We start from the raw sequence: 122,031 nt of genomic DNA on the forward strand, positions 1-122,031 counted from the left end.
CCAGGAGCACAGAAGCATGCTAATGCTGCTGATGAAAGCAGAGCAGATCTATTTAACAAACTCTGTTTTGAATATCCAGCAGAGGAGAAATGCAGTCCAATCCTCATGTGCATTTCTGGTCCCTCCCCTCTGTGTTTTACATTACTGTAATAAGGCAAGGAAGTGCTGTTTGACCTTCATTAACTTATTACATATTAGTCATGTCTGAACTGCAGCATATCCTCAGGCTTTCACCAAGGCAGACTGAAGTGTTGGTCCTGGTTCCAGTAGCAATACTAATAAAATTCCCTGGAAAGGTCTCAAGACCAGGGTATGACCTTTGCTTATTCAGGCAAGCATCCATTGCTGAATTATGACTTCTTTCTTCTGTTAAGAGAATTAGTAATTGCTGCCACTGATGGGTGTGTCAAGATTTAAAAATTATGATCTACCATCAAGTCAATTAGCAAAGACTGCAGGAGCAAATTTTTCCTTCTCATGTTGATTGTCCATGTGATTCTGCCATAAAAATTATACATTAGCTGAGCTAAAGCATTAAATGAGTAGGTAGAAAACAACACTGCAGGGGGATTCCACTCCCCTGACCCAATTCTGTCCTGTTTAAAGCTATTTCCAGACAGGATAGGGCAGAGAAACCCAAAATCATATTTTCTTTTTTTTTTAAGTGATACATGGAGATGCACAACCACTACCATACATCACCTCCAATGGCAAATGTTGGTGAGTTACATTGTGGGATCAAATTTTTCTCACATTGGGTAAATGTATTTAGCTTCAACCTGACAAGTTAAATAAGCTATCAATAAATTAAAGATAACTACTGCAAAATGTCCAGTATAAGAAAACCTGTGTTAATAAAGTCTGCATCTTCACAAACCACTGATGTATCTTCCCTCATTGCAGTCAAGGCTCTAAGAACAAGGTATCTGAAGCTGGGCTAGAGGTCTGCCTTAGTGGAAAGCCATAAAACGTGACCTAACCATAGCCAGTCCTCCTGGGACAGCAATTACAGCAATAAATGTTCCACAGCAGATGCTAATGCCGTGTATAAACAGTCGTCCTCTAAACTGAAAAGAAATTTTGGCCCCCACACGTCTTTCAGGGTCCCATTGTACGTATGGAAATGTAAAGGAAATGTAAAATTGATATGCACACCGTGGCATTGGGTTTAGTCTCCCCTGCTCTATAAATCTGTGCAGGCTGTGAGAGAGGAGCTGGAGGGGCAGGATTTGTGTGTGTCAGTTTTACGGGCTGGCCCGAGCACAGCGCGGGTTATCGCTCACTGTCAGGTTCAGCGCCCGCTGACCCGCCGGCTCCAGAGCACGGAGCCACAAATCAGCAGCGTAATGAAGGCTGAGGAGAGGGCTCTGCTGATTTATTAGGACATCTGTCTGCCCGTGGACAGCCCAGCACTGCCCCTGTGTAGTGCCAGCTATTAGCATAATCCTCACCATGAAACTTCCCGGAGATTTAAAAGAGAGGAATAAAGTGTTCAAAGAAGACTGCCTAAACCAGAAGGGGTTTTCTTGTAGTGCTCATTACCAGGCTTAACTTTTTATGTCAACACCCCATAAAAATAATAATAAAAATAAAAATGTTAAAATAAATAGGTTTTAGTTTTTCAAAACTACTGAATTTTCAGAACACATCTGTATGTCTGTTTATAATAAAGTCACTACCCCTGCTACTTTTCAAAGACTTTTTAATATTTTAATTTTTTATTATTCATTTATATTTAATCACAGTAGTGTCATCTGCATATAGTGTTATCACCTTCATTCTTACAAAGTTAGTCTCCTGAATTCTGTAATGTGAAATGAAAACTTCAATTTTTTGTGCCAGTTATATTTGGCTACTTTTTGAGAAAAGCAGGAATTAAGCACAAACTTTCAGAGTTTGCCTATAAATAGGAGTCAATCTCATAATGCTGTAAGCTGTAAATGCTGTGATACTACTTTAACTGTATAGGTCAAGAAGTTTGTGAGGTGCAGAACAATGAATACTGGCATATGAATTGCTCTTTTTTTGTACATGAGAGGCATTCACCTGAAAAATCAGTCAGATCATTATTTCTCCCTTGATCAGAACTAAGGTGAAATAGGTTTCAGTCTATGAACATTAAATTATTCCCTGAAGATACTTTTATATTTGACTGTTTTAAAGAGTGTCACTGTTCATATGTCTTGAGAAGAAAAAAAAAAAAGTTAAATATTGCATTAAAAAATTTGCTGTGAATGTTGAATTTTATCACTGCTATTATTCCATTTTCTTTGTATTAAATGTTATGTTAGATAGGATTTCAGCAGTTACCAAATTTGCAGTCGGCAGTGTAGAAACATCCACCAGCATGTGGCAATCCCTGCTTTGCTTAAACCAGGGTGAAATCTGAGCAACATGAAGAGAGAAGATATAGAAAATCCAAACTATCAAAAGCACAGCAAAATTGTAAACCTATGTTTATTTTAGTTTCAGAATTCTCAATTGGTCACGCTGCTATGGTGGTATTTTGGCTAGATTTTATGTGCCATTCCATGAAAACACTTATATTCAAGGATATAAGACACTTTCTGAAATCCAGCCCAATTGAAAGAATCTGCAGTAGAGTTAGCATCCACTGCCTGGAAACTTTAATGTGCATAAACCTGTGCATGTGTGCAACTGCCCTGATTAACAAAGGCAGGACTCGACTCGTGTGTGCTGCCCTACTTATCTCATGAGCTAAGATATGGTAGGCTGCAAAGAATTAAAAAATGGAGAACCTGAATACCCAATCATCCACTTGAACTCAAAAATGGAAACTGTGCATTGCAGTATCATTTCCAAAATAGCAACATAAACAAATATGCGTGGCACAGTACTTGCCTCCATAAATTCCAGCGTTGCTCTTCCAGCTGAGTCACTAAATGCTCTATGTATTTGTTGGAGTCCATATATTCCTAAATGAAAAAAGATTAAAATATTAGTTTTTCAATGTTCAAAGTATTTGTAATATTTGGAGTAAAACCAATCAGAGTCGGTTTGTGGAGTGCACTTTGATTATCCCATGTACATAGAAATCACAGTGATGTAGAAATCCAGATTAAATCCACATTTGGATTGATATTACATGAACAAGGCAATAGCCTAATGCACTCTTCAGAAATTGTTTGAGGGGAAGACAAGAGGCACTGAGGATAGATACAAAAGCAGCCCAAATAAATTAGTGTACATATAAATTCATATCCATATTCCAAGCCCAGAATAATCTTCCCTGGATCCAGACTGAAAAATAACTTCCCAGCAGTGCAGTCACTGGTTTTGGTGCACATTTTGTTTACTTTAGATATAAATCAAAGTGAACTGAATATTTGACTCAAATATTTATTTTATGGACAGTATGAAAAATACTATAGCATGTATCCTATTTGAAAATGAAGCTATAACTCAGCTCCTATATTATTTTCCAGTCCAACTTTTGCAGATGCAATAACTTGCAATATCAGCTCTATGAAAGCTCCTGTACTTGTATCTAGACAGAATTTCTGATAAATAATCTTGACCAGATGAAAAATTCGGATTTTTTTCCTGCTGAAGCCTATTCTTAAAACTCCATGCAAAGAGATGATGTTTATTCTCAGCAGAGAAATCTGTCAGTAATAAAAATACACCACCTCATTTCCAGGAGAAGGGCAACTTCAGTGTTATTTATATCAAATATTTCAGAATGAGCCCACAGAATAACATGATATTATATGATGTATTTGGATGACAGCAGTAACAACACAGTCACATTACTATTATTCTGAAAGTCTATCAGTGATAATATAGCTGTCCTGAAATATCTCACCAAAGCAAAAATATGTCTCAAACTTCATACTTCAGGAAATTGCAAGTATTGGAGTACTACATAGAAAAGAATTCGTCTTCCCTTTCTGGAGACAAAAGCTCCATTTTTATAGCTCTACTGTTTTACCTTTGGACTCATCACAGCACCACTTTGTGGGGTTCCTGTTTGTATCAGAAGTTGTCTCTTTACTATTATTATTTCTTTTGTGTACAAATAGGGATTTTTGGTGCAAAGTAGTTGTTTCTTCTGAGTCATTTGTCTTCATGACCAGGAATATGAGACAGCCACTGCAGGGACTGTACATCATTGTGTCTCCTCAAGGTGAAGATAAATGCTAGCTGGTTTTAATGATCATAATTTATATATAAATGTACATTTTTATTTTTCAGGACTGGAATTGTTCCAAGTGATTCTGTGTTTCTGTTCACAGTAATTATTTTCCTGTTCAGAGAGAGGTGGAGGGAGGGAGAGTGGTCCTGCAAAGGCACAAAGAAAGGTCCCTGGCACAGACAGGAAGAAAGAGGAGGGCTCTGCTCCTGAGGAGCCTCTGCAAAAGCAGCTCAGCCATGTCCTGTTCAAACTGCATGGCTTGGAAAGCGTTGGGTGTTGTGAAACTTTCCATTAAACTCTGTGGTCACCCCAAGTTTAAATTTCATTCTAACTGCTGTAAATAGCAGCATCACATTGCTGTTCCTTTCAGAACACATTAAATCATGTAAATCCTGAGAAACACAATCAACTTCCGTGGCAATTAAGCAGGAAGCTTCTTCTAAGCTAATTCTAGTAAAATTGTTCTGCAATACCCATATATTAGGTTTCACAAAATATATATTGTACAAATATATAATGATGATTAGTTGCAGTACCAAGTTCTTTAAAATAAGTTGCCTATTTTATTTTATATTTTTTACTACAATGAATCTAGCATAAATTAGTATTAATACCTTTACATCTTTTTAATGTAATATTAAACAATATTCCTGATTTATTCATCAGTGCACTTTGCCCTACAGGCAAAGATAGGATCAGCCGTTTTATTCTGCATAATTCTACCATGATAATATAAAATCCTCATTTTGAAGCAATTTTCTTAAAACTGTTTTCTGGAAATAAGGACAATGGGGAAAAAGAAAGCACCGTGTTTATCCTATACAACTACTGCCTTAATGTGAAGGTTTTCCTGTTACAAATCAGAAATGTTATTCTGTTTCTCTTTAAAAACCTGCAACCTGGGAGTATGTAATCTTGTCAGTGTGCAAAAGTGCTGTAAAAAAAAATCAACCATGGTTTGATGGTGGTTAGCAGCACCTCCTTTCTTCTGGCACATTCACGTGCCAGCTGTGTCCACAGCAAGCCATCTGCTCCAGACAAGGCCCCCGTCCCCAAGCCCAGGCTTCTGCTCTCTTCTCTTATCAGCTCTCCCAATAAGACAAATTCTGCCATCCCTGGATCAGGACCCAGTGTTATCATTTTGTCAGTGTGAAGCAAATAGCAAACAGTCACTTGAGATTTAGAACAACTCTGTGATTTAGAATAACTCGGCACATTCAGCGACAGCAGAAAATGTGAGTAAAACCCAAAAGTAATCACTCTGGTTTATGGTTGGACTCAATGACCTCAAAGGTCTTTTCCAACCTAAATGATTCTCAGACTTTATGTTCAACGAGACGATGTGTACAGTTCATTAAAGCACTTCACAGGACCAAATAGATCATGTCTAGAAGGGAAATACAAATATTTTGTAGCTTCCTTGGAGCTCTGCTTGTGCCATGCAGGCTCTGAGCAGCGTGGACAAGTGTGGAGTGTGAAAGATTGCATGGAGCATTGTTTTCTGATGTAAGGATAACAATCATTTAGGCAGAGATGATGGGACTCGGGTACTAATGAGGCAGACCAATCAAATGGGAGAGAAAGGCTGTAAAAGCACAGCGGCCCCAGGGTTTCAAAAGGGGGTCACAGTTCTCCCTGTTCCCCCAGAACAATGGACACTGAGCACCTTAAAGCTGTGTAAGTCAGTATTTCTGAAATGGTGCAGCCTTTTTAATCTGAAGTTGCAGACTCCAAATGAGTGTATTTATGTACATTTGATACTGTTCATAGCGATTGTGCTGCTTGTAGAGTTGCCATCCATGCTCTTATCCACACCTGGACCAGACCTCAGCAGCCTGCCCTGCTGGCTCTGCTTGGAGTCCCACTCCTGCCTCCAGCCATTCCTCACAACTTGCGGGATTGCTGAGAACTTTGTGATTTAAATAATCAAACAAATAAACAAACCATCCTTTTCAGAGTAATGAGTGAAACCTGTCCCTTTTCTTCTGAATTAGTTACCTTGCAGCCATGAGAAGTTCACTCTTCCATCTTTTCTTCTGTGATGGCACAAAACCGCACTGTTTTAAGGAAGAAACCTTCTCTAATATGTTTAAATGCAGTAGAAAATATTTCTAACAGCTGTATGTATTCTGGCATGCAGGAGGAGATGGCATGGAAATGTCACATACCAGCTCATCTAATTTAGAGAACATTAGAGAATTGCTTTACCTAGAGTGTTGCTGGTTTGAGTTGAAACACAAGCCTAGGAACATACCTAAATATGTTTTTTTGACAGAACTAAATATCTCACTTTGCAATTCTTAATTGTTTTGCTTGTTTTTTAGGGATTTGTTTTTCTTTTCTTTGTTAGCTGGACGGCTGTCAGGAAAAAACAGGGAAGAGAAAGGAAATGAAGTGCCTCCACTGAGGCCAGGGATCCACTGCTCGGTATTTTGGTTGGTTACTTGGGTATTTGTTCTGGCATATCCCAGTTGTTGTGCTGGGCAGGGTATCAAAACTTATCCAGCACACAGAACATTTTCCCATCCATTGTTACAGAGCAAACCCTTCGAGCAACCTTGGGCTCCCAGCACAGGAGTCCCTCTCTGGAAGCTGGAGGTGATAAATTCAAGCCAAAGCAATAGCACATAGTCTCTGCTGCTCTTAAGGAACCTGCACAGCTTGGAATCAAAGAGAGTTTAATGAGCTTAGCGAGATGTGAAAAGGATTAAGGGTAGCAGCAAATCACTTGATTACGTACTTAATTCAATAGGGCTACTCAGAGCTGGAGTAGCCTGTGCTGGGCTGGCAGCAGGGCCATGGCTGGGACTGGCCCCTCCTGCAGCACGGACACCCCAGCTCCCCAAACCCACACACCTCAGCCAGGCACGTGGGGACACGGCCACTGTCCCCTGCCACCGCTCCCCTGTCCTGAACAAGCTCCCAGCAAAGGGCTGAGGGGCCTGAGCTGGGCAGAGAGCAGGGAGACTGGGCCAGAGCCTAGGCTGGCACATTCCTGCAGACCAGTTTTGAAGGAGGGCTGGGAGGTAAATATCATATTCAGCCCTGCACAGCCAAACAAAGCTTCCCATTCCCCCCTGGCACATCTCATTCCACTCCTGGTTTGGTTGGGACAAACTCTGTGTAGCTCAAGCCCTAGCCCACTCTTCCACATCTCTACCCCTTCATTCCCCTAACATTTGGATTTGGAAGCAGGCAGGGAAGCACCAGCAGGGATTCAGGCTCCTGTTCCCCACAGAGGAAAATGTTGGTCACTGGGGAGAGGAGAAAAACAGAATGAACAACGGGATAAGCACTCAGACAAGTTCCTCTGGATGTCTGGAGCCGTCCAGCCCCGGAGACAGGGAGCTCCATGGAGAGCCCACAGTCATCTGCTACAGTTCAGGAAGTCACATTTTCACAGGGAAAGGTTATTAGAAATCAAACAACAACAAAGCTGTCTGCAGCCAAACAGCAGACTGTTGCAATTAGGAAATGATGTTAGCAAAGCAACAAGGGGGACATCTAAGCTGTTACACTGAGTGTGGAGACACAAGTCATTTTTGAAGGATCTTGGAAGAGTGCCCTGGGGTAAAGCTTTAAATCGTGGGAGAGTGACTTCAGAGAATATTAGAACTTTTGTAAAATATGTATTTTTGTTTTCATCCTGCTGCATAAACCTTTGACAGAAAATAGACTTTTTTCCAGCACTCTTAAGAGGACACACATATATATTTATATATATGTTTTCTTGTCTAGACAATGTTTTTCATATCCAAAAGCAATATAAATGAGAATTGAGTGAGCTTTCTGTTGCACACTAAAAAGAAATCTGGTATGAAAAAAGAAAGAAAACCCTTTAGGATTAGTATTTTTTCACTCCTTTCAATACCACACCTGGCTAGACCACTCACTTTTGGTCCTACATAACAATGGAAGCTAAACTGTGTGGCTTACAGAAATAATATCTTTTAAAATGGCCATTATTGCTGATTTATTATTTTCCTACATGATTCCAACACATTTTAATTGTTGGCTTTATTAACAACTGGCATGAAAGTGTGAATTGAGAGCCTCTGCAATGGAGCAGGAGGCTGGAAAGAGCCTTGGTGCACATTACACCATTATGGAAAAAGCAGTAATGATTGTTTTAATAAATATGTTGAGCAAATTTCTTAATTGTTCAAAATCACTTAAGCCTCAGTGAACAGTTCACATTACATCTCAGCTGCAGTGATTACAACTGATTTACCAATTCATCCGGAGCCAGTTGTTTTCATAAAAAATCAGCTGGGTTTTCCTCCTGCTGCTGCTTGCCTTCTGCTTTGCACCCTATTAAGCAGCACCATCCACAGCCAGCAGCCGAGTTCTGTGAGGCCTGAAACAGCACAAGCTCATTAACTGATAGATTCTGCACCCCGTGCTCTCTGAGGACAGGGATGCAGGGCCAGTGCTCAGAGGAATGCCACCCAGATCTGCAGCTGGCACACACAGCCCTGCTGCATCTGGGGTTTGCCAGTTTGTCCCCAAAGGAGCTCAGCAGGGATAACAGCATGGGTACCCTGCTACTCAGGGACACGGATGTCGGTGTCCTTGAGCATGCTGAAGTTTTATGCTGTCTTCCAACAGCTTATAAAACCTTTTCTTTTCCAGAAAGGAGCAAACCTTTTCTTTCTTCTAGGAGCAAATCTACAAGAGCTCTTCCCTGGCTTAGCAGACCAGTATATCATAAGATGGAAGGTGAGGAACAGATTTGTTAGGAACCCCTGCCACCATCACTACCAGTCAGATTTCCAGGTGCTTGGCTGGTTTGGGTAGCTGCAAACAAACCAGTGTTTTTCCTATGCAAATAGCAGGCCATGTAAATTTTTTCATTTCTGTTAACTATTGAGCGAATTATTCCATTTAGCTGTAGAATAAAAAGAAACTGGACATTGTGTCCAGCAGGCAAATCAATGCTTCTTTTAGCTGATTTTTTTCCCCAAAAGTATAAACCAGTAAAAACAAATATGAAGCATTACCTGGAATTTACTAGAGTTGTCTTGAAATAGAAAAGGATGGTATCATAGTAGGAGAGTTTGCCTTTGCATGCTCTGAGTCGTGGAGATTTTAACACCCGTGAACAGAGTCACTGAGCAATATATCCCTACAGCATCGACACGTGGATGTCTTTAATTTGGATATGGAGTAAAACAGTCTCCATTAGGGCTCAATCTCCATGGACACCCACCTATCCCGAGGTTCAAGTGGCTGGGTAGGGCCAGACCCTGAGGGACAGGGGCAGGAACTGCAGCAGGTACAGAGTGTGGGCTGCACTCACCAGTGCTTGTCCCAGAGGAGGGAGACCACCAAGAACCCTTTTAGCTTCTAACCTACCAAAAAAGTCAACAACACCACTGGGCCAGCCAAAGATTTCAGCAGGAAATGGGGAAAAAAATTGCCTTTTGGCCAGGAAGAAGAGTGAATATGGACAAGCAGATTGTGCCAGAGCACCCTGGCTGTGTCTCCTGGGCAGCTTTGGGGCTGTTCTGCCTTTTACTGCAGCTTATGGAAAGTTCTTGTCCTCACTGAGTATAAAATCTCTCCTACAGTGAAATATAAAACAAATAGAGAATATGAAGCTTAGCATTATGGCACATGTAAGAGTTCCTGGTTGCTGGAAGTTGTTGATGACCATGTGTAAGGTAAGGAGGTGTCAGAGAGACACAAATGTTTACAGCCCAGCAATTCCACAAATGAAAAGGTGACTGTTATTTAAGGCAACAGGAGTTTGCTATTTAGCTAAAACAGAGATTCAGAGTTAAAAAATTTAAAAATAGTGCAAGAAGATGTTCAGATTTTATGAGTTTGCTGCTACACAGTGTGTATATTTACATGAAATAATTAGCTGTAGTGTTGTTTATGTCAAATCCAATTTACATTAATAAACTTCACCCAGCAAACACTCTGATGCTGGAAGAAAATGCCCAGAAATGTTAGCAGCCTTAAAAATGCAGAGTAAACACTGGAGCATTTAATTAATCAATTTCTGACATTACCAAGTCATTACAATTTCTGAATCATTTCTTGAATGTTTTTTATGAATATAAATCAACCACGACACATGGAAGAACTGCTGGTGGGAGGCATTTGACTTACACAGACATATGGCAATTGCATGTGACTCCCACTGTCTAAAGAAGACAAGGAGTTACAACAAGAATAGAAAAACATTCATAGGATCTATTGCAGAGTTGGGAAAATGGAATTCTAAGGTTATTAGGAATGCTTGGGATGCAGAGATAAAGATGCTTCATTCTTAGAATGCATCAGACTTTTTAACTCACTTGCAATAACCATTGTCTTCTATCCAACAACAAATACCTCAGGACGTGATGTTTTCTCTACCATTTTCTTTAATTGCTTTGTTATCACTTGTCCTCACATTTATTCTGGAAGCTTCTGATGAGGAACAATGTAGATACCCACAAATCAAGCCTATCTTCATATGGTTTCATTTCTACTAAAACCAGCCTAATAAACAAACAGTAGATGCTCATTCATTCAATCATCATAAGTCAATAGCAAAATTACAAAGTATACACTGTATGTAATCACAGGATGGCCTGGTTTGGAGAGCACCTTGAAGATCATCGAGTTCTAACACCCCTGCCATGGACAGGGACGCTTTTTATTAGACCAGGTTGCTCCAAGTTCCTGTCCTTGGGCACTTCCAGGGATGGGGCAGCCACAGCTTCTCTGGGCAACCTGTGCCAGGGCCTCCTAACAGCAAATCTCAACCCTCTCTCAGTGTGAATCCACTGCCCCTCGTCCTGTCACTCCATGCTCTTGTAAGAAGTCCACCTCTGTCTTTCTTGTAGGCTCCATTCCCATATATAAAATGCCTCGATGTAAGGTTAGAAATCCAACAAAATGTTACAGGCACGTCTATCTGATGATGCTAAAATATGTGCAAACGTCAGTGGACAAACCAGGTGAGGAAAAGTTCTGAGGATCTCCAGATTCTGACCTGCACTCTAAGGACAAGGATAACCCAAATTATCAACCCTTTAGGGTTTGTAGGGTGGGAAGCAGGGAATCTGGAGATGAGCAGATGATGTACAGCCCCACAGGCTGGGACCCCTTTTCCAGGCAGATTTCACTTGCTTTCTCTAACCACCCCTCTTTTGTCCACCTGCCACCATGGCCTGCTCTAAGCACAAACATTTTCACACAGAGGAGGGAACTGGTTACAGCACATTTTGAAAATGAATCTCTGTGTGGACAGCTCTGTTTGCAGTGTCTCGCCTATGCACATCTATAGCCAAGAAAAGAATGTCTCTGAGTTAATAATGAAGCATTGCTCAGAAAATCTCAGAAGCTGCTTCCAGCACTCCACCTCTTCCTCATCTGCTGAATTTAGTGGAACTACTTACATCCATCCATCTCATCTGCATGGCACATAAACACAAACACACAGAAAAATGAAGGAACATGCAAATAAATACGCTCCTAAACATCCCCTGTTCATTTTTTACTCTGTGCACAGAGGAAAAAGAAATAATTCTGGTGCTAACACAAAAATATACATCTGCATTTTCATAGTTTATTACAAACAAAGCAAGAGCTGTGCTTTGTCAAGTCATGGACTACCTGAAACGTGTTTATTGTTATTACCAGGACTTGTGTTAGGTTCAGCTTTGGATATTGACTGATTGTAGGACACAACTGAGTCTAAAGCATGGATCAGTTGTAAACTGCTGCCCAAATCACACTTTTTCTTCAACCCTTCAAGTCCAACCCATGGACTAATTTCCATGAGATATCCGAGAAAATAAAATCATTCATTATTGCAACAGGACTGGCCCTGCTCGTAGGTATTTGAAGGTGGGAAAAAAAAAAAAAATTCTGCAACATTCAATATATTTTCTTGTAACTACTCACTTCCATATGAGAGGAAGGGGGACTGTTCTGCAAAGCAGATTTGTCATGAGGAGCTCACAGTCCCCATGGAGGACAGGCAGGCAGCACGATGGAACCTGACTTTCTGAACCAGGGGATTAATCATAAAAAGTTTGGCATTTCCTAAGTGGTGTGTAGGCTAAGACAGCGTCATGTGATCCTGGCTGGAGAAAAAAAAATAGTGTATCAGGGATTTAGTGAAAGTGGATTTAGTGGAAGGAAAATGTTTCACTGTAATGGTAAGCTATAAGCAGAGTCAGTACAGTCCCAGAAAGGAAATCAGAACTGGAACATTTGTGTCAGCAAACAGCATACAGGCATTCACTTATGTTGTGTAGGCCTGTTAAATACTTAAGCCAAAGCAGTGCCTTTAGTTACAGACACTAATTCCCAGTAAAATCTGTGTGGAACAGAAAGCACAAAAGCACTGCAAGGACAATTTCTTGTTGGGCTGCAGCTCCAACCCTGTCATCCCCACCAACGCTATAAAAATTCACACCACAGGTACCAGTCTGGGATGGTGGCAGTTTGCACTGGCAAGATTAAAAACCCATGGGCTCAGTGGGAGATGCCCCATGGCACCAGGAGAGCTCCTGGGGTGCATTTCCTGGGGTGAATTTGGATGCCAATTTTTGAGTTCAATGCGTAGGGGTAACTGAGCCTAATTCAAAGCCTTTCACAAAATAGGAATTGGCAGGTTTTTTCCCTTAACTTATGTTGCAAAGAAAAACTCCCTCTTCAAATCCTATATACTACGGGATTAATAATAATTATTGTCTTGTGCTTTTATAAGTGATCTGATGCACTATTAATGCTTTGTCTCCTGAATACTTGTGACTCCAGTATGCCATGTACAGTAAATGCTAAACAAACATAATGATGCTGCTCAATTTAACAAGAATCTATTTCCTTTTCATAAAAATAAAGTGAACCTTTAATTTCATTCACTATTATAGAATTCACCGGTACAGTGCAACACCAGTGACACCAGAGCTGTAATTTAGCTCCTGGTTAATGCTAATAATTTTTCTGCAGTTGAATATTGCTGCACTGAATTGCAGCTCCATCTCAAGTGTTATGTGCCTAAAGATATTAGTTACAGTTATTGCAGAGCATTCTGTTTATTCAAATCAGACTGAAACAAACACAAACTGCAGCATGAAAGGCTGGAAAATATTTGCTTAGATAAATATTCATATCAGCTGCTATGCAGGATATATAGAGACAATTCAGATTACATGATAGCTTTTTGTTTTATACACCATCTTGCCAGTTAGCATTCAAAAATGTAACTTTAAAAATGCCTTTAATTTTATGTGTGCTACACAAAGTGATATACTTAGCTGTCCATGTTTCTTACACATGAATCTTTAATCCACAGGGAGCTTAATAGGAATTAAAAGTGGAAACATAAGCATAAATCTTTATATTTCTGGTAATATAATTTTGTCGTTAACTGAAGCTTACTGGAAAAGTTCTTTGTGATATTTAACTGAATTACATTTTAAAGACCTTTAGCATTATCAACTGGAAAATCTATGGCAGCAAGTGATGAGTCCTGTTAGTCTCCCCGCTGCTCTAGTGCCAGCTTTGTGATGTTTAGACAGTGTCTCTGTCCTGGGGACCAGAGGCAGAGACACAATTTCCTGCAGAAGCTTTGGCTCTCATTGTTCTGAGCCAGAGAGGGCAAATTAAAACACCCACCACGTATCAATCCTGCACCTAGCAGCATGTTTATTCACGTGAAGGTGGCATCCTGTTTCCAGTGTAAGGGTGTTATGGGTCAGCTTCAGCTGGAATCTTGCTTGAGGGAATTAACTGAGGCCCCGTCAGTCCAAAATGAACATAGAGGAGATGCAGAATGGAATCAGGTTTTATTCTCCGCTGTTAATGGATGATTTTTAGAGTAATTGGACCAAAAGATTTTCAAACACTGGCTTAAAAAAGTCTCATTTGGGGATAGTAATTATTGTACATAAACACTCTGCAATGTACTGGCCTCTTGCTATTATCTCGCATTTGTTAAGCATCTGATGTGTTTGAGTATTCAAAACTAGTGGCAATAATTGATGTACAACAGAAGGGCTGAAATTCTGCATCTGAACTATGTAGGTGCTCCATGGATGACTCACAGGCAGTTTATTGTGTGGTTTTTCACAAGAGCTAATGATTTAGATTCATTTCCATAAGCCTTGGGATGTTTGAATGCATAGTCTGGATCCAAAGTACTGAGCTTACATTAAATCACAGGAGAAAAAATACCCAAACAACAACTTCAAGAAACTTTAAAAGTTAAGAGAGGTTCCAGCCCAGTGTTTCTTTCCCTTTCCAATCTGCATCATCTACATCAGCATGCTTCTGAGCTATTATTTCTGAAAGGGTTGATCAGTGTTGGAGGCTCTGCCCTGCTGCACAGCTCAGGCAGGGCAGGTCTCCCAGATTCCCAGCTCCCATCAGTCACAGTGGTAGGAATTTCTCGTGTCTTACTCCTCACATAAAGAGAGGCCCACCAGGTAAGTGTGGTTTTCAGGTGTTACAGACATCAGGAGAGCCATAAAACTGAGCTGCTGCCATGCCCATGTAATGTTGTGTGGCTTTGGTGTGAGAAGTGCTGAGCATCTGCAGCTCTCATTGATGCTGCAGAATTAAACTTATTCAGGGGAGAAAAACCAATTTCCAGACTTTAGATACAGCCCTTAATCATTCATTTAAAAAGCATTTCCATAGCCATCAACTTGACAGTATCTAAATGAAAAGACTCTGAAAATCTCTTGTTTTCCAACAGGAAATGTGTTCGGGGATTGGCATTTCACATGTATAGAGAAATTTACAATAATCGTGTCCTGATGACAAGTTTAGGAAAAGATTTACATCTAATAGGAATGATCTATTTTATCTTTCATACAGTAATACCCAGTGGCTATTGTGAACATTTTATTATGAAGGAAATTAAAGACAACACAAGAAAATTAATGTTTTAAGGGAAAGTCGTATGGTCCATTTAACTCTTCTTTTGACTGCCCACATAATGTAATGAGTTAATTTTCTTCTTTTCTTATGTTTTAGCAATAGAAATAACACTTTTCATAAATGATCTACGAAAGCTTTAAGAGGAAAATCAAGCTAGTCAGTACAAAGCTTCTGAATTACTTCTATACAAATGCATATCATGGGTACTTTGAAGAAAAAGGCCTTATACTGAATAATCTTTCTCCTCTTTACCTTTCCAACCAAACACCTCACTACACAACAGTGATATCCCCTCTTTGTATGGGACTCAATGAAAATTTTGTCACAAACAAGGGTCACACAGTCACTGCTTGGATATGGAGACAGTGGCACACTGTGACAGCAGTGCAAGAGCTCTCAGCAGGAAAGCGCCGCGACACTTCATGATCCAAGGCTTGTAGGGAAGCACTCAAAAAAGTTTTGCAGGAAAGCAGAGCCATTTCTCTTGTCTCTGCTCCTTCCAAGTACCCTTTATAACTGGGTCTTTTAAAAAGGAAATTGTTCCACCCAAAGGTTTTTGTGGCAGCCGTGAAGGGACAGAGCCTCAAAAGAAAAGGTCTCCATGCACCTGGGATGTGTCTCGGACCCTAGACCTGGCACCCAGTCAGTTCTCCTGCTGAAGCTTCTCCTGATGAGGATGCTCAGGGTAGGATTTCAGACCATGCCTAACCCTGCAGTGTTAATCTAATCAAACAAATCTCAGGGATAACTATGGCCTAGGCCTTTCAGTCCAGCCACTTTTGCCTATGTCATGACAGTTGTTGAAATGAGAAGTAGAAATCGCAAAGGAATAAAAACAACACAGTGTTAGATGGAGCATTTAAACAGCTAAAGATGGAGATAGGCCCCTAACGAGATTTTAATGGGAGTGTGCTCATTTTGCTTCCTTGAAGATTTCTGAAATGCCTCTAGACTTTTGGTAAATTTTAAAAACTGTCTCCCCATTCCTTGCTGTGAATCCAAGTGCTTTGCTTTTCTTTTTCTGTGAGGAGGAGGGCAAGGAAGCCCAGCATATAAATTCCTTTCCTTGCATTCATACTGAATAAGGTGAAGAAAAATTTCCTCTGTACATATTTGAAAGACAAAATCACTTATGTGGATAGCTGAATTCCCCCTTATAATTACTTTGCATTCATGCATCAGATGCCTGGGGCCAGAAGGACATGCTGAATATGAGAGTATCTGTCTAGCCACAAAGTAAATATGGTGCACAGGAGGATTAAGACAAGGCAAACGAGTCTGCTGTTTCAGACTGCAAAACTTTTCAGGCTCTCCTGCAATGCCAAAAGAGTAAAGAAGTTCACAGAGACTGCTGAACTGATCTGCACACCAGGGGAAACTGAGTCACTGAACAAGTCCCTTTCTGAGTCACCCTGGCAGGACCATGGGCAAAAACAAGACATTCCCAGTCCTTCCAGTCCCTCAGCCTGGTTCATCCTAACCTGACATCCAAAACATGCCAGGTGTGGCTGTGCATTTCACACACACAGGTATGAAAACAGCTAATTCAAAGAGTGTTTATGTAGTTCAGATCCTGTGACTTCATCTCACAGCCTTGAAAACTGAGAGGCCCCTTCCATAAGGGAGTAACAATCAGCTCCAGACACATCTCAGGCACAAGTGATTTTTTGCTGCTTTGGCAGATTGCATTGTCTGTGCTAATGTGTATCAGCTAATAAGTCTCAAGCCATATTGAATTGTTTTATCTTTCAAATTTTGATGAAAAAGACCTTTAGAATATTTGTCTCCTAAAATGCTCCTGATTAGAGCTCTGCTTTCAAATCCAATACTAAGTTATTAATCATGGAAGAGTTTTCTGCTTTCCACCAGTCAATAATTATGTATTTAGCCATGATTAGTGCCACATGGGGCAAACCTTTGTTTTAAGAAAGGCAGCATTCAATTCTTAGCCTATAGAGTACATCGTGAATGTAGCTTGGAGTTGGAGTAATGTCGAGATGTACTATTTTCCTAGGAGATCTGAGGATTTCCTCCACATCTAGTTTTTTTTATTTATGGCACTGATATGCTCGGCTTTATCCAAAAAAGACATGAGACACATATTAGTATCCATCAAGAGGAAATTCTTGAACCTGACTTCAAACCCAGAAGTATTTACTAACCTATTATCTATATGGGAGCACTAATTAATTTCACAATGGTTTTTCCCAAGACCCTTAAAGGCTTGGGAAAATTTTCTAGGGGGTAGCACTGAAATTCCAGTGACACCTGAGCACAGTTCTAGGCTGGATTTCACCATTTTTACCTCAAATTTATGTCATTCTTTCCATCACCATGTCCGAGCTCCCAGAGAGGCAGTCAGGTGTGGAGCCCAGCTCCGCTGCTCTCCGTGCCTTGGCCACCCAAGGTCAGAGGAGAACCTCAGTCTGACAGGGCTGCAGGGAGGACTGAGCTTGAAAATGAACTCCAGGCTTAGGAAATACAAATGACAGGGAAAGGGACGCAGTGTGAGATCAATATCAGATACTCAGTGAGAGAGATGGAGTGGTATTGCTGTTCATTAAGATGCTAAGATGATAGAGCAGTGTGTGTCTGCATTGCTAAACGTGAGGAGCAGCATCAAAGCCCTTCCTGTGCCCACTCCCTCCCTGGAGCAGCCCCTGGAGCTGCTCCCTGTCCCCACACTGCCTGCACACAAAATGCTCCCTGCTCAGGCAAGGGGTGCTACACACTGCAAGGAAAAGGAACAGGAGAGAGTTCCCGCCATTCTCTGAAAACGAAAAGTTTCGGGTAATTATTATCATTAAATGATATAATTATGGGACTTGTGGCTCATGAATAATAAACATAGAGTTGTCATTTAACGTTTTAATTTTGTGCGCTTAGAGGCTCGCTCATGCCTGCAAACATCTTTTCCAAGACACAACTGGTGACATTTCCCACCTTCTCATCTATTTTCCTCCTGTTGCTCATGTTATGACTAAAAGCAGCAGGCTTATATTTTTCTCAGTGGGAAATATGTCACCTGCTGTTGAAAGAAAAGCAATTATTGTGTCCTCGCTAAATCTTCGGCCTATTTGTGTAGAGCTTTAGAGCTTAAAAATATAAACATCCTGCTCTGTGCCAGTGTAAGCAGTTAGACACTCAGAATTCCAGCTGGGATCCCCCTGGATGTCACCTTCAGTGCCTGTTAAGCACAGGGAAAGATGCCAAACCCAAGTGCCTTTCCCATAACTGTGTCTGATCACTGGAAATTAAAAGTGAACGATGTGCTCCCAGCTCCAGCACAGGACACCTCAAAACATTATGTTCTCCCTCTCCCCCCTTACTGCAGGAGTCAGTTAATACTTTTGAGCTTTATTGAAATAAGATTTATGTCTGCTCTGCATTTCAGCAGTTGTTTTCACTCCTTTTGTGTGTTTTTATGTGGCTGTAAACCTGTCTGACAAAGGCACAGGTATTTTATTTGCACACTCTCAGATGCCATTTCTCTGTGCAATCTCTTGTTATCAAACAGAAAAACTCTCAGAATAAAAATGGGAAATAAAACAACTGGACATTTACATTTGCAGCTGGCCAAAAGCAATTAAGGGACCAAACTCACAAACTGCACATAGATAGATATATATATATGTACATGTATATCTACATATAAACACACATACAGACATACACATGAAACGATGTAGAGTGCATGCTAAAAGACAGTAGTTCCTAATATACAAAGTTTCTTTCTTGTGAGTCTGTTGCTATTTAGAAATCATTTTACCCCACAGAAGTGAAGAAAACATATATAAACACTTGAAAGGAAAAAGGCAGAATTACGACTAAATTTAAGAAAAAAATGAATCTTCCACTAATTGTGAAAGGAGGTTTCTAACAGTACGGACCAGCTTCCTAAGATTTAGGGAAGAGGATCTCAAATCAGTTATAGGGAAAGGATCAAAAACCTCAGCACTGGGCGTTATTTCAGGTAATAAAAGAAAAGGATTTTCGAGTTTTACTCCAATATGATCCCAGACAATAATAATAACAACAATTGTAAAGAATTATTTTCCCTAACATAAATTAAATCGTTACTGAACATTTAAAGTAAGGGATCATCTACAAACACAGTCTATGCACCTGTGGGATTTTAGAAGAAAACACACCTTTATACATCTTTTTACTTCTAACAAAGCCTACAAGTGCAAGCAGCAAAGCTATTTTTTCATAGGAAGCACTACATTTAGGGCTTCATATGAGAATATGAGAGGAGAACTCTCAGTTTACAGGCATTTTCTAAGTATCTGCCTTATGTTAACGATGTTGGCTAGAACACAAGGTCTAGAATCTCTTTACTCAGATAATAATTATACTTTTGCCATCTTCTCTATCTTAACAAAACCACGAATTTTCAATGAATGAACATTAGGAAAATGTAACCCTGTGCACTGAAGATAGAGATTGAGATTATGGTATTCCCAAAATAAGCGAGACTCCTTCCCCACTCAGACACGGTGTGCAGGCTGCTCCTTCAGCAGCAGCTCAGAATCACCAATGCCAGTAGTGGTGAAGATAAAAACACTTATGTGTTTTTTATGTCCACTTGCTGATAGTGTTTGGCAGGATTCAGAAAGGACCTGAATCCTCCTCCAGTTCTGAAGACATGTAGTACCCACTACACAGTGTACAGCAGCCATAGTAGGCTGCAATTTAGCATTTAAATCTGTATCTACAACATAAAAACATGCACGGAAAACTGTATGAAGAAAACTAGATTTGTGCCGCTTGTTAAAATAAAAAATTCCAAAATTATATTTGCAGTGGTTTGTATAATGGACAGCCTTTCCTCACTTTGTTTTACCACAAGCGTACATGGTGTTGCATGAACATTCGGGATATACTTTGCCAAATAGACCAATTCTTGCTGGCTGATAATCTATCTGAGGTGAAGAAGGAACATTGTGTAACAGACTAAATGTTTTCCTTCATGTGATCTGCTAGAAACAAGGGCTCTTAGTTTTAAATGAGATTGAAACGCTCTGCAGAGGTAACTGTTCAAAACTGCAGCCTATGAACTAAACTGGTATTTAACAATTTGACCTATAAAATCTTTCCTAAGCTGTGATACAGCATATGTTCTTTGCTGAGATGTACTAAAAGATTCAGTGATAATGTACACACAAGGCTTCCTCCATGCCAAACCATTTTGGATGTGAGTTGACAAAATCTATAGCATATGGATGTATTTTCATTTTATTTCATTTCATTTCATTTCATTTCATTTCAATCTTCTGTTTCTCTTTTTCTTTTGCTAAAACTCTCTAGAAAAGCTGACTTTTAATTCCAGAGTCAGTATTACACCTGCTTTGATCAGTGGATCACACATGTTTCAGTCTAGCCTGTGAAAGTTCATGAGGTCCACTATGGCTCTTGAAATGGTATTTGTACCCTCAGTTTCTAACTTTTTATGGCCTTTAAATGTTGAGCTACAAGAAGTATCATATCTTGAACAGATTGGTACTGAGACAACAGAAGAGAAATACTGTATTTCCTTCTTTTGTCAGCTGTGAATGGAAGTGGTAGCAGACCTCTAATCCTTTCTCGTTGGGCAGATGGCCGTTTGATGTATGTACTCATCTACAAACAAAATTCAGAAATTCATTTGGCTTTATCTTCATTCATTATGTATTATTGGCCTCCCTTCATTTAACATCAAAAGTGCAAGGAAGAGGACTGCCATTCTTTATGTTAATTGTTCGGTTGATTAGTCATGAATAATAACACTTAGAATGTATACAGTTCTTTACGTCTCTAAATTAATTTATAAATCTTGGTCCATCAAAAAATCTGAGACTTTTTACCAGAACTTACTTTCTAATAATAGTGTCTAACCAAAAGGAAAAAGGCCATTGTCACAGTGTTATTTGTTAAATATTTAGTGGTCTGAGGTACCAATGCAACCGAGTGCATGATCTTTGGTGAGGTTTTGCATTTCGTGCTCATGTCAGAAATGCTTCTCTTCTGCAGACATGCAAACAAGCAGGCTGCAAAGGGGGTGAGAAATGAAGGACTAGGGAAGCATCATGCCATTGAAGATTATTTACTGAAGGATTTCATACCACACCTCCTGTTGCCTGACTGCCCAGAATGGCTCAAACATGGAACAAACTTCACCTGCATGGTGGTTCTATCGAGGGCTAATTCCCCCACTTTTGAGGGTGAAGATAAGCTGTGGATAAATTGCATCCTTGTGGTTCTTCATATTCCATTCTGCTTGCCAGGAACCTGCTGCTGGTGTTTGGCAGGTTTTTGTTACTTCAGGGTAATTATCTCCCAAGTCAATGTGCCCTTGTCCCAACCTATGGAACTTCCTGCACAAGTTTTTGTTGCATAATTACTGCTAAATTACCCAAATAAATGGTTGTAAGTAATGAGAGCAGGGACTCAAATGAGAACACACACAAAGTTATAGATGTCAACAGAATTTCCACCTAACAAGAAGGGGAAAAACCTTCCACAGAAAGCTGGAGTGACATATCCCAGTGGCTGTGCAACCCACAGGTGTCCCCTGGGGATGCAGGTGCACAGCTCGCAGCCTGAGTGCATTTTATGCCTGACACTGAGTATCAAGAACCTTCCACTTGCATTATTTCATGCAAATGAAAAACTTTATGTCACCTCAGTGTATTTTGTAGGAATTTTAAGCATGGAGTTTATCCAAGATGTTATAAACACAGTTTCTATTTAAAGGAACTTATTCTTCCTTAGGCAGAGCAAAATGATTAGAGATTGTGTATCTAAATGAAGGCAGTTTATGTACAGGTTTGTATGAGAATAGATTTTGCTGAAAAAAACCAAGATTGTCCAGAAAGTGGTCACTATGTCCCAGGGCAGTGAGTGAAAATATGTTCATGAAAGGATCCTAGTCCTTTCTGTAGGGAACTAAGCACACCTTCATGCCAAGAGCAGATGCACAGACAGAGCCTAAAGAAGCCAAAGCCTGTTTCAGTGCTGGCCTCCACAGTCACTGGAGCTGCCTTCCCTGTACAGGCTGGGTCTATGTGTTGTGACACATGCCAGGGCCAGCTGTGCTCCTGCCAGCTCCCATTAAATACCAGTGCCTCTGCAGCTATTCTCTGCCTCTGCCCTGCATAAGAAAACTGACTATCAAAATCTGTTTTCCACACAGCTCACTTGAGAGTTACTTATGGTTACCTGCCACGCTGAAAATCCATAAAGTGTAAAACAAAAAATAATTTCTTCATATCAGTTGTACAACTAATGTTGTAACGATCATAAGCCCAATAAACAATTGCAAACTTTGAAATGCGCTCTTTAAGTGAGGCAATTAAAAGCAATGATCCAGTGTCAATGATGGCTTCTAGGGACTAAACAAAACAAATAAAGCTATCAAAATAAGAGGATGCTTAACCTCAAACCTTCACATGATGTTGGGTGTTACTTAGGACATTTCTGTTTACAAATGTCAGTGTCATTGCAGTAAAATTTTTGTCATTAACTGTCCAGAAATCAACTCCCTTGAAGTAAGGCAAAATGCAGCCTCATACCTGCAAGAGTAACCACTGTCAGTAAAAGGGTTGAAAGAGCAATACCAGTAGCAATAATCATGCAGTTCATCTGGAACATAAACACTTCAAAAATTTTACTTTACCGAAAGTGTTTTGATTACATAGAAGTGGTTTCCATTTAAAATAACTATGCATTTCATCCATATTATAGTCAAAGTGAATGCATTAGATCCTTGACAATACAAAAAAGGTTTAAAATGAATGAAGAGCCCATTTCAGCCACCTTGACATGATTAGTCTGTAGCACAAACTGTGCAATGCATCAACTGCATTATGATTTGCTGGAGAGCCTGGTATGTGACAGAAATGACTCATGCTTAGGCTCCTGTGCATTTTTTGCTTCATTTAAGAACTGGTCCCCTGGGCTTTTGCTTAATAAAAACCACATACGTTGCTCTAGTTGTAAGTCATAAATAAGCCTGGTCTTGGGTCAGGGCTAGCAGGAGGATCCTGGGCTCCAGAGGCAGTGAAGGAATGCCAACAACATTTGACATCCTGCAGTTTCTGAGCATGACTTCATGGGGCTGGGCGGCTGGGTTGGTGTGATTGCAAACACTTGGACAGATTTCACTGGGAGCCCTGGGAGCTCCACAGGAGGTAATAAAGTGCAGGCATTCAGAAAGAAACACTGAAGGCAGATCATCAGGGTCTCAGGGCAGACTTTACAGTTCTCAAGAGAACCCCAAACAAGTGAGCACACCCTTCTCAGCTGACCTCTCCTGGAAGGCATCGGGCTGTCCCCAGACTTCCAAGCAGAATAACCTGACAGTCTTCCATCTTCCTACATTCCCAAAGAATTATGTGTCAGATGATCTCTTCCCATTTCTTCAGAGTAAAACACATTAAAGATGGTGATGAAGAGAGAACAGAGCTGAAGAACTCAGGGTCCTCTCATTTCAGGAGTGCTGGTCTTGCAGACAACGGGTTTTACTGCAGCATTTTGGGAAATAGCTCAGCTCTTAAACAACCATTCAATTTCTCTCATGGTTTATTATGTTTAAAAAGTAGACTGAATACAGCTGAATTTCACCTTTTATCCAAGCATTTAACATTTGCTGTTCATTATAGTGCACTGCTGTCTCCTTCCATCAGGACAAGAACAGCACAGACAGGAATACAGCAATGGATCTGCCTGCGCTGCTGCCATTGAGGGGCTGGCAAAGAGGAGGTGGCTTTTTCCTCTAAAATCCCGTTTCTATAAGCTCTGTCACTGCCAGTGGTGTGGGGTAGGTTTAAGCTTTAGGCAGGAGGTGCCTGCCCTCCTGGTTCCATCCAGCTCTTTCACTGAAGGCTCGAGATTTCAGGAAGCTCAAACAGGCCTCAGGTTTAAGGAAAGAAGTAGGACCTTTCATAAAATAAGAGGGGAAATCACAGAGCCCAGTATTTGCCTGAGGATTATCTCAGTCCCCTGCTGTCAGTTCCAGAAGCAAAGTCTATTATTACACCTCTGCTGCTGCCTTGAACAAGTTTCTACAGTGCAAATGAAAGGATTCCTATTATCTGCCCACAACGGTGATTGAAAAGTTTGCACTTTGTAGGAGCAGCTCACTGCTCTCAATTGCCTCATCATTGATTTTCTCCAGGCCATGCCTCTCCTGTCACAGCACAGACAGAAAGCCTCCTTCCATAGATGGTCCTGATGCAATGAATTTTACTGCTGCTGCAGCTCTCTTTATGACAGTGGAAATTTGCAGATGGATCCAATGGAAAATCCCGTTACCTTCCCTTTGCCAGCTCTGCCATTTGTTTCCTGCAACCCGTCCCACTGCACTCACTCCGAGGGTTTGATTTCTCATCAGGAAGGTAAAAACCCATCACAGAGGGCAGAGCAGAGAGAGGATGAGACAGGGGGTCCCTCCACGGATGGAGATCATCCATACCAGAACTGCTCACCTGCTCGGGGAGAGGTGCTGAGCTGAACTGGTGTCGGTAGAAAACAGTGAGACAACATGAAGAGCTCACAGGACACATGTGATTACATTTTTTAAAGCCATTAGAGCATGAACCGTATATATATATATATATAAAGTAAAACATTTCACTCCATCCTGCCTAGGCTTAGAATTTCTTTCCCACAGATATGACAAAATTAGAAACACATTTTCAGAGAAGGCCTAAATCCCAAATAGATGTGTGGCCTTCAGAAAGGCAGCTCTGCCCCTACAGCCCTCTCGTGTTCGTCTGAGCAGCCGTCTGCTTGGCCAATTAGATGTCTGACTATTAAAAATCCAATCTCGAGGAAAATGCTGTAATTCATGCAGGGTGGCTGCAGTTTTTCCCTCTCTCACAGAGCAAAATGCACACGCTGACACCAACCCATCTGCCTTATGGACACAGATATGCAGCTTTTGGTTGGTTCCTCTGCCTATCAAGCTCAAACCAAACCCTGCCTTCCTCCAAGTTGAAGTGCAGTGATAATAAGAGCATGACAAATTGATCATCTGCTGTGGCTAGTCCTTTGGCACTGCTCTATGAGCAGTTTGAATTCCTTGGGAACAAATTAAAGCTGAGATTAAAGCAATTCTGGACTTTAAAGATCAAATTGAATCACTTGCTGCATCTGCAATAACTGAGTGGTTCCTGCCTGGTAAATGTGGGGTTTCTTTAGCTGCACCCACAAAATAGCTAAAATCAGTTATAAAGATAATAAACTTACATAAATTAGTTACAGTTAATCAACATAAGAAAGGTATGCATTGTACTGTGATCAGTAATCACCAGCTATTTCAGGTTCTCTCTTGTGACTGTTACTTTTCTGTGACTTATCTGTGTGTGGTTAAGTCAGTTCATCACAGGGTAATACCAGTGCCTCAGAAGTGTCTCAGTGTACTTCGTTTCTAGGCTGAAACATTATCTGTTTCCCCTTTTGTGCCAAAGAAAATAAAATTAATTTCAAAATATATTTTTAAGTAAAACATTTCATAAGGCTGCCTTAAAAACGTGTTTGGCATTAAAGGGAGCTGAGCAGGCAGGCTTGAGCCTATGCTACAGCAATAGAGTGGTTTAACAAATGCTTTATCAACTGTGGGTTTTCGTGACTGTTTAGGATTGTTTTCCTTTTAACTTTCATTTTTTAAATTACTGTGTCACAATGAGTGCACATATGAACTCAGGTAGCTGGGACAGGCTCCCCCAAGTTTTCTCATACAGCCTTTGCATATTAACCCACCATCATCCTCTGGATTTAATTTGGTACCAACATGAACCCCCCTTGCACCTTGCTCGGTGGACAGCAGAATCCAGTGGACAGTGCTACAGAGGGTACAATATTCAGAACACCAGAATGTTCTTTTAAACACTGCCCAATTCCCTCTTTCTCCTCTTCCATCCAGGTAACTTTCAAAGAGTTCTGAAATAGTTGAAGTTTATAAAAACATGTGCCAAGACACCCAAGATAAAGTAGCATGGAAATGTACTTGAAAAATGCCTTCTTTTTTGGCAGACCTGCTGAAAACCTTTAGAGCTGCTGAGGAGCTCTAGAAGTATTTTCCATTTAAGGTGGTCATAATATTTGAAAAACAGCAAAATTCCGGTATGCTTTTTTGAGCTCTGACATAAAATGATGGGAAACACAATATCTACATCATGTTTAAGCACTCTGTGGAGCACAATGCAGCAAGCCAAATACAAAAAATAGAAAGGATTTTTTCATTAATATAATCCTCAAAAAGCTGCATAAGACAAACATAAAGATGTCCTTGGAAGAAAATGGCAATACTTTGCCCATCCTCAGCTTTGCAGGCTCATTCTAAAGTGTTTTAGTAATGTCCATGAATTATTATGAATGTTGGCTTAGATGGTTGCCCATTGCCCTGAAGAAAATGTTTATGACCTGAATAGATTAATTATATTCTCCCCTTAAATATCATTCCTTCAGGACTAGTTATTGTTGAGTGTAAATGTGCCACTTTATATGCAAATAAAATGAACTGAGAGTGGAATAAGAAGTTCAGCATATATCTACTGACAAATCATCTTATTATGTTTTATATTAGCAGACGGTACATCTTGTGGTAGGAAATGTTAATAGACCTCAACAGGATGCAGTGCTTGCTTCCTTGTTTCTAGAAAATCTTAGTCAAACTTTCAACTATTTTTTGTAGTCACCTTTGTTTTTTTTAAAAGGATTTTAATTGTATTGTAAGAAAAAGTGATATACTGAATGCAAGAAAAAAAATCTAAAACTCATTAATACCTAACATTAGTAAAACAATTGAATAGCAGTGGCATAAATTAAAAACAGGAGGTAATATAATCTTGAATTCTCCATTAAAGAGATTCAAAACAACTAATTCACATTAATGCAAGTCAGTGGACTCAAACCCCAGAGGCTCCTGGGATGAACCTTGCTCAGATTTAACAGAGCTCACCATCATCAAGCCAAGGCTGCTCCACTCTGAACTACACAATTCACTCATTCAAACTTTTTGCTTCTCAGGAGGGGGAGAGATCACAATACACAGATTTTTGCCCTCATTTGTTCCTGAGGTGCCCAAAACGATGGCCCTGCCTGCCATCAGCCAGGAAGGACAGTGAAGATATTTACCAGCTCTTGGAAGACAAGACCTTTCATTTTTAAATAAAGGAAAGACCCAGGTGATCTGAAGAGGAAAGGATGGTATCTCTAGAAGGTACAAGGGCAGAGAGTGTCTTTGTTTGAGTCTCATTTGGGATTTTCATGTCACATTAAAAATTATTCCAATTAAAAATTCTTAATGTCTCAGGGAAAATAAACCTCATGGATTTGGAATGATGGTCAGCTCTTGGTCTATCTTTTCTCATCTATGAACAAAATTGGGAGTCTTCAATAAGGAAAATTAGTAAAACCAAAATCATCAATAACAATACCAAACCTACCTCTGCTATCCATGGGATCTGGTATTTGGGGAACATAAACTTGGATGAAGTTACATAAAATATTGAAAGTAAGAAGTTACCCATTGCTATAGCTTAAATTTGTTCTGGATTGAAATCAGTCTTTGAATTTGAATAAAGCAGATAACATTAGTTGAATACAAATAGTGGAATGAAATTTTATGGATTGGTTTAGTATATCTTCTTCTCCCATATTTTTAGCCGAACATTTAATTAATGTAATTATATCAGGCTTTTTATGGCATTAGTCAAAGTCAGATGCAGACAACCTGACTGAGTTCAAAAGAGCCAGGTTAAATGTGGTGCTCTGGATCAGGCCATGATAATTAAAAGAAAATCACCATCAGAGTGATTTAATCACAAATACGTCTTGACACAGAATTATTGCCCTTGAAGTGTGAACTTAATTATTGAATCTGCTGCTGGGAATCCTCGAATACCATTGAAGCTCAGAACACTCAGGGCCTCTGAGGTGCCTCCACTTCTGAGCTGGACTGGCTCCAACAATGGGATCATTGGGCTCATCAGCACGGGAATACATAAACAGAATATGTAATCTGTGTGTTGCATTTACACTGCTAATGTGTTCTCAGGTAGGTTGGCTGTTAATTTAGGATTCTGTAAAAAGTACCAGGAGCATTGGGAGAAATAAAAAACACTGCATGAGGCATAAAAAAATTTTAAAAACTGTTCCCCATTTTGTCCCTAAATCCTTGTGCAGTTTTGAAAACAAAAGTTATGAAAGTCCTTCTCTCATAGAAATGTGGAAGATATCAGCAGGCTTTGAATGTCAAGGACAGATAGATAACAAATAGATTCACTGATTTATTGATTGATTGATTGACTGATTGATAGACTAGATATAGATTATACAAATGTAGATAAATAAATAAGGATGATGACGAAACCACCCATAATATTTTTAAACTCATTTTAATCAATCTGTACAAACCGACTGAAACAAAATTTGGGAAAAAACCCCAACAACCAAACCCTGCTATATTTAGCTCTCGCATGCCAATTCACAACCCAGATATCATTTTTATAGCTGCAATAATCCTATGAAACTGGGATAAAACTGCCACTGGCATTCCTCAAACTGTTGTGACTCTATCAGGAACTTCTATATTATGAGGAGATATTTGAGTCCATCATCCCCAATTTCCAGATAATATAGTAACTTAATCACCACTCTCCACAATAGAAAGTAGGAAATCTTTCTGGTTTTTGTTCATTTTTTTACATTTAAGAACAGCTGTGTTTCAGTCTCATATATCATCTACTCCCACATCTGTCTCACACCATATAACTATTCTTTACAATTCCTGCCACACTTATTTCTGTTGCTACATCGAAATCTTGTGCATAATTTTGTGAGGTTGCTATGGAGATCATGTGTGATTTGTCATGAGGAAAATCTATTGTGTTTGAGACAATTCTGCACAATAGTGACCATTCAATCTTTCCTCTCCAGAGCCCCGGGGATTAGGAGAAAGTACCTGCCAGGATGTTCACAAAAAGGTTTGATAAACAGAGAAGTTTGAGCACTGCACAGAGGACAAGGCTGTTCCCTCTTTTAGGCAGATGGATATGAATTGGTGCAGGGTGATGTTGATTTTGAAAAATGCATCAGAGGGATTTTTAAAGCGTCTATAAAGTTCCTTTGTTGCAATTCCTCCAGTCGATGCTCATGATTTCCCATGAAGGAAATCTGGTGCGCCATAAATGCAAACAAGTTAGAGTTGTGTGGATGGTACTTTGAAAATCATGTAGACAGCAGTGCTTTGAAACTCCTCCATCCCCAGCTCTGTGTCCTTTCCAGAGCTGGGCCAGCTCACTGTGATTGATCACTGCACATCAGTCACGAGCAATTCAGCCCGTCCAGCCTGGGCTGAGCAATACCCAGGGGCTAACGCCGCTTTCAGCCAAGGTCATGGGTTAGCCCTTCCCACACCAGCGAGCAGCTTCCCTCCTTCCTCAGGCTTGGACCATCCCAGAAAGCACACGTATTGGCATAATAAGTGGACAGGAAAAGAGGAACATGCCAAGCTTTCCCACCATGGAAGATCCAACTAAAGAAATCACAGGGATTTGGTAGGAAAATCCCTCCCATTTCAGGCAGAGTTAGAGTGCAAACCCAGCAAGTTTCAGGGAGCAAAGAAAAATTCTCATGGAAACACGATGTTCATAAGGAAACTGCAATTCAAGGAGACGTTTTAGAAGAGCCATAGTTCATATGACAACACCCAAATAAAATCTAAAGCCTTGGACAGTCACAGACTCTGCAGTTCAGGTCATCATCGTGTTGCTGACACTGAGTTGGTGCAGGTGTGATGTCCTTTACTACCCTGGTAATGCTGGGTGGAAAGGAAGGGGCAAAAACTATAGAGGCAGAAAAATTATTAGATCTTTAAAAACTTCAAAACATTCATCATCCTCTGCCACTCTTTCATTCCTCATAAGTGACCCTCATCATTTTTACTACCCTTCTACAGATCACCTTATAAATTTTATTTTTATGCAATTACTGATGAATCTTTGCTAGCCTAAGCAATTCTCAAATCACCAGTAATGGAAAAAACATTAAGATGCAGCTTGTAACAGAAGGACAAACACACCCTGAGGTGTATGTATCTTTATGCAGAGCAACTGCTGGCTTCCCCACATAATCTTTTATTAACCTACTGCTCGGGACTGCTGCCTGTGAGCACAGGAATACATCTGAAATGGAGACTCTTTAATTAAATCCTGACTTTCAGTAAGAAACTACTACAGCCAAGCCTTTGAAAAAAAAAAAAGTCCATATGACACCCTTTCACTCAGGGGTTTACACTTCAGAAGCAACAGGACTTTGGAGGATTCTTTCATATCTCCCATCCCCTGCACTGCCTGCTTGCCATCCAGCCTGGCTGGGGTTGGCAACACTTTGATTGCTGCCCCACCATGCTCTGAAGGGGTAATCTGCTTCAAAAGATGCAGAAATTGGTTGTTTTGCCTTTGGTTACAAAAAAAAAATTAAAAAAAATTCTAAGTTTGGTCTGGTGGTTCACAATGTTACCAGAACCCTCAAAGGAATTTACAGCCTCATTGTGCACTACTGGGAATACATTATTTTATATATTGCTGATGTTACAATGGTGTTAAATAATAGAGCTTTTCAGTATTTGAGAAGCTCTTCTACAGCATCTTTTGAATGCAGTTGGTAAAATACAGTCAGGTAAAACCCATTATTGACTTTAACCAAGCTGTTATACTACTCTATGCATTTTTAAGCTTTATTTTCTTTTTTTCTTTTTTTCTTTTTTTTTTTTTTTTTTTTTTTTTTTTTTTTTTTTGTGGCTAGAATTAACACAAAAGTCTGAAAGATTTCTTTTAAAATAAGAATAAATGAGAGAAAATGAAGGAATGATGGTTAAATCTTAACTATGCTGCTCAGGCATGAATATTTTGAGACGCTGCATACAAGAATATTGTGCAATTCATTGCCTCCCGGATATATGCCAAAAATGTTCTCCAAAAGGAAGGGTGAGTAGAGGTGATCTGGAAAGGGCTTTTAATCTGTGTGATAAATTGCCAAATGCCATTATATTTAATGAGTCTCATCAATGCAGTGCTGGAATAGAAGGAATAAATAAATAAATAAATAAATAAAGCCCTATCAAAAAAGTAGAACAAACAATTGCATGAATTAATAATAAGGATCCCATTAATGCATGCATAATTTAGAGAAGTTAATGAAGCCAATTTAAAGTTTTACTAATGTACATTTGATTCTGTGAAGTCTAATTTTCTAAAGAGGTCTTAATGCTCCCTTTCACTATTTATTCCCTCGACCTGACCCTCATTTAAGAAATGAGCTCTTCTGGAAAAAAACATGAAATTTAATGGAAAATTGTATTTTCTGCAGGATTTTAGAACTGTAGTGTGAATCTCTCATTTCTGTAGAATAGTCAGTGGCTCAAATACACAAACCTTTAAGAGGCACAGAGCATCATTGTTATACCTGTAACAATTGAGAAATGTCTGTGCAGCCCTGGGAACCCTGCTAGGACATCTACTGATTCCAGTATTCAGATCCTATTACTGTCATTTTATTGGAATAAAAAACCCTTGAGGATTTTTGAGACGCTTGAGGAAAAGCTTCATATTTGGCCAAACATTAACCAAATATTCAAAGGGCAACCATCATGTATATACATTTCTTCAGAATATTTTTACACCTTAGCACGTTCATATAGGCAAACAGATCCATCTTGATCTGCAGTGGAGAAATGAGGTAATGAGTTCAAATTCTCCCATACTTCTTTCTAAGCAGCAGATACTATATGTAATAATTCCTGGTCACTTGATGGTTAAAAAAATTAAAAGAGTATTAAAAATGATTCTTTAAAATAATTAAAAGTTCTGAGCAGAAGATAAAGTTATGAAACAAGAGGCATCTACAGATGATTAGGAATAATGAAACCCAAGTCACAGGTAGTTTTACAGTTGGGAAATAAGAAAAATGTGTTGATTAGCATCAACGTCTGTTTGCAGAAAATGTTTTTTGTCATTTTCAGGTACTGGCTGTAGCAAATTCACTTTCTCCCTGCCCTTTTAAGATCATTTGGAGGAGCAATTACCAGGTTAAAGTGAGAGGGACAGTCTCACTCTCTGCTGCTCTTAGGGCAGCTGCCTGCCAGGCTCTGAAGTTTGTTCCAGGTCGAGTGAGGACAGAAAGGACAAACCAGAAATCAGCAGGTGGGTAATGAGAGGACCTTGCAGGACCCATTTGCTCTGTGCCTCTGTGAAGTGTTTACTCCCTGTCTGCAAATAATGTTTTCTCACTGGTTGTTTACAGCTGACACTGGGGCTGTCAGAAAGGAGAGGTCTCACTTCAGCCCTGGTAGTAAGTGGGCTTTTTATTAAGGGTCTGAAGTGAGGCCGTGTGGGGAATGTTCCTGCACATCACCTTTAATAACTCTGCTCTTCAAGGTGTATTTATAACCTCAGTTTTCCATTCATCTCTGAACAGGGGGTTCAGGTTTTTTGGGCCATCCTCTGGGCCCATCTCACCAGACAGCACACTCATAGGAGGCTGCTTTTGGTTCTGAAGCACTTTTTCCTGTGAAATATTTTGCAAATTGCACAAGATTTTTTTATTTATCTCTTGTTAAATAAACTCTGGTTTGAAAAAACTAAAAAGAAGATTAAATTTGAAGCACCAAAGATTTACAGCAGCTACAGTGCAAAAGTGCCAGAGCTGAGTGAAGAGGGCAACATCCTATCCTGCAAGGAATTTGGCTTCATGATGTGACTCTGCAGAAATGGCATTTAAAAGCCCCTGGTGATGTCTGGTTTAAGTTGCAGTGATGTTACCAGCTGACATCAATCACAGACCCACCCTTTAACTAGGAGAGAACTCACAGATACATGAATTCTTTTAAAAGCACAGAGCAGCAATATTGGCTGCTGATCTTTTCTCCTCTTCAAGAGTATATTCAATTATGTTTGAAATTCTACCCCACAGGAAGCATATTAGACCCTTTCCTTTGCTGTGCAGCACATGGTAATTATTTACCATGAGACAAATATAAGAAATTCTAAGATATGAGAAATTGCTGATGAGCATCCCATCTTTGGCAAAGTCTGTGTATTTAATACCTGCATTTACATTTCCAGTGCCCAGCATCTCCAATTAGGTACTTTTGTGGAGGTTTTCTGCCAGATGACAAGAGTTTGTGTTGCACTTATGGCTCTATCATACCTCAGTCTGAGCCAGGGTACAGCACTCTAGTGTTTTTTTAAGACTCTAAAATAACTACTCCTGATTGTCTCTATTCAAACCCAGTTCCCTAAAAACTGAATATACCTTTCCAAAGAGTCACAACACTGATTACCTCATCCAGCTGCTCACCAGACATCAGAGCTCTACTTATCTTCTAAGTTATGAAATTTAATTCAAAAGGATTTAGACCCATCCCAGATCTCCTTTTTCATTTCAGCAATATTTTCCTCACTCAGTTGCTTGCAAAAGCATAAGCTCATTACATGCTGCCCCAAACTCATCAGAAGATTATTGTGTATTAATTTTCAAACCTAATATTGCATTTCTTACTTGTGATAAAGTTTCTCAGAACAGAGAGACACCAATTACTTTGGAGTGGCAATTTGTAAAGAAGATTAGTCTGGCAAAGTGGATCTGAAGAGTTTGTTTCTAATTATTTCCATAAATGAGCTTTACAGGAAATTCTAATAGGAAATTCCAATAATCAAATAATTTATGCCAAAATAAGCTCTAATATTCTCCACCTTCAGATAATACATTTATTCCATTAAGATCTATAGACCTTGTGAATAACACAAGTGTCCTAAAGTAACAATGAACAATAATTTTATTATACAATTTATAGAGTATATACATCACGTGCTTGCCTTCAGACTCCATTTAATTGTGCCTTATACCTAAAGGAGTTTTATAACATTAGGTGGACTGTGTAATGCATCTGGGATCAATTCTAAGCATTATTTCACAGCTCAGTGCTTTGAGCACAGCAAGGAGGAGCTAAAGGCTTTGGCTATCATTTTGCATATGCATAAAAGTTGACCTGGAAATGAGCACGGCTTTTAATAACATCTTGTAACTTTTAGTTTGTTCATGACAGAATAAACACTCTGGGACACACCATCTTCCCTCAGCACCAGCTTTCCAAGCCTCAGAATATCAAAGTGACGGCAAAGAAAACCGCACATGTCACACAGGCTCAGCCAAGGCCCTACACCACACATGCACCCTACTTTCAAAATAGGCAGGCACTCACTACCTCTATTTCCAACTGAATTATGCAAAGCTCTAACACAGCAACCCAAAAATGAACATTAGAACTCCACTGAACTCATCACATGCCCACCATGTGGGTTTTTAGATCATCCTTTTGTGTTCCTACCTCATACAGGTATATTTATATTAACAGGATGATCTCTGGGAATGGCAGTTCTGCCAAAACTGACATTTTCAAAGCAAGGTTGATGTTGAAATGCCAGCTTCAATGTGGCACCAAGCATCTGGTGATAGACAGCCCTGTTACCCTGGGGGTGACAGCCCTGCTGATTCCTGCCTGGCACTTCCCAGACAAGAGGATCTGAGGGGAGTGAGCTCACTGATGAGAGCACATTAAATATTTTCTAACCAAACTGAAAAATTAAAAATTTTCTAACCAAATTTTTTGCTAGTCAGGATTGTTGTCATATTTTTAGATCAATGTCACTGGGAGAGAAAGCATTGCCACTGTTCAGTCTTTTGGGTTAATTAAGAAAAATTATTTGATTACATTTATTATTCACTTGCAAGGCATGATAATTTTGTCTTGAATGATGCAGCCCAGATTGCTTCATCACAGCAAGCAGAAAGAACAAAAGAGAAAATTAACAAACTGCTGAGATTAATTAGTATCTCCTTTTCACATCCCATACATGCACATATGCCCACTGACAGGTAGGAACAGGAAAACCACACAATTGCAGGGTTTTCTTCCCTAAATTGCAATCTACATGGTCCACTCCATCAGCTTATCCAAGAAACCTGGAGCATACAAAAGGAGAAACAATAAAGCATCTATTTTATCTTTCCATTCTCATTCTAGAGGAGAAATAGCCCAATTTACTGTGTGTCCACTTTTATACTTAACAGAGCCAGCAGAGTAGGTTACATGAGGGATGGAATTACTGATCTAAATCTAAAACAAAGGAAACAAATCTGATCTTCAATGCTGGAAACAATTGATATTTTCTTTATTTTATATTCTCTTTACTTTACATGACTTGTGGGGGAAAAAAATATTTCCCACAGTAAAATATATCTTCTCTCTTTTATTGGGCTGCAGCTGTTTGGAAGCTTTTTGGGATGCAGGTGTTTGGAAAGAGAAGAGATCTCAAAGGTACCAGGAGCCAGTCAATTAATAGCTTTTAAGTGTGAGGGGCTGAAACTTTACACTGGTCTGTCTGTTCAACAGAAAGCAAAGGGAACAGAGAACCAGCATGATGCCCACAATCCCATATTGATGCTGTTTGCACTGGCACTCCACTTGTAGATTTTTCAGTCTGTCCAGCTTCATTCCTGTATGTAATGTTCTGCAATAATCAATATTTTCAGTCCTGGATGTTTAGACCACCTAGGCCAGCTGTTCAGCCCAGTGGCTTTGGTGACAGCCTGCTTGGAGCTGAAGCTCCAAAATTAGCTGCTAGGAAGCACTTCCCAAAAGGGCACAAAGCAGTGGAGTGCAATTAAAAGCAGAAAGCAGAAATTTTCTGCTGCTGCAGAAAGCATCAATTGTGCATTCATCAGTCCTGCAGCAGAGTCCCTTCAGCCCTGCCAAGGCTCCCTCCGTGCCCCTCGGAATGCCACAGCTCACAAACGAGTTAGGGGCTAACGAAGACAGCTTTGTTGAATTCTCCTTTTGATGTAAGTTCAACCATGGTGGAGTTTGCTCACAAACAAATCTGAAGGGCTAATAAACACACTGGGGAGAAGAAGAAAATTGTAGTGGCCTGTAGTATCAGGACACACAGAAACTGGCAATTATCCCATGCTTCAGAGTGAATTGGCAGAGATAATTAGTGTAAAGGGGTACCCAGGAAATTTTGACAGGTTACAAAGAAGTCTGGTGAGATATTGTTCTGATATTCCACACAAGTGTGCCATGACTGTATTGTCACTGCCAGGAAGTGCTTTGTGAGATTTTAGGGGGAAAAAAAAAAAAAGGAAAAAAACCCCAAACCAACAACAAACCACAAAAACTTTCAGGAAAAGGAGAAAGAATTTCAGTAGGGCATTTCACCTTGTGCTGGTTGCAGATTGACACCTGATTTGTGAAGGGGAAATGGCCCAAATTTGAGCTGCTGCTTTATGTCAATGCCGTGTGGCCACCATCACCACAGCTGGTGGGTGCAATATGTAACCCAAGCATCTCTCAAAAAACTAAAGGAGCTGAAATAAGAACCTTGCCCAGTGCTTCCTGAAGGTGGGCAAGAACTTTAGAAGAAGTTGAGAAACTGAAGAATCTTGACTTTCTGTAGTTCAGAGAAAAGTTTGAGGGTTTTTATCATGGAGTTCTCTTAAAATAAATTCAACCTTACACTGCTGAAAGGATGTTAAATCTTTGTTTTCAGCAGGAATTCAAGAAATACCTACTGACTGCTTGTTTTATTTATTTAACCTTCATAGGGAAACGTGTAGGGCTGAAGCCTTTGCAGCTGTGACTACAAAGGTGCATCATTCATGAGTTTTCTCCATCTGACACCAGTACAAAGGGCATGGAGCATCACAGATGTTAGACAGGGAGAAAGAGACTGAGCTGATCCTAAAATTATTTCTCTCCATTTCATTGTGGAGACAGAGAAATAATTTCCTTCCCTTTTCACATACTGAAAATATGTTTTCATAAGAGTTTTCAGCAGCTAATCCACATTTTATTACTCTCTTCACTAAATCTGAGGAAACATGTATCTTATTTTAGTGAAAATTCACTGTAGATTATGGTTGCTGGAAAGTTATGTGATGAAACCCAACACCAGACAGAGTGCTGGAGATTTTCCACTTCATTTCAAATGAAAGATGTGCCAAGCTCACAAATGTCCCTATAAAGATGGCCAAGCAAGTGCAGGACACTACAGCATCTGAGCTTTGTTTGTCCCAAATAACAAATCCCCAAGCCAATCAAACTTTTGTTCACATAAAAATCCAAACAGCATTCAGAAAAAAGCTCTGTCACACTTCTGATTTGTCTGCCTTCTTTCTCAGAGCATCTTTTCAGGGTACAAAGAACTGCCAAAGTTATGTACCTCCTCTCTCCTACACTGAAATGAGCTGGACAAAACCTCTACACAGCTTTTTAAAAGAGCATTACATGGTTATTCAGTGTACCTGCACACTTGGTCATATTAAATCAGATTAAATAAGCAATATGTAAATTCAGTGGAGCTGTTGCATGTGGAGGTGGCATCTTTTGTGCCAGGAGATTCTCATGGTAGCTTTTGCTTAAGACAGGCTCCACTATGACAAAATGCATCTGCAGATCAATGCAGTCTAATTTATATATAAAATATATAGATATATTTCTAATATCTAGAAAATAATCTACCAAGCCTGACACAGTAATACAGACTACAGCTGCCTGCTTGGGTATGAAATAGTGCTTGAAAAGGTGAAGAGATGACTCAGTGAGTGCCTCCATAGGACATCTTCAGTAGGATATGTAGTGACACAGGCACGCTGCAGATACTCTGCTGATACCCATCTACAGTAGGAGGAGATAGAATCCATTCATCATGGAGTAGATTATTTTTATACAAGACAGCCCAATTCTGCACCCTCTCCTTATCCAAGTTAGAACAGTGAACTGATAAACACACCCAGGACACCCAGATGTGCCTTTCTTTGCCAGAGCAAAGCCTGCCTGCTCTGAAATCTTAGTTATGCCATTTCTTGAGTGAAGACAAGCTCAGGAAGTCACTGTCCATGAATCAGAACTCTTGGTAGTATGTAAATGTGCATATTTTAATGCTGGATTGGTACATCCCTTGCTACAATAAAAAATATGTTATAATGAATTAATATGGTAGTCATGTAAATGCATATTTCAACATAGTCTGTTGTTCAAAAGAGTTCCTTTGTCACTTCCTAGATATTTCATCAAATCAAGCTTTGTGTATTTAATCAGAATTGGTATGTGTAATTTATTCATTATTACAGTCACATAAGACGGTATTTAATTCCTTCACTGGGTGACTGAAGAGCTGCCACTGTCAGTGATGCACTGAGGATCTGTGCCCACCCAACCAAAGCAACACATTCTGCTGGTGGGACAATTTACACACATAGGAATGGGCACCTGGCTATCCAAACCCTCTGCTCTAAGCAATCTGAAGCTGCAAGAACTGAACCCCTGGATGCAGATAAGACAATTCCTCATTAGGTAACTTCTAAGCTATGACTTGTCCTTCGTGTTAGAAAAACTGCAAAATTATTGCAGGCCAAAAAATATTCAAGCACTGCAAAATACTGAGAGTGTAATACAAGCTGTGAGGAGAAATATGACAAGTAGTAATTGTTCTTCAGTGTGGAATCTCTTCTTTCTGAGAATATGCTCACAATTCTGCTAGCTCAGAATCTTGACTCTTATTTTGTGTTTGCAAAGACAGGACACAGAGGCCCTTACAGTGAGGCCCTTGACCTCAGCCAAGGTAAAACCACTGCCAAACCTGCAAGAGGCTGGTGGCTTCCAAACCAAGAAACAGCACACCAAAACCAGAAATTGTGGTTTTCATTTTAGTCTGGTGTTCTTTGTGAACTTGATTTCCTTTCACATCCTTTTGAGGGTTTACTTGGTAAAAACAAAGCCAAACAAGTTTCTCTGAAGCATGCAAAGATGCAGTCCTCCAGGATTGCTCCATGTGCAGAGCTTCTCACTGGGATGGGCAGGGCAGAAGGGTCAGACCCAGGGCTCCCATCCCACCCCAACCCTGCTTCCCAGGGGGGCTCGTGTCCTCTGACACACTGCACTCATCTGTGCCCTCCATCTCTTTCCTTCCAATTCTCTTTGGAAGTTTTGTCACTTCCGGTAGCTCACTGTGCTATTTGTGCCTGTTTTAGTATTTTGTTTATATTTAAACTTCCTCTTCTTTATGATTCCCTGGATATATTTACATTCACACCAAAGTGTAGTCCCTCCCTCCTCCCTGGGTGCAGAGCAGCACACTGGGAAGATCTGGAGGGCTTCCTGACACAGGGGGAGCAGCTCACTGCCCTTCTATTTTAAACCCAAGGTTTGTTAGTTATCTCCAAGATAACATCACATGCTGGCTTACATGGATCAAGGAGAAAAATCCAGTTCTCCTTCATTAAAAAGAAGAACTATTCTGCCTGCAGACAATATACTGTAGACATAAATCTGAGAGCTAATGAATTGTATCTCAAGGACTCGAGCTTTAGCAGGGAGCATTACTAGAGTTCAGTTATGAAAGTCATTTCTGTCCTTGATGAATCCTGGATAAACAGAGGTTTTAAACCCTGGAACAGTGTCAAGGGTTTTATAAAGCTGCCACCATTTGTTTACTCCTGAAGCAGAGTTAGAAAGAGTCTAGTAGAGTGTACGTCTGTAAGTTACTCTGCAGAGTGGGGTACCAGAAAATGCATGATTATTTTGTGGAATTAAGAGGGAACCAAGAAAACTATTAATAAAATATGAAACAATGTAATTAACATGCCATGCTATTTTCTGATCCTAAACCAGCAGTATCTTCAACTTCACATCTTCCTCTGCACAGATCCACGTGTGGCCTTAGTTCTGCTCACTGGAGATCCTGATCACAGCTTCGTGCACAGCACAGAAAGAGAAACCAGTGCCAACAATCTGTCTGCCAGAATGCATTCTGATTTTTAAACATGGTTTGTCTCATTTAATTCCAAGTTGTGACCACAAAAAGTAACTGAAAACTGCTAATCAGAGTGTAAAGAAAGCAGAGATTAATGTCAGGCGAGAACAGAAAGCCCTAGTGATGCCAGTGGGATTTTCTATCCCTGGTCTGTCTTTGCACAGTATATAAATGACTATGTAAGATGTCTAAAACACAGAGCTTTGGCAAATAAAAGACTTTCCACTTATAATTTTCCCACTCTCCCTTCTCCTTTTAGTTAATTATCCTATAAAAGGAAGATTTATTGAGGCATGTTCCAATAAATGCTGTGCATTAGCTATAGCTATATATATCTTTAACATTCCAATTGAAGTTCTGTACTTCACACAAATCTCTATTACAGGACCCCAACTCCACAGTTCTTACACCAATTGTTCCCTCACAACAATCCATGAAGCATTTACCAAGGTTAAAACTTACAGGTGAACCCACAAACTACCAAACTCTCCAGGATCTTCAGCCTGACCATAATTTGCTGTGAAACACTGTTGTCTTGGCAGGACCTAAGCTGGAAAATGCTCTGTTACACAGGGTGGACCATAGCCCTCGCTTTAGGCAACAACTGAATTTTAAAAACCCTCTGAAGCAGAGCTAGAATGTGTAATGTATCCATTAAGTGCTGCCCAGGGGCAGCTCTGGAGCCTTGGTAAGTGTCTGGATGGTGCTTGCCTGCAGCCCCAAGTTGGGCACCCAGCACACAGTGATTTAAGCAGGCACCTCTGTTCTCAGCATCCTGCTGCCCTTCTGTTCTCAGCATCCTGCTGCCCTGCAGCCCCTCGAGCACCTCCCTCCTTATTCTGGGAAGGCTCCAAATGCACCAGAAAGGCACCACCCCACCCCTGGGGTGCCAGGCTTTGGGCTCCATTGCCATGGAGATTTTTATGGGCCTCAGCTTTAAATATCCTCTTGGAGAACAGAGCAGAATTCACCCAACGGAGTTTCTCCCTGCCATCATGAATCCCTGTGGGATCTGATCCTTGTGGTTGCAGTCTTGCTTCAGGGAGCAACAGGAGCTGAACAAGGCATTTCCCTACCTAAGACACGAGGTGCTGCTGAGCTTTCCTTGAGGGTCAGGTTTTCAGCCCAGGAACCAGCAGAGCATACATATGTCATCCTAGGCTGGTGACAGAAAGGTGACACTGAGGGCTGAGAGCCAGCTGAAAGGTACAGCTCTGGCCCAGCTTTTGATTTATCCTGACCCAGCAGAAGCACTGGGGAGCACTGCACAGCACAGCAACCTACTTCTTATCTTGACTTGTCACAGGTGGGCAGGTTCAGAGAATTTAGGGAAAAAACCAAACCAAAGAGCCACCTGAGAGATTTTCCTCAGGATTATAAAATTCTGCTTAAGATTTCCAACAAAGTCATCAAAAGTATGGGTTAAGATGAAGTCCTTGTCACCAAGCATGATAGACTATCAAAACATTACACAGTGAAGCATAAACAACAATGTGCTTCATTTGTCCATTTATTTTACAGTCAGCTGAAAGAGTATTTAGGTCATTACATTTAAAATGCCATTGAATTAACTCATCTCTCAAACAACACAATACCCAGACATTAGCAGATCTGCTGGGTTTCCTAATATCTCCCTGGAAAAATGTAGAACTTCTGATTACTATGACAAAATATTTCACAGAAATACACACAGCTCTGCATGTTGGTGACTGATGGTGGGGACATTGATATTGGGCAAAGAGATTTTGTTGATGTCAGAAACGTAACTTCAGGATGTTAAATTTTAGAAACAATGCCATAGAACTGCAGCCAAGTCCTTGATAAAAGGGGCAAGAAGTACTGAACAGCATGAGAGAGAGAAGATTGCAAATGCCAAGCATGAAAGAGAGGTGCCTGGAGCAGGAGCTGAAGTGCAGCGCAGTCCCTGCTGCTACACCCAGGAACCCAGCAGGGTCTGGGCACAACTGCTGGCATGGGGAACACTGGGGAAGTCACACTGCAAGGGCACAAAAGTAAAAACAACAAAGTTCTCCAGAACACATTTTATAAATCAGAGACAAATCCAGGGTTTAGATGCATGTCAGGGTTGGAGCAGAAAATAATTCAGAAGAGATTTCTCTGTCTGCATGACACTTGTCTGTTTTTGAGCATTGTTCCAGCAAACATGCCAGCAAAGGGCTTTTTCTGCTAGTTAAAAAATGTTCTAAGTTAGAGGATTCCTTTGCCCAGATCGTGTCTCTCTACCTGACCTATTTCCTCTGGACTTCCAAGCTTCTTTAGAACAGATTTGTACCTCACTCCACTTTACTGCATACAAAAGTGAAAAACACTACTACTGGTAAAAGGAATTAGAAAATTTATAATAGTGGTACCAAATTCCATGAATACATGTACATATAGTATGTGAAGCAAAATTTCAGTTTTGAGAAAGAAAATGTAACATACTTAAGTGCAGGTAAAGCTGAGCACACACAGGACACGGAGCACCACTGTTCTGGAAGGCACCAGCTGTGTCACAGCCCCATCCAGAAGGAATCCAGCAGAATCCTTAAGCCAGTTTGCCCCCTACCAAAACACATTTCAAATCCTGTCTCCAGCCTCTCCTAGCAGTTACAGGGAATATCCACCTTCTAGCAGATGCACTCACTGAGTGTCTTTTCCCCTCCTGTTTTTCCTTTTATTCCTTCTATCAGTGTCTTCTGTATGTGCCTTATTAAATTCTGGCATTGACTAGTAAATATTTTGCCAAGCAGATGTTTGTTTGTTTAAAACTATTGGGGAACTAGATTGATTTCTGCGCCTGTGGCTGTATCCTATAAATAACTCCTCTGCTTTTTGAATACCTAGGAATTAAGAAGAGAAGTTCATAAGGAGTTGCTGGGGCTGGAAATGCCTGCAGTGCTCACCTGACCATCAGCACGTTCGAATGCCATAGGGAGGAAAACAAACCCTTGGAGCCAACTGGACTTCAGTGCAGAATATCTGAAGGCTTTAGCTGGCCTGTCATCCTGTGAGCAATCCAAGCTTTTCTTTTCCCACATGTCTGGCAGTCTGCATGGAAACCATGTGGAATCCCAGCAAACTGCAGATGGGAAGGACACGAGGATGCAGGGTGAGCATAGGGAAGGGTCAGACAGGCTCTGCCTGCTGTTTGTGACAACAATTGCACCTGTAAGGTGCAGCTTGATTGTGTCCCATGAACTAGGCTGTAATTCACAAAGTCATTCTTTACTTTCATACAGGACATAAAGAGTCCTTAGGACAAGCTAAGATTTATTTACAAATAATAAATAAATAAATAAATAAAAATCTTCCATCATTTTTATTTTCAGAAGAATTTTTCTTATTATACACTGCTGAAACACTGCATTTTTGTTCTTGCTTCTAAAAACACATAGCTATTTCCAGAATTTATTTTCCTATTAATATCCTTTGAAGATATTCAACATATTCCACATAATATGTCTTTAAAAATACCATTCTATGTCATATCTTGGAGCCTGAGGAGTGGATTACATAGAGAAATGAACACAGTAGATAAAGAAGTTTGAGAAGGATTCAAGTCACATTTCAAATCTAAAATCTCTAAATTGGATTTTAAAGCCCCAGTCTCAGGGAGGAGCTGCCATACAATTTTAATTCTGTCCTAGGCAGGGCCAAGGATCAGAACACAATCCAAAGAAAATACAAGTTGCAAGATGCTTTCTTCAAAATTCAGCCTGAATTGAAAGTACATCCTACACAGAGATATTATCATTGAGGAGAACTGCACAGTACTGGAATATCAAGTGCAGCAACTGGATCAGTGTTGTACGACTGCCACAGAACCAGGGACATCCCTGTTCACTGATGGGAAGTGGCTGGTTCTGAACGAGGATCACACACGGCCTTGATGGACAATCCTGTGTTCTTTCCATGGCAAAATTCCTTTCATGCTAAAGGGAACTCTACCAGAAACACAAAATGTCACTAAACAACTGATTTCTGTAGCATTTGCAGGGAGAGACTGATGAATCTCCTCATATCTCTCCCAAGTGTGATTACCTTATACTGCCTGATTATGTTGAGTGGATATTAATCCACTTTTAAAGTCAATTTGTGAACTTGACTTAGAAATCTGTCCTTACATCTCTGCTGTTCTCTTTGTCTTTTATTTAAACTGATAAAAGAATACCACAAAAACCATTACCAAAACAGATGTTGGATTCTTTTTCGAACTAGCATGAAAACTCATCTACCTTGCTTCATAGAGGAGACTTTACATGCCACTTTTTTCCAGCCATTTAATCACATGGCAAAATTTATTCCCCTTAAGCTTCTGTTTCCATAGTTAAACAAAACCAGACACCAAAAGAAGCAACTTCTAATTTTGAAAATCCCCATTCTCCTGCCAAACATTTGGTTTAGCTCAGTCACACAGAGTAGCTCCAGGGTTTTCACTGCATAAATAGGAGAATGACATTAAGTGACAATGCACTGAAAAATAACTCTAATCATTCAAAGTTAAGCTTCCTCCACAATACAACACTTTCTTACAAGTTTCTGAGATGCAAATTAAAAGTATTTCTGAACTTGTTCAAAATGTTCTCCTCCATAGGCAAATATTTCCTCCAACTACAGTGAAACGAGCAGGAGAATTAAATCAACTTCATTATATTTGTTTTATTCCATAACCTCTGGGCCAGATTCAATAAAAGCTCTATCTGATTTTAGTCTGTGTGACAGAAGATTAAAAAGACATGCTATTTATTTAATTTAGCACTCACTACTTTTTTGAGCAAGGAAAGATAACTTCCTGCTGGCTCTTGTTTACTATGACTTATGCATGGGAATTGTGCTTTACATAGCTGAAGTCCTTAGGATGTCAAAATCTGGAACTTGGGTTGGAATGCACGCAGATCTTATTAATTAACAAGGCCTGGGAAAACAAATGGGATAGGGAAAATATATCTGGGCTCTGGATTCAGCATGAGAACCAAGTCTGCATTCAGATTCAAAGCCAAATCAGAGCTAATGTTCAAGTATGCCTGGAATGAGGTCCCTAGCAGTGCTTATTGTGAGATTCTGCTCTAACTGACACAAACCTCTCGATATTTCCTTCATTTCTAGCAAATTCAGAGCAACTTTCTTCATTCCTTTGTTTCTTTAATAACCTTTATTTAGACACAGGGATTTGTACCCCAGTCCTGTAAATTTGAACCATTTATCTAAAATAATCAGGCTCTACTTGGGAGGAATGTTCTCTCACAGAATTGTTTGTAGACCAGATACCGTTCCACTGTGTGCTACACGTAATAATCTCAGTTCCTTATATTGGATTGGATTCCTAGCTCCATTTTTCCTTTCTGAAAAACTGTATTCAGTTTGGAAGCATGTCCATGTGCAGAATTCCCTCCTGGACTACTGAGGCTGATGTCACCGCTGTGCAATTCTGGGTTAAGCCGCAGTAACTCCCCTGATCTCAATAAAGCTGCAGCAGCAGCAAACTCCAGTAAGGCAAAAGCGACTCACACCCAGGCAGCTCTGCATGTGGAAGGGTTCTGGATGTGCCCAAAGAGTAATCAAGGAAAGCTTTTCATTTTTAGCGATTCTTTTCCTGTGAAACAGGGGTTCAGCATACCAAGGTACACTTAGAAAACTCACCCAAAGGAAAAAGCAGATTTCAACGTCAGTGATCCATACACATCAGGACCCAAAGGTATTTGAGATACCAAAGATTATTTTGTTGTAAGGCAGCACAATTGATTAAATATTCCTGATTAGATGAAGCCACAGCATATTAATCCTTAATCAAATAGTATCACATATGTCTTTCTTCTCAGTTTGGTACCTTGGCTATAGCACCATGGGCCAGGATCCAAGTTTTTTATCAAGAACGTGCTTGTGATTTCTGCCTAAGAACACAACCAGGGCTCAGCATTGCTCCCAGTGTTTGCAGAGGCAGGCCATGTCCCTTGCACATTAATTTGCATATAAATGTTGGGCTTTCCTCTTTCCACAACTCCCTTTCCCTGCAACATTTCCTGCAGAGGGACTGCTAGCAAGAAAGAGTGCAGGGACTTTCCCAGCTTTAGAAGCAAAGCCATAAAATGTAATGTGCCCAGCATAGTTCTATTTAAAGCACTGGTAAATGAGCCAACAAACTACTGTCCATGAGCATTACATCACGTGTTGCCACATTTCTCTGAGGCTACATAAAGCTGTAACATGTTCACTAATGAATTGTATGGTATGTTCAGGCCATATGGCTCCCCGGAACTGTGCAGAACAATGCTGCAGTTATAGGGGTACAGAACAATCACTTTCTGACATGTTCATCATCATGTGTTTATGAAATGTCTCCCAGGGAGACCACATGCTAAAATAAACAGTCAATATTTTATTGTTCACTCTCTCGTGTGCTTGTTACAATTTGGTTTATGTTTTATTTGTTTATAAAACCATTTGTGCTAATAACCCAACCATATTTTTTATTTTCCTCTATGCCCTAATTTCTCTGCTGCTAGGGCAATACAGAAGAGGTGATTGGCTCCAGGTTTTTTGTTTCAGAAGTTCCAGCTGCTGGCTAATTACCTTGTTGGAAAAGCAAATACGGCTGTTTCTCATATCTACACTACATTTTCTTATTTCCAAATATGAAGTTACAGGAATCCAAGGCAGTTAATATGTCAGGTTTTATTTACATAGCTCTTCAGTTATCATGGGGAGCAGCATCTCTGCTCAAGCTTTTGGATTATAGGAGGATTTTTTTTGAAAGACAAAATGCTATGGAATGGGTTAAAGTATGTATATAAATTTAAACAAACACAAATAAAAAGCAGAACACTTGGGCTATCTCTGTGCATTATGGTAAATGAAGCTATAATCTTCTAATACCCCTGGCGATGAGGTCTCTCCATTAGCTAATAGCTGGTTTAAAACACAGTCTTATAATAATTCCACCAACTAAATAAACATTTTAAAATAAACACATACACACACACGTGCATAACCATTCTGATTTACAAGGCAGAAAATGCACAGCATTATGTTCCACTGTCTATTTTTCAGTCATTAAATTTTCAGTAGTGTAAGCCTGCATGTAACCGTGTGACCCATAATAAAAACACCCTCTTGAAGTTAAAGCAGCTTTGGGGTACCCACCCTGCTCCCCCACAAGGTGGGAGCTTCCTGGGAAAGCAAACCTACCTTTAGCAGCTGAAGGAATGATAAACCTTGCAGGGCATTGGACTGGGCTGGATCTTTTGGGTTGCTGCAGCCATCCATTGTGGGTATGAAAATCCTGGCCGTGCTCAATCAGAAAAGCAAGAGCGTGTTCCTCTCTTCAAGCACTGCTGCCTTTCTGCTTCTTGTCAATATTTAACTAGTTTGTCAAGTTGGATTATATCTCCTGTCCTAAATCCTACTCCTTTAATTCAAACTAAGTGGGTGTGCTTCCAAGGCAGCTTCTTAGTCATATATTGGTGTCTTATCAAAGTCATTTGTTTGGCCTGGAAGGTTTCTTCCTGGATGCATTTTCATATAAAGGTGGTGCAGTTGCCAAACCCATGCACCAGAGAAACAAACAGCCATGATTTCTGTGTTCCACAGCAACAGCCACAGAAAACAAGAACTGTGTTGTATTTTCAGCATTTCTTGGTCACTCTTGGCCGCAGAATGAGAACATCACTCACAATAAACGGAGGAATTCCAACATATACACACTTTCCAACAAACTAGTATAAAATAATGTGTTTTTTGAGACATTTTTAAGCAGAGGTTGAAGGAAGTGCTTCCTTAGGGCTGGTCCCTCCCTCAGATGTGGCTGCAGCTGCCTTTTCCCTGCAGCTCCTCCAGCACTGCCAGAGCTGTTTCTGCTGCCTGCACAAACCAGTTGGGTTGGACTTGCTGGAGCTGCAGCCCTGCACTGCTATGAGCAGGCTCGTGTGAATTCATGGCTTGCACCACTTATGTACATTTATTTGCACGTTAAGTGTGTCTCTTAGGCAAAGGCAACCTGCCAACACTGTTCTCAATGAGACACAAGTTTGCTTTCCAAATTAAGAGGTACTAATAATATCAAGCAGGAAAAACAATGATGCAAAACCTGCATAGTGCTTCAAGCTCCAGGAGTTAACATTAAAAAGCCAATTATCACCAGTTCACTGCTGTATTTGGTTTCAGAAGGTAGATTTTTTAAAAAGAATGTTACAATGTCTTAGATTGGTGTCTTCTTGTTTGGGAGGTGTTTAGGGAGTGGGTTGGGGCAGGGAATGCTGACTTTTAAAAATAAACATTGCTTTTTCCAAAAAGAGACAGGATGCAAAAAGGCTACAGGTTTCAAAATAATAGATACAAATATTCCTCACAGAATTCTTTTTCCCTGTCCTCCTTCTAAGGTTTTTTGGAAAAGGAAAAGGAAAAAAAGAAAATTTGGAGCCAAACAAGTCAGTTCAACCAAATGATGGGAAAAATAAGATTCACACCTCTTGCAAGGAGTAGTAAAGGTACAGAAGGTGGAATTCACCTAGTTGTATTCCCTGGCTGAATTTAGGGAGTGCTGGACAACTTTTCCCATGTCTTTGATAATACAGATTGTTTACATCCCTCTAACATTGTTTAAAGTAACCTAGTCATTACTAATGACTATTCAGATCTGAAAATATCTCTGTACAGATGGATGTACACAGTGAGCTCCCATCAGAAGCCATCAGATTGAGATCATTGTGTCACTCTGCCTGACACAAAGGCTGATGAAGAAATGAAGATTTCCTGCCATTCTCTGCCCTGCGGGCTGGGCCAGGCTTTGCCAGCACACAGGCACAGGAGGCACTCAGGGTTGCTCAGTTCCATTCCCATACCTCTGTCTCCAAGAGAACAAACTCCCTGTTTCAGGGTCAATGTGCAGTGTCTTGTCCAGCACGAGATGATTTCAGATCACCAAAAGCTGGCAGAGGGTCACATCTGCCTCTCAGCCCATCAGGGCACAATCCCTCAGGGGACAGTTATCAGCCAGCCAAGTCATATGTGCAATGCTTATTCCAGATATAAAAAGATTCTTAACCTATATACAATCTCTTGAGCAACTTAACTCCCCACCCCCTTCCCCAGTGCTCTCGGAACCCCTCAGCCTGCCCTGAAATAGATGCTGAGCCTCAAACAGTCAGAAGCGATTTTGTAGCATAAAATCCAAAACGTGCACAATTGGCCTCTGAAACTAGTAGAACAAATGCTACTCTCTTGCAGTAAGATATTTTTGTCTTTGATAAATATTAACTGACATGCAATAGTCAGAGCCAAAGCAGCTGACCCATATTTCATAACTAGTGGAAGTTTTCCCTGACACTGCCATTAGCAGCACTCGGCTGCTGGGGGCTGTGAGCCGGATCCCGCTGCACAACCCTGCTCAGACCCAGCACAAGATCACCAAGCACAAGATTACTGCCTGTGGCAGGAGGAAATGCATTGGAGATCACTTGACAGAAGAATTTAATGTGGCTCTTTACACCCTTTTAATTGGTTAAAATGGGAAAAGGTGGAAGCATTCAAGCTATGCCTTATTAAGTGTTATTTTTCACTGGGGAAACTCCGCAGACTCACCTCTGTCAGCACAATCACGGGGAGGAGCAGATACTGGGTAAGGGGAGTTTGTCACAGGGGTATTGTGTGACAGAGCTCATCTGGCTGCAGGGATTACAAGATAACATGCAGAGATTGGTCATGAGGTCACTTCTGGTATAACTGAGTTGCTGCTGTCAAAAAACTATCACTGGATGTAACTTCAGTGAAAATTATTTAATAGCTGAAATCTGCAGATCTCAACAACGCTGCTAGACATCAGAAATTCTTTGGGAAAAACTACATTCTTGAGCTTAGAATGTTGTAGGTTTTTATTATGAAGCTGAAATCCTTAATGTTTTCAGGTTTGTGTTGAAGTTCAGGTGTTTTCTGCTTTTTTGAAAATAAACGCATTCAAAGTTTGCAAACATAAAGAAGAGTGCAGAAAACCTGAGAATAATCACAATCTGCCTAATATTTTAAGTAATATAAAATACCATGAGCCTCAGAAGAAAATTCTACCAACCTGGTACAGGAGAATCTTTGTTTACTTAATGCAATTCTGACTCCTTCTCCATTATTTATTTATTTAAGCATTGCACGAATTTCCCCAGCCAAGCTGTTTGGGTTGCCAACATGAATAGCTTTCCACATCTGCTGCCAACTGATGTCTCCCCTGACGGTATTCAGAGCTGAAGACCAAAAATTTCATGTAGAGCAGAATTAGCTCTTTAATAAATGGGTCTGTGGAGCACTTCAGCACAGAATAAAGCAGCTGTTTCAGTGGTCATGTGGCTTCTGGCAATTGTCTCCAAAACTTGCCTGTGCCACAGCTCATCAAGGAGTTACCTGCTGGTAACAGCCTCCATTTGTGCATTCTTAAATAATATCTTAAGTGAAATGAGGACCTTGAAGGGTATATTTATGTTGCTCAAATTCCACATTGTTTGTGGAATGAGGCTAAATTCTAACCTTTAGATCTCAGTGAAAACTTGTCATGCTTTTCTTGAAATCCACTTCAGCACATTCAGGACTTCACGTGTGCAAAGGGGAACATTTCTTGGTACACACTGCAAAAATGGAACTCCCAGGTTCACTTATACATCTTAGATATGTCAGCTGAGTTCTTTCTGTCTCACAGGGACCCCTGAGCTAATTCTGTCAAACTCCCATTGCCCTCAGTGGAAATTTGTCCAAAATTAAATTAAAAAAAAAAAAAAAAAAAAAAAAGGAAACAAACAACAACAACCCTCCCCCCGCCAAAAAAACAACCCTGTGTACCATGCTCTGTGTTTGGGTGAAAATGAACTCTCTTGGTAGCTGCTACATTTGTGTGCCAGGAATTGTTTTGTGGGATTGTAAAAGGTGCTTTTGGCATCTGTTCCCAGTGAAATCAGTGACTAAACTTCCATTGACCTCAGTGGGAACAGATTTAAACTCACATTAAGCATTTTTAAATCCAAGTATGCAGGTTTTACATATCAGATGACATACTTTGCCAAGCACTGTTATAAACTTTTTCTCCCATCGCATGTATCAGCAATGCATTTTTTGCAGTAGATGTTGGAAGAGACTGAAGGAATGCAATTGTTTTTTAGTGTCACTTAAATAAATTGAGTATAGTGCCACAGGCTGAATGAGAAGATACAATTTTTTACAAGCTCATAATGTTTTCCTTCGCCTTAGAATGTCTTAGAATTGTTCATTAAACTTTGAGCAGTGTACAGCACACAGCATCTGACATAACTGCCATGCCACCACTGCCCGTCTGCCCCATCACACAACAAACCAGACATGACTTTTTAATGAGAAACAATAAAAAATGTTCATCAATTATTAAAGTTTTCTCTTCAGTATGTATGGCTGAAAAAACACACGAATGAAGAAATATCACTCACACTGACTACATGTCACTTACACTAAATATTTTGGTTTTCTTGTAGTAGGCCCAGCCACCCCAACACCTTGTTTAGAGCATTGTTTGACAACAATACTTCACTTTTTTGGCATGAAGGAATTCAAAACCCTCACTGCTGTGCAACACACAGCTATGGCCTCGGGCTAAAAAATAAATACCTACTTTTCACAGAAGGCATTAAGCAGTTCAGCCTTTCCAGAAATAAATTCCTTCTCCGTATCCTCTATTCAGATCTTTTCAGAAAGAAACAAAAAGTCTCTGAAACATGAAATATTTTTGAATGTGGCAATGTTAATAAAACTGATGGTACACAATGTGGAGAGGGTAATGAGTCCTGCATCCAGCATTCCTCCCATGAGTGGGAACACTCTCTCTGTGCAGCTCCCAGTGACCTGAAGGTCATCCCTCTGTACAAGGACATTTGCTACAAGGTCACTAGGCTTTTTTTAAACTGAAGAGAAAACAAGGAAACTGCTTTCCTCTTCTGCCAACTTCTCTTCAGAGCATCAGAATGTCCCTTCGAAACTTTTGCTGCCTCCTGCCCCAAACTATAACCTGAGGAGTGGAAATTTCTTTTATTCTTTGACCTTCAATGCCTTCCATAATCAGGCAATTTAACTTTCTCGAGGCAGAAAAGACCCTCCTTTGACCTTACCTTCAGTTTGTCTTCATTCATGGATGCCAAGGGAGAATGATGAGGAAATTTGTTGTTTCCTTCTCCCCCACCTCTCTCCCAGTCACATCTCCCTCTTTCCCAGGAGCAGTCACAGCAGCTCTTGCAAAATCTTATCTCCTCAGAGGCTCACCCTATAGATCCTATAGCTCCCTTATCTCACTGAGATAACAGCTCAGCCAGTGCAGTGGGTATTAGCTCATTCTGGGCTCCTGCAGTGGGACTGAGGAGAGGGTGTCACCCAAGAGCTACAAACAACATTTCCTGTGCTAGCCATATATTGAAATGCTGGAAAATCTAACATCCAAACATTGGCAAGGCAGGCTTGGCTCAGTGCGAGGCTGAAAGAGATCACAGCCCAGGGAAGGATGGCTGCAGGCCATAAATGCAAATAGCTGTGCGATTAACAACATGTTATATCCATAAAATTTAAATCAAACATTGGTCAGCTGAAGGTCAGTAAAGAAAGAAAGTCTCTTAGTTCTCCTTTAGGCTGTCTGAAAGGCTGATACTCACCAGTGGGAGGTACGGTGGACTAAGAGGAAACCACACAGATTTAAAAGATTTTGTTTTGAAAATAAGAAAATGGATTTGCTGAGTATTATGGTGAGCCCAATCAATGCAAGCAAAGTAGTAACAGACTATAAATTACCAAAAACAACAACAACCAAAAAATCCTTGTTGATTGGAGTGATTGTTGTCAATACATATCACTTACCCAGCAAACAGAGAGAGCACTCGTAGCACAAACATTATAAAAGGGCCAAACCTTCTAGAGAGCTCTGGATCCTTTGCCAGCTTTTGTAACTGAGTACAAGAAATGTGAAACTGCTGACTGTCAAAGGCTGCTGCTGACTGTGAATGGTCACCTTTGACAAGAGCTGGAGGGGGTGTGGAGGGTTTTTCTGCAGCCCCTCAGTGAGGTACCCTCAGTGCAACACACCGGGTCACGGGGGATGAAACAGCTTCTGAATAAACACATCTCATCAATTTGACCACTGTCTCCTGCATGAACCAGACCAGGCTGCCTGGCAGTACAAATACCAATCTTTTTTTCATCTCCATTGCTGGATGACTAGAAATTTGCCGATTCGAATAAAGCAAAGAAAAAGACGTTTAATCCATGACAAAACTGCCTGTGACCAAGAAATGGCTTCTATATCAATAATTAAGATATTATAAAATTTACCTGGTAAATTAATTTAACATTACAAACTAGCAAAACAAACTCAGAGAGGCTGAACCTCTTGGTTAGAGATGAAAATCACCATGATAGCTCCAGAAAATGAAATGCTGATGTGCACTTGAATAGCTGGAGGACAAAGTAGTTTCTCTGGAAGGTGTTTGAGGTTGTGACTCTTTCAAATTTTATCAGGGAAATAATTTTCCTTCGTAGCTACAAAACAGTAGGAAAGATCATAAAAGTCCAAAACTGGCCAACTGAGAAGCATCTATTACACCTGGCCCTAGGGAAGGATGGCAAAATGTGTGAAGGTCTGAAGAGGAAAGTGCTTTTATGTGGAAACTGCCAAATTCAGTACTTCACATAAGCACTCATATAAGTATGTTTATATTTATGAACTGTTTATATTTATGAACATATTACCATTGCACTATCTTCCTTGGCTCCTTTGTAAAGTTAAAAGGAAAGCAAAATAGTACTGATGCTGACTTTATTTATTTGCTTGTTGCCAAGAAGAAGCCTAAAGGATGTGTAAAGTATCTGCTGTGACACACAGCACTTTCTTACTAGACAAATCTAGGTCTCCACAGACAGCAGACAAGAGCACAAAAGGGGAAGTGCAGATGAACTCACAGTAGAATTAGAAAAAGAAAGGATTTAAAGCAGAAGGATCTGAGGGAAAACATCCATTATGATACACTTCACATTCACCATTAGGCTGCCCTTGGGAGGGGGGGAATCAAGAAGCTGTAAAACAGGGTTTTAAATGGGCTTCCCGGGACTTGAGGAACCACTAGACCTCGATTAGACAGACTTGTGACAGGTCTCCCCGTTAGCATATCCAATATATAACAGTGAAAACAGCTCCAGCTGGCAGACTATTGTTTCTATGGCAGCATAGATCAAGACCACTCAGAACTCTTGGAAGACTTTGAATCCAAACTATTTTCTAAAACCACAGGAAGCACAGGGCACAGCTATGGAATCATTCCTAGTTTGGAGCTGGGTAGTGACAGCTGCTGTCTCTGCTTTCTGCTTGCTTTCCTGGGGAGGCACGTGAGTATCTGGGACTCTCAGGACTCAGAAAATGTAAAACTATCCCTGCTCAAACCAAAGGGACTGAGCAATGAGGCACACATGACAAATCTCAAATGTTTTGTAACACATTTTTATAATTTTTGGCATGGTGATGCTAATTTTCACTATTCCTCATTCTGTCCATACAGATATACAGCAGAAAACTGATGATTCCATCCAGTTCTCCTAAATTTGAACTCTTTCTTATGAAGTACTTCAGCTTCTATTGTTGTCTTCCTTTTTGCTCTGCTCTGCTGTGATTTTTTGCAAATCTCTAGAGAACATTTGCAGCAGGATCGCTTCCCTCATGTCAAGACATGGGTTTTGGAATATTGCTTTGTAAAGTCAGAGAAAAGGGCTGATTTGAAAGTGATTAATGACTGAGAGCTACAGAAGCTTTGAGGATGGAATATACTGTTTTACATAAAAAGAGTTCCCTGCTTAGGCTCTTGTTGCTTTACCAGATTACAAAGGGTTTTTCCAATGGGCAAAAGCAGAAGGGGCAGATTGAGCTCAGGGAATTGGTTTTAAATAAGGCTGTATTCCCTTAATCTCTTGTTTCTAGAAGAAAATCCAACAGAAGATAGATAAATCCACAGCAATGAAAATACATGCATTATACCAGCATTGGTAAAGTATGTATTTATTTCTGAACGCCCTTAGCAAGCTTAATATGAACTGACTTTAATAAAGGAAATATCTGCCTTCTTGTGGATCACTCATGTACAGGTTTACATCCTTTGCTTCCACATTTCAGCCTTGGAAATTAGGCAGCAATATCTCCTTTTCTGCATGTTTGTAAACCTCAGGTTCTTTGCAACACCCAAGTCAGACAGCAGAAAGCCTGATAATGCCCCACCTTCCCCTAGGGTCCTAGCAGTAAAATATCTAAGAAATATCCAAGAGCAGCAGCAGCTGAGATCAGAAGGAAACAGTGACTCTTCCACCTCTCCAGTAGGGAGCTCCCAGAACTGCGGGGCAATCCCCTACACTTCCTGCAGGTCACTGGACAGGCTGGAAGGGTGCAGTGTGGGCGAGAGGGGATTGAGTAGAAGCTGTCAAGGGCAGTGAAGAGAAGGGCTGCAGTTAACTGGCTCTGAACCGTACAAATCTGAGCTTCAGGAGCATCCTCTGAGTTCAGCAAACTCATTTGAGTGCATTCACAATTTGTCGGGATGGTAACGCAGGGTTCAAACAGGGAGATTTGTTTGTAAGTAAATTCTTGTCCCACTGCTACAGCTGTGTCACGCCTGATGCCAGCTGGCACTTGAAGCTGTTCTGCTGCCAAAATCTGCTGTCTCCAAAGCAAATGGGAACGAGCCAGCATCCTGTGGATCTCAACTGTAAGGAGCCTTCCAAGACAGAATATAAGATGAGCTTGCAGAAGAGACTGGCCATCTCCATAGGAACAGTCAGCTCAGAGACACAGGGAGAGTGAAAAAGAGAGAGGGAGGTTATCCCTATAGCATAAACAGTTCATTTTTGTCTCCTGACTAATATTTAGGATCGGATTCTCCACTGGGATAAATTAGAGCATCTTTAGCTCTATGTTTGAAAAAATCTTGACATCATTGTGTAAACTATATTATTTGAAATGATAAATCTGTTTTCTTTGCCTTACAGTTTAAGAGCCTCCAGGCTATTGTTTTCCAGGCTCTTTCCAACATCAGAGAGGCAAGAGACTTAGTCACACTTCATCTTCATGCAAAAGGAGACTGCACGTAGTTCCCTAAGTCTGGGTTACAGGGAATGAAAGAAAAATATTGTACCCAACACCAGAAGGCAAGTAACAAAACCATAAAATAGGGGCTGCAAAGACTGTCCATCTCCAGCTCACATCAGTGGAAGTGGTTCTGTGCCAGCTGAAGACCCAGCCCTCAGTCTAAATATTGACTCAGTGTTTGGCCTCCTGGACTAAACAAGAATTTTCATGAGGCATTTCCCAAACCAGTTGAGTTTGGAGAGCCTGAAGGCCTCTGTTTCAACCTTCATGTGATCAAATTTGAGAGCTCTGTTTGAGAATACTGCAGAATAGAGTCAAAAGGTTTCCTAGCATCTTTAAAATTTGTTTTGTAAAATCTGGTTTTTATATATGCTTGCTGCAGCACATACAAGCTAGGAAGTATTCCCCACAAATGCAAGGAAAAAAAATTCCTGCCCCTGTAGTCATACCTAAAGCAGAATAAAGTAGTTAAAAATCGTCTTTCCTCTAAAAAACAAGTCATTTATCTGATTCAGGAAATGGAAATCAATCTTTACTGCTATGCCTGAAGTGAAAATTGTCTTCCCCTCTTCTGAGAGCTTTGTATTTTATTTGGCCAACTAAGTATGTTTTATAGGAACTTAGGAAGAAAAGGCAAATCATGAACATTTGAATGTTTGTCAAATTCTTTCAAAAATATGGCAATATTTGCAAGATTTGTATCTTTTAAACATAAAAATAGTAACAAGATTTTCCTGTAATCAATGAGAAGGCATCGAGTATCTTCTGCTCTAGATGTGCAAGATCAATCTTACTCCAGGACAACAAGCTCAGTAAAGTACAAATCTTTGCTTAAGCATTTAATTTCTTCAATCCATTTTTATCTCTACAGTCACCAAAAATCTGAATTGTCACTGGAACATGTTCTTCCTGATTCTGATACTCTATTTTCAGCATGTTGACTCTTCTGCAAATTTTGGAAAAATCTTATCCTGAGCAATTGCTGTTTTTTCTCTGAGTGAGAAACAACTGAGCTTGTTGGCTGTGAATTTCTTCTCTGGATTGAACTCTGCTCCCTCACAGGCTCTGTCAGTGATGTGTTGCTACATCCACTGATGTAGATCACATCAAGGTACCATCCTCTGCTCTCATCATGTTTCAGTAACTGCTGTAGCCAAGGCAAAAGGTCTTGACTAATTACTTGCTTCCTTAAAGGGTATTTGGAAGATCACAGAAGACAGGTATGTTATTGTTAGCTATAATACCGCTTGCTCATTCAAAGGCCATCAAAACCTCCTCAGATCAAAGTTCCTTACTGAGAATTCACACTGTGCTGTATCCTAATGAGTACAGACTGCGATCACGAGTCCTCAGGGCTCAGAAAAGAAAATCACCTCTTTTTATCTGTAACCTTTTATTGTTGCTGTTTTCCTTGACTACTTAACTGTGGCCTTAAGTGCTCTTGTGCACCAAATTCCAGCCTGCATTTATAAGAGGTTACCCCACCAAGAGGACAAAAGATACATTAGCCCCAGATTTGAGAGCAGCCACATATGTTGGGAATTTTTTTCCCAATAGAAGTAATAAATGCATTTTTCTGCTCCCATTTCCAGTTTGCTACATCTGCCTACGATGGGGTCCTTTCTGTTCACCCAGCAGTGACAGCAGTGAGAGTGTGTCAGCCCCTCATTCAGTGCCCCCATTTTGGACACAGCGTAATGGACACTGCCAGTGGGGACACACTCGAGGAGTGCCATCTGTGCTGAGGGAAATTGCCTACATCAAATGGATGGGGAAAAATGTGTGTCATGAAGAGGAGAAGAAAAATTTATCTGTTTTGCAAGGCTATCAAGGATTTCAATGAAGGGCAGTAGATGCATCGCCTTTGACTAGCTCATGAACGCCCGTATTGCCATTCTGGGGAAATGAAGTTCTACTTAACAGACTCTGCTCTTTCTCACAGAGATGGGAGGAATTTATCTCTGATGGCTCCTCACTGAAAGCAAGCCATCATTCATATCCCAAGAAATACTAGGGTAATGAAAAGCGCTATACACAGTTCAGATACTTCCCCCAGTTTCTCTTTGGAAGCTTATTAATTATCAGAACTTTCTGAGAGGTTTGTAAGTCGTGGGGGGAATTTGCTTAAATAATCTATGAATGTGTGATAATGCTCATTATTTTCAGAGTTTGGAAAAACAAGTCCATGGGCAATCCCATCACCACAGCAGCACTCTCTTTTGGTCTCCTGAGTGTGTGAGGATCCCCAGTCTGTAAACATGACACCCGCTCTTGTGTTTCCTGTTAAATAATACAAAGCAGCAGTGATCATTTACATGGATTCAGTTAAAGGAATTTAATTCATAATACCTGTGCCCTTTTAAGCCACTTATTTGCATTTGCCTTAGGAGATGTGCTAACTTCCAAGAAAAATACACAAAGGCAACAATTGCCTGGAGAACAGCCACAAGAAAAGGTTGAAGTCTGCTTAGGAAAAATGATCAGACAGGCCCACACCTAAAATAAAGAGAAAAAAGCTGCAGGCTGTGCCTTCCCACAGTTCCTCCTGCCCACGAGCCGAGTCACCACAGGGGAAGAAGCAGCTTTAGAGGGCCCACCACCCTCCACTTTCCACCCAAATCCAGCTGGGGACATGAGGTGCCCCACACGCAGGGGCACAGCTGTGCAGTTCATAGATTTGTGAACCAGCTGGGAAGATTACAGTCCAGTAATTTCACAGGCTGCTTGGTTGGAGACGGCCCAGGGGGCTCATTCACTTAGGGAAAAAAAAAAGAGCAGGACTGACTTCTGCAACACAAGTATTTACAGAGGCAGATCACAAATCCAGCGGGTTTAGCTGCTCGGTCACGGGGAATGACTGGGTAAGGCCAGAACAAAAAACAACACTTGGGAAGAGCTTAATTTCATTGTCTAAAGGTTCCTCTGCTGAGTTCAACCAGCCCTGCCCTCGGCTTGTTTAGGCAGCTTTTCTTGGTAACAAAAGAGTTTCACACTCCAGCATCCATGAGAGATACAATTTTCAGATGCACTGACATGACGCAGCCTTGGCACCGGCCTCGCTCTGTGCAGACTGAATGTAATTAGGTTCTGGTCACTGGGCTGTGGGCAAACACCAGCTCCCAGCCCACACAGTAATTAATGACAGCACAATGACATCCAAAATCGACACACTTCACGCTGGGGAAGGGGGATGTTTGGAGGTTAGAAAATCATGGTCTGTGAGTTTTAGAAAATCTTGTGATACAGCATTGAACGGCGCAAATACCCAGAACGTGCATTCCAAACTGAGGAGCTGCAAAAAAAGAGCACAATTCTCCTTTCTGTACAGTACCAACCAGAGTATAGAGAGCAGCTCACCCTATTTTTAGGTTTTTATCCATTCATCTCCATCCCTATCTCTTCTGCACCACTTCCTGAGCTTTGCTAATAAGTGCATTGAGCCATACATGTGGATATATAAATATAGCTTAAAGACCTTGTGGGTTTGAGTTTTAAAAATATCCCTAAAAATAGATGGCAATTGTATCTAATAGGGAGCACTGTTCTTTATATTTCCTTCCTTGCCTTCATTTTGTGAGTACAATATAAACAATGACTTTACCATCATAAATAATTCAAGTAATTCCACAAGATATCAATAAAGTCAATTAGATTTCTTCCCATCAATGAAAACTTCCTGTTTTCTACTACGCTTTGGGAAAAAATGCTCAGCCTTGATGCATCATCAGCCTTGATGCATCCTCAGGAGTTGAAAACGTGTCTTCTCTCATTCACAGAGTCCAGCTCGTACACTGTAAGCTCAGATTCACAGGTTTGTGCTTCCTGAAATTCGTATCCTCATTTCCAAGTGCCATCCTGCAATTCATGCAGGGCTGGACAACCCATGGTACTCGTTAGGAAAGCACCATAAGGGAAGTTGACTGGGCCCCCAAGTGACATATGTCCTCACACCACTGGCCCTGAAAAATATGTAATCCATATTAAATATAGCCCCGAGCCATTTGCAATAATATTTTCACAGTTTTAAAAGGTCATTAGAAGGTGAGAAAAGGTTGAGGGAGAACTTTTTACAATGGATAAGAATAACACAGCACAGATGTAACATTTCTGGTGGATGATCCACCAAGTCTTTGCAAACATTAATTAAGTCTCACATTTTCCATATGAGATAGGTAAACACTGTGGCTCCCTTGCTCTCTGGTCTGTAAAACAATGCCAATAAAAGACTTGTGACTCATAAGACATCAGAAGAGCCAAGAGCAAAATTAAAAAAGACTTTGCAGCCAGCCCACATTCTGGCAATGTGAATTAATTCAGTCAGTGATGGGATCCTGTGCTCTGCTCATGCAGGGTCAGGTCCTGTTTCCCTCGCCAACTGCAGCAGAGTCCTGGATGTACTTGACTTCCAGTTTTGCATAAGTATAAATTATCTGCTACATCTCATTCTTCCAGACTCCAGTCATCTGTAATTTCTAATATGACTTCTTTCCTCCTCCTCCTCTACTGCACTGCTTTGATGTTTAACCCCTTGGTGCTTTTCTTTGCAGCTTGGTATTATAAGAAACCTCAGTAGAAAGAGAAGCTGTGAGCCAAATGATGAACGTGTTCAGCATAGTCCACAGCTGTGAGGAATTGAATGATAACAAAAGCCAGCAGGAAAGTGTTTAAAATCTCCCTTCTGTCCTCAGGTCTGAACAGCAGCAGGGTGTAAGTGTTTCATGGACATTGTACCTCTCATCTTCACCATGGGATGAATTTCACTTAAACAGTGCAGTCATATCCCACAGCTTTGGTCTCCATTCCTACCTATTTTCAGTTCTGAGATAAATCTAACAGAAGCTATACCTGATAATAAATATGAAATCACAGTTGTGTTAACTTCCAAACACAGCTGTGCAATACAGATTCAAAGTGTTGCACCAGACAGGTGGACTCTGAGATGAATACATAGACTTAAGATGAAAACATAAACAAAAGAAGAATCAAGCTCTATTCTCCAAATTTTCTGTTTTGTTAGGATTTATATATTGTATCAAACAGACAATCAAATTATCTTTTTCTATAGTGGGTTAAATAAATTCAAAACTCTGTCCTGGACAGCACTTGGGAAATGAATGCACTAGCAAGATGTTTAGGACAGAAGTTTCAATCAAAAAGTGCAGGTTCATGATCAGAATCATTGTTTAGAATTACATATCCAGTTATTAAATCTGAGGCCACTTTTGCCTAAGTTACTGAGAAAAACTTATTTTATTATTTTTAACTCTTTGGGCCAAGAGTCCTTTAGGAAAGAATTCCACTTTGTTCTCTTTCAAAGACTAAAAAATTGCTGGAAAATTTTTAACTGTAGCTTTTGTTGCTGTTGCAAAGATGTATATATTTGTCAGCTCTGAAATTCGATTCATTGTGCAGGCTGTCAAAAGAACAAAATTGATGGTAGAAAACAGTGATGAAATAGATATGAATCCTTCACCTCAGTATGAGGACACAGTGAGCTCTACAAGCACCACTGCTTTATTTTCACAACCAGATGCAGTAAAATTTATCAGTATTTGTGCCATTTATTGAAATAGTGTGTTAATATCTACGTTTCAGCATGGAGTGCCCATTTGATTCTACCCAAATTCAGTGTGCACTGCTGAGGGCAAAGGAAGGTCAAGTCACCTCTTGAGTTGTGCATGAAAGTCCTGCATCACTGATGAGATGAGAAAGCAAGGACCACATTTAGGCAGGTGATCCAGCAGAATAAGTCTCTTGATCTGGATCCCCACAGTTAATTCCTCTGCATCAATATTTCACATGCATCAAGTTCAGGGGAAAATACACTTGCCAAAAGCAACAATTTAGCTTAAAATCAAAACCTGTAACCTGCAATGTGTTAAGTGCCAATGTTCTTGGAATGCTTCCTGGCTTTATGAATACAATTTGCAGTTCAAGTGCTATCGCGTAACCAGGATAAGAAGATATTTAAAAAATAAAGGTATGAAATGCACCATACCAGACAGATTGTGGCTCAAGAATATAAATAAATGCAGAGTCAATCATTGCTCACAAAGTATTATTTCAGTAATCTGAAAGAATGACCTAGAGAAATGGATGGTTTGTATGTGATGATAAATATGCTCATAAAAAAAATGAAAAGCTCACAGGTTTCTTTAAGACTGACAGCACTGGAATTCCTGAGCTATACCAGGCCATGCAGCTTTCAGTTTATTCAGACATAACGTGTTCTGGGACCTGAAGAGGTGTCTTCTAGTACAGTGCTGGCCAAGCTGAACTTGCTTTTTCAGTTGAATATTCACTGAATATTACATTTTACTCAGGTTTTTCTTGTACTGATGTGACAGTTCATCACACCTGCCTACAACTGTCAGCATCTCATTTCTCCAGACAGCAAGGCCTGAAATTCATTTCAACAGCCTGAGACAAAATAATAGAAAGCGTAACACCCAGAATGCAGGAGACATCCCATGCTTGGGAACCCAAGTGTGGTTTGGACAAAAGTTATGAACTGAGGAGATGCCACTGGAACTGCCAATCTGAGTGAGCCTGAAATAAGTGATTCCTGAATGGGTCTCTCCCACCCTTTGTGTGGAAGCTTCCTCACTTTGCACAGAATGCATAATTAGGCAGAAAGATTTTTTTTCTGTTCTGTAGTGGGAGATTTAGGTTCCTATTCCTGTACCAGTGGACAGTCAATTATTTATACAAAGTAGAAAAGAGTCAACAAAAGGGACTGTGAATGCCCCATGCAACATAATGACCTATTGCTCGGAGGCTGCAATGCTCTCGAGGCAGAGGAGAGAACTGAACCTCATAAAAGCAGGACAAAATCATCTCCTTCTCCCTCGATAATAGAGGTCTTTTGCTGTTTTGCCTTTTTTTTTTTTTTCCCTGAAATGAGAAGGAAAATTTGACCCAAATTCACAAGCAGTTTCCAGGCAACTGAACTTTGCCAGAACATGTAACGAAGCTCTGAGATGCTATGTGCTACCCTGCTGGAAAAACTTCATGGATTGCAGTTGTACCATGAGGTACAGGAATGACAGCCAGGAATGACACCTCCCAAAAGGCAGGGGGAAAGAGCTCCCTGTCACTAAACAAACATTTAATACTGATCAGCAGGATGTACTTTTGCCTCCAAAGGATGATGATCCAGATCTTGAAAGTGATGGGAATCCTTCCCCCTACAATCTAGAATCTTCTTTCCATTTCTGCTGCATGAAATTACTATTAATCCTTCTTGCCAGGATTTTGATCTAGGAAGGCAACTTAGTGATGCTCTGTAAAATGTGGGTTTGGGGCAGGAGAACAACCAGGGATTTCAGAGTAGGAGTCACCTTAACATTTTTCATTTTCAATACATGGTGCATTAAAGATGTATTTTAAATGTTTTTGAAGGAGAGCAGTATTTTTAGCTATTAATGACACATTTTTCTGAAGAGTAAGGAAGACTTGGGAAATATTAAGAATGTCTTTTGACACCTCTTCAAGCAGAGTAGTGAATTGCGCTTTATACTAATGGTGGGTCAGAAGGCAAGTCAGCTCTTCACAAGAGACTTGAGAGATGAATTTCCTAAAATGCATTGAGAGAAGGGTGAGGTAATGCAGGACCACAAAGTGAGAGACGACAAATGAGCAGACAGGAAAATGAGCCTCTCTCTTCAACAGATCTAAAATAGTGGTGTTTACCTCTAACCTGCTGAACAGATTTTATGATTCTGTGGTAATTGATTACTGAAGAAAAGACAACTTGACCTCCATTACACGCTCTGACCAGCTCAGAGGAATCTTCCAGTCAAGTTCTCACATTTCACCCTCTTACTGGGTGCCCACCATCATCATGCTGCAGTCTGCTCAACAGCTCAGCCACCACAGCAGATCCTCAGCACTTCCAGTGAGATGGCTCCTGCTGGAAGGGAGACTCTCAGAGTGCTGACAAGCTAATTCTGGAGACAAGCCTTGCAGTTTTACCCTGAGGTTCAATGCCTCAGAAGAAAGAAGCAGCCTGGAATCTTTCAGTATCTTAAAACATAACCAATTTATTTAGTAAAAGATTTCTATCCATTTCTAGTTCTGGGTAAAGACATGTTCATTAGCTCTTGAGATGCAATTATGCCAAATATTAGCAGCAGTCTTCCTTGTTCTTCCTAGACAGATGTGAATGCAGAGATACTTAAGAGGATAATTGCACCCTGGCTCTTTGTTCACTGAAGAAATCCCCTGCTTGAGCTTCTGCTTCCTCCTTGCACTGAGAAACCCAGCAGAGCAGCTCATTGCAGAACTAGGCAGAGCCATAAATAATCAGTACAATTTATTTTTATATTTTTACAGTACAAGTCTCACTCTTGTTTTAGCTACTGCTAGCTGTCCCATCCCCAATCTATATTCTTTGTTTTGAAGAAGCAGACATCTGGAGAGATACCATAATCAGCGATTATCTACTGTGCAATGTGCGCACGAACAAGATATTCTAATGACTCTGGCAATCCATCATATTATTCCAATCACAAATCAAATCAAAATGGGAAAAATTAGATAAATATATAAGATGATCAAAGTCAGGCCAAAGAATTATATTTTCTTGATTTTTCCTAGAAATGCAGAACAAATTGTACAATAAAATAATAATGAAAATAATTATATACTGTTTTGAATAAAAACACTTCAGAAAAAGAGTATTTCTTCAAATTTATCTTTTACTTTGTGCATTGAATGATCTTATTCCACATTAATATAATTAGGCACTCATTCCTGTTGTAGTCCTTCTACTGACATTGGTAAAATGCATCACTCTTAAGATGAATATTGTCTAACACTCTGTCAGTTTTGTACTTTTATTGCCCCCTGCCATTCAGCATGCAGGGCACAGGAGAGAAGGAGATCTCCTTTCTTCAATTAAATATATGGCTATTTATTTCTTCTGCAGTCAGTATTTTCTCTATGATCTCTCAGATAAAGATGTGGGAAACAGTTTGTGTCCGGATTTGCAGGGCAAAACAAAGCACAGTGTGACTACTGCCGAGTCTTACATTCTTCTGTGTGTCACAGTGAGTGAACTTAATTATGGTTCATTAACTCCAAATCCAGTTTCTCATTCATGCACCCAACAGCGTGGTATCAAATCATCTTTCATAACTTCAGCATGATGTTCTTAAATCAATGTGGGCTTTTTTATATCGGCACACCCTACAGTCCTTGCATTTTTCATGATATTTATAAATGGAAACATGGCACATAATAATTAATGCTTTCGGAAGACGGTTTTGAAGAGAAATAAACTGGGATTATCAAATCTCTTCCCTGAGGACAGAGACAGTCTGATTAAGTGCTTCCAAAAGTTCCTGTTCGACATCTTTAGCAGAAAATGCCCTGCTGTGCCTGCCCTCTGGTTATTGGTTTTACCTGTAAACAGTTCACTGCCACTGCTGACTTCACTAAACATCTTCTCTGTACTTCAATCTGCATTTTATGTGAACTCTGGAGCTATTAGCCACTAATATCAACAGCATTGCACAGTCTAGGAACATTTATTGGTCCCCTGCTTAGTTTAATGCTTCTCCCTTAGTACCGTAATATTATTAATAGTCACAAAGTACAATAAAAGAAAATTAAGTGTTTATTTTGTTTAGGCTTTTGCCACTTTACCTAAAGCCTTTTTCCATTACATTTGCACATAAATGAGCATACACTACATTTTTTTAGTGCATCTAAAAGTCAGGGTTTAACTCCCCTAATCATATTCTATTTTCAGTCATCTTTCAGGCTACTCTATTTTTATTGCAAGTGCAAGTATATTATGGTAAACCTATACATATATTTTATAGAAATGTGTAGCATGCATTTAGTAGCTAGTCATCTTGATAATAGACTTCATTTGCATATTTTTCTCTCTCTTTGAAAACAAATATTTTTGAAAAAACACTTTGTCTTCAGTAGAGGCAGGACATAGTCTGCAGAACATGCTTGCATCACACACATTCCAAAATAGCCCCTTTGCTGCTTGTGGTGCTGCTTTATTGTTCCCCTCAGTTTCACAGTTACAGAACCAAAATTGAGGTTTGAATGCCTATTAAGATCAGCATTGATTCAGATGTATTCCAAACTGATGTGCATGCAGTCCATGGACAGTCGCCTTCCAAGAGACAATGCAGTTCTGAAGTGCCCACTTTGCCGAGGGACATTGGCCTCCACTCACAATGTGCTGGTAAAGAATGATCCAAGTCATATCTGGCCATCAATGAAAGTGCTTCCCATGGACATCCACAGTTATGCATGAGAACAGCATTAACCGCATTCCTTCCAAACACCAGCTTGGTTACATATTCTTATTAAAGGAAGGAGAGGGTGGATAAAATTAAAGATTACACGGTTAGCGAGGATGTAAAACTGCAGCTGCAAGGAACTCTTTCTGTGTGGGGCAGGCTTTGGCAGCGCCCTGGTGGGCACAGCTCCTCTCCCTCTGCATGGCAAAGGCTGCCAAGGGCTGAGCAGTCAGTCTGAGAGGTACAGTGGGGAAATGGAACATTAAATAACACTTCCTTGAGTTAAAATTTAACCAGGCTGATAATCTCTTTAGTAGAGAGATGTCAGTTGTTTTCCCCATCCAGATAATTTAGCTCCACAAGTGTCGCAGCCAGTTCTGCAGAACTTGCACAGCCTCATACGACAGCAGCATGAACTGCTTCAGTCACAGGCAATTTGGTTGTGAAAGTGCAGGTCCATAAAAGCCTGAAGGGCCCAGATTTCGCAAATGGTCCTTGGAGAGGCCTTCTGCCAGCCTGGCACAAGTATCTGGTATTACTGGGCTCTCCGTGTCAGATTCAGCTCCCTGTGATTAAAGTGATTAAAGCTTAACACTTCTAAACGGCTTAATGAGAGACAGGAGGTGGCTTATATTTTTTCTGTCTCTAATTTTTCCAGTATTCAGGGGCTTAGATTATATGCCAGGAGTCCCTTCACCATAGGAAAAGCATTAGGTTCTCTATTCTTTCACTGTGAATCCAGATTAATAGCTCCAAATTCCTGCTCCCTGCAGACTGAAATGCAATTCTTTGAAATGTATGCATTTGTTGGGCTATATTCATTTGTACACATAGCTAATTATAAAGTAATTGGTATTATCTCCATACATCTAAACAGGCAAGCAAAGGAAGACAGAACCATTTATTATAGTGACAAAGGGAATCAGCATTTTCTTATCATGAAAATGCAAGTTATCTTGTTTTCTTGTACATCAGTGTAATTAATCACTGTGTTTAGCATTCATAGATAATAACACCCAGTATCTGCTTTGATGAGATACAAACAAGCATATTATGAATCACTTCTCATACAGACCATCCTAATTGCTGAAATTACTGTCTCCATGTCTGCTGTTCCTGTAGCAGCAGTGAATGAAACGCCTCAAACACCCGCACGCTTTGGCAGCCAGCTTAGCTGCTGTGCTAATATGGTGTTTGTGATTCTTACTATGAAGCCATATTCTTCCTTTATTTACAATTTCATCAAGCCAGAGAAGTCCAGAGGAGGTCCCTGTGTGATGCAGGGCATAAGGAAGGATGTAGACTGTCTATAGTGGATGACTGAAGGAGTGAAAAACACTGTCAAATTCATTAATTCACTGATCCCACCTGAACAAACCTCTTCACTGAATGGAAAACAAAGTGGATCCTTACTTTTATCTTTAACTGAGTAACAAAAGTTAAAAATAAAAGTACTGTTATCAGTTAATTGAGATTGTCTTCAACTATATAAATATGACTGACTAACCTTTAGGGCTTTTCATTAACCAGAGCTCATCAATTCTAATCGTCTGACACTCAAACACTACAATTGCCATGCCAATATAATTACAAGTTGCCAATTCTGCTGACAAAGTTCTCAGTTGCAAATACAGTTATCAATGCAGGATAAGTAATATTGTGCCACAACGATTTCGCTTTCCTGAAGCATTAATGTTAAACTGGTGACAGATTTTATTAATGAAATCCATCTTCAAATATGTACTCAGTCGTTATTTTTGGTTCAGAACCAGAAGCAGCCACTGGTTCCTAATCTCACATGATATTTTATCACAATTAATAAACACAATTGGAGTTACGGTAGAGTTAATCTTCATCTTCAATCAAAATAATTAAAGTTTAATCTTCTAAGGGTAATTTGTTTGACCCCATCCTACCAAAAACATTCTGCTCTACAGATTGTGACTGAGGGCAGAAGGACAGTCAGGGTGTAAGGAACCGATTCAGCAGTTCTTCAGAGCATCTTTCCTGTTGCACTTACATCTAAATGCAAAGCATAAGGACTGCTCATCACTACAAGATGATTTCTAGTTAAATAATATATTTGCTGCCTACAAAATGTGCAAAAATTCATTTAAACAGCGTATACTACTATCTGCTAGTAACTGAAAAGCATTCTACCAGCTTATGCAGCTGCAGACATCCAAGCAATGGCCAAACATTACACACTGGAAAAGTTTCATTGGCTTCCATCAGGCTGATTACAGAGCACAATTATCTTCTCAGTCAATAGTTGCTTTTCACTTCCAGAATTGCTACAGGATACTTAGGAATAAGTTTTCAAGAAGAGATATCCCCTTTCCTCCTTGCATTCAGCATTCTTTATCTATTTTTTTTTAATAGACCAAGAAAAAAGAATCAGAGAAAAACTTCCGCCGTATGATAAAAACACTTTAGAGCAATGTGATTTGTGACAAAGCACAGTCTGAGTTTCAAGTATCAGGAAAGGAAAGAAGAGCCAAACTAGGTCAGATCAAGGGCTCTGAAACTGGCCAGCAGAAGCTGACAAAGTGAAAATGTTAAGAGGATGGCGAGCATATTGTCACACTTTCACAGAACACTTCCAGACAGTTCTAGTCTCAATTTCTTCTCCGATAATTCCTAAATTCAATTTCCTTTCTTGAGTGCTACTGAAAACTGAGCTGACATTTTCATTAAACTATCTATAGTAACTATAATGCCTCATCTGTGAACAGTAGTACTTAGTTCCCATCTGAATCTATTGAACATATTGAACACTTATCTAATCACCTAAAGCAACCATAATTTTAAAAATTAAAATACATTTATGAAATATAGCTGAGCAGTAATTACATCCAATCTTCTCTTGGATGCTTTCAGACATTTGAAAGTAAAAAGACAGATATTCTAAGGATTTTGAGGATTTGGTTTCTGAGGTTGGTGGCTTTTTATCCACCAAAATCACAGAAGGGGCATTAGAATTATTAACTCATGGGTAATCCTTGGGTTTTGACTGTGTGTCATAAACAGTTATAAGATAACCAAAAGGAAAGTTAAAAAAAAAATAAGACATGACTTGCTAAATATTGTTAGTCATGAGCATTGACATTAGGAGTCATCTCCCTGTTCTGCTTGCAGAATTTCTTTCAGCAGAACGGTCAGATTGTGCCCTATTGAGAGAAAGAACAATAATACTAATTTACTTCTAACTTGTAAGAGTTGCTAAGCAAACTCATACTGAAAATTTACATCAGCACTCAAGCTTGCAAAGAGTAAGCATGTAGTTGAAAGTAGGCAAGGGGTTGTTGTTGCTTTTTAATTTTCACAAATAAATTACTACAGTAACTATATAGATATCCACCTACACTAGCTTGGGGCTGTATCAGCTCAGGTATTCTCTTACAATGAATCATTCTGGGTATTTTTTGACCTATTCCTGCTCAGAATATCTGCACAACTGTGCTGGACTCTGAAGCCTTGAACTTGCAGGCTGAAGCACGTTTTACTGAATACTGCAAACAGGCTGCTGCTGTCTGTGAGAAGACACAAGGAATAAAATGTGAAATACAGATAAGGGTTTGTAGAAGAAGAGCCTGCTTTCACCTCATCGAGTTTTGGTATTCACTATAAATGTACATTCCCATGTGCTTTTCGAGAGCATTGGACACTTTGTAAACCTCATTGTTCAGGAACAAAGTAAAAGCTGCACTGATTTAGCACAAGTTCATGGCACAAGTGCGTGGCAAATTCAAGAATGCAAGCCTGCCCTCAAATCCAGTCTCACTTTCTTTCCACATGTCCACCAAGCTGGTGCACATGTGAAAAACCCCTAGAGAGTCACATTATCCCTTTGATGTTTCATCCTTCTCCGTGGGGCTGTCAGAAGGTGCACGATGGCAACACCAGGCACTGAATTTGTCAGCACTGGAGAGGAAATCAGAGGCAATTAGGCAGCAATATTAGTTAAAAGTATCTCAGTTCTTAGAACCATTTCTTCCCACAACACATATTTAATGATGGATTCTTTAAACTCCATTGAATTTTCAATCGGCTTAACAGGCACTCACCATCTGAAGTGCCTGGGAATTGTTTTTGAAAAGGGGTTCAACAATAATGTCAACTTTTGGCCCGAAGTCAGCTGGAAACAAGCCACAAGCTAGACACAGATGGCCTGTAGGATACGCTTCCAAAGACCTTGACAAACCTAAAATTAAATTTTAATTATGTCTGTTCAGCTTGATTTACAATAATTGTCAATATCTGTGGTTTGAAATAACACGTTTTACAACATGATCAGTTAGAGAAAATATTTTCCTAATGACTAAAGGGAGGAAGACTCTGCTTTGAGGCCAAGAATTATATTATCAATCTTATTTATTATTTTTTTAAACCATAACACAAAAACATTTAGGAGACACTGATCTGAAACCAGGGTGAAAGGCTGAAGAATAATATGTTTTCCTGGTTCTGCAGCAGTCAGATTTAGAAGTCTATTCCTGCAGACACGAGAGCAGCTGAGGTCCCAGGAGTTCACAGAGATAATTAATGACATTTGATATGCTCACAAATTTTGAAGAGTCCCTAGGACCCATAAAAATTTTATTGGCCAATTTTTTTTTCAATAATTATCTGCCAAGAGTTGATAATTTATACATTTGGACAAAGATTGTTGTGATATTCTTCACAAGTAAACCCACAACTATTTTATACCACAGCAAGGCTCATTAAAAGATTCAATTCTTTTCTTTCCTGTAGAGTTCACTTGTGAAAATGGACTTTCAAGCTTATCAGTTTTGGGGCAATATTTCTAAAATAAACTTCTATTACTTAAAAGATACCAGGCTCAACAAATTCTGTTTTTCAACTGGTGTCAGTGTTTCTTGCCTTCAAGCAGTGGCCACTGGCAGAACCACAGGCTCAAGCCGTGGCTGTGCCAGGAATTTGCTAAATCAATACTTCAAGTTGCTCAGAAATCTTCTGCTTTCCTGCTTTGAATCTATTTACAAAGAAATTGTGGAATGTGGTTTTCAACAAGAGGAGCAAAAGGGTAGATTAAAAGAGCAACTCAGTTCATGTGAAATAAGAACTGCTGAGCTAGAGTGAAGAAAAGAGCCCAATAATGGCAGCAGAGGAGTGTTTGGAGGTCATAAACCCCAGAAAACTGCAGCTACTGTCCCTGCAGTGAATAAATGGCTCATCAGAAACAAATCCCATCACTTGCAGCTATCGTATTGGCAGGTTAGTAAGAGATGATGCACATCCTCAGTGTTTGGGGTTTTTCCCCTTATGCAAAATGAACAAAACTAATACGCATTTCTGGTTTGATTTTTTTTACAAATTGACCCTGAAATTACATCTGCCATGGGTCTGTGAATTCCTAGCTATTGCTTAATTCATTCTGACCAGCAGTCACTTCAGCTGAAAAGAGATAAAATTTTATAAGCTTTCCAATTTTATATTTTTTTAGAGGTAGGCTCCTGTAATACCTCCTGCCTAATAAGCTGTTTTTCATAGCACCAGTTGAATGAAATATTTTTCTTCATACATCAAATTTTGCCTAATTTACAACATTCTCCCATTTGGGCTATAAATTAAAATCAATTACTGTTGCCTTTCTTTTAAGTGGGTAAACCCCTGAAATTCATGTACAGTGGAATAAAGGACAGGACTTTGCAGCTTTTCTGCATTTTACCCCTTCAACAGAAGTTCCTATATCAACAGGTTTCCTCATACAAGTCTTTCACTTTTTTACAAACACAACTCCAGAAACTCTGTATATCATCTGGAAGTCTGTGTATTAGAACTGCTGATTATCTCACACCCTGTCCTAAGGCAAAGTTTCTCCTTTAAGAATTACAGCACATTATTTTGTGACAATATTTTCCCTCTCACCCAGGCAGCAGAAACATGAGAAGGTGATGAAAACCTCGGTGGGAGCTCAGGGAAAGCCACAGGAGGGTGAAGTCTATGGCTCAGCTCAGCTCCAGACTCCTTGCTATAGTCTGATTCTCTGCCTCTGAAAATAATGCAGTTTACAGTGTTCTTTGACAGCCTCTTCTCAGATCAGAACCCCAGTTACTGTCCATGAACGCTGCAGCTGGGATGGGCTGCATGGGGATCTCCAGGAATTCTGCACAGAGCCTGTCCCCCCAGAGAGCAGGAAGGAGCTGTGCCCAGCATCACTAAATCTGAGCACACCCTCTTCTACAGCCTCTCAATCCACGAACATCCCCCTGGTTTCCAGCCTGCGAGCCAAATCAGTGTTTGGGGGCTGAGCAGGCAAGGCTCAAACAGCAACTGAAGGAAACAGAAACTGCTGCTCCAGAGGAAGAAACTTTTAAATAGCAGAGGTATAAAAATACCATTAAATATTGTAGCTCCACAGAGCAATTTGGGGAAGGGAGCTTTAGAGAACTGTGGGTTGGGAAAGACACATTTGTGTTCCCTGCTCTGTGTGATCTTAGGATAGGTGACAAAAGCAGGGCATTTGGCATTGCATTTTCTGTATCTGGGACAATGCCATATCACCCATTATTACAGGGAAACTTTGTGAGAATTATCTTTTAAAGTAGGAGGTTTCTACAGAATTGTATCTTTCAATATATGTTCTCACAGTCCAAGGCTTATTAATTCAAAAGTAAATTTAATCCTTTGTAAAAATGATATGCCAGAAGCTACTATTTGAATACAAATAACATTTTGTATGAAACAAACTCCACAGGAAGGAGAGTAACTAAAAGATTGCATTCATTTGATAAAATTATGAAATTGTAGACTTGATTGAAATAAAATCTAAGAAAAATTTATTAGGAAAATACATTTCACCTTCTTAGCAAAAAGAGTTATGCAATATAGATTTAAAATATCTTCAACTGCTTGACATCATCAAAACAAAGGTGATGTTGTAACAGAACAGTGATCTCAAGATCTATATCCAGAGCAGGATATAAATTATAAAAAAATAAGGGTTTCTCAAATGCATGTTAATTTGAGATTTTTTTAAACTAGAAGTCAAAAGCATCTTTCTAATCAAATCATTACTCCTCTCCCAAGAGCAATAATGAGCTTTTCCCAAAATAATTTCCTAGTGAAACAGAAGGATGTAGGTTTGCTGTATCTCAAGTTGCTTCTTTCCATTCTGTACCAGACAACAAAAAATGATAAAATTGGTATCAGATACAGAAGGGGCCACAGCACTTCTGCCTTCTGCAGAGACAGGGAAAGAACTTGAGTGAAGAACCTGGGCCAAAGTCAGGAGTGGCACCCCCTGACACAGTTTCCAAAATGCAAAATCTTCCAATAGAATGGGGAACAAAATAAGATCTAAACCAAACAGGGTTTAAAAGAGAGGAATGACTTTGGTAATTTGAATGGTGAATGTGAATGTGGTGTGTGTGAGCTCAGGTCCCAAGGACAGCTTCCCCCTTACACACAGTGTCCTTGCAAAATACATTTCCTTTTCCTTATCCTACAGTGGGATACCGAGCTACAGAGGAGAAATGGGAAAGTTCTGACAGACCCCAGTGGAAAGCCTTCAACCCAATCAAGGGCTTCTGGGGTGTTTTTGGTGGGACTGAATTTATCAGTCAAGGAACGAGCCAACATCATGGCTCCTGCCTTGAGCCCCCAGTCCCTGAGAGGATTCTCAGCACAGAGAGCAGCAGCGTGCCATTGTCACAGTGTGGGCACACACACACGAGCAGGAACAAGGCTGCCCTTGGCCCTGAAGTGTCCAGCCCAGATTTAACCTCCCAGGCTATTGCCCTGGCATCAGGCTGTCAGCTGCACAGCCTCTGATGGCAGCCTGTGTTCTTCTGCTGAACCAGTGCCTTCTGTTCCCAGGCAATGGATGCTCTAACTTTACAGGAATTACAAATTATTGGATGCAAAAGGACTTTCAGGGAGGCAGGTCATCATAAAGAAGGAAAAAAATACATTAGACTGGTTTAAGTTTGACTAAACAAATCATCTCTTTTAATTAGACTTGGCTGTATTCAGTGGATTTACTTATTTTAAATACATCAAATCCAAATGCAGACATTTCCAGCACAAATAGGAAGTGACCTAAGTAATGTTGAACTAGTTTTTAAAGATCCAGTAAATAAATTGGACAGGTCAAGATAAGCACATGATTCCACACACCCTTCAAGAGCCACAGTAAGACCTTTCCATCACTCTTACATGTGCTTTGCTCCTCTCTCTCACAGTTCCATGGATAAGTTCCACAGATGTCTGAAGGAAACACAGCTGGGGGATAGGAGGATGCAGGGAACAGCATCTCTGAGTGTCTGGCACCCCCTCCACTTGGGAGCTGAATCCCACTTGAGAAAACACAATTACTTAATGTCAAAATGAGTTTTCTGAGTCCCAGCAGCTCTTGGCTCGCTGTTCTAGCCTGCACAAATTCAAAAGGTAGCACACCCAGACACAGATGGGGACAATGACAGCTGAAGTCACACAGTCCCAAAGAAACTAAGATTTCCTTTGGTTTCCCTTTCTCTTATCATGTATCCCTTCTATTCTTGCATCTAAGAGTGGGAAGAGCACAAAGATTGTAAAACACGAGAGAAATTGCTATTCTGTCAGTTCTGAGAGCTTTTATTACACACTGCAACACTCAGTACATGAAGGGCACCAGAAATGACACTGATGTGTATTTTCCTCAGTATGTGGAGAATCACATTTCTAACACACAAAGAAACAGATCTCTAGAGTGGCTCCACACACACTTCCATTTTGATATTCATTTCACCCTTAGATATTACTATTGAAGCACTATCAGTCTAATACACAAGATTCTACAGTGATGGTATCTCTTCAAACGACACAATGTTAAGGTTTTTGGGCCAAAACTACCATTTTTGTCAGTAAAATTAAGTCCTTTACCACTCCCATACATGCCTTGTATGCATACAAAACCTTTAACCAAAATATATGCCTCTCTTTTTGCAGAGTGATTTCTTCTTTTGTCAACAGTACATGCACTGACTGCTGAGCAGAGAATAACCTAAAAAATTTAACTTCAACTTTCAGCTTTCCTAACTTATACAATCACTACAGTCATGACTTGCTCGATATCAGTTCACTATAAATGGTTTTGCTTACCTAGAGGGCAAACAGAATAGAAACAGGAGACAGAATATAACATTTCAAAAGAAATATTATAGCTATTAGTTCCACAAACACACTGTACCTAACTCTCAGAACCAAATTCTGCCCTCAAAAAATGACGTGTCATTTATAATTATATGTCTGTGTGTACATACAGAAAGTGAAGGAGACAGAATATGAGAGGACAGTCTGGTCCCTGAATTTTATAGAGAAATGCCTGCCTCAGGTGTCTGGATTTTGTTATTGTTATCTATTATATTGTTATCTTTGTTTAACCGGACTTCGAGTGTGTTGCAATTGGTGTCCATTCAACAAAATGAATTAATTATTTTACAAAAATAATTTTTCTGCACAGACTTTTAATTTTAATTCAGAATGCTTCTACCAGCTCTTGCTGTCAACATTGGTTAAAATTAAACAGGCAGGCAGGAGATCAGGAACAATTTTAGCAGACGTTACATGATAAAAAAATGTGTAACTTCAAAATAGCTAATAGAAATTTGGCACAATATTCATACATTGCAATTTCATTTGAATATGGTTCACAAATCCTGGTGGGTTAAGTATTACTATTTCTGGGATATGGAAATTCTAGCTAGAACAAGCTCTCAGCTTTGTTTCTGTGCTCTCCCCACTCATGCCCTATAGCTCCTCTTTGAAGAAATTTCCCATTTCAGGAGATGTTCCACCAGTTATGCCACTTCTAGGGAAAGGCAACTTCCCCATGGTGTGTCAATGGCACAGCCCAAAATATCCCACAGCAGATGTAAATACTGCAAGCAGAGTTTGGCAAGAAATGTCAACACGCATTTCAGAATTTTCCTATGCTGAACTGGGAAATGCCAGTGACCTTCATAAATTAAAAAAAAAAAAAAATCTGATACATTTTAGCAAGAAAAGTAATCTGGTATTTTATATCATATAATTGAGTTAGAGAATTGTATTCTCTTACTCTACTGGACACAAAACAAAATGAGAAAAACATTGTTCTTAGACTTATCACATTGTCTGCACTGGTTGGGACAGTTCTCAGAAAGAGTTTCCCAGGTCTTCTTTGGAATACTTCTCTGTCCTGAAAAACCCATAGTTAAAAATCAAACTTTCTTTCTTGAGTTTTGGCTCTAATGTGAAGAATGTGATACAACAGTTTGTCAGGTTTCAAACGTCCCACTTTTCTTCTTCCTATTTCTTTTATTCATACCAGATCACCTTGGTCTTTTGATAGATCAATTTGAAAATTCCATTGGGATTCTAAAAGCAAAGCAATACGCAGCAAAGATAAAACAAATAGCTCTGAAAATGGCTGGAGGATCAGCGTAGTGCTGATGGAGTGGTGAATCAAAAGATGCACATTCTTTAAGGCTTCATTGTGACAGTCCTGTACTGAGGCATGAAGAAAATCATCTGAGCCACACTGTGTTATAACATTTATCATAAAGCAACGCTATTAATGCAAGCAGACAAGTCACACTCTGATGTATTAGTCCAGAGAGAACAGGAACAGATAGATTTTCTACAAACAAGCTTAACCCAAAATAAATATAAAAGCTTCTTTGTTCTTTGAAACGGCCCTCTCATTCATGCTATTCATACTTTTTTTTAGAAATTCTTGGTTTTAAATTAGCGTTTTCAGTACAGCATATTCCTCTGGCCAAAAGGGCGATGTAATTTTAAAGCTGGTACATTTCTATTAAAAGTACAGCAGCTCTTCCTTCCATCCCAAAAGTCATGGAAAGGAGAGCAGCTCAAGGCAATTGGCTGCTGCAGCAGATGGTGAAACAACTCTGCCTGGGTTCTTCCCTGAACTGCTCTGCTTCTCCTCATGCTTCCCTTGCTACTTTTCCTATGCTGCTTCCAGCTATTCTGCACAGGCCTTCCACTGGGGAGGATGAAAGTTTGTCAAACTATTGGTATAACTTCTACCCAGAAAACAGAAATGACACACCATAATGATAGCCTGTCCTCCAGAACACTCTCGCAGCATTGCAAAGCACTTCAGGACAGGTATAAACCAACAGGCTGAAATGAAACTGAGACACAGAATTAGCCACACCAAAAACACAGCTATGACTGACAGCAGCCACTAATTACCACTTTCACTTCTTCACTTCCATTTTGCCCATTGTCTTTGAAAAGTTATGCCAGATCTTGCTTTCTCTGGTTGTTGGCTTGCAAAGAATAAAATGCTGCAAATCGCTTTCCCCTCTGGGAATCACACAAGTAATAGTGTGGCTTCACAGCATTACAGAGCTGAATAACAAGGAGAGATCATGCCAGGGCATGACACCAAAATCCAGTTCCTGATCCTTAACCCTCGAGAACTGCAGAAGTACAGATTTCATAGGCAGCAGGACCATCATTATCCTCAAGTCTGACCTCCTGAATAATGAAGGCCACAATTTCATTCAGTAATCCAGTCAGAGGAGGGAACTAATGGGATGCTTGATTCTGTCTGCTGAAGCAGCTCTTGAGACTAGTTGTAAGGTTAAAAGGAGGATATCTACTGGCTGCTCCATTCCAGACAGTAAAAGCTAGGTTAACTCTATACTGTCCATATTTTAAAATGGACAGAATTTGCTTACAGGCCTTTTTCACTATTTATCAGCTCTCCCAGGTTGTATCTACATGCACAGAGCCATTGCCCTACAGCCCTGAGCTATGACTAGCTCTACAGCAGATTTGCTCAAACCTAAGTCCACGGTGCAGCCCAATCCTGGAGCCTTCACCAAGAGACGAGGCAGTCTCTTTCACCATCAGCCTTACAAGACACACTTTTCTACTCTGTTTTATATTTGTTTGCACAAACATATGCTGTGAGCTCGGAAAGTCTGTCAGCAATTCACAGATGGCCACATTCAAATAAGCATCTTTGCTAGAGATGCACGGGCTGATTAAAGATGTTAGAAATCTCTAATATGACTTGAAGCATCTCAGCTTGGTAATGTGAAATCTGGGTTAGCCTTGTGTAGAGACAAAGGCCAGCTGCCCTATGAATTCAGTTTTATATTCTGAATTACTCTAATTCCTGACATTGTTTGGCAGTTTGGGACTGATAGAATATGCAAGAAGGTTGCCTGACAGTTGCATTTGAATTTTATGCTGTTGCCAGATCTAATGGAAAATGCTGTATAGAGAGAAGTATTTATCAGAGTTCTACGGCCAGACCCAGCACCTGTTTTCCAGGGTTATCCACAATGCCTGCTTGGCATCAACAAAAGTAAACTGTGTGTTATCCACAGTTACAGAAAGAGCAAAGGATCAAAACACGGCTGGGGGTGCAAGCCCACACTGCCTTTTCTGACTGCTGTTCTACAGTTCTATATTGCCTAGAAACATGAGCAGGTAAGGGAGTGAAAATGGAAGAAAACAGTCTGAAAATACATTTGGCATGGCTTTTGCATCTCGAATACTGGAAAAAACAAGGTATAAACTTTGCTTCTAAGATTACTTTTATCCTCATTTCACAGGAATTCAACAATGCCAAATGAGCAGAATGAAAAATAAGAAAAAAGTAATAGTATCAAATTTACAGTTGAGAAATCACAGTAAAACCCACAGTATTACCTCCTTCCTTCAGGAAAATACATAACAGAAGTGCCAGTGCCAAACTGTCCAGAACAGGGGCCAATTTCTCATATGAGAAGGTTCACCACAAGCTGCAGTTTGTCTGCATTTTAAGCAAATGAACAGAAACCCATTGCAACAGATGCTACCCCAATTAAGAGCCCTGTCTTGCAGAGCTCTCCTAATTCCCACCTGGGGGGTTTCTTTGGAGTCTCTTCACTGTGGCCAGGCTGGGAACATTTGCTGGCCACAGGACCAGCAGAGGAGACCATTCCCAAAACACCCAGTGTATCCCAAAGCTACAGTGAGGATATCCATAAGAAATCAAGGCAATCCCACAGCTCTCACCTCTCCTTTTCTGCCCAGGCATCAAAATCCTCCAAAATCCATGGCCCATGGCATTGAACACTCTCCTGCATTATGGGAGTCACTCCTGTGACACTGGTGGTGCTTCCTTTGACATTCTACTTTTTCAGGGGATTCCTGAGAAAACCTAATTTCACTTCTTTGCAGAGAGGCCTTGATGATAACTGGTCATGCCCCAGGCATCCCAATTTGACCAAATGACACATTCCACCATATCAAATGTGCCTCCCCTGTAACTCACAGGCTTGTACTGCTCCGTAAAATTGTAACTTAATGATATTTAAAATACTGCAGTTACCTCCTTCTTTATATGTGTGGAAATGCTGCAGCTTGATAGAGGTGGCTTTCCTCCCTCCACCCTGTGCTGATGCCCCCTGTGTGGCCCATTTGGCAGCAATTGGTTTGGGTCAATGGTTTATTGGCCATTTGTTTGCTGCCTGAAAGGCCCCACACAGATGCTGGATGCTTTGTTTTCTTTTCCTGATTGCTTTCACACGTGAAGCTGTTAAGCACATGCTGATGGATCAAATGAAAATATTACACACCTAAACTCTCACCAAGCACACCAGGTGAGGGGCACATGTAAGTGCCTGCCTTGTTCAGTAGTGCCCATGCCAACCTGACCCCTCTGTGGTCTCCCTCTGCTTGCAAAATAGTTTGAGTGCTAAAAAACTCCAGTCCCAGCCCACCTGTGCACCTTAGAATGAAGCTCATCCTCCAAATAATCCCAACTTAATTTATATTTTGTAAATGTAAAAAAAAAAATAGACTCAATTTGAAATATATCTTCTCTCCTCAAACTGTAGTATGAATTACTGGCAAATAAGTGTCATTGCCTCTACTAGATGGATTTAGACATAATTTTTACCATTTTGCCCTCCCAGGGCTCTTATTGACAACACAGCTTAAGCTTATCAACTCTGGTTTAATTATAGGCATGTTGAAATTCGTATTTCCATCAAGCATTTCATAATTTCAGCTATAATACATTGATATTTTAAATAAATACATTAAATAAATTAGATGGGAAAAGCTTCCAAATTTTGAGCTGTGCTCATTTACTTAATTATTCTATTATTAGAGAAAAAAAAAATACTCTGAACTGCTGTACTTGTTACAAACACTCGTGAAAAACTCATTTAATACAAGTGCTCACAGAAACATATTTTGAGTGCAATTTCTCTTCCTGCAGTTCCATTTTTTGCCAAGCTGAAAGTACAGCTTTTGCAGCAAGGACAGTCTTTGTCTCTGAACAAACAGAACTCATTCAGTGACAGGTTTATTGCTTGTTTACCTCAGAAATATTTCCTACAGTGGACATCATAGAAAACTGCAAGAAACCAGAACATTAAAGGTGTTTTCAGTTGCAGGATATGGGATTCTACAGCTGGAATGGTATTTCATAAAATAGTGTTCTCAAGTCACATTGCCACATCCAAGAGGAGCGCTTGGATGCATGAGATAAAATGGCTGGGTTCACCAGAAAAATTGGATTTTATTCGTTTTCTGTCAATATTTTCATTTGACTAAAGCAAGGCTTGAATCTTCCTGACATCATAATTTCATTGAATCTCAGGATCTGCACAGAACCGAATAACTCTGCTTGCTTGAACTGTCAATGTTATTGCTTTAAAAGCTTATGGAGGCAAGGAGTGAACTGTAAATCTGACGATGCTGTAAGATACAGAAGTGCTGCATTTAAAAACACCCCTCAAAATGGTTTTTCAAAATGGCAGGATTAGGGACAAAGGTCACATTTTTGACATTATTTACATTCAAGTTGCTCAGATTACTTAGGGGAAAAGCAGCCATGAGATTTACACCCACAATCACCCATGATTACAAAATGTGTTCTGGTGAAAAGGTAAGACCAGCTCCAGTGAGGAAAAAGCCTGAGATGAGAAATGTTGGCTACTACACATGACAGCATTTCAACCTGCAAATCACCCAAACATAAAGAGTTAAGAGTCAATCTAACATCTCTCCCTAAATACTGTATTTTCTTCCCCACAGCAGGAGAGGAACTTCAGCATGAGAGAGCACTAAATCAGGGAAGAAACAATACAAACTTTAAATGACCAAGTGATTTCAAGAGGTCTTAGAGAAGTTAATTCTATTTCCCACTAGAAAATGAGATTTCTTACCTGACTGGAATATAAAAAAGCAAACTCTGAATGGTCTATCCTTGTACTTTCACTGAGTATAATTCATCTTATCATTTCTCTGGCATTCCTTAAAACTGATTTCAACGGGTGCCTAAGCAGCACTGCCACACAGGCTCTTGTGCTCAAAAAAGCACAGTAATACAGTGCTACACTAACCATGGCAGAGTCAAGGCTTTGGGCTCAAATTTAAACATATTCTCCCTGCCTTGGATCCTTCCATAACTCTCCCTCCCATCAAAGCGGAGCACCAGTAAATGAAAACAATATACATATTCCTTAGACAACCACGGGCATGTAAGTTTTGGTTGAGCAAATCCTCTCCCCCATCCACTCTGCAGTTTGGAAAAGCTGAATTCCATGGCACTAAGTCACCCTCAAAAAGATCTTCACCTCTGAGGCATCACAGGGTACTCAGCAGCAGCAACATCTTCGAAGGAAGAGCTGAAAACAATGCTTGAATAGACAAAAAGCTGAGGCTGAGCGGGGGATATTTGGTAGGGTAAGCCAAACTACAGTCAAAGTCACAGAATATCAAATTCTAACAGTATCTGACTTGAAAGAGGTTTGGAGGTTTTTGTTTGGGAAATTTTTTTTGTTCTGTAATTTTTAATAACCTCACATTTCTTAAAATAAAAAAGCACAAAGAGTCCAATTAAGTAATCCCTAGACTATGAAACAAGCCAGGTACGTCAAAAAAATTCAAATTAACACTCATCTCAGCCTTCAAATCAAGTGTCAGTTTGTTCCTTTTCATTTTAATTTATTGTAGTCAACATTATTTAAAGCTGGAGACGTTTGTTCTCTTGCTAATGATACACACAACTCCCACTCACATCCCCTTGCTCCTTCCAATTAAGAACTTCTCCTGATCATTTTAGCTAGAAGGCTTATCTGGCACAGATTATTCACTGTATCATATGGACTCAGGTTCTTATAACTGGAAGCTCTTTAGAGCAGCAATTTGTTCTTTGTTTAGCACATTTTGCACTGTATGGTGCTAAATAAGCTTAGGGAATGCTATTCACTGAGGCATGTTCGTGCCCAGTGGATCCAGCACTGCCTTGTGCTTTGTTCTTTCAGTCTGTGCAAACTCCCTCTCCGATGCAATGTGTAAAATCCAGGCTGCCTGTAAATCAGACTGGTTGTTAAGGAAATGTTCAGACCAAGCACCCAGAAATTAGAGGGTCTGAGGAGCACTGCAGGTGGAAATGCAGCACACATTGTACCACCTTTCTCTTCCCTGAGTATACAGAACAGGCACCAGCTCATGGCTTATCTCCTCTGCACAACTGATTGCCTTCCTTGCCAAGTGGCTCTGACACGTCCTGTGTGCACACTGGGAAAATTCAACACCAACTGAGCAACCAAGCAACACCAGTGCCTTCACTTCTTCAATTCAGGACAGTTTGTCCAAGTTACCCATTGCATTGCTGCACTATTCCTTTACTTTCCAGCCTTGTTGAAATGAACTTTAGAAAGCAAAAAGACAGAGTATTATTCCTCTGAGCCTTGAAATAGGCTTCCCTCATCAACACAGAGCACACAATGCTTTATGCAAGCATCACATCTCTTTAGCTCCCAGCTCCAGTGGACTCTCAGGCTCTCAGGACAAGGGTAGATGTCTGAGGGAAGTGAGAGCACTACACATCTCCCTCTTCTCCCCTTCAGGAGCCCAGAAAGGCCTTACTGGCAAACTGAAAAAACATGGCAAACATGGCTTTGTCAGCCCAAGCTTTTGGTCAAGAAGAACAGCAGCATCCAACAAGGTGCATGTCCTTCCAATGCAGACAAACATCAGAGAGCAACTCAACAGATTTCCCCTAGAACCACTAATCTAAGAAATGCTATCCTCCAATAGACTATAGAAAATCTCTTCAGTTTAGTTAAATGTTTACATTTCTTAAGGAAATTGAAAATGGGCAGTTAATAATTTTCACTCTTTATAAACTTTCCCTCAAGGAAACAAATTTAACATAAGACATTTTTTATCTTGTGTGATACTCATCCTCTTGACTCATACATCAGAGGAAGGGATGTTTAAATAAGACACCATAAGTTGTTACAAGAATGGTGTAGCCAAGGCATGAAAATATTCATGCTCTCAGCTGACCCATACAGGAGAGGACTTGCAATACTTACGGGTTATGAGATATTTGAACCCAGACTGAATCTCTAGGATGGTTAGAAGGATACTTACACTAAACTCTTGATTTCTGAAGTTGCTATACAAACCAAGCAATCTGTTCAAAACACTGGAAAGGCTTCCTTGCTTAAGCTATTGACACTCCTTCCTCTGATGGAGATCCATGAGAACCACAGAAAAGAGTATGCTGATGAGATTTCCATCACCAAAAGGAGAAATTTCACAGGCTTCAGTCTTCACTCAGGCCAGCATCAATCTGTACAAACCTCATCACCTTGCCCTTCACAGAAATGCCTCAAAGCTGTCCTTACACAGCCTTAGCAAAAGGAAATATTTCAGGTTTCTGGTCTGTTGACCTGATTTTAGTCACACCAACTTGACTGTTCAGCTCTTAATTACAGCTGATTCTTAGTATAAACTGAAAGAGCTTGATTATCATCAGTGCCAATTTATATCACATAAGAGCCTGGTTCGCTGACTTTCTTAAAATGATGCTTGATTTACTCTGAAGCATATGGGGGTGAAATCAGGTTTTGTCTCTCCTTTACATTGAAGCTTGAAGTTGAAAGCTTAATTTTGAAAAGGAGGCTGACAGAAAAATTATTCTGTAATATGTAGATTAGCAAGAGAGAATGTGTTAGCATTAAACTTTATGGCCCTTCCGTCCTTCTGCATGTGTCATCCTAACATAACACTGAACCCACTCTCCAAATAAACAGAGATCAGTTCAAGCTGCATGTGATCTCAGCTGCTTCTGATGCCCCTGGGTCACCCTAAAACGGATTTTATACATATATATTACATCAAATCCTTTAGGTTGGAAAATACTTCTAAATTCACCAAGCCCTGTTGTCTACCCAGCGCTGCCACATCCGCCACATCCCCAGATGCCACTTCTGCTTGTCCTTTAAATACCTCCAGGCAAGAAAGGTGGCTCCATCACCTCCCTGGACTGCCTGTTGCAGTGCTTTATAACCATTCTGGGGACTTGTGCTTTAGACTCCTCACCTGCTCCATTGCCTTTCCCTGGACACACTCCAAGACCTCAGTATCTTTCTTTTAGCCAAAGTGATCACAGGGTTTGAAGTGCAGCCCCACCAGTGCAAGTACAGGAGACAATCCCCACTGGCCACTGATGCTGAACACTGGTGCTGAACAATTTAATGGGACCCATGTTTCAAGATCTCCAACATTTCTGTAAGCAAAGTACCCAAAGTGGAATGCCCAAAGTAATACATCTATCATTAGTCAATTAACAAACAGGAGAACTGTTTGCAATTATAAAGCAATTATAAATCAAAATATTATAATCACAAAACTGGTGAATGAGAAAAAAAAAAGAATTCCTTTGAAACTCATAACCTCTTGTCAAAGGAGATTCCCAGGTCACTTAGGACTGACTCTGAAAGGAATCAGAATTTCTGCTCAGAGGGAAGCAGCGACACCACACCAGCAGTGTCCAAGTCCTTCAAGGACAATGAGTGAGGGTTGTGGGACAGCCTCTGCAGGGAGATGTTACATTCCTTAAATCCATTCATACGTCACACAGACACTGGGATAGTCCTGGATATGGGCATGTGGGGAGGGAAGCACAGTTAAAACCTTTCAGGTTTAAACTATGCTATATTCCAACATAATTCACTGCCTCGTACAGGTGTGGTGAGCTGATTTCAGACACATTTAACTGGATGTCCTTTAGCACATCGAGTGAATTTTGCACAAACTTAAGAACACCATGTAGCAGCCAATCTGGGAGGCTGTGAACCAGCTACTGCAATAATTCAACCTGTGCTGTTATCCAGACATAAATCAGACCCTCTGTGTCCTGCTGAGACAGCAAGACCTGAGCTTTTCCTGGATTCCTACACAGATGAAAAAAAGAAAAAAAAAAGGAAAACCTTGACAATGCAGTTGATGTGGTGCTCAAAGGAAAGCTTGAAGTGACAGATGAAACTGGGATTACAAGGGGGTTGGAAAGTATATAAGAATCTCATCAAACAGAACCACACAGGGAAGAGGGTTAGGAGGAACCTGCTGCTTTGCCAGTGACAACCAGCGTGATTCAGTATCACAAGATGATCCAATCTACAAAAACACAACATGAGAGAAATCTCCTATCCAACCCTCAGTAACAGCAGGAGAAGCAGGCAGGACATGCTAGTGATATTAAAAAATGTTTGAATGAAAATACCTAGAGAATAAATAGAGGACATTAGCTTGATTTTTGTCTCATATAAATGTACATCAGAACAAATCCACTGAGCTCCAGGCATGTCAGGGACATAAATGAGATAAGATGCAAGTACTTGTAGTCTCAGATTCTATCACCTTAACATATGTGGAGTGTGCACTTTCCTGTCTGAGATATCTCTCTAATCAGTGCCACTGAAGTTTCTTCCTAGTGCAGAAAGGCAATAGATAGACTGGCTAAAGGTAAAAACAGCATCTTTCACAGCTTTAGTAAAGTTATTCAGGAATTTTCTATAGACTACCCCAGAGGAGACTGCAGTTTCCACACAAACAATCAGAATTTTTGAAGGGCAATGACAATGTAATTCTGAAAAAATAACAGATTTCCTTTAGGATAACAGAAAATTTTTTCATTTCTATGGACAATTTACATGACTCTAATGCACACACACCCACACACCCTTTCTTCCTATGAATCAGAAGTTTTTTGTTTGCATACTCAAGTGTGGTATGTTTAAGGCCATAAAAGATGCAACAAAGATAGGAAGAAAGTAAATTCAGTTTAAGAGAAGATATTTTCAACATTTATAAGTTTAAAAAAAAAAAAAAAAGGTAAATTTAATTGAAACCAAAGTGTCAAAGCTTTGAAACAAATTTCCCAAATTTCCCAGGATGGAAATATCTGTTTTGACTCAGACTAATGTCCCAATGTGAGTGGAATTCTGCATTGCACCTCTCAGACATTTGATTCAAGCACTTGTCTTCCAGGCAAGGTCTTTAATGAACAGGTATATTTGAATCTACTTTCAAAGCAGTAGAAACAAAATAATTGCCATCAACAGTCAAATCTTGCTCTTTTTGACAGGGATTGCAATTTATGCTGTAAAAGCTTTGAAAGAACTTGAGAATTAAATTATACTTGAAAAATCTCTTTCAATACACTGCATAGTAAATAATACACTAAGACAAAAACAGACTGGCAAGATTTTGGAGAGTGATGTCCTGTGTTTTTACATCAAAGACACATTGGAGCCTTCTGAACAGTTACACTTTTGTTTGGGATTCAGTGCAAGAAACCACTACCCTGAAACCTGATCATATTGTGAGTTATCTTTGCCAAAACTCATAAATTCAAGCACAGAGAAAACATATTGGGTGTCTGGAAACAGTGGAGGTAATTTTTCCCTTCAGACCTACTAGAGATTTTCACTATAATGAAAAACTCTAAGGTATCATTATAGAAATAAGTTGGGAAACTGTTTCCCAGCCAAAATTACTTGGATCCGCTTTATACGCTAGGAAAAATACCCATTGAAATCATAAAAACTCTCTGGATTTACACTGTTAGCTTCCCATAAAGCCAGCTGTTGATACCCAATTATTTTAAATACCTTGCAATGATCCCAGCTCATTTCCTATCTGGGTCACACCAGGCCCTGGAAGCCAAAGCACACAGGCAGGCTCAGAGGTGCAGCAGCAGAGGCAGGAGCTGCCAGCAGAGCCATTCCCAGCAATTAGAGCTCCACAAGCACCTACAGACTCCCTAGAAGAGAAAAATGTCTGGAATTGGGGTTCCTACCCTCAAATATCCCTGCCTCCAGGGGGCCTGAGCAAAAGACACATTTACACCGAAGAGTTCTGCATGGCTCTTTTGACAGCATGAAGCAGAATATTTTCCATGTGGAAAATTTAGCCAGTTCTTTGGCAGCTTGGTTTTTAATGAGGAAACACTTATTCTACAAAGGCAAAACACATAGTGATTTAACTGGAATTTTCAGTGAGGCACACTTTATCTAAAGATCAAAATTGTAAAGTTGTGAAGCAAAACATTGTACATCAATTTTGGTGTGCATCATCTATCATAGCTACAGAGTTAAATGAGCAAGGGGACCAAAAAAAAAAAATATATATATGTGTGTGTTATATAAGAACAAAATGTATATATGTGTTTATATATAAGAACAAAAGAAAAGTGTATCTATATATTTATAAATTATACAAACAAAACCAGAATTTTCCTGCTGGAACTAAAATATAAAAATCTCAGATTTTTTAACACAGGCTGGAACTACTGGTTTGCAAACAATTTAGAGCAGTAATTTTGATTTGAGGTTACCTCACATTCACTGTAAGTGGACAAAATTAGCAAAATTCAAGAACATGAGTGAAAGCTGACCATACCTATTTGTAAAACAAAACTACCTGGACATTCCTACATACATTCTTGCAAAGATTTATTTTACTGCCTCTGTATATTGGCATGCCAACAAATCTGTGAAAAGAAATTTAGATTCTTCTGTGGATGTAACAATATTCAAAACAGGATTTGAGTGGATGCCCTGACTGACCTAGCAAGAGGTAGATTCACTCCTTATTCTTGGTCTTGCAGGGTAAGGAATTATGTCAACACTATAAAACAACACAGGGCATAATTTTTCCTTTCTTGTCTCCCTAGGATTGTATTCCACTCGAACCAGGCAACTGGGAGACACAGAGGAGGCTTGTGCTTCTCAGGATACGTGTCATGTTTAATTGTAGAAGGCATGAAGCATTTTAAAAGGTTTGTCAATAAAATCCCTATTTAGTTAACCCCAATCTCTTCAGATCTCTTGTTACAGGCAGCCTTCTGCTCTTAACATCTGGGCAGGCCAAGTGTCCAATTGCACTGCTGCATTTGGTAGCTTACCAGAGGCAGATGAGGGTGCCCAGAATATCCATTTCCCTCGGTAGCTGCTTATCCCTGGCTAGGCTGATGATAGGCAGCCCTCATGTCACAGGAGGCACATAATCGTGTGGCACACACCCAGCGTGTGTGCACACCCCCCTAAATCCAAAGCTCTCCGTGACCTCTCCTCTTCTGGGCTGGACTGACATCTGTCACAGCTCCACTCGGTAATTGGTGGGGCAGGGCAGAGGGGGAGAGCAGCCCGAGGTGGCAGCCAGGAGCCCAGCACAGCCCTGGAGCCCAGCACAGCACAACCCTGGAGCCCAGCGCAGCACAACCCTGGAGCCCAGCGCAGCCCGCCCTGGAGCCCAGCGCAGCCCGCCCTGGAGCCCAGCGCAGCCCGCCCTGGAGCCCAGCGCAGCCCGCCCTGGAGCCCAGCGCAGCCCGCCCTGGAGCCCAGCGCAGCACAACCCTGGAGCCCAGCACAGCCCGCCCCGGGAGCCCAGCCCAGCCCGCCCTGGAGCTCCTGTGCCCTGCCTCAGCCCGGTCCTCCAGGGAAAAGGCAGGAGCAGGCAGGAGGCTGCTGGGCTGGCTCTGGACCAGAGGGCAGGCACCTGCCAAATGCACCAGCTCCTCCCAAAAACCCTGGGGAGCAGAGCCCGGTGTGCACACTGCAAATCATCAACCTCCTCCAAATCAAGACAGGGCGTTCCATCCAAAATAACAATCTACTATCAGTTCCACAGCAAGATTTCTCCTTGATATGTCCCAAAGAAGAAAGCCAACTCTCAGCACAGTTGTCTCCCCTGCATCAAGATAAAACAAAGACTTTTTTCTTCCAAACCCTGACATCTGCAACTATAAACTACCACAAAACCCACAAAGTTCAGTTTCTGGAGTTTGTCAGTTTGAACACTTAACACCCTTTCTTTTTGTAACACCCAAATTTTCTATTGCAACATGGTGAACTTTCCTTCCTGAATAACTCTCAAAATTCATGCATTTATCTCTTGCTTTTTCCTTCATTTTCATTTTTAGTTCCTCCTCTGCAGCTAAATCAGTGTCTTTAAAAGCTTATTAGGAGTTGTTGAGAATTTAATATTTTAATGTCAAAAGTCTGACAGTGAAATTATTGAGATTCTGTAGCAATATAGGCCAATTTTCCAGCTTTTTTAGAAGGCAACAGAACATGATTGCCCCCTGTTTTTTCCCAGTCCATCTGCCAGCTAATTTGCAGGCCCAAGTAAAACCATCTTTTCTGTTCTCTGTACTTACTTTTCCTTCACTTTTGCATCCAGTTCTGGGAGAAAGAACAAGGGTAGATCAGCTGCATAAATTTCTTCTAAATCTTCTGGTTTTAACCTTCATCTCTTGTGTTTGTCACTTTAAGTTTATGTGCCAAAGACACACGAAAGCAAAAGCCAGCAGTTTGTCAGAGCATGATCTCTGGGGACGTGGGTACTGTTTCAGCTGTCACCGTGTCACCCCGTACACCTACTGATGTAACTTTTGATGTGCAGCAACAAATGGTAAACAGTTCCTCTCCCAGAGAGCACTCCTGCCTGTGTTGGACTCGTGCTTCTGATCAATAAACCATTGAGGTATATTCCAGCAGGAATAGTATTCAAAGTGTTGCTCAGGAACAACATGCTCCATGCACTATTTGTTTCCAGGGCTGTGAGCTTTTTATTTCTAGTCTCTCTTCAAGCATCTCTCCACTGCTCACTGTTTATCCAAATCTCCAGTTCCTGAAAAGGATCACTGGTTTTTATTGGTGCAAGCTTTAATCAAACAATAGGTCACTGTATGGCACCACAAGAACAAATTTCAGTTTTCTCTGTGGCACTGGTACTTAACAGAACCATTTCTTCATGTTACTTCTAACATAATACCCTGGGTTCATTGAGTGCTTTTGATCTCACAGTCCCTGTGTTTCTTAATTATGATGCAAGGTTTGCCAGAGTTCATAAATGAGACTTACAGTAACCAGCTGCTGCCAGGACATCCAGTGCTTTATACACCTCTTCATTTTCAAATGCCTCCTCTGCAAATGCAGTCCAAACAAGCCATCTCCACCAGTGCGACACAGAAGTGCCATCATCTGTCTTAGTGTAACTAGTGACTGTGCTCTTTATCCTAGCTGATGTAGATTCTACTCCTAGCACCTTAGATGTACTGTGTTAGTCAGTGATGCCCTTAAATCCACATAGGCCACCGTTCCCCACACTATTAGTATTACTGGGATGCTAATATCAAGCCTAAACACTGCTGTCCCATTTTAGTGGTTTCTCTTTTCTCCTCACCTCTCAGCAGTTTCTACTGTAAACTGGCCCATTTGGATAGCTCTTTTCTTCTGCCTAACACACCAGAGCTCTTGTCTCAATTTTCCCTTTATTAAAAATGCAAATGCAGAGTAGTCTGTGTTCTTGGCACTACATTTATAGATAGCTCAGTTTTCTCAAAGTCCCAGTGTTAAAGGCCCTGGGTGTGCACAACAGAATCTGTCCTTCTGTTTAGACAGCTTTCACACACTCAGACCCCACTGGGATTTTCTTTTTGTACCAGTTGCAGTCAGATTCCAGGACTGTCCATTATGCAGACAGCTGATAGCACTTCATCTGCCAGTCTGTGGAATAGATGTCCTAAATGACGGATTTGCAGAACTGTGATACTAACCTTGCCATGAGGAAGATGCAGAGGCTTTAGAACAAGATGATCTTTATGATGTCTTCCAAACCAAACCATTCTACGATGCTATGAATAAATTTGTCTTAGAATTCTGTTTACTGTGCCCTTATGTCAATTCCACATCTTATGGTTTTCCTCATGAATGTACAAACCTTCAGCCTCTGCAGTTAGCAACACAACCTGTGCTTCACTGCTGTTCTTCCCTGTATTCTGTCTTCTACTTCAAAATTCCACACTTGTCACCTTTATTAAACTGTTCTCCTTGACTTACTCTCCCCCTGGATACACCGGATTTTAGGGATGCTTTATCTTGCCTCTGAAAAATACCAAAACCTGTTTGTTCAAGGCTCACATTCCAGGTGCATTTTCCAGTGCTGAACTGTACTTTTGCAGTGCCAGATTAAACCCTTGGCACGGGCTTTTCCATGAAGATGTACCCAGCTGAACCAAATTCTGAATTGTAAATCAGCACACAAATCAAAATCCAAGTTTTGAAAGGACTGAAAATAATTGAGGACTCCAAAGGAATTTGGCAGCAACTTTTAGGTTGAAAAAAATATTCAGGCTACAGAAGTTTGAACATTAGCTGACATCTGACAAGGCAATATTTTTAATCCCACCTTTCACTTCAAAATGCTGGATTATGTTTTGTTGCACAGGGATGTCAGACACACTGTGAATGTCACAGTCAACTAGCAAAAAAAAAAAATAGTCAGGGCTATTCCCAGAATTTAATTCCCAGGCATGAAGGGTTCCCCTCCTGCCTTACTGCTGCAGCACTTTTCACAGCTCTGGTACAACGTCATGTTCTGACACCTTTCATCTAAAGATATCAAAGCAAGCCACAGACTCACGCTAATAACAGACTATTCCTGGAATGCTTATGAGGTAAGAAAGGACTGTAACACCCAACTTATTGACAACAAAACTGAACCAGAGCTTTGTTAATGAGAAAACTGAATTAGAAATTTATTAAGCCAAGTTAGGAATGGATTAGAGGTGACAGATGTCAGACTTAACCCCTGGATTCCTGGCTCCCAGCCCCAGATGACACAGTCACACCTCTCAGCAGTCTCCAGTTGAACTCGGTGTTTTTGCCCATGCCACCAATCCAGCTGCAGGCAGAGGAAGGTATTCCTCCCACGCCCCAGAGCAATTCATTCCATTACACTCTACCCTTATTACAACAAAGTGGTGCCATTAAAGCCCATCCCACAGAGCCCCACAGGAGCTGTGACCAGAATGAAAGCGGCAGGGCACAGTTCACGAGCCACCAGTGATGCACTCCACCACAACTTGCTTTCAGAAGCCTCATTTTAAATAAAACAAAACCTTCTGCTTTGATAAATGCAGGCTGCTTCAAAAAGATATTCTGTTCTCAAATCTTCCCAGCTAAATGCCACCACAGCTGTAAGGGTGAACCACGTGTGTAGTCAGGCTGGGAATTATCCACATAAATAAAGAGCACAGCTTGAAACGTTGACTTTTTCCTGATCAAAAGGGCCTGGGAGGCAACTGGACAGTTTGGATCAGGCAAAGGATAGGGCTTTTATTATTTTCAAAGAGCACCCCAGTGAATAGAGTAGCCAACGTGGCCCTGGTGGCAGTGATATGTTCTAACACTCCCCTCATCCCACACAAATTACTTAAAAGCTTGGCTTTGGGTCTATTTATGGTTTGGGGGTTTTCCATTTTTCTTTTTGTTTAAGAACTTTTGTAGGGAAAACCTGAAATACAATCAATCCTTTCATGAGGCTTTTTAATGTCATTGCCTGAATAAGTTACCTCCCTCACATACCAAATAATAAATTGCAAATATTAACAAAGAAATCTTCTCACATATCTTAATTTTTACCCATATTAAAAAAAATAGGTGCCTGAATTCTATCAAAGTACATTTTTATTTTACCGTGAATTTTCATATTAGATTTCTTTGTATATTCCAACCTGAAGTACATACAGGACACAGAAAAATCCCTTTCCTTCCTGTTTTTATCTAGTTTCTTTCACTAGTTATTTTCCAACTAGTTATGCTTAAATTCAAGACTCAACAGGAAAAAAACTTATTCAAGAAAAAAATCAAACCCATTAAATATTCACACTCTTACACTTTGTAAAGCAGTTCTATTTAACCAAACTTGAAGGATTGAAGGATAAGACACGAAGGAAAATGTTCTTCAGAAGGAATGGTTTCTCTTTTAACAGAAAACAATCTGACATGGGTGTTATGTAACAGCTAAGCAACATATTCCAAATAAATGCACTCCTTCAGTATTATGAATTTTGCAGTTTGTTTTCATGATAAACAGAAGTACTGTGGCAATAACAGGAATTACTTTGGTTTTGGCTTCTTGCACAGCAAACCAGAAGGACACAGAGTTCCACCTTGTTCTTCAGCTGTTCTCTATCTTATCCTATAATCACATATAGAATAAGATATCCTTACTAATGCCATAAAAACATGACAAATGCAGATCTGTTATTTAAAACAAAAAAGATTCAATTTTTAGCTCTCCTATCTCAAACCAATTTGATTTTAAGAGTTGTGGTGTTTTGATTGGAATCAATTTGCAGAACAAAACTTTATAAACTCAAAATACAGGAACATCACTTGTACAACAGAGTCAACAATGTAGTATAAAACCATATTGAAACTGTAAAAGCTATCTTCTCCTTGGGTGCTATGTTTTGGTTTTTAGATGCCAGGCAGAAATTACAAAGATATTATTTTCTATAACTGGTCTCATAGGATTCTCACCTGTGAGAATTGTTATGAAGTTAATATTTTGTAGCTCTTTCACCTGAATACAAAGCTCTCAAACACCAATGTCACTGCAGGTTTACCTGCTGTGCCTGCAAATGTAAATGAGTGGGTGTATAACAAATCTTCAGCATGTTGCCAATATTGGAAACAGAGCAGTAACAGCCATTGGTTATAGTGGAGATTTTTGGAATACCAGCTGTGACAAAATGACCAAAAGCTGATAGAGATCGAATATAATTGAAGCTAACAGCAAGATGTCCACTTCACCTGGGCAGCAGTAGTAGGAATTCCTCTGGCTTTTCTTAACCAAGGTAGGGTTCTGGAGCTTGTTAAACTCCATGGTTTCAAACTATGACCTTCCAGTAAAGCATTAATCACCACCCACTAAAAAAACTATACCCTATGAAAGACCTTTTATGAACATATTTTCCACCTTTTTTTTTAAATTTTAAAACATTTATTTCCCTTCACTGTAAAGTTTATTTCCCCAAGAACCACCTGCAAGGGGTAGAGTAGTACAGGAAATAAAACTGAACCCCTCTTTATCTGAGTGATCCAAAAGTAGTTACTGTGCCTGTGGTGTAAGGAAGGGTGTTTTAATAGCTATGGAATCTCTCTCTGCTTGAAGGATGTCCCTAACATGGATCTTTCTTATCTGAAGCCCAAAGCTCACTGTTTGATGGGGCAGGCCTGAATACAAAACACTGATGAAATTTATGGTTGTATTTTGAAGGCCCAAATCAATATTCTAAGAAGAGAGAAGTCGTGTCTTTTCTTCAGAAACACCTCTTTCCTTTTCTTACTCAAATACCTTCATAGCTTTTATATTCAGAGTCTAAGAGATAAGGAAGGAAGAGGAACTTTTTTGGTTTTTTTAACGTCACTATGCAATACTTGTAGATTAAATCATGGAAAAACAAGTTCCAGAAGATTACAATCTGGTGCAGATGGGAAAAGCAGCAGAGCTAGGCAGGGTAAGGAATGTTATCAGAAACGCCTATTTGTATCTCAGAGCCCAGAGTGCAAAAGTAGAAACATACTTTCTTCAAACACTCAGAAATCAGAATTCTTTCTGAGATGTGATAATGCTTAAACTCTCCACCAAACAAGGAGAAGTTGGATTGGAGAGAATCAAGGCCAGATTTCCCAAGCAGACTGTGCACTCCTGGATGCCTGAGAGGTTAAACACAAAACCTTTGGGAAGACAGAGGACAAGAGAGACCTAGGAACTTAGACAAGCAGGGGATTGGAATAAAGCACAATGTTCAAACAGAATTTGATGATACAAGGGTGAAGAAGATAGGCATGTATGAGGGCAACAACTAAGAGGAGGCAGATTCCTGCTAGAACAGGAATTTAGGGAAAACAAGGAAAATACAAAGGGCTTTACTTTTCCTGATTCAATTTAACGGAGTCACAAGAATCTCAGTCTCTTCCAATTTGTTATGAAAAAATAGCTGGGATTAGACAAAAAAGTACTCAAAAATTTTCTAATGAAAGGTATGGATGGCACTCTCAGGTCTGGTTGCACATATTCAACTCCATGAAAGCTTCAGAGATACAGACCTGTAACACCCAGAACAGCAAAGGGATGTGTGCACTGAAACCCGACAGGTGACACAACCTGGAAATGCCACCTGTGGCAGAAGATATTGCTTTACAACTGGGTGATGACAGCATGATGGATTTATACATACGAAATTCTGAAGTACTGCAATATTTCTTTCCCTTAACACATTTTCCTCAACACTTTCACAGCAATATGGGTTAATCAGCCACAGAACCTCAGCTGCCATGTGTTGGCACCAATTCACTGACCTCAAGCCAGTGCTTGAAGACTGATTTGAGCTCTGTACAGTCTCCCACCCTGGTTACCCCTTGCTGAAGAGCAGGGAAAGCATCACTGTCCCATACAGCCACAGCTTCTGTTTCTCCTCCAATTAAGTCCAATACACACATAGCACAGATTATAACACAAAGAACTTTGAATGGTGTCACACACACAGTATTTCCTATGTCATTGGCAAATGTCTCTCTCTACTCTCCCCTTACTCATAGGGAAGGGTAAGAATTAGACATAGTGCCCAGCCCTGGCTATCAATCAAATCCAAATTTCTGCTAGGTGGGACTGGAAGCCAGAAATATCTGGTTCCTTGTTTCCATCCACACAGCACATCACAGTCACCTCAGAGAAATGGAAATTTCTATCTTAATACATTTAGTAAAGGTTAAGTCTAGTTCATTACATCAGTGAGAACATTTGGGGGAAAATAGTACTGATTTGCCATACTAGGCAATGTCTTTAAGCAAAATTCTCAACAGCTAGCATTGCCCTCAGCTTTCAGTACCCAGTTTCTACCAGTATTCTTTTCTCCAGATAAATATTGTCAGGCTGTGGTCGATTGTTTGGATCACAGCAGTACATTTTAGCTGCAGGATTTAGGCTGGAGTCTGTTTTGGGGCTGTGTGTGCTAGAAGTAATTACAGAGGTTTAGGCCCTGGGACTAAACACACTCCCGAGCCTACAAAACCTTTCAGATTTTGTCTGTCTTCGGGTGTATTACATAAAGTTGTGAGTTCGTAACAAACCTTCCTTCTCTGCCCACAAGGTAGAAGGAGTTTTAAAGAGTTGGGAGCACGACCTGACCTGCTGAGTGCGTGCAAGCCAAGAGAACAGGTTTTGTTACAGGCTGAACAACCTGAAAACAGTCACGTCCCCGTGAGCCCTGAGCTGCATGGCCTGAACAGGAGCAGCTTAAACAGCTCTTCCTTCGGGTCCTGAGCAGCTCAGAGTCTGGGAGAGAATTCACCATTCTTCACTACTGTTATTTCTCTCCAATTAATTATATCTTTTTCTAAAGAAAGGGATGTCATTCATCAGCATAAGAAATGGTGCCAAGAAAAGGACAGACCCCTTTTTAAACATTCTCTGCACATTTCTTCACTGGCCAACTGATGTTACCTGAGATGTGCCTTGTGGCTAAGGCCTGAGGGAGAGGAGCAGAGTCCTCAAAGGGGTGGAAACCTGGGAAGGTGGGACTGCTCTGCTGACCCCAGTAAAGAACACAGCAGGTGACTGAAGAGCATCAGTGGATAGGCTGAAACTGGCTGATCCATGTTCACTGCTATTAGCACATCAGGGCTTTCTACTTTGGGGAAAAAACCCCCAGATCACAATTTTAGCATAAGATGAAGGAAACTACGTAGTTGTAATAATGTGTAAAATTTGGGTGATGGGGTTAGCACAGGTGTGGCACTGCAGGCCAGAGGGCTTTGGGGTGCCACAGTCACTGTCTCTATGAGTGTCAGATCTGGTACAGGTTTCCTTGGATCTCTCCGCTTTGCCTGTTTCAGTATTTGCAGATTGTCATGCTAAACACCTGACACAGGCACTTCTGTCCTCGTCCACAACTCCTCCACATCTATGAGCATTTTCTGGTCAGGTATCTATAATACAGCTCTAAAAACTCCTTGTCTCAGTCATCCTTTGAAAATATTAACTAAAAATAAAACTAGAATACAATCTCCAACGAATTTCAAACCCAGGTACAACAAAAGCAATTTTTTTGCAGCACGTGGAATTTATGCTTCTCTTTCAGTAGATATTAGAGTTGTTCATAGATTCACTATGGTGAACACATTTTTGCTGTTAATCTTGATACACATTTCTGACAGAGGACCTCAGCTACTTACAGCCCTCATACACTAAGGGTGAAGCAACATAGGATGATCCCACAGAAGCTGAGCAGTATTTTAATAACAAATTTGTTATAATTGTCTGGATTCTTCCCTTGTGCAGATCCAGTGAATTCAGGGATGTGTTTCTATATGATAACAAGCCTCTACCTAGGATGTTGTACAATTCCTCCAGTACTTCTTTTGCTAGAGAATCTGAATAATCTCAAAATGTTGTGATACTGTGATGAAGAGATAAACACCTCTAAAATATACGTAAGTATTGCCTCTTAAAAACTGAATTGTTATGACAAGATATATTCAGTAAATGCAGCAAATATTCATTCTTACCACAAGACTGCTGTCCAGAGAAAGTCTTTTCCCAAATTCCCTTTTCTGTAGCTGTCTTTTTTTCTCCATAGCTGAGGTTATTTGTTTTCCTTTTGGTCGACCTGAAATGTCAGGCTGCTTTCAGCATCACTGAAAAAAAAAAAAAAAAGTAAAATATTTAAATACTTATTTCAATACCCTACTTAACTGTTACTGTCTTTCATCATTAACTTTGTAATAACCCAACAGCTAATAACTTTGTGTTTCTAGTTGGCTGTGTTCCAGGAATAAATTTTCTGTGCCAAAAAATCTGAACTCTCCAAACAGAAATATTACCAATCTGTTTGGGTCGCTTCTCAAAGGAGGAAAACAAAAATCTGCTACAACTGTCTTTAGCAATACACCCATGTTTCATAGTCTTTTGAACTGGGCTGGGAGCTGAATTTGCAGAGCCAATGAATTACCTGAGGCTGGGCAGGGGGAGGGAAACAGTTTGTTTCAGATTAATTGCACTCCTCAGTAAGCCCTGCTTGTTGGCACATCTGTGCTGCTACTGCGATGTACAAATTTTGGCCCTAATCCTGAAGAGTTCTAAAAGCTTTCAACTCCCATTATCCTTAACGAGAGACAAATGCCCTCAGCACTTTCCTTAAGTTTTTAAGGTCAAAGATTCTGCCGTAATAATCAGACAGGCCCACTGCCTGCACAGAACAGCCAGGGAATTCAGCTCATAAAGCTACCACACAGGGAATTAATATTTCCAGTCTTGTAGGGTTTGGTAATTCCTGTCCAATGGTTCCTGCTACCACAACTACCAGTTCTCTTTCTAAATGTTCTTGTTGCCATGTGTATCTGAAAGCTTCAGCTCATAATTTAGGGTATTTATTGTTTGCGATACAGGAATATTGGCAAAGTTAAGGAATTCATTCCGGATGTACAGAACATAGTAGAATGATAACTAACAGAAATCAGAATCCAGCCTAAATTAAGACAGGCAGATATATTCATAAAGAATCATGCACACAAGTTTTCTGTTGCATCTCATAGTGACTGCATTTACTGTATCACAGTCCCACTGACCGAAAACAAGGCTTGGCAAAAGAAGATCTGTGTGTTCCTGATCCTTTTTCCTCGTTGAGGACATCACCTTGGATCACACGCAGCCAGGTGATGCACAAATAGCTCTGCTGTAGGGTAGCACAGCTGGCATTCCCAGAAGCAGCCTTGCACATGCCCTGCAGACATATCTGTGGATAACTCGACTTCTCACGCACCTGTGAGCGATCCCATCTGTCACTGTGGGATATCAAGCGGATAAACCCTTCGCAGCCCTTTCCTCAAGCTGACCCCAAATGCTCTGCCACGAGGGCACACAGGAGCCTGAACGTGGGCCAAGCACAGGCTGCCTGCAAGGAGAGCAGGATGGCCCAGGCCCAGCTGAAGCCAGCTGGAATCCCAGAGCCACACACCCTGGGCTCATCGGGTACGTGGGCATCGCACTGGGACTGCTCTTTTAAAGCACCTCCCACAGGGAAACCAAGAGTGCTGCTGCCACCAAACCAAGGAATCCAGCCCTCTATCCAACAGCACCTGTGCTTCTTCTGTACTTCTGGTTTGTACCCATGCAAGACCAGAACTCAGGCCATTTTCTTCCAAACAGATAAAAGTCAGCCTCTCTGTATATTCATCTAAGGATCACATGCAATGAGAACTTGTACCTACAATGAAAAAATCTGTTATTGCACTGTGCTCATTGCTGCCTTGTGGGCGTTTCTTCAGGTTTACCTGTAAGCCCTTGTTTGCTTTTATTTTTTTGTAGTTCCAACACTAAAATTATACATGCTATTTAATTCGGCTAATAAGGAATGTCAATGGTGTGATACCACAGAATTCCTATTGTTTCCTGATTAGTGAGTGAAAGAAACACAACAATAGATTTAAACAAACACAGCAGCAATGTATTACACTGTTTGTGTGATTATGCCAGAAATTAGTAAATGATCTTATGTAATAATTATATCATTCTGCTGAGCACGCATCATGCCTGGAGAGCATGACTTCCACCAAGGGAGCCTTTGTTGAGCACAGAACCACTCAGGAATGAGCTGGTGAGAGCTACAGCTGGAGCCAGTAATCCCCATGGAAGGTCAAATACCTAATGTGAGTTAAGTGCCTGAAGTTTCTGTCTGCAGGTATTTGGTGGAACCACCCCAAATTCTAGTTTAGAAGTAAAAGCAGGAAGGATTATTATTAATTATTCCTATAGTTTATATGTTGCCCTGGGCACTTGAAGAGGATTTACTATAGCCATACCTAGCACAGCACAAGGACCTACTCATGTACTGGTGCAGCAACTCCAGACCTGCTGGCTCCACTCCTTCCCCCACACACACCATGGGAGCTCCCACCTCTGCACATTACCTTTAGCAGGCTGTCACACATCTCTCTGAAGAGTTAAACACCTAAGGCTAAACACACAAAGTTTTGAATCACAGGTAATTGTCAGACAAGATAATACAATACATCACCTGTACCAACATATGTTGATGCCCCAAAGTACTCATCTCAGGAGGCCTTTAAAGAAAAATTATTATCAGAGTGAAGCACTTAAGAAAAACAGAATAAGTTCTCATCTTGGAACAGTCATTTTTGTGCATCATACTACTTGTCACAAATCAAAAATGACCCTCCCAAGTAAATCTCTCTTCCTCTGAGACCAAACAACAGACTAACGAAGACTCAAATTGGAGCTAACGCATCCACTGGGAAGTTCAGCAGAGGAGAACACCCATCCAGATGGAACAGTCTTGGAATGTGAAAGTGCTAAGGGCTGGTTTGCCCAATCATCAGAAATACTGTTTTTGTGTTACCAAGACGAGAGACTATAGAAGTTTACCTGCCTTCCCTGACCAATTTGCTTGCTGTGTTTACAGCAAAGACCCCAGTGGTTAACACTCAGACCCTGCTGATCCCATTTAATTCAGAGGAACTGTGAACTATTGCAAAGTCACGTATGATTTACAGTGTCTTCACCCCTACTGCACTCACAGGTGTATATTTCCAAATCTTTGAGGACTCATCTTCTAGTTCTTAGTGCTGCAGGAAATGTTTCTGCTGTAGGACTCTTCCCTAAGGGAGTATAGAGTTCATTTACGTTGAGCATAAGGGGGCAGGCACTCTCCTGAGAGCACTCAGCCATGAAGGCTGTATCCCCAAGAAGTGTATGGGGATCAGGCTAAGAGAATGCAGGTCCCAGATGTGTGCCCAGTGTATTCTCAGGTTTGCACTGAGCTCAGGGCAGAAGGTTTTGTATGGACACATAAAAAAAACTCTCAGAGGAAGATCTAAGTGTGATCTTGCTTAAATAGGGTATTTCCTTCACTGCTCAGGAAGCCAGCAAGCCAGAGGCATGAGCTTGATTATATATCCTAAAGTGCAGTATTTTTAGTACTCAGTACAAGAATGTTCATTATTTCAGGAGATGGCTTGAAAAGTATGCCCTGGAGAAATGGTGTGATTAACATAGAAAAGCACTCTCTAAAATCTATGTGAGAAATTTCTTGGATTATAATACTCTCTTCATTTCTAGTAGTAACAAAGGATGATTGATGTATATTGCTTTAGCTGATGAAAATGTACAACATCATATTCCTTGGATAGGCATTTAAGATATTTTCAGGCAGTTTGAAACTGCAGTCACATTTCAATAGTTATGCCAACATATGCCAGCTGGGAACTAGCACACAGTATATCTGTTTGGTAACTGGAAATGGACTGTATTTTTTTTCTCTTACAAACATGTATAAATTTCACAGTTATGACACATGACAAAAATGACAGCTCTGCAAACCAGCATCCCTTTGTTTAAATTCAGGGCAGATACAATGCAGCCTCCCCACTCTTGGCTTTGCACAACTTAATGCTGCCAGAAGGCAAAACACCCGTAGGGCAGCAAGGTATTCCCTCTCAGCAGCCAGCTTGTCTCTCCCAGGTGTTAACAAGAGGAGAGGATTTGTGATTTGCGTAAATCTAACTGTTGGGTAACAGAATGAGGTCAGAGTTATACAGTGATCACCTTTAAATGCTTTTTCTCCTCTGTTAGCCCTGCTTGCTTGACAGCCAGACTTTAAGACTGAGAGAAAACAACCAGAACTGGTATTATCCCTCAGCAAAGAGAGGAGAAGTAATATCACTGGCATAGGTCAGGGAGCAGCAATGAGAAGGTAAAGATTGTCATCAATGTAAATGTTAGTTAGAATGAACAGGTGACCTAAAGGTGAAAGATTTTATATCTCATTACCAATCTGTGAAGTGATTCAGTTTCCTAGGAACCTAATTGAATAGACTCTGTCATTTTGCAGCTGGGTTTCCTATGCCAGCTCTGGTGTTAACACCAATGTGCATACACTGGCTTTTGTTGTGATCTTTGCAGGGAAAGCATAGTAAGTACAGTTTATCAGGGCCTCCCAGAACTGGAAGAAAAAAAAAATTCCAGAATTAAAGAGTTGATATTTAACAGATCAAGGTCCAGCTCTGTAAAGTCACCACATTTATCTTGCCAGGCATAAGCCAGTAAAAATGTACTAGATTTATACTTATGAATTTGATTATTTCCCTTGGTTTTTTGGGGGGTTGTGTTTTTTCTCCCCCTAATGGCAGAACATTCAAACCATTCTGCCTAGTCATCAAAAGGTAATCATGAACATTGCCACACCCTTATCTCTCCCCATCGTGGTATTTAGCTTGGTCATGACTTTAAGTGACAAAGCAGAAAAAGAATTCCTCAATTCTCCCTTGAGTTGGTGTTTCAAAATTCAGCACTTGTGAAATAGAAAACTGCAACAACATCAGCATTTCTGCAACCTGACATTTAGCTCAATGCTTTTTGTTTTGCCCCAGTGTATTCTACAGCAGCACCACGGGCAGGCCCTGCCTAATGCCAAATACTCCCAGGTATTTGCTGAGGCTGGTCAGCAGTTCATTAGCACTAATGTACATGTAATGCACTCACACCCACTGGATTAGGTTGCTATTTAGATTAGCAAGATGCATTTTTGCAGACAGGGAAGGAGAATGTGCCATGTGCTAGCATTAATGAGTTAATTAAATTAGAAAAATTCCAATGCAGGAAGCCGAAATGCTTAGATGAGTAGAATATTACAGGAATTACAAGACAACAAACATAGCACTGCTGTACCATTCTGCCTATTACCTAGATATTGACTGGCTTTGGGAAGTTGTGTTAAAAAACATATCAAGTTGTTCTGAAATATCTGGGCAGAATAATATTCTTTTCTAGTTTGTTTTGTTGTTGTTTTCCTGTGGAATAATTAATTTTCATACACCACAACTTCCTTAAAGTCTCTAAAGCTGTTACAAAGTTTACTGGGACTGTACAGACAGTGCCCAGAGTCAGCTGTGTGCCCTGCAAGTTATTTTGTGACCCAAACCACTCCCTAATCCAGTGGTCCTGCAGTTCTGACTGAAAACTTTCTAGCAGTCATAGAATGGCTGGTGTTGAAAAGGACCTTAAAGATCATCTTGTTCTGACCCCCACACCATGTGTAGGGATGCCACCCAACTAGACCAAATTATTTTAAGCCCCATCCAACCTGGCCTCAAACACTGTCAGTGATGGGGCATCCAGAGCTTATCTGGACAGCCTGTGCCTCACCACCCTCCGAGTAAAGAATTCTAACACCTAACCCGAATCTCTCTTGTTTTAGTTTAAAATCATTCCCCCTTGTCCTACCACTATCTGCCCATCACACACCAGGCCATGATAATGAAGCCTCCCAAAGAAGTGTGGGAAGGGCCAGAGCTAGACAAGGAACCCTCTCATCTTTCACCCTTCCTTGGCAGGGTGTTGGACTAGATCTCCACAGGTCCCTTCCAACCCTAACTATTCCATGATTCTTCCATTTTTTTGTGAGTTTAGTGAAGTGCAATGACATTGACACACGGCAGTCTGCAAAGGGCTGACTCGTTTGAAAGCCAAATGCTGTGGATCTCTTCTGCCCTTACCCCGTCCCTCAGAAGGGAATCAGTAGAGCACATTGGATAGTCTCATGCTATTTCTGACTGGTGATCGCTTGCCAGCACAGAAGAGACTCTTGGCAGAATGTTCTAGAAACACAACATTTGAAGGAAAGCATCCCAGCTCTAAATTCCACCCTGTTTCAGCCTCAGTTTTCAAGACATATTTATGCTTTCTTCATGCAAGGTAATCTTCCGTTTATTCAGCAAACTAAACAATCAGTAAAGCTTTCTATAGCACTGCTCCTAGGATTTAAACAAGTTAAGATTAAGGGCTTAAATCCAGCAAACCTATCAGTGTGCTCAAAATAATACCAGGAATTTCAATACATCAGAAAACAAAGAATATGGCATTAGAGATGTTATTACTACGACAGCTGTCAAGATGAATTGCATGAGAAGCATTTAAAAGATTTATATCTCAGTATCTCACCAGGTTAATTAAATGGATGCATGCATTCATTTAAGAGGATAAGGTGGGTTGCAGTGACATAAAATGAGAGGGCACAAGATTATATTCTTTCAGCATTAACAAGAATGGGTTGAACCAATATCATTTCCGTATTCTGTAATAAGCATGATTCATCCATTGCCATTTTCAGCTCTCATTTTCTTTCTGGCAGAAAAAAAAAAGACTATGAACATTTATAGACTAACATAATCAAAGCTTTAACCTTTTCAGTGTTTTCTATTTGGATTGGCTGTCCATTTTTATCACAGGATTCCAGGGCCATGCCTCGGGGAAGAGAGGAATCGCCAGTAAATTACACCAAAGAATGTTGAAAGGTCAAAGGATTTACCCTCCCCTGTTTGCTTTTATGGGACATATGAAGCATTCACATCATGCAATAAAATTATCGAGACAAAAATGATGAAAGATAAGTAGACAGAATGCATGAATCTGTAGTCAGGACAGCATGGGAAGAAAAGGGATATAGTATAGTGTTATCATCAATAAAAAACAGATTATGACAATGGTGTTTCTGTATCCTTAGCTTCTGCACTGAAATCAAATCCCTCAGAACACTGTAAGACCTGTAACCAAGAAAGATATCCAAGCATGACTGAGGCTATTCAGGCTGAAGGAAACATTAGATCCAAAGCTCCCATTTCTTAGCTCAGTTTCTAACCCCCTATTATTATATATATTACCAAATACTACTATAAATTATGTGAAATAGGTTATTATGTGGTAAACATGCACTCCCTTAGTCACTGAGCCTCTTTCAGCAACGCAAAGCTGTGTTAACCTGCAAAAGGCATGTTCTGAACACAGCAGCAGCTGCCTCTGGGGGTTGCAACACACATTTGTGTCCCTTGGGAACCACAGCTGAGCTTTGTCAGAAATAGTCAGCTCCAGCCACCTGCAGAAGCTGAACTCCAGGACCTGAGGAAATTTCACTCTTACTGTTCACAGACCCACGGGGTTATGTGGCAGTTTTGAGGTTCAAAAGCAAACGTCCCATTTACATCCCAATAAAGGCTCCTCTGGCATCAATGAGATGCAGCTTCTAATCTAGTACGTCATTAATAGGGCTAGTTATTCCTCATGCTAAAGTGGCTGGCTGGCAGCAGACACCCAACAGAAATCTCATCAAACACTGAATTACAGATCTTTAGAGGCAGTGACATCCAGTTCATCTAATATGTTCCAATGCTCAGAAAAATAAATGCAATTAAATCCAGCATCTGAATCAGTTTGATAGGCAACTAACTGGAGGAAAGAATTTAAAATGCATAGTCAAGTTACCTATGTTTTGCTCAGTTTGATTTTTGTTTTCTTCTCATTTTCCTTTCATCAGTATAAATCAAGGCACTACTCAAGAAAGTCCAAGAATTTCAGACCTACATGTAAGATCTGTATCAGGGTCTCTGTTGCAAGCAATGGTGGATTGCCAATTCAGTTTTTGAAACTAGAACTAAGAGCTTTTGAAATGTGCCTCAAGATCCCTCCCTCTCTGAGGCAGATGCGTTTCAGTCAGCATCTCTTTTGCCTGCCCATCTGTTGTAATCATAGTCCAGAGGGACCACTAAAAATCATTGGTTCATTGTGTGCACTCCACCCCTTCCACCTGCACTGCTAAAAGAGATGATGATGTCTGCAATGGTCACACGATCCCAAATAAATGCAACTTCTTTTGGTCCTCCTTGCCAGCACAGATTAAAGGAATGAAAGATCATTTATTTACTGTGGTATTCCAGCTCAGTGGATATGAGGAATTATTAAACCATCTTAACATAATGTTCAGGCATCTGGTTTTACTCCTCAGAGCACTGGGTAACACTTCAAAATGTTCACATGGCTCAAAGGAAAATTCCCAATAGAAAGTAAGTATTGTAAAAATGTTTCCTTAGTTACTAGTAACATGTTCAGCATCCAGCTCTGTGCATCCTTAGCTAACCAAAGTCATTTGCATCAGAGGGAAATGTCAAAGTCTAGGCTGCAGAATTTGTTCCTAATGAACCTGGGGCTTTGTGGGTTGTAACACCATGTCTCACATTTCACCTTGCTGTACAGACACTCCCAGTGGGCACAGAGCTGTCCTTACATTACAGACAATGAGAAAGGTATTAGTTCAATAATAGCCCAGAAGAGAAGCTGAATCAAGCTCATAATCCCATTCTGTCCTGTGAAAAATAAAGGAAGATAAAGTCCAGTCAAATACATGTCATCTGTCCGTGGTCTGGGAAGGGGGCAGCTGAGAAAGGGCTCCACTCCTTCATCTGTATAATGTGAAAATAGCTCCTTCACCTCACCATGACGAAATTCCACCCTGGGGAAGAACAAGTGGGGAAAGACAGCACTGATCTCTTCCAGCCAAACCAGAACTGAGCCCCTGAAGGGATAGACTGGAAGGGAGCAAAGCAAGAACACAGAGTGCCAGTCAGCTGAGCAGCTCCAGATGCTGACCACACAGAATACTGTGCATATTTCTATCAGAAAAAACCCCACATATTAGTTATTTTTCTGTGCAAATGCCTTCAGAGCTCTGTAAATCTGTGCAGTTAGGACAGCTACAGGTCCTTGGACTCTGTAGCCACCTCTGTTTGCTGCTATGGACAAGACACACAAGAGACATGGTACCAGAGCAGAATTTGGAGGTGCCAGAACTAATCTAGCTACTATAAGGATGGGTATTGAAACCTTCAGCTGGTTCTCCACCTTTTCAACCTTAACAGAAGTTACTCTAATTTCAGCTAACCTAACATCATCTAAGGATGACCTAAAAGAACTCAGCTCCAACTCTCATGCACACTTCAGCAGTGCCTGTACTTCATGGTCACAGCAGAAAGGTGACAGGGTACAACTCAGCTCTACCACCTTCAAGTGTTTTGTGGGATGTATTCCCTATGCATTGATGAGAATACATAAAGAAAAACTCCAGGGAGATATCCCAGCCAGTATAAGTTCACTTTATTCTTGCACAGCAGAGCATGTAGGACTATGGGATATCAAGACCATAAAATTGAAAGGAATTGATACACATTGATTGAAACTCCACCTTCAGCTTATAGCCAAGAAAACTATCACGGAAACATTAAAAATGAATGATGTTCTGTCTTCATGCATATTTTCTTAATGGTGACAGAACACTGCAGTGTTGGCATACCAAAGAGCCCTCTGTCTCTTATCCCTGCAACTCTAGAACAATCTCATCTCTATTGCTGAATTCAGCCTGGGCCAAAAGGATAGAGACAAACTTTATGGAATTTACACAGTTGCAGCACAGATGATTGAAGTATTGACTTGGTGGGGAATGATTAACCAGTCCCCCCATTGCAGCTTCAAACAATGACAAAGAAGAGACTGAAGTGTCAAGGAATGACCATCCACACAAGTTTGAGGGACATAGCCTAACACTAGAGACAGCAAGAAATTGATTAGGTTTATTGACAGTAGGATGAAAAGAAATAAAGGGCAAATGATGCTGAGTATCTGAAGAAATTACCTAAAGTGAAATCCAGTGCAGAGAATCAAAGGAACACTTGTCATATGAAAAAATTGTGCAGGATGAGGTGTAAAAAATACACTGCAAGTGAGAATGCTGCCAGATATCAAACAACCCTGATGGGCAAGAAAAGAGCCTTCTCTGCCTTTCTTCTGAACATCTCTGTACTTTGCTATAGCTCATCCACATTAGAGACAATTAAAAGCTTTGGCTTTTGAAAACATGTTACTCCATCCTTCCTCCTCATGCCATCAGCTGCTGGCAGTGCTTATTCCAATTCCTCGGTGTGAAGACTGCTTGTCACACACTGATTTCTAATTTCTCCATCTGCCAGAAATGTAATAAAAATGTAAATTCAAAAAAAATAATGAATTTTCTACTTAAAAAGTTCATAGCTCTTCTATGTTTTACATCATTCTCTCAGTCTTTAGCTCACCTGTGCTCAGTTCTACCAGGTGAAATGTCAGTGAACATATAGGCTGCCATCAAAGGTAATAATCCAACACTTTGAGAGTATGGATACAGTACTATCCAGAAAATATTAGAAAGAAAGGAGCTACACTATTAGAATTTCTTAGTCTCTCTGTCAACCATCTGTCCATTTCGAATGCAAAATAAAAAGAGTTCAACTACAAAAGAAAAAAAAAATTAAAAAAACCACCAAGCAAACCAAAACTACTGGCAATTCGTAAGTCAGTTATTCACTAAAATTGGAAAGATGTCTTTGCTTGTAGAAACAACAGTTGGGTTGGCACAGAACTTTTCATCCATTATTTTCTATAGAATTCATGTAGCAACTCAAATTGGATAGTTTTTACCTAGACTATTTCTTGGAAGTAATGTTATGCAGATTTAAATAAAACCTTTAAGTGTATAGTTTATGCACCTCTTCAGACTTGCAATAACCAGAGTTACTCAATATTACTATTTAGCTCAAAATTCAGCTGGGAAATAAAAAGTGTTATTAGAATGAAAGGAAAAAGTGCTAATACACTTGCATGTTCTAAATGACCCACTGTGAACTGGAAAATGTATTTCAAGACTAAACATATACTTTAAAAGTTTGGTGTTTTCCTACATTAGGTTTATTAATTCAGGGTGGATTGGGAAAAACAGTTTTGAGCATAAGCAAGGAAGAAAAAAAATCTACTTGGTTCATTTCAGGTAAATGCTTGCCCATATTTTGAGCTGGAGACTTAGGTTGACTCACTGCCTTCTCCTGTCTCAGTTTCTCCCCTGCCCTGTGAAGACAGTAATATATAAGTGTCATTTACTGACTAAATCCTCTTTGTCAAAGACTTTAATAATGAAACTTTCTATTAGTGCTGCTTCTCCGTGTCATTACTCTTCTCTATCTACCAGATGTGCACATCACTATAAACTCAAACAGGGGAATAATCCTCTCTCCAAACTCTGCACTGTGCAGGGGAAGGCACTCAGTTTTCATTCACATCTTTGCTCTTCTGTCAAAATTAATTTGATGGGAGAAATTCAGCTAGAACTGAATTAAAGCCAACAATTAAAAGATTTTGCCACCAAAAGCAGCTATGTAGGTGAGACATATCCTCTACTCCCTCCACAGATTTAAATCCATCTTCCCTGCAGGGGAAACTAGGAAGCATTAAAACAGCATTAAAAATAATAATAATAATAATTAGAGCAGGCCCCTTTTTTCTTTAATAGTGGGGGAATTAAGCAGGCTGGTGCACTCTTTAGTGCTGTTCACCTTTGATTTTCCTTGTTGACTCACAGTAATATCACCTGCAGCTACTGGAGAGAAATAAAACTCTGAATGGGACTCCAGGAAAGGGAAGACAAAAGAAAAGAAGCAACCAGGTGAGGCCTTAATGGGACTTCTTGCCTAAGGGTGTGCCCTAAACCCACAAGAAAGTTTCACATCCTTCCCTGCTTCTGGGATGAGGATCCTGTGAGCTAAATCTCCACCTCTGCATTGCCACCACATTGGAGCTGAGTATGGTAGGAGCTAAAGGGATCTACCCACAAGTCAGAGACCTCAGGAGAGGTCTCAGTTGTTCTGCCCAGAGTTTAAAACTCTTGAACTCTGCATCCAAGCTCAGAGTCCTCAGGGACACATAGGATCCAGACCTGGAATTCAGGTAGAGAGGAATAAATAAAACAGGTAAAGCACAACTTGTTTTCACAGAGACAGCAGCCAGCAGGTAAAAGTGAGATTTCAGAGCTTTACTGGGGAGACAGGACCTATCAGTAAGATTTGCTCCCTGCCAGGAGCAAGGAAAATCCTGCCTAGGGTTTGTGGTGCACTGCATGTGGCTGTGTACCTTACAAACCATTCTGTTCCCAGGACTGCACCCAAAACTATCATCTAGGTGATAAATTCTTGGCAATGTCTTATTAAAGGTTTTTCTTGTGACAGGAGAATTTTCTGGTAATCAAAAAGAAAAGCAATTCAGTTGATTAAAGATAAATTGGTAAATCTAAAGGACAGAACTGGTTCGCCATGACATTGGGATGCATTCCCAATCAATAACACCGGGACAGAATTGCAGTTTAAAGGAAGGAATTTACTAGTTTTAGGAAAGCACATCATTAAATCCTAGAGAAGTCTACAGATTCTCAGGCAGGGAGACAAGGAGAATAGCCAACCTGAGGCCTTGTGGATTGTGCTACCCTTATCAGTTATTTGGTGCTCTCTTTCATTTACTAAAAATACAGATGAAGATCTTGGTCTCAAAAGTTAGAGCTAACAGCCAGTGACATAAGAGAGAGCTGTTTATTAAAATGTTACACCAGGTTTCACTTTAATGCTTTCCTTCTTAGGAGCACATGTTAAAAATCCTTAATGACTTAGTTGAACTTTCAGTATTTTCCAAGTGTTTCTCATATGTAGTAGCAAAGAGAACCTGGGTCTTTTATTTCCATCTTAATATAGGGATTAGACAGGTCCTATTATTGATAATTAGGATTTTAGCATTTCACTTCTGGATTAGTGTTTCAAACTCAGCTGAGGTTGATACTGAATAAAAGTAATTTCCATCAGCTGGCTGCTCAGTGACCTCTAAGAAATATTACAAGTTGGTAGTGGACAGGTGTCTATATGATTAAAATACACTTTGCAAGCACAGTTGGCACACTGGAATTTTCTTATTACAAATTTATAATCTGCTCCCCCCAGCTTATAAATTCAAAGTATTCAGGGGCACTGAGATGTCATTTAAAAACAAGGAGGATACAGTGTTCTTTGATAATTTCACAACAAAAGTACCTCTGTTTCTAGATCGGTTTTGAGTTCCTGGACAAATGATTTTGTGCACTGCAAAGATTATCAATCACTCTATTAAAACTCATGAATTACACTTTAGGTACCAACATTAAAAACCAAATAAAAACCTAGAGTGCTGTAAGTTCTCTATCAAAATCTCACAACCAGCACCATGTACAGTGTTCACTGTAAAGAGAAAAACACACACAGCACCAACAAAGTAGAACCATACAGGGTGTCCCACAGATGCATGAACCAACATTAATTGAATCAATATTCCCAGACACCCACAGAGAACTCAAGTATTTTTGGTAGTAAAAAATGCTCAAATGCTTTTGGCAGGAGAAGGTGAGCCCAACCTCAAAATGAGGTGGTTCTCTGGCTAGGAATCAAGGAAACAGCTTTGTGTTTGAGTAGGGTTTGGGGGATGGGCTGGGGAAACATCACAATAATTCATGGCTTTTGAATAACCAAGCCCATAATTCATGCCTCAAGCCTTTAACCTGTTTCTCTTTAACCCATTCAGAGATTTTTTTCAAGAACACGTGAGAAAATATTTTCCATTCATTTTCTTTCTTGTTACACCAATTCAGAGCAAAGTGAGGCAGAGCCCTTCAGGCTTAGGCCTCGTGGCAGATGCAGCTTCATGGAACTGAGAGACTTCCCAAGATTATCATGGAAGTTTTTGTGGACTTATTTATTCACATCTGTGTCAATGGAAGAAAGTACAAAAACCTTGTACAGAATCCAAACAACAGGGAAGGGTGGACACTTTGGTGGAATCAATCCCCAGCAGTTTAAATACATGTGCAAGATGTTTCACCTCTCTGAAAAGAAACATTGTTTGGTCTGGCCCTGTTCAAGATGCTCTGAGATTTATAAGAGCATAAAACACCAGTTGTTAAGCTTGGCACTGGTGTGCTGTAGGGGAAGGACTATGGATCCATCCAAGAAAAGTGTGTTCACCTCAACGTGGGAACAAAACACAGATTTATTAGCTCAAGAACAGAGTAATCTTAATTTTGTGAAGAGTGAGAGAGATGAATCATAAAAAAAAAAAACCACCAAAAAAAAAAAAAAAAACCAAAAAAAAAAAAAACAACAAACCCACAGTGTTCTAATGGTCCTACTAGGAAAGCCCTACTAGAAATTTCCTCCTAGGAATTTTTTAAATCTATTTTCTCTGCCCTTAATTTCCTCTGCAAGTGGCAACTGAAATATAGGGACAAAGCCCCTGCTAAGCAACTCTCAGCATTTACCCCTCCAGTCTCCAGTTTAAATCCACTAAAATGAGTCTGCATTTTACAGATATTTTTGATGGAGTGGTTAAAAGGAAGAGGAAGAACAGGAATGTGTGCAATCAAAACAAGTATTCATGCATATGTTTTAAACACATTTCTGTCTCATTGTCCAGCAGAATAGCAATAACCTGCTCAAACTGAGCCACAAACACAAAAAGTTAAAAACTGAAGACAGCACTGTTAACAAATTGCAGATCCATGAGACTTGTCCAGAAAGACCTCACAAATCAGCAATGAGAGGAAGAGAGCAAATCATGCAGAAACTATTTAATCAATGAGTAAAGACAATTATAACATCTGTTAATCTTTTGTGTAGGTTATAATTAGATGCTGAGGAGGAGTAGCCTTTAAGGGGGAGGCAGGGAATCCTTTAACATCTGCTAGAAGGGCAAACACTGTGCAATAAATGACTTTAAATGCAATCAGCAAAATGAGAGCTGAGCAGAGTTCACAAAAGGCCTGTATAAAAGATTGAGGATAACAAAATATTTTGCCAAAGGTCAACTCCTGCAGCACTAGAGCCTGAATAATGAGTTCTAGTTTATAGGCCACATCAAAAACAAACGTGATTGTACCTCTGAAAAACAATTTTTTTCTCATTTGTGTCATTATGGCAAAAGCACATGCTGCTGCTGTATATCACGTCAGCTTAATGACTTATTAGGGCTCTATCTATCAACCTTGAACAATTTAGAATAAACAAGTAGGTGTGATGTATTTTAAAGGCCAGAATTCAGTCTGATAGACACAGAACTGTCACACCGTAAAAGTGATGTGATTCTGATTTTAAATAATTAATTATTCAATAGCTTCTAAAAGATGTAATTATTTACTCATTTTGCTGTTGAAAACAACCATATGCTTTAAGCTGTTCCTCACTGACAATGTGAGTCCAAGAGGGAGGTATTTTATCCAGTTTAACACGGCCCTCTACTGGCAAAATAACCCCCCAAAATCTTACAAGTATGTACCATTTTGTCAGATCATTTCAGAGCAGCAGAAAAGATCCTAGATTTTACAGCAGTTACACCAAATCTTCGAAGATAGAGTTGATCAGAGTTTTAGGACTTTGCATAAATTAAGTCATCACTTAATCTCTCCAGAATTCCCTTGAGGAGAGCATTACTTCCTTTCACCCACCAGATGCAGCTCTGGCCATCAACAGAGCACTGAAGAAATAATCCAAATGCTCATATCTAGAGGAGTGAGTAATTTCAGAAACAAATGCAACCCTTCCACTTATGTCAAGTTGTGCTGTGTTCCTCAAGGATTGCCACTGATTCCCCACAGGACTGATGTACACATGGGATTTCAGTTTGCACAATTAGGTAACACTTAGTACAGGCAAAACCAGCATGATAGAGCCCAGCTGCCAAAAGGATACTGTTTGAAATACAAATACTAACTATCACCAAAAGCAACTTCACTGCAAAAGAATTCCTGCTTCCTTCTTTTCTCCACCATTGCTGAAAATCCACAGTGGTGATTCAATACAGCTTCAATCAAAGTGAAGCAGACAATGAAATTCGCCTCTGTTGTTGCATGTGGTAATTAACTCTTCCTATTTGTATTATGTGTGAGCAACGAAGAAACAAAAGGATATGGTAAAGTATTGAATTTAACAATTTAGATAACGATGAATTATAATAATCAATTAGCATTGTCAAAGAAAATCATTTGTGACATGCATTTGATCCTGTCCAGACCTATTGTGTGCACACACTATCCAAGGCTGGTTTGGCTCAGGAAAACAAATAGGGTTGTCCTGTGGAAAGCTTATCAAACATGCAGTTTAACAGTGGCATTTGTTCTTGCTGTGTGTCAATATTAATAGGTCATATTTCAGCAACATCATTTTTATGCACTGCTCTATAATCCAAGCTGCTTCTCAGGGTCTGCACCATCCACAGCCCATAGACAATGTCACAGCCCATTTCCTGAAGCCATTGCTGCTGCACAAACCCCGTTTGTCTGATCCACCTGAATGCCAAGCAATGGGCACATCCAGAGATTTCCTAGTGTTTTTCACATAATAGCTATCTAACTTTTCATCCTGAAAATGTCATGACTAATTCATGTAACCATCAGGGAAAACCTAATGTAATTCAGGTTCCTGCATGCAGCACAAGCGGTATCACAGACAGTACAGAGCAGAGCATTACAAGTGTTAATGGCTCACGTTCTATTTACATTGTACATTTATCCTGTTTTAGCAATAAAACAGCGTAATACATGTTTTAACTTCTGAAGGTGTTCTGGCAGCTTTGGCATGAATTTTTCTTCAGCATAACTGCAGTTCTGCCAGGAGCTGAACACGTGCAGAGCCCCACAGGAGCTGCAGAGCATCCTGCACCGTGCTGAGCTCCTCAGCCAGCTGAGCTTCCCCTTGACACCTTTGTCTTTTATCCCAGCCCCAGTCCCACTTGTCAGGCTGGAGTCTGCTCTCATCCTGTTTCTTTTCACATGGCCAAAGAATTGACGTTCACTTGGCAATTGTCCCTTTTAATGCCATCCCAGAATATTATCAGATTATACTCTGTATCCTTGGGCAGATTTCTCAGGAAAAATCCAGCCAAGGGATCCTTTGGCTGAAAAGGGAGCTCAAGCTATATCCTAATTTGCTACATTGGTATATAAGGAAGAAAATATAAATGTCAGGAGGAAAATGCAAAAGAGGGAAATGAAAATTGGATGCCCACAGGCTCATCAGGTTTTGAGAGTCTGCTTTTAAGGGAATTAGCTGAAGATTAGCTCATGACTAAAGTGGAATTGTACCCTCCTGCTTTACATTTACTAGAGCAGGATTTCTACTTCCATAAATCTAAGCCCCCTAAACACTTATACACAATTCACGAACAAAAATAATACCATAGGAACCCATGAAGTTTTCTTTAAAACCAGTAAAATTCACATTTTTCAGATTAGAATTTGCATTTTAAATTAAAGTGAGAAAGATAAGTGGAACCCAAATAAGGTTTTTTATTCTCACGTTGTTATAATTATTTTGAAGATTTCAAAGGCATTTATTTGCCAACAATATCTGAAACTTTGCAAGTGTAAATTATCAGTTCACAATAGTAGATCTTTATTGGCCATGATGTGACAGAGGAAAGGAAAGAATGGTTTTTGGAGTCTTTGATAGGGATCAAACCCATTCCATCTCCCCAAAGGAAAACCTTTATCACAACTCTCTGCTCTTCACTCCTGCAATTGGCAGAAGTTTCTGAGCTACAAAAACATCTTTTAAAGACTATCTAAACGTTTTAAATAACATTTCTGAAAAATGAGGATGAACACCTGAGGAATAAAAATATGCCCTTAATTACACGCCCATTTGAAACACCAAAAGCCTTTGCCATTCCCATGGCATTAATGCAGAGCTAAATTTAGTTTGGTTCCCCCACCCCCCAGGAGAAAATGCTTCCATTGCAGAGGCAGAACAACAGCTCCTGAATTGCACAGTATCTTGGCATGCCAAGCCACATTATAGTGTCAAAAAAGAAGAGCTGGACAGTTTTGATCTGCTGTAGAAACAGGGTCACTTGGGAGGGGCATCTGCAGTTGTAACCCCTCTGACCTTCATAAGAAGCCCCAAAAAATCTGTTGCTGGGTGGGACTGAGAGGCCTTGTAAACAAAGTCAGTAACAAGCAAAGCAAACCAAAATAAATAGTGCTTCTAATTCATGAGGAATCCTCCAATTCCTATCTGATGGATTGTACTGACTTACCCTCATACACTTGCCAATCATAATTTTCTGATTTCAGTCCCCAGAAATGTGCTTTGTCTTCTCAAAGACAGATCATTAAACAGAGGTAAACAGTAATAAAGTGTTCCTCATACACAGTACTGTGATTAGGTTACATCCTAGAAAAAGCCACCACAACCAAAATTACCACAATTTAGAATGGGTTTCTGGTGAAAAACTGAAATGAGAAACAAGAGACCTGGGGTTTGTTACCAACTTTTGAAGTGGGTAAACTGAATTTTAATAAACCACATCTATGAACCAGTTTACTCCTCTGTCAAACACAGACAATTCCATGCCAATCACAGCTAGTTGTCCTGAAAATGAGTTAATGCCTGGTCAGAAACACAGTTGAGTCCCACAAACAGCAGGCAGCACAGAAAGTTTTGTCACAGCAGCTACCACAATGCTAGTTTTTCTGCTCTGATATTTCAGGATGTGATGTGAATCCTAACATAAACACTCAAAACAAAAATTACCGTTTCTCATATAATTGAGAAGTCATTCTATCCAAAAGGTATCAGATTTCAAAGCACTGTATGATTTTCTCTTTTAAACTTATACACCTCCAGAACTTGAACAGGAGCCAAAAGTGAAAAGTAATCAAGTTTTGTTTGAAATAAATGCCTGCATAGGAAACAAAATAATTTTTAAAGAAAATTGTACTAAAAATTACAAGGAATTTATATTAAAAAAATCAAAGTAATAATGGATATTCAAATAAATATTATTAAATTACAAGAAAACAATCTTCAGACAGCCCAGGTTTTGTTCAGTTAACGACAGCACTCAGGAGACTTTAAGAATCTTAAAGTTTCATCACTTAAATTAAGAGAGAGCCACTTCAGTGTCATCTCATACAAACAAAAGCCAGAATGAAGTTTTCATTTGTCCTGAAACACAGTCAGATGCATGGCTGTAATTACTCCTAATAACTACATATTTGCCGCTCTTTTCATTAAAACAAAAACAACAAATAGCAATGCTGACACACTCCTAAAGAAAATAAGCTTTACAGAGATGATAACAACACCAAACCAGCAAAAGCCTTACTTGCAGGAGTTCAGTCAAAACATGCCAGCCCTGGAGAGCTCAGAACCGTAAGAAGTCTTTGCAGCGCAGAAATTCTCTTGAGTTTATCCAGTGTTTATTTACCAAGCTTTAAAAGTCTGTGGTTAGAAGAACAGAGTTAGCTTTCTACACCCTGCACAGCACCAAAGTCCTCCAGTAACAGCAGACATGAAGTTTGCTGATAGTTGGGGTTGCTGCTGCTGTGGAGTTGCTCAGTACTTGTAAATACAAGCTCTGTGGACAAAGTCCCAAATGACATCACAGGCAGCTGCTTATTGTTGAGTCTTTATTAACCGACTGTCAAAAAAGAAAAGCAAGGAGGAAAGAAAAGCCCAAACTATCTTCCCTGCAGCACAATTTGCATCTTAGTAGGAGTTGCAGTGCTACACAGACAAATACTTCTGTTTACCCAACTGATGTTTTCCTAGGATGAATAAACACTGTTTGCAGGGAAAGCAGAAAAGTAAGAAAAACTTAAACAGCTTAAACACACGTGAAGAGCACAGGGAGAAAAAAAAAAAAAAGAAAAAAAACACCAGGGCTGCCTTTTTCACAATTTATCACTGAATTCTCCTAATTCTTTAATTTATTTAGCTATAGGGGTGCAAATCTGCCTGGATTTTAAAGCACAGAGTAGAGAACTTTAGTTGAAATGAAAGTTTTAACTCATTCCAAATTTGAAAAGTTACAGAACTACAAACTATAATCTTTGCAAGATTTAAGACAGCTCAACTTCAGTAACAATGCATTTTGAAGAAAACCCTCTAACTTTCCAAAGATGAAAATACAAGAAAGCAAGAAACAACATCATAGTTATCCACAAGGTGCTAAGGGCATAAATACTGACCTTTCCTCCTCAGGGGGGAGGTCCAAGACTAAGCAGAACTGTGGAGCTGAAACCCTCACTCAGCTCCCACCGAGGCACGGGGTACTCACTGGAGAACTAATCCAGCTCCTAATCTGAACCTCTGTCCCAGAGTTCCTGCTGAAAGAGAGGGGCTGGGACTCTGTGCCTCGATTGCTCAGAAGTCAGTCCTTTCAAGTCAGAACTTCAAACGCTGAATGAACACCACCAAGGCTTGTGACAGGCTGAGCTCTCTTATCTGTGCACGTTTCCACACGAAGAGGTTCAATATTGGAAACACCTGGCCACTCACATCTAAACACCCTAAACTGTTCCACAAACAACAAAACAAGCGAAACCTGAGCTCAGGGATGAGCGGAAGCCAAGTTTTCCCTGCTTTTTTAATTGCTACACATAAAAGCCTCAACCCAAATTCTGCCTGTATTTACAGAGAGAAAACCAATCTTGGGTCAGATCCTCAACTGCTGTAAATCAGGCTAGATGCAATTACACACCTGAACAAGAGCAGTCAGCTGCAAGCTGAAATCCTGCTTTTAGCCTGAAAGAGTGCCATTAAAAACATTTGTGTGACCTTAATAACAGAGTGCCTGATTCTCTTGGTGCTTGCCCTGAGTGGCAGCAATACCCTGCTGACAGTGGTGCTGAGTTCATTGCAACTGCTCATGTAGGCGATTGCTGCCTCTGCTATTTGCTACCTCTAAAATATAAGTTTGTCCTTTTGATGGAGATCTTTTGTAAATCCCCTACATTTATTCCTGGTGCTAATCTGCCTGTAGCACACAAGGAACACCACACTGTGTAATTCTGGGTTGTATTTACCTCCCTGGCTCAAACACACAGGGCTGTGTTCCTCTTCTGTTGCACTCAGCAAGGTTTTATATCTTGCTCATTAAGAGCTTGCCAGTCCGATCCAGGAGGTCTTCAAAATACTTAGAGGATGAAGTGGGCTACGGGAGTAATAAGTACTAACACATAATATTGAATCAGATCAATTTCAAACCATACAGCTTTAGTTCCAGCTTCACAAGGGCCATTTAAGCAAACATGAACAAGGCCCTGTGCTTGAATATACAGCTCCATAAGGCTTCAGATTTTTCCATGAGAAACAAGCCCATAAGATCCACAGAAGAGTTAGACTTTGCTTAAATCTGTCACAGAATAATAGTGTGCTTTCTCAGACACAGGATTAAATTCATTTTTTCACCTGCCATTAGAAGTAGTTATAAACTTTCAAAACACAGGTTACATTGAAGCTCACCTGATGAGAAAATTGGCTTTCTCTGAGACATTAATGCAGACAAACGTGCAGAAGAAAGGGAGTATAGAGTCATAAAAGAAGGAAACCACTAGTCCCATTGAAAAAGCCAAGTGCTTAATGAAATAAAAAAGGACGTGCCTTAAGGAATATTGCAGCCGGTTCCCAGAAAGAATTTATATTATTTAGTAAAATTTAGCATTTACTAAATTTCCTAGGATATGTTAATGCATTCCAGGCTAAGCACACCTGGGTGAGCAGGACCAGGACAGCACACACACAGCTCACATCCCTCTGGTCAGGCAGGACTGCAGAGGCACTGACTTGATTGCCTGAAAGCTGTTTTTTTGAGTTTTTCAGAAGTGGTGATTATTGTAAAAATAAATGCACAACAAAACGTGTACTGGGACTTGTGGGTTTTACCAGCGAGCTTTTCTTCCCAAGAGGAGAATTGCCATGAGGGTGGACAAACAGATTTTGCATTCTTCAAATTACAGCACTTATTAAGGGAGTGGCCATTAGCTCACCCTGTCAGTGCACTTATCCATCTAATTTCTATTCTAAGTCATAAGATATAGCTGCTGGCTGTGCAGATACAACTTATTTTTGGCAGGAATGCCAGGCTTTTGCTAGAACAAAATTAACAGCAGAATTCAGTCCTTGAGTAGCTGCAGGTTGAGTGAAAAGATAAAGAAGTCAAAGTCATGAGCTGCACTCATTGCTCCTGGCCTGATGTGCAGTAGGCTGAATTGATTCTTGTATCTCAGGAAATAATTCAGCTTTGTATTGCCCCATTTTTGATGAGCAGTCAGGTAAGATGAGATGTTACAAACTGATCTAAGTACACACAGATATTAGGAAAGCTTATCAATTAACCTCTTGCAGTATGGCCAGGATCTTCAAGACCCTATGTCTCATACTAACACAAAATCCATACTATTTCAGGTTCACTGTCCACATTTGACTCTACTTTGTTATTAGCTTAGAAAGCTCCTCCTCACTGGAGAACCCAAAACAAGGACATCTTGGAAAATGCAATAGTTGGCTGGGATTGAGTCACCTAAACTGCCCCTTTACTGCAGCATGCAGGAATCCCTGAACTTGTGCTGTGCTTGCTCACTTCTTACCAGCTCAGGAGCAAAACAAAAACAAAAACAACTTGGCCACAGGGGTCTCAAGTCTCAGTCTCTCATCACAGACCCCTAAAGCTGCAGCAGAGGGGATCAGCCCCACAGCCTGAAGAGCTAAAAGGCAGGTGGGACATGCTAAGAGCATTTTCCTCAAGGGATGTCCCACTGTGCTGAGAGTCCTGTGTGCTTCATTGCAGCTTCAGACAACCAGCCCATGTAAAAACCTTGTTTTACTCTCTAACTACTGCTGGGCAAGAACTGACAAGCTGACAGGCTGAAGAGCAGTTTAATCTTGGGCAAAATTGCAGGATGCTAAATTCCCAACAGATTGTAAAATGATAGAATATAAAATCTTAAACTGTTATATTTTTATCCCACAGTAAATACTGAGATCAGTGGAGTGAAAATTTAAAAAATTAAAAAATAATTAAAAAAAAAAAGTTAAACAAATTGTAAGCTACAAAATTTGCCCTCTTTGGAATTGCACATGGTTGGAAGTGTTGAGCTGGTTCCTAAAATACCATGGAAATTTCTCCAGTGTACCAAAGAGCAAAATGTTCTTTGAAAATTACTATTATGCTCTCTTTTACCAACACAGTTAAGTATGTCTTACAAAACATGTACCTAAAAGGGGTGTGAGATGTCACAAGTTAGCACAGTAAACACTTTCCTGGGGTGGCTGAGCGAGCAGATAAACAACTGACAAGTTGAAATAAGTGGAGAGAATAAAAGGAAGGGTATGAGGGCAGTGTATGAATCTCCTCAGATACTCACTGTCAAAAACTGGCCTTCAGCTGAAGCAGTTTGATCAGGTTGGTAAGCTTTTGATCACAAAGATAATTTGGTTTTTAACCTTGCTAGGTGATTTTTGAAAGCTTTTTACCTCCCCTCCATGTCAAGAATAGGGAAAAGCCTAAGCAAAGGCAGGTTTTACTGCTGGAACAAACAATAGCTCTCTCTTCTGACACATTTATGAATTAAAGCTCCAGAGGAAGCAGCAAATAACATGAAACACCAGTAACTGTGTTCAGATCGGCCGTTCTGCTGCATGCAGGGTTGGGGATCTCATCAGTCTGGTTTGTCCTCACCAGTTGTGCTCTCCATGCCTGGCACTGCCTTGCTGCCCTCTCCAAGAGCTCCCAGACATCTTCTGTAACAACCTACGTGCTCCTCAGTACCTGTCACTCCTGCAGCTAAAAAGTATTATATTCTACTTCCTGGAAGAGCACCTTGATGGAAACATTTACTCTAACTCACATCCCACACTATGGGAAATCCTGTCCTTGAGTGTCAGGATGAAGCCTTGACACGCAATTCTGACACACAAGAAAAAGAAAGTCTAAAATGAAATGTTTAATCTAGCCTTTTCAGATGAGCTGAGAGCTAAAATGAGTATATACAATTGTTCCTGGCGTAGCAGTGATTTGCAATCAATTTCTAAATCTTTTTCAGTTCCATAATTTTTGCTTCAGGAGAATTCTATGAAAAACATT

General features: G+C 40.2%; 1 long non-coding RNA gene across 1 annotated transcript; it reads right to left on the minus strand.

The window, feature by feature from the left end:
• Positions 1-2,862: 2,862 nt before the first annotated feature.
• Positions 2,863-118,606, minus strand: LOC134552354 (uncharacterized). The gene is made up of 3 exons (XR_010080839.1): positions 117,271-118,606; positions 97,965-98,093; positions 2,863-2,936 (listed from the first exon to the last, which is right to left on the minus strand). It is a non-coding gene; the product is annotated as an uncharacterized LOC134552354 (long non-coding RNA).
• Between the last annotated feature and the right edge of the window lie 3,425 nt (positions 118,607-122,031).

Source organism: Prinia subflava, chromosome 6, assembly GCF_021018805.1.
Source record: "Prinia subflava isolate CZ2003 ecotype Zambia chromosome 6, Cam_Psub_1.2, whole genome shotgun sequence".
Lineage (NCBI taxonomy): Eukaryota > Metazoa > Chordata > Aves > Passeriformes > Cisticolidae > Prinia > Prinia subflava.